This window comes from Lagenorhynchus albirostris, chromosome 6 (assembly GCF_949774975.1).
Source record: "Lagenorhynchus albirostris chromosome 6, mLagAlb1.1, whole genome shotgun sequence".
Classification (NCBI taxonomy): domain Eukaryota; kingdom Metazoa; phylum Chordata; class Mammalia; order Artiodactyla; family Delphinidae; genus Lagenorhynchus; species Lagenorhynchus albirostris.
Genome location: NC_083100.1, coordinates 35,548,837 through 35,693,015, shown reverse-complemented (window position 1 = coordinate 35,693,015; position 144,179 = coordinate 35,548,837). Strand labels below are relative to the sequence as shown.

Genomic DNA, 144,179 nt, shown 5'->3' with positions numbered 1-144,179 from the left:
AGGTTCTTTTTTTTTTTTTTTTTTTTTGTGCGGTATGCGGGCCTCTCACTGCTGTGGCCTCTCCCGTTGCGGAGCACAGGCTCCGGATGCGCAGGCTTAGCGGCCATGGCTCACGGGCCTAGCCGCTCCGCGGCATGTGGGATCTTCCCGGACCAGGGCACGAACCTGTGTCCCCTGCATTGGCAGGCGGACTCTCAACTACTGCGCCACCAGGGAAGCCCAGCAGGTTCTTATTAGTTGCCTATTTTATACATATTAGTGTATACATGTCAATCCCAATCTCCCAATTCATCCCACCACCACCACCACCCCCGCCACTTTCCCCCCTTGGTGTCCATACATTTATTCTCTACATCTGTATCTCTATTTCTGCCCTGCAAACCGGTTCATCTGTACGTAATTGTAGTTTTGACTGCAATGGTTTCCCTTCTCTTGAGGATCACAGAATTGTACTTCCTATTGTTCCAAGTCTTAAAACATCTGCATCAAATCTTTTCTCCAGTATTCGTGTTGTTTAAAGTGGAAGGTAAATTCATGTTACTCCATTATGACTGGATACAGCATTTCCTAGGCAGTTGAACATCTGAATCTGACTCTGACACTCACAGAAGTCTAGTCTGAAGCTATAAATCTGGGAGTCATGTAGTACAAGTGTTTCTCCAGACTTGATTATGCTGTGTGGAGATAGTGCTCCTTTCAGCCCCTAAGGCAGCTGGGTGGTAATTGCAGGCTGGGCTCAGCCCCTGGCTGCCACCCCAGTATGAAAAAACATTTAAATATATATTATTTCTATTTGCTCTACTTGAAATTAATATGGAGAATAGAGCAAAGGGTTAAGCTCTGGGCATTCTGAAACTTAGAGATGGGGGTAGGGGTTGGGAGAGGAATATCCATCAAGGAGATTGAGAAGTAGTGCTCATGGAGTAGGAGAAAACCACGAGAACATGCTGCATTGGAAGCGAAGTGAGAAGACCTTTCAAGAGGGCTGGAGTGATCAGATGGTGTTAGAGGTGAAGTAAGATGAAGAATGAGATTTGAACACTGGATTAGGCAAGATTATGAGTGTTGGTAATCTAGCAGGAGCATTTTCAGTGCAATGGGGAGGGAAGCAGACAGCTGTCATGACAAGGAGCAGAGAAGGTACCTTGAGCAAAATAAGGAAAGTAGGACGGAACTTTTTTTTAAAGACAAGTATCCTTTACAGAGAAATTCTATTTATTTCTATAATAAAATGTTCCAGTGTTGTCACACTATCTCTTTTGTATTCTAATTTGTCCCATTCATAGATTTGTTGGGGGTTGTTTTCTTTTTCTTCTTTTTTTTTTTTTTTCCCGACTGTGCCACGTGGCTTGCAGGCTCTACAAGAGTCCCCGGGCTCCCTGCAGTGGCAGCGCAGAGTCCTAAGCACTGGGCAGCCAGGGAACTCCCCCATCCATAGATTTGTTAATCACCTTTTCCATATACAGTTGATCCTCATTATTGTGGATTTCATATTTTCAAATTCATCTAATCACTAAAATTTATTTGAAACCCCCAAATCAGTACTCGTGACCCTTTCGAGATCATTTGCAGACATCTGCGGGGTGATTTGACTTTGATTTGCTCCACATGCACATTCCTAGCTGAGGTGAAAAAGGCAGCACTCTGCCTCTGGTTTCAGCTCCGAAATTGTAAACAAGTATCTTTTTGTCATGGTCTATGTAGTGCCAATTTTTTCACATTTTTGTGCTTTTCTTTGGTGATTTCACTGTTTAAGATGTCCCTCAAGTGTAGTGCTGAAGTGCTGTCTAGTGTTCCCAAGAGAAAGAAGGTTGTGATATACCTTATGGAGAAAGTATGTGTGGTAGATAAGCTTCATTCAGGCATGAGTTATAGTGCTGTTGGCCATGAGTTCAATGTTAATGAACCAACAATGTATATCACATAAAACTTCTTTAAACAGGAATACACATACAACAAGGTTGTGCATTGACCAGTGACAAAAATGTTGTGACCATAGGCTCACAGGACCCTAACCCTGTTTCACCCTAGGAGCAGTGGTTCAGTAGCTGCTATTCAGTCTTTGCAGTGACTTGATGGAACATAACTGTTGCAAATGAATGAGAATTGACTGTATAATGTTTTTCTTTAAAAAAAAAAAACAAAAACGTAAGGCGTGGTACAAAAAGCACTAGACCAAGAATTCTGGGAACTTGTTTCTAGTTCTCATTCTTCCAATAACCAGTTGTGCATCCTTCAGTGAGCACTCCGGCCTCATTTGGTTTCTTCATCTATAAATGGAGCTGTTTCAATTAGATTATTGCTAAGGCCCCCAGAGCTCTAGCATTCTCTGACCTTGTATCATCACTAAGGGAAATTCCCAGCGATAGTCTCTTCCCAAGAAAGTCTCTTCTGCTTTATTTCACACCACCTCATTTCATAAGGGGGGTGAGGGAGGAAAGGATGATCTTACAATAAGACAAATAAGCACCATGTTCTAGAGAGTGCCATAGAGATGAAACAAAATGCACTGATTTTTTTAAATCTGGGAAGTTTTCCCAGGAAAAGAGTTGCTTATGACTTTGGAAGTCATATCAAAATAACCCCCACATGTTAACAGTACATGTCACATTAAGAAATAGATATTAATGAGGGATTGTAAAAGAAAACAGCTACAGTAGGTTTAAATAGGGTACAGCCTTCTGATGACAACTTTGAATATAGAGTGCTAAAATGCAGGCATACTGAGTAAGGTGTGGGCACGTTATCAAAAATACAAGCAATACAGAGAGTACGGTCAGGTGGCAACCTGAATTCACACTCAGGGTTTTTAATATCAGAAGGAAGAAAGCCATTTGCAACTCTTTGCTAAAGGATGAAGCTCTGCCGAGTGTTAAGAATACAGGCCCACATGTGTAATGACAGAAGGTGAATATCTTATGGGGGGTGTGAGGGCGCAAGGAGGGGATTGAAAAATGAAATAAATTCTCCATGTAATTTGGCTTTTTTTCCTTATTAGAAAAATATTAATAGTAACTTAAAAATGAGTCGAATTTTTTTTAATCCTTTTAATGTGTTGTTGGATTCTGTCTGCTAGTATTTTGTTGAGGATTTTTGCATCTATATTCAACAGTGATATTGGTCTGTAATTTTCTTTTTTTGTAGTATCTTTGTCTGGTTTTGGTATTAGGGTGATGGTGGCCACATAGAATGAGTTTGGGAGTGTTCCTTCCTCTGCAGTTTTTTGGAAGAGTTTGAGGAGGGTGGGTGTTAGCTCTTCTCTAAATGTTTGATAGAATTCACCTGTGAAGCCATCTGGTCCTGGACTTTTGTTTGCTGGAAGATTTTTAATCACAGTTTCAATTTCATTAATTGTGATTGGTCTGTTCACATTTTCTATTTCTTCCTGGTTCAGTCATGGAAGGTTATACCTTTCTAAGAATTTGTCCATTTCTTCCAGGTTGTCCACTTTATTGGCATAGAGTTGCTTGTAGTGATGCTTTGTATTTCTGCAGTGTCTGTTTTAACTTCTCCTTTTTCATTTCTAATTTTATTGATTTGAGTCCTCTCCCTCTTTTTTCTTGATGAGTCTGGCTAATGGTTTATCAATTTTGTTTATCTTCTCAAAGAACCAGCCATTAGTTTTATTCATCTTTGCTATTGTTTTCTTTGTTTCTATTTCATTTATTTCTGCTCTGATCTTTATGATTTCTTTCCTTCTACTAACTTTGGGTTTTGTTTGTTCTTCTTTCTCTAGTTCCTTTAGGTATAAGGTTAGATTGTTTATTTGAGATTTTTCTTGTTTCTTGAAGTAGGCTTGTATTGCTATAAACTTCCCTCTTAGAACTGCTTTTGCTGCATCTCATAGGTTTTGGATTGTTGTGTTTTCATTGTCATTTGTCTCTAGGTATTTTTTGATTTCTTCAGGGATCTCTTGGTTATTTAGTAACGTATGGTTTAGCCTCCATGTGTTTGTGTTTTTTATGTTTTTTTCCCTGTAATTGTTTCTAATCTCATAGCATTGTGGTCAGAAAAGATGCTTGATATGATTTCAATTTTCTTAAATTTACTGAGGCTTGATTTGTGACCCAAGATGTGATCTATCCTGGAGAATGTTCCATGTGCGCTTGAGAAGAAAGTGTAATCTGCTGGTTTTGGATGGAATGTCCTATAAATATCAATTAAATCTATCTGGTCTATTGTGTCATTTAAAGCTTGTGTTTCCTTATTAATTTTCTGTTTGGATGATCTGTCCCTTGGTGAAAGTGGGGTGTTAAAGTCCCCCACTATTATTGTGTTACTGTTGATTTCCTCTTTTATAGCTGTTAGCAGTTGCCTTATGTATTGAGGAGCTCTTATGTTGGGTGCACATATATTTATAATTGTTATATCTTCTTCTTGGATTGATCCCTTGATCATTATGTAGTGTCCTTCCTTGTCTCTTGTAACATTCTTTATTTTAAAGTCTATTTTATCTGATATGAGTATTGTTACTCCAGATTTCTTTTGATTTCCATTTGCATGGAATATCTTTTTCCATCCCCTCACTTTCAGTCTGTATGTGTCCCTAGGTCTGAAGTGGGTCTCTTGTAGACAGTATATATATGGGTCTTGTTTTTGTATCCATTCAGCGAGCCTGTGTCTTTTGGTTAGAGCATTTAATTCATTCACATTTAAGGTAATTATCGATATGTATGTTCCTACTAAAATTTTCTTTTCTTTCTTTTTTTTTTTTGCGGAATGCAGGCCTCTCACTGTTGTGGCCTCTCCCGTTGCAGAGCACAGGCTCTGGGCGCACAGACTCAGCAGCCATGGCTCACGGGCCCAGCCACTCTGCAGCATGTGGGATCTTCCTGGACCGGGGCACGAACCCGTGTCCCCTGCATCAGCAGGTGGACTCAACCATTATGCCACCAGGGAAGCCCTACTATTTTCTTAATTGTTGTGGGTTTGTTTTTGTAGGACCTTTTCTTCTCCTGTGTTTCCCACTTAGAGAAGTTCCATTAGCGTTTGTTGTAGAGCTGGCTTGGTGGTGCTGAATTCTCTTAGCTTTTGCTTGTCTGTAAAACTTTTGATTTCTCCATTGAATCTGAATGAGATCCTTGCCGGGTAGAGTAATCTTGGTCATAGGTTCTTCCCTTTCATCACTTTAAATATATCATGTCACTCCCTTCTGCCTTGTAGAGTTTCTGCTGAGAAATCAGCTGTTAACCTTATGGGAGTTCCCTTGTATGTTATTTGTCGTTTTTCCCTTGTTGCTTTCAATAATTTTTCTTTGTCTTTAATTTTTGCCAATTTGATTACTATGTGTCTCAGTGTGTTTCTCCTTGGGTTTATCCTGCCTGGGACTCTCTGTGCTTCCTGGACCTGGGTGGCTATTTCCGTTCCTATGTTAGGGAAGTTTTCGACTATAATCTCTTCAAATCTTTTCTCAGTTCCTTTCTCTCTCTCTTCTCCTTCTGGGACCACTATAATGCGAACGTTGTTGTGTTTAATGTTGTCCCAGAGGTCTCTTAGGCTGTCTTCATTTCTTTTCATTCTTTTCTCTTTATTCTCTTCTGTGGCAGTGAATTCCACCATTCTGTCTTCCAGGTTACTTAACCGTTCTTCTGCCTCAGTTATTCTGCTATTGATTCCTTCTAGTGTATTTTTCATTTCAGTTATTGTTCATCTCTGTTTGTTTGTTCTTTAATTCTTCTAGGTGTTTGTTCTTTAATTCTTCTAGATCTTTGTTAAACATTTCTTGCATCTTCTTGATCTTTGCCTCCATTCTTTTTCCGAGGTCCTGGATCATCTTCACTATCATTCTGAATTCTTTTTCTGGAAGGTTTCCTATCTGCACTTCATTTATTATTTTTTTCTGGGGTTTTATCTTGTTCCCTCATCTGGTACATAGCCCTCTGCCTTTTCATCTTGTCTATCTTTCTGTGAATGTTGTTTTTGCTCCACAGGCTGCAGGACTGTAGTTCTTCTTGCTTCTGCTGTCTGCCCTCTGGTCAGAAGCCGAATTTTTAAAATAGTTTTTCCCTGAGTAGTCTTTGGTGCTTCACATGGACTTTGATGCTGGGTGGTTGGAGAGCTACATCCCATCACGGGTCTTTGGTTGTACAGGATTATGTCATTTTGCAGCACTGGAAGGGAGGTTTACCAACTGGTCTGTGTCAATCAGAATCCTAGCAGGAAATCGGTGGCAAAAATCAAATTGGGACAATCCCAGGAGGGTTTTTAAAGGAACCTTTTAAACAATGGCATAGGGAAACCAAAAGGAACAGGGCAGTCCCCTAGGACTAGTAACGGTGGAGCTGTTACCATCCCTGTCTGGAAGGGATGAGAGAAGGGATAGGTTTCCAGATCCTAGGTTTCCAACCTTGGAATTAGAGAGTCGTGATGAGGAGTTCACCTGGAGAGGAGCGGTGACATTTTCAATCATCAGTCAGCCCAAGTCTACAGGAAGGGAACTAAACAAATAACGACCTCAGTCTTACCCACCTCCCATCTCCTGATGGCTTGTCTCTGTTCCTCACTGCACAACCAGAAGCCAATGAGTAAGAGGCCCTGATGGTGTTGCCCAGACAGGAGGATCCAAAAAGATTCCAAACAGAATTAGTAGATTACTTTCAAGGTAGAAGTACTCTGCATACACAATTGGTCCAAAATTTTTTAAATGACCAAGAATGAAAATCTGTATCCAACCAAAGCTAAAAATCATCACCATTGAGTGAAACTTAGGGATGCAAAAATAAAACTGAAATTTTATTCAAAATTACTTAATGTTCAAATTTTGTATTGGTCAAATTTTAATAGGACAAGATAAACAATTTTTCAGAACTCTTAGCTACTAACTTGCTCCTGCTGTCACCACACCATTTGGGGTATTAAATCAATTCACTTCAACTGGCACTTTTACTAATATCACTAATCTTTTATATGCAAAAAAGATATAGTTTGGAAGAATATTTTGAGAAGCACGTTTTCTAGAAGAAACTTATGCCTAGAATGTACTGTTATCCTTCATCTTCAAAAACTTAACAAATGGTTAGCAAACTATAGCAATTATTTCAATAACTTTAAAAAAAATTCATAGTTCCTATATTAGATTTCCAGGGTTGCCATAGCAAAGTACCACAGACTAGGTGGCTTAAAACAGCACAAATTTATTCAAGACACTGAATACCAGGCAACAAAGAACAATGACCATTAAGAGATGGAAAACAAAACGGGTGAGCCCTACAATTTATCCAGCTTAGAGCCTAGAGAGAGTTTCCAAGACCTCACATTTCCTAGATCTAAATATACATGTTACCATGTAGATTGTGGAAAAGATTTTAAAAGCCCCCTGGATCTCATTTTCAGTGTCCCTTATTTTAACCTCAAAATTTCCAAATATTTGCTAAATCTCTAAAACAGATCATTTGTAAAAATGCACAAGTAAACATTACTAAGCAGTTTGACCATCATTGTAAGCAACCTTTATGTCAGGAAGATCATCTCTTTGCCAAACACACTCACTATCAATTCCCAAATCTCACTTTTAAAGCAACATTCTTGTGAACTGAGCAGTAAAAATACAAATCCAATAAGCCTATCAACCTTCCCTATCTAAGGGTAAATTGAATTCTCCTTCTTTCCAAATGGACAATTCAAAGTTGATAATGGGAAGAAAGTCCCCAGGTGAAAGAAAGTTTGGCTGAGGAGCACTGGGCCACCCAAGTGGCACAGAAATGCTGGAGGGCCAAGGAGGATGTGACCATCAGAGGACAGGAAGGGCCACAGATACAGAAAGAGCCAGGCTCTGCTTGTACAGGGACAGTAGAACAGAAACACAGATGCCATTGAAGCTATCGTGCCTGCCCTGGGTACCTTCCTTCAACATTTTTTTTTTTTTACCTAAATGAGAAATATATTTTACCTTGTTTGAGTCACCATTATTTTGCGTTGTATCACATGGGAAGCCAAACCTGATCCTATATTATACATGAAAAATTATCTCATTTAATCATCCCAGCAACCCTTCGAGGTGTGTCGTATCATTACCTTTACTTTATAGAGGAGCAAACGGAGACACAAAGAGGTTAAGTTACTTGCCCAGGGTAACATAATTGGTAAGAGGGTTTGCCAACAGGGCAAGGATAAAGGAAAAGAGTAGAAGAGGGCTGGCAACATGGCAATCAGAGTAAGGTCACAGTAAAGGGTCCTTAAACCAGTGGATTAATCCTTGCCCAAAAAGTGTTGTCTCTATATTTCATCCATGGGAATATTAGTCTTTAGAATTACCTGAAGTCTTTAGAAACTTATACCACACATAAAATGGGATTCTTAACTGTAGAGACTCTACTAAAAAAAAAAAAAGTAAGAAACACACATAAGAGAATTTAGAGCAGAGATGTAGCAGCCTTGAGACGTTCTGGATAATTGACAGCTCTCTTTTGATTCAAGATTGAGCAGAAAATGCTCTGTTTTCATTCTCCTTTCAAAAATTGATGAATTAATTCTTCTTCTTTACTAAATGTAATGAAGATAGTGGAACTTTCATTTGACAAGTGATGATCTAGAAACTGCTGTAAGCCGTTGCACCAAATCAAACAACCATTTTGGGTATTGAGGCTTGCGTTCTAGTCCATCTCGGCCCCTGATGAGCTCCTGGTTTGAGACATTGCGACTGACATCCTGGCTCCCTGTTTCCTCATTTATTCAAAAAAGATGGCCTTAGAAGAAGATCACATTTTCTAAGGCCTTTTCTAGTCATAATTCTCAATGATTCTGAATATGACTATATCACATACAAATGAAGAAAATACAGAAGGTGTGTTCTATATTTATTTCTATAAAATATAGAAAATATAGAAGGTGTGTCCTAGAAGGTTTTTTTCTCTTTGTAACTCCCTGTGATGAAGTTATTTAATTGACTCTGTTACCCGACCCCAGCTCCTCCAAAACAACAGAGTGCAGTAAGAACACTTCAGATTGACAGAGGCCCCTGATTATCTAGGAGCTGCTTTAGTAGGACTTGACTGTAATACTATTTACCATGAGGCCTGAGAAAATTGGTGGGATTCGAGTTACAGCCCTAATAATTTGCCTTTATAGATTTAACCTGAAATAACAGGCTGAAGGGACAAATAAAATTAGCAGTTTCCTAGATAATTCCTGGATAAATGTAAGTATAAAATCCTGTTTGAAGGAAAGCAACAAGTAGGTAGCTATGGTTCAAAAGAGGCAGAAAAGAGAAATGGCTAAGGTCACTCTGACCCTAATTAAGGGCTCTGCAAAGTTCTGGCTCCTGTAGTTTGCTGTGCCTTGCTGTGCTCTTTCTCTGGCGTGAGGTGTCAGAGGGACGAGTGTCTTTCCTTGTGGGCAATCTTCCTCGTGTGGAAACTTGCCAGGAATCCAGAAATAAGCGAAAAGGAAAGGAAGGAAGGAAGGGAGGGAGGGAGGGAAGGAAGGAAGGAAGGATGGAAGGGAGGGAGGAAGGAAGGGAGGGAGGGAGGGAGGGAAGGAAGGGAGGGAGGGAAGGAAGGGAGGGAGGGAAGGAAGGAAGGGAGGGAGGGAGGGAGGAAAGAAGGAAGGAAGAACAAACCTCTTAGGAGCGCAAAGAGCAACAGAGAATATAAATTTAGTTTGTGTCCTTAATATCAATACATTCTCATTCATTCATTCATCCACTCATTCGTTCAAGTGCCTCATTAGTCTAGGGGCTGTGGAACGCAAAACGATTTAGAAGCTATAGAAGATACTATCTCAGTTATCAAAGAAATGACAATCTGTATCACAAATATTTCAACTTCCCATTGACAGGAAGGTGTTTTTATAAAGTTGTTTTTGTATATCCTGTACCTTTGCTTCCCAAACTTCTATCCTTATGGGTTTGGTTTTTTTTCTCATCTTTATCCAATATTTCTTTAGAATTGTTCAAAAGCCATAGACTCTCCCAAGAGCAAATGGTCACATTACAAGGAGAGATGTTTTTGCTTCCTTGGACATGCCAAAGCCTTTGCTGTTTTCATCAAAAAATATTACAACCAACAAAGACTACTTCCAAGTCTTCATAAAAGCACATTTCTACTAAGAGAAAATTTAAATTTCAGGGGGAATGCAGGCACAACTGATTAGCAGAGCTCCTTCCTATGAGATAATGAGGGCAAGGAGGACAAGACTTGATTTAGAGCTATTCAAAGAGGAACCTGTACTTCCACGGCCTGACGAATTACACCCTCTTTATTCCTTCCAGCACTTGTCATCATCAGCGCATAAATACCTCTGTCCAATCATTTTCAAAGAACAAGATCCCAGTTACAAATGCAGCCCAGAAGATCCACGACTTGCTTCTCCTATGTTCCTCTGCCAACTCTGCCATGGGAAATAGGCAGGCGACAAAGGCTGTGGCAACACCATCATCCCTGCATTCATTGCTCAAAACATTCTCTTAGGGGCTTCCCTGGCTTTAGTGGTTAAGAATTCACCTACCAATGCAGGGGACATGGGTTTGAGCCCTGATCCGGGAAGATCCCACATGCCGCAGAGCAACTAAGCCCGTGAGCCACAACTACTGAGCCTGTGCTCTAGAGCCCACGAGCCACAACTACTGGGCCCGCATGCCACAACTACTGAAGCCCACACGCCTAGAGCCCATGCTCGCAACAAGAGAAGCCACCGCAATGAGAAGCCCGCGCACCGCAACAAAGAGTAGCCCCCGCTCGCCGCAACTAGAGAAAGCCTGCGTGCAGCAACGAAGACCCAATGCAGCCAAAAATAAATTAATTAATTAAAAAAAAATTTCTCTTAATTCTCCTGCAAAAATGGCCTAACGTTTCCAAGGAATTGTTGAGTTATGTGATGCCAGTGAAGCTGTCCTTGAGTACTTGATTCCTTTGCAGGAAAAATTAGGCAAGATTGATGAGGAGGAGAACTTTATAGGACAATACAAAATTGAATCTAGTTGGTGACTTACTATGGGTATTAGTTTCCTAGGGCTGCCATAACAAATTACCACAAACTGTGTGGCTTAATACAGCAGAAATTTATTCTCTTATTATCCTGGAGGGGAGAAATCCAAAAGAAAGGTGTTGGCAGAGCTGCAATTCCTCCAAAGACTCTAGGGAGAATCCTCCTTTGCCTCTTCTACTTCTGGTGGCTCCAGGTGCTTCACAGCTTGTGGTGGCATCCCTCCAATCTCTGCTTCTGTCTTCACATGGCTTCTCTTCTGTATCCTTTCCCCATCTCTCCTCATATGTCATTGGATTTAGGATCCAATGTAATTTAGGTTGATCTCATCTTGAGATTGCTAACTTAGTTACATCTGCAAAGACCCTTTTTCTAAACAAGGTTATATTTATGGCTTCAGGAAGATATATCTTTTGGGGGGATGGTCACGACTCAACGGCATACACTATGTTATTCCTTTAATTGGATCTTATCTATTTCAGAAAGCTTTGTACTACATAGTATAAACAATTGTAACCTGGATTGAAGTCTTCCTGTTCTTTAAGATAAAGATATAATTTGCTAGAATCCCAATTCCACATCCGGGGGAATCCAATCCCTCCCCAGGGCTTCTGCAAATTCTTAGAATGGGGTGAGAGAGCTGGGTAAGCTCCACTGAATTAATTCAGTTCATGAATTCTCACTGCTTGTTCTTTCCCTTATACCTTGTGGATCCAGGAACAAAATTTGGCCTAGTTCTTCAATCAAAAACAACCACTCTCACAAAGTTCTAACATAAGTAAGAGATTTTATTGGATTATCAGTAATGGTGGGGGTGGCATTGAACATAGGAGGGAAATTCCTTTAAATTGAATATGAGAAATTCTTTTTCTCTCTCTTTTTTTTTAAATTGGGATATAGCTGTTTTTCAGTGTTGTGTTAGTTTCTACTGCACAGCGAAGTGGAGTTCCCTGTGCTATACAGCAGGTTCTTATTAGTTATCTATTTTGTACATATTGGTGTATATATGTCAATCCCAATCTCCCAATTCATCCCACCAGCCCCCTTTTCCCTGCTTGGTGTCCATATGTTTGTTCTCTACATCTGTGTCTCCAGAGAAATTCCTTTTCTTAAGTTCTTCAGCCACATTCTCATGTGGCTTGGCCATCATATCTCTCTTTTCCCTTTAATACCTTCTCATTCCTATTTTTTCTTAGTAGGACAGTTTCATTATCTACTTTCCTCCTTCAGCAAGCCCTGCCCTTAGGGGCTTACCTTTTACCCTGGAATCTTATTTAAACTAGTTTCCTTTTAGGGATAGTCTCAACCTGAGAAGAATTCTCATGTCAACTATCAAGATTCTAATCCCCTCTTCCCTGCTTACTATAAACCATTTACAATCTATTAGAAAAGATCTTTAAGATAATTTTTTTTTAAGTTGCATAACAACCAAGAATCAAAACCTTTGTGGTAACATTGCTTCTAAGGGAAAAGTCATAAAGAACTTTACTACTTTTATCTATAAAATGTGTTCCAGGCTGCTATTTAAACAATAAAAACGGGAGAGGGAAAGCACAAAAGAAGAGTAGGTATTAGAGACACGAGGAATTACTGCCAGATTACATCATGATTGAATCTGATCTATAATTTGATCACGTTGAAGGTGTACTGAACCCCTCATTTAATAATATGGAGCCACAAGTCGCTTTCTACCTCAAAAGAAAATTTAAGCCTCAATCATAACTTATCAGTTTTAATACTCAGGGTGACAATAAATGAACAGCAGGACATGATTGATTAATGTGTTCTGATTTCCCAGTTTCTAACAGCCCTACACTAACAATTGCTAAAAGTACAAACCCTAGCATTCAGTTTGTCTCTTCAGATGATCAGGGAAGGACTAAAAAGAGAAAGGCGTTAAGAAGCAGCTATTGTTAAAAAGGAGGGTAGATTTTACAACACTGACGGCTAAGGCGACCAGTCAAGGCCACTGAGCAAACAAGCTTCACTTCTGCCTAGTCAGCTACTCTGGGTTGAAATGATGCAATACGTGGTGTTTGGAAAATGAAAATTTGAATATACAGGGAATAACTTAAATGATCCTATTAAAGGACACAGGTCTGACACATGAATATGTATTTCCAGAATTAGGTCTACATTCAAAGTCCATCCATGACTCAGTTCATGATCTACTGACGCTGATGGAATTGTAGCCTAAATGAAGATGAAAGACTTAAAAGGCAAACTTCAACCACCAACCTACTGAAAGAATTTATTTCCAGAGAAAGACAATTAAAAGGTGAAGGAAAAAAAGTTAGGAACAATGCAATTAAATAGATGACTTGGACCCTCACATTTTCCCCAGTCATTAACCCAAAAATAGTGCCCCCTAGGAATTTTGAATTTGCTAAACCAATTATAATAACATAAGCTAAGGGCTTAAAGATAATTATTAACTTAGTTCTCCATCAGGAAATATCCTGACAAGTCATCTATTCCAGCCCCTTGCTATTAGACAAGACCACTGCCATACTCTTCCTAGAGAGGAGAAACAGATTGCTCTCACAAGTCTCCAGGAGGGGGAATCTAGTTATCCTGATCTAAGAATTCTCATGCTAAATCAGCTTAACGTTTTCACAGTCCTCTCCTGCTTCTGTCTTTGTAGCGAGAGAACAATGATCTTCACGCAGGAAGACTATTCTCAAGTTCACTGTCAGCCTCATTTTAGCCTTTCTTCCTCGCCCTTATTTTCTACTTCTCTAATCTTCATTAGCTTTATTGAAACCCTCCTTTATGTTTTTCACATTTCACCCTAATTGTGAAGTCCAAATATGAGTTGTCCTCAAGGAAATTCCTTTAGCCTGCCTCAAGTGGTTATTATTCCTAATCTCTTAAATGAAATGTTAACAGGTCAAAGGAATTTAGGAACTCCTCGGTTTGGTCAATTCCACAAATATTTATCAAGTACTCACATGTGCAAGGCACTGTGCTAGGTTCTAGAAAAGAGAGTCACAGGTATTTGTAATAACAGAAAAGTAAACATCCATTCCTATTATGCTGTGGGGCAGTTACCAAGTGAGATAGATCTCTGGGTACTGACATGACTGGGCCTCCAAGACAGATTACTGAATGAAAAGGACAAACCACAGAGCAAAAGTAAAAACAGCTAACACTTAACATAGGTCTTGGCATGTACACAAAAAATAAAGCTACTGCAACTGTCATATAATATCTAAATACATAAAAAATTGAAAGGTCTTAAAAAAGGCACTCCAAATGACCAAACACATGATCATGGTTACCCAAGAAACTGAGTAGGTATTAAGGGAAAATTAACCGTCTTCACGATGGTTGACCTTTTATTTTTGTGGCAAAGGGAATTTATGTGTTACTCAGTAATTGATAACTTTTTAATTTAGAAGATTAAGAAGGCCTGGCCCTCACTTCAAATTGTCCATAATTGTGTTAGGGTTGGGGAGAGCAGAGGGAAGTTGTTCAATCTAATCCACAAAACTGTGCTGGGCAAAACAGTATCTGTGTCAGGTGAGGGGTATAGGCTGTCCACAGGGAAGGACAGAGCACACCCACCAGCAATGGCATCTCGGGGAAGATGGTGTTTGGTGTAAGCTTGGAAAGATGGGCAGGATGCAAGTGTCAGGATTTTGGAGCTGGGGGCTATTTTAAGCTAAGAGGGCAGCTTGAGAAGAGGCTAAAAGGCAGAAAAGAGTAAGACAGGCAGTGTTTAATTTGACAAACAACAGGGAGCCTTAGAAGGTTTGTGAGCAAGGGATTGATCTTATTAAGGATGTAGCTGAGGAATGAGTGTGAAGGGGACCTTAGACTGGACAGATGCTGGTAATGGTCTGAGAAGGAGACCTGCCCAGGAGGGTAGCCATAGGAAGAGAGAAGAGAAAAGAGATGTCTCAGAAGTAAAAGTCATGGGAACTAGATAAGGGAAATGGCAGAATCAAAGAGGTTGCCAAAGCATGAAGCCAAAAGATCATCACTGAAAATTTTAATGTGAAATACTGCTCAGAAATATGTCTGGTAAATGGAGCAACTTTACCTAGGAAAGCAGGAAGAGAGGTTGTAATTCAAAACCACAACATGACATGAAGTTAGGAACCATCATTGTCGGGTGCTGAAAGAAGCACGCCCCTAGAACAATAATGACAGGCAGATTCTCCCTGCTCTGTTTGCCAAAGCACAGATACTCTAAGTGTGGTCCATGGACCAATGCTAGGCTACGAGCTGTTTGTTACCCCATGTGATGAGATAGGAATTGAAATCAAGAGAAAGAATTTAGAAAGTTTTATACCAATTTAACAAGAGTAATTTTCTGTTTATGGGGCAAATATTTCTTACGATTGTGCTTATATTTTTCTATGTCTTTTTTATTTCATTTACTTTTATACCAGTTTAATAGAGTAATTATATGTTTATTGGATCTAGTAGTTCTTACAATTGCACTTATATTTTTGCATGGTTTTTTTTTTTTTTTTTTTTTTTTTTGCGGTACGCGGGCCTCTTACTCTTGTGGCCTCTCCCGTTGCGGAGCACAGGCTCTGGAAGCGCAGGCTCAGCGGCCATGGCTCACGGGCCCAGCTGCTCTGCGGCATGTGGGATCTTCTCAGACCGGGGCACGAACCCATGCCCCCTGCCTCAGCAGGCGGACTCTCAACCGCTGCGCCACCAGGGAAGCCCTTGCATGGTTTTTATTTCACTTTTCTAGCAATTCATTTTTATTGTATTTTATAAAAGTTTCAACCCACAATGGACTGAAGGAAAAAAACTGTCTTTCACCAAGAATAGTTTAAGTACCATTGTAGAGTATGCTTCATATTTAAAGATTTTAAAGTACTTCTTATTTATTATTTCATTTTATCCTGAAAAATATCTTCAAATAAGTAGTGCAAGCCTGGTTCCCAGGCTTGTGTAAATGTGCAATTTTACACAGGGAAACCCAATTCTGGAGGAGTTTTATATATTTAAAAAAAACTTTATGGAGGCATATTTGACATATAACATTATATTAGTTTCAGGAGTGCAAAGTAATGATTCAATATTTGTATATATTGTGAAATGATCAGCACAATAAGTCTAGGTAACATCCATCACCCTACACCATTTCCCTTCTAGAGGGGTTTTACAAATTATCCCCAAATCACACAAAGATGTTGGGGGTCGGGGGTGGAGAAGCATGTATGGAAAGCCAGGTTTCTTATTCAAAGCCAAAGAATCTCCAGTAGCTCTTACTGGTGCATGCTGAAATTGCTTTTTAGGACTCAGATTAGCAATTTTGCTTCCTTAAAACATGCAACATTTACTGCAGAGGTTCTCAGAAGCAAATTTAAGGTACCCTTAGATAGAGGCAAAAAGCTTCCAAATTTTTAATTCCTTTAACTCTAGGATTCAAATGAATCACAAATGATTCCAGCTAGACTGGCATCAACCAATATTTTTAATCAATTACTAATGATTATATATTAAGTGGGATATTGGAGAGTATCACACTTCCCCAAATATCCCTTTTCAGAAAATCTCCTTTTAGAGTTGATACTTATCTTAAAAGTTACCTTATCCTAAACTCAAATTAATTTCCTTATTTTTACTCTGAGCCCAACAAAGTTGGATGACACACCATCATCAAAGGCTGTGAACACATTGGTATTTCAAACAGCACCCAGAATGATTGGTTCCTGAGAATACGGAATTGTAAAGTTCAAATTTTGCTTATTCTCAGAAATTGTGACAGAAAAAGAGATAGAGTTTGCTGGAGGCTTCACCAACCTCCTAGATAATGAAAGATCTCCAGTAAAATAACATTCTGATGACCTACGTGTAAATGAACCAGAGATATGTAGATTAAATTTCTTTTGAAATACACATGGTTTTTAAAAATTATGGGGAAAGTACTTGGCAAAATGTACTAAAAGAATTTGCCAAACCCCAAATGTTTGATAGACAGCGGGAGAAATGAGGCCAATACAAAATCTCTGCCTGGTCATTCATCCTCTCCAGGTACTAAGTACAAAGGTGTCTTAGACTTCCATCAAGGCTAACAAGCAACTGGAATGTTCTTAAACTTAAATAGTCAATTACACAAAACCACTAACTTGAAAAACTGATTACTTCTCAGGGAAATCAGTCCTACATATGAGATTATCCTAGTGGTTAGCAACACAGAAACTCTAAGAAAAGCTTGACTTTTCAAGGACAGTTGGCTCAAGGGATGAAAAACATAATCCCAACTTTGACCTGTCAATCCATCGAACGTTGGGAAAGGTGTGGAGGAAACCCACGTGCCGCATCAGTTACGCTGTGCTTTGGTGCAAGCCCGCCAACATTCACGAAATAGACTAAGTGTTCAGCTTTATGAGATCCTTTGTACACAAAAGTATTTTACAGAGTAAACGGTTGGTTTGACTTATCCAACAGTGAATGTGACTCTGCTTTTCTTTTTAAACGTGTGTACAACAAATTAATGTTTACAGCTTAATTATAGGAGCCTATTCCATGCTTTCTTGGTTTTTCCCTAAAAAACACATCTTCCCTAAAAGACACATCTTTAGTGATGCGCAGGAAGCATTTGCATCTGCCCCTCAGGTAAAAGCTTCTTTCATAGAAATGGGCTAAGAACATTGAACATTTACAAGTGAAAGGGTTCTTGTTTGTTAGTGAAAATGTATGTATCCAGATACCATATTTGTGTGTTCTTCTCTTACCAAAATTGAAGCTTTGTGTAGGCACCATTCTTGTCTGCCACATTCACAGCTTCATTGTGGTTCCTAGCATAGCTCTAGACAGAAAGAAGGCACTCAATAAATATCTGTTTCATATTTATGAATGAATAAAGCAACCTCGGAATAACTGGCATCTATTTTTCTCTCAAACAGAGACTCACCTGTGACAGTGGACAAATCTATTATTTGACTATGCACACTACCTTCTAACAGCCTTTCCTTTCACAGCTTTGAATTCATTCAGAATGAATGGTCTAAGATTTCCTGCCCAGCAAAGTCATTGGAATAGCCAGTGCCAACCCGGAAGAGCTTTGAGACTATTGGGAAGCAAATGGGACAGATGGCATTTTCATCCTTCCACCAGCTCCAGTGTTAACTGCCTTTTAAAAAGTGATTTTTGATAAGTAAAGCTCCCCAAGCCTGCAGGCACTCAAACATTGATCTGTAAATATTTAACAGTGATAAAGAGATACATGCATGTAAGTGAAATCATCCTGCAGATCTTTACAGAGCAAGGAGACTATCCACCCGACACTTAAAAACATTCCTCAGGTTTTCAGTGTTCTGCCATGCTTCCATGAGCCTCCTTGGGTCATTTACCTGCCTTAGTCAACCTTAAACAAATACCAGCTTGCCCTCTGGCCTCCAACTTGTTCTTCCAGAACCGTGCGGGATACCTGATTTGCTCACTGGCTTTAGAATTTACAAATGTGGATACTAAGCTTGACTTTCTAAATAGAAGAAAATCTTTCCAGTATTATCAGCAGCATTCTTCCATAAAGGTATAAATAGCAGTATGCCTTTTGTTCTTTATTTTGTCTTTACTTCTGTTTTACTAATTCAGTCCATTATTTAATCCATCTAGCTGCCTTCACAGAGGAATAACAACATTTTTACTTGCTTAGATTTGATTAGGAAAGAAGCAAATGCCCTTTCCACAGAGTCAAGCCCGGTAATGTTGATTTTTACAGGAAGAACTTGACTAGTGTCACTCAGCATCACAGCAGTGGCATCACTTCAATCAAAGGTTGTGTCTACACTGCCCCAAAAGACTCAGCTGCCCATTCACTCAATTCAGACAACCAATCAACCAAGTCAAATAAACAGTCAGTGAAATTGGTTATTTGACTAAGTTGAATCATTGTTTGATTAAATGGATTATTTCAGTTCAGTCGTCCTAGGGGCCCTGTGTTGTCTGCCTGTACAGCCCTACAGTGGAACGAATGCTCACCACCGTGGACACAGAGAAATAGGACTGTCTGGCAGAAGGTAATTGGCTGCAGGATTGCGGAAGCACAGTGCCTGAATTGTCATGGAACAAACTTCCAAAACAGTAACTTCACTCTCCGTGTCCTCCACCCACTCCAAGAGCTGTGATATAGTGGTTAAGGGTATGGACTTTGGAAACAAGACTACCTGGGATGAAATCGCAGCTCTGTCACTTACCATCTTTGTGACCTAGAGTGAGCTAGTTAACTGCTCTCTGTCACCAATCCAAAATTTGGGCATAATACTACCCATCTTAAGGGGTGGCTTGTTTGGTGGAGCAATGGATGAATACATGTAAAGCACCTAGTAATCACTCAAAGAATATTTGCCATCATTATTTTGTTACTACGACTTAACAGAAAGACACTTCAGATAGGAGCCTTCATGGTACGACCAGAAGTTCCCAGTGCCCCAGATGCTTTTAAATTTGAAATAATATATCTCCCAGCAAAGACATTTTCATTTGTCAATGAATATTTTATTTTTCCAGGGCTCTCCAAATACTCACAGTTTATACTAGATATAACATCAAAAGGAAGGTTGTCTGGAATTATCCTATCGAAAATTCCATATTGGCTCTAAAATGACCAGACTTCTTGTGCTGACTAAAACATATTACCTCCTAGGGAGATGGACAATGTAAGAGAAATAAATTCTGTGTGGAGGACAAGGGACTGTGGTCTGCCCGGTGCAGAGGCAGCTTCATGAAGGTCAACCTGGGCAGTTTCACGGGCCTCACACTTACATGGTTTTATGCTCTGTTGTCATCTTCTTGAAATTCTTAATAACTTTTGAACAAAGGGCCCCAAGTTTTCATTTTTCCATGGGCCCTGTAAAGCAAAGCCTGGGTGTGACCTATTACCAGTAGCTAAGATCCTAGGGTAAGGCACGTTCCACAGACTGGAGCCTTTCTGTTAGAAGATTTTAATAAAATGTTGATTAGCTCAGCTGGCATGATACTTGTAACTGAAACAGAAGTTTTCCTGTGCTTATGGTCCATGAAGGAGTTGCCTCAGAAGGCAGCAGCTGCCTCAGAATACAGACTCACAGGACGGGCCACAGGCCGGTTCCACTTAGCACCTCCCTCGATCTCATAGGTCAGGGGGATATGATGAGCAAGGGAGATTCGGAGCTGTTTCCCTCATCCGTGATTCCACTGATGTCGGCTCATTAGTCAAAAACATATTTTGAATAATCTTAAGAGCCTAAAAGTATCTTGATTCCAAACACTGAAATAAGGATTTGGAGTCTTCTGTTCTCCGTCCCAGCCTTCTTTAGTTCACGTCTCATTCTTAAGCCCTTGACATGGTCTCTATCGTTTTTCTACAGCAGGAGATAAAAAACACTATTTTACTTGTTTGATTTTTACTGTGTGATTAGTCTAGGCATGATGGAGAGAAAAGCACGTGAAGCATTATTTTATTTGAAAGCCAGAAGCACATAATGTTTATTAATAAAGAGCCTGGTTTACATAGATTTTATTATTATTGAGCATAAAATGGTTTATATTATAGGCAAGGGTGAAATTACTAACTAATTAGCCTGTGAAGATCGTGTTTAATCGAATATATAAATCTAGGGTGTTGCTTTTTTTGTAAACCTTAAGGGTCTTATTCATTAAACATGTACATATGCAGCCTTTATGCTGAAACAGGGGATTGTCATATATAATTCAAGGTCAAATGATTCAATCTGTGTTTCTCAAAGTCCAAAAATCTCAGAGCTTTAAATTCCTTAACTCTTATGGAAATTGGTTTCAACACACAGCTGCCTTAGTGTACACATTGAGTTCAACTATAAATGATGGCAACTGAGAAAAGCAAAAGTGAAGAATTGAAGGGCTAAATTCTCTGTCTGTCTGTCTCTCTCTCTCTCTCTCTGGATACTGTAGCTTAAAACCCACTTAACTCTTCCAAAGGAACTTTGTTTCTATTAATTTAGAGGATTGCACAGTCTTTGTAAACACACCCTTCTCAACGGGTTTGCATGGCAGAAATAGAGACACAGATGTAGAGAACAAACGTATGGACACCAAGCGGGGAAAGCCGTGGGGGCGTGGTGGTGGTGGGATGAATTGGGAGACAGGGATTGACATGTATACACTGATGTGTATAGAATGGATAACTAATATAAAAAAATAAAATTCAAAATTTTATAAAAAATTTTGCTGTATAAAAAATAAAATTCAAGCAACAACAACAAAAACACACCATTCTCATATATTTCAGTTAAATTTTGTAATAGCACCATAAAATGTGTCAGGCATTGCAATAAACTATCAGTCACAGGAAGCACAAATTGTATGAGAAAATTACTAGAAGCCATGTCTTAGAAGGTAGAAAAAAGCAAAATTCTTCAAGACCTTGGAAAAATAATCCTTAATGTTTCCTTAAAATGTGTGTTTCTTCTTTAAATAAAAATAGAGACTATGTGTTTTAAGTAAGGTATCGGGATTTGAAGCAGTGTGGCTACTTTAACCCTTTGACTTCACCCACCTTCTTCAACGCTAGTTCCTCAAGGCCACTAGAGAGCAGATGAGCTTCCCTCTTTACCTACCCCCTACCACTTCGGAGTCGCAGAGTTATCAGGGGCTAAAGCAGGGAGAGGCAGACATATGCATGCTGCCAGTTTTTACTTTCAGAGGAGGTTTTATGGGCAAGACTTTTATTGGGTTTGTCATATATTATATAATTGGTTGAAAGTTGACTTGCCACTATCCTGATTCTAGTCCTTTCATTCAAAATCCAAGTTACCGCAGGTGATCGATTCACTTCTGCTCTGAGAAACTAGAATATACTTCTTTGCAAGAATAAAGAGGCCTCAGCTGAGGGCTTGGACTGGCTGAACGGTAGCAAGTTGTTTCGTTTGTCTCTTGCTTATTTGAACAGCCTCGGGGTGACTACAATAAACAAAATCAAGCCCAAACAGAAAACCCAGTTTAGCTACCACGGTAATACTAGAATGATTTTCAGTTACTCTGGGACCATCCCAACAACTCCAAATGATGAAAATATTATTCACAATGGATAAGGCTGCATGTTGTCATAAAGGTTCTGACGTTCCGTTTTATGGAAGTGCTTTTGTTTTAATCTCAGAACTCAGAATGAATCTAGACCTACCAAACCATAAGATTTGTATTTAGGAAATTTGTGTTTAGGAAGAACCTCGAATGTTTGCTCTGGAGGGCGTGGAATTCTTGGACACGGGGGTTTGAGGGCTCTGAGGGCTGGGCTGGCCATGAACACATCATTTAAAGATGAACACTGCCCCCTGCTGGGGAGAGACCACATTACCTCCCGAAGGTACGTCTGAGGGTGGAAAAACCACTGCTGTATAAGAGGGAAATGCATTTTGATTCTTTCACTTTTTTTTTTCACTTCTTAGCTTGACAGCTAAGTTCAGAAATATTATAACTGCCAAGGATCACTATTGCATTTCAAGACAACTTGGTTTATTTTATTATTCTCAGCCCATTATTATGACCTACCGCCCCTGGCAGAAATCCATCTAAATAAAAAGATAAGAGAAACAAAGGCAGCCACTGTGGTGACTGGGGGGCTTTTGAGATGGAACAGGGCATGGAAAAGAGAAAACTCTGTAAAAGGTTTTGATAGTTTATAATTCGACCATAGCCAGTCACAACATCAAACGTTAGAGAGAGAACTCGAGCTTACAGTGCTCGGGGAGCTTGTAAAAGCATCTGAATCATCTGATTTTCTGTCCATACCTTTTCCCCCTAAACTGATCACCATGACAGAGCTGCCCAGAGAAGGTCATGGAGACCAGGGCTGGGGACCCAGACCCCTTCTTCTAGCCTCAAGAAGGGGTTAGAGCACTACAAAGACACTCCAAGGTGTGCCCTCACCCCAACTTCCTTCCTGCCTCCTAGGGTGAACTGCAGTTAAGGTGAACTCCAAGAGCAAGGGCTCTTTTCATGAGGAGAATTTGTGGGCAGGTTGCTGAGGGAACCTCTGGAAGCACAGGTCAGATTCAGTTACTGGTGCCCACTGTGCACCATCTTCCTACAGTGTTTACTAATTATTCACATAGATTGTCCTTTTAACACTGTCCTATCAACACAACAACTTCCTGAGGAAGGAATTACCCCAGTCCTCTACAAGTTAGGAAATTTGGAATTAAAAAAGATAAAATAGCTCATTCATGGCCATGCAGTTAGTAGGTGGAACAGACCCTGTGCTCATCCTGCCTTATACATCTTTAGAGTTGACATGCAGCTCTGCTTTCCAAAGTTGCTCTATCAACCTGTATAAATATGTATAGCAATGGGCTGCATGGGGTAATCAAATAATTCTATTAAATATTCATCCACTTCATTGATGAATTTCCTACAGGAAGTAATTCTGGCCTCCAAAGCACCACCATGCTTTGTAAATAAGAATTAATTATTAAGTGACATATTTTTGTGCCCAACATCAGAATAATTATATACTTAAAGAACAAATTATATATTCCCTCAAAACACCTTCCCCCCTCATAGATACTAACCCTAAATGAAATATGATCACACGTCACTCCCCTCCTCAAACTTCTTCATTGTTCTCTGAAACTGGATATTAATAGTTGCTCAGTATGAAAAGTATTCTAAAATCAAATCAGTTTAGAGAAAGCTTCATTTTATATCCTCCTATGGGTATACCAATAGCTCTAGAAAATCCTACTGTAAGAAAAACTGCTTAATTATTTTGGACCAAACATTTCTCCAACTTATTGGGCCAAAGAATTGTATTAATGGAATATCTATTAACAGATCGAGGAATCTGGGGAATGGAGTTTAGGGAACATTGGCTTACATGGTAAAATCTAGACTCTTCAGGTTGGCAATAAGCCTTTCATAAACCAATTCTTGCCCAACACCTCCAGCTTCATTTCTAACAGTTCTCCTCCGTGCAGCCTAAAATTGAACCAAATATTTGCTGTTTCCTGATTTTATCTTGTTATTTCATGCCTGCGTGTCTTTAAACACACTGGTCCTTCTGCTGGAGCATCCTTGGACCTCCTTATCCACCTGGCCACCTCCTAACCATTCTTTCAAACCTCAAGTCAGCTCTTTCCCTGTGAAAACGCTTCCTTCCCTAACTTCCTCCAGGAAGGTTTAGCCACTGCTCCGTCTATATCTGGGTACATCTTTCCACTTAACACATCATTGTGTATTTTTTTCCCTTCTCTTTCTGCATTAGCTCTCCCAGAAACCCAAAGTATCCCTATTCCCCAGGATTTATTGATGCCTGTAGCGTTCATGGATCAATGACTGGGGAATTTGTCCTGAGATTTCTTTCCTTAACTTCCTTCTTTATTCAAAGCAGTCCTATACAAAGTAATTTCATCTCCTCCTAAAAATCTTGATAATACTAATAATGATGATAATGGCTAATATTTGAGTGCTTCCTATGTGCCAGGCTCCGCACTATTTTTCACAGACTAGCTTGTTCACTTATCATAACCAAATGATACAAATATATGATTGTTTCCATTTTACAGATAGGGAAATAAAGGCACATGGAAGTCAAGTAATTTGTTCAAGTTCACAGAACAGGTGAATGCAGACCTAGGATTTGTATCCAGAGATCCTCTATGTATTCTCTATATTGTCCCATAACATTGTAATATAGGAGCTCTATTATAACAGTCAACCATGAAAAAAGTTCATTACAATAGAAATAGAAAAACAAGGTATAAGCTTTCTCCCACTACACCAAGGAAGGGGAAGAATTAGATATTTATGGTGCAGTGTAGGAGGATCACAGAAGAACCACAAACAGGTCTCGAAAAAAATCCACCTGTCAAGTTCTTGGGGAAAATAAGAGCATTATAAAGAAGGCTGGAAATGTTCGTTACTCCTCAGTAATGAAGCGGCCTTCTGAGGTTACCTGGAGGGCCCGATGGAGGCTATCCTCTGAGTAAAGCTTCGGCTGTTCTGTCACTGGGGGCGGTGGGCTATCGGTGGCAGAAGTGGTTCCAGCTGCAGTCACGTGGTCACCACAGCCACAGCGGCTCCCGCAGCTGAAATGCATCTGTCCCTCGCCCTGCAGCTTCCCCTTTACAGATGGGAAACTGAGGCTCTGTAAGACCAGTGACTGCTCCAGCTTACCCAGTTAGTAACAAAGTTGAGCTCAACTCCAGATCTCACCCCGGAGGCCCTCCAAAGACTCCCCGGAAAGGAAGCCGTCTTTAAACTACCATACGACCCAGCAATCCCACTACTGGGTATACACCCTGAGAAAACCGTAATTCAAAAGGAGTCACGTGCCACAATGTTCACTGCAGCTCTGTTTACAGTAGCCAGGACGTGGAAGCAACCTAAGTGTCCATCATCGGATGAATGGATAAAGAAGATGTGGCACATATAGACAATGGAATATTACGCAGCCATAAAAAGAAACGAAATTGAGTTATTTGTAGTGAGGTGGATGGACCTAGAGTCTGTCATACAGAGTGAAGCAAGTCAGAAAGAGAAAGACAAATACCATATGCTAACGCATATATATGGAATCTAAGAAAAAAAAAAGTCATGAAGAACCTAGGGGTAAGACGGGAATAAAGACACAGAGCTACTAGAGAATGGACTTGAGGATATGGGGAGGGGGAAGGGTAAGCTGGGACAAAGTGAGAGAGTGGCATGGACATATATACACTACCAAAGGTAAAATAGATAGCTAGTGGGAAGCAGCCGCATAGCACAGGGAGATCAGCTCGGTGCTTTGTGACCACCTAGAGGGGTGGGATAGGGAGGGTGGGAGGGAGGGAGACGCAAAAGGGAAGAGATATGGGAACATATGTATATGTATAACTGATTTACTTTGTTATAAAGCAGAAACTAACACACCATTATAAAGCAATTATACTCCAATAAAGATGTTTAAAAAAAGCCCATTAGCATTTTAGTTGCTTCTGTGAAATTTGTATTTGCTTTTGTATTTTCTTCTTGAATTTTAGTCTGGTCATCCAAAACCAGATTGGATATCTCTTGAGACAGACTGTTATGCTTTTGTCTGTTGCAGTGGAGTGCAAAGTACATCTTCATTGAACACTTGTCCACCGATTAATTAAATGAGGCCCAAGACCAAATGTGCAGGTCAAATGGGTGGACATTTTCCATGACTCTCAGGCAGCTGCCAAAGTCAGCCCGTCAGAAGGCTGCAGACGTTTTTACATCACTACATGCGGAACCCAGCCGCTCTGCCTCTCACTAGCTGCAAACCATTCATTAAGTCTCTTGATTTCTCTGTGTCTGCAGGGCCTCATTAATAAAAATGAGGATATAGATTTCTCTGAGGGTCCTTCTAGCTCTAAATTTCTAGGGTGAGATTTTCAACATTGAAGAGAGTGGAAATTCCCCCAAGAATGCTGACATTACTGGTAAATAATTTGCATTTGCGTGGTTTGCAGAAAAATTTGAAAGCCTAAGTACTATGTTTCCAGTATATAGCTTGCCTTTAAAAATAAATGAATAGGGCTTCCCTGGTGGCGCGGTGGTTGAGAGTCTGCCTGCCGATACAGGGGACGCGGGTTCGTGCCCCGGTCCGGGAAGATCCCACATGCCGCGGAGCGGCTGGGCCCGTGAGCTATGGCCGCTGCCAGCCGTGAGCTATGGCCGCTGAGCCTGCGTGTCCGGAGCCTGTGCTCCGCAAGGGGAGAGGCCACAACAGTGAGAGGCCTGCGTACCGCAAAAATAAAAAATAAAAAAAATAAATGAATAAAGAAATAGACGGGCTCTTTTCCTAGTTCACATCCTCTTGCCTAGGCTTTCCAGCCATAAAGCAAGACGTAGGCTTTACATATATTTTGTGGTATGGCCGATGCCACAATTCAGTAGTAACGGTGCTTCAAATAGGAGCCAGAGATCATAGCACATGCCTTGCATTGCCACCGCATTAACGCATGGGAAAATCCTTACTTTTTCATGACTCTGGCTGCTTTACGAAAACGGTTGGGAGGACATCAGAGGTGCCCCTGGCTGCTGGCACCTCCACTTTAACCTGAGAATGGACTCTGTTATGGAGTGAATTTTGTCCCCCCAAATTTAGACATTGAAACCCTAATTTCCAATGTGACTGTACTTGAGGCAGAGCCTTTGGCAGGGGGCGGGGGTTAAAAGGTTAAATAAGGTCATAAGGGTGAGGCTCTTATTCAATAGAACTGATGTCCTCATGAGAAGAGGAAGAGACGCACCAGAGATCTCTCTCTCTCTCTCCACCAACACAGAGAAAAGGTCATGTGAGGACACAGTGAGAAGGTGACCATCTGAAAGCCAGGAAGAAAGGCCACAGAAGAAACCAAACTTGCCAACACCTTGATCTTGGACCTCCAGCCTCCAGAACTGTAAGAAAATAAATTTCTGTTGTTTAAGCCACATGGTCTGTGGTACTTTGTTATGACAGCCCTAGCAAAATAATACACCCCCTAAAACCAACGTTATGATAGCCCCTAAATTAACTTTTTTATTTAGTGACTAAATCGCAGCCTCTGAGACTTAGCCAAAGGCCACAGGCCAAGAGATGGGAAAATGCCACACAAGGGCCTCTCCATTTTGTCCTTAGAGAACTGGTGACTTCATGCCTGCCTCTCAGCTAGCAGCATGGAAGCATGACCACCCAGGGTAGCAAGTTCCAGAATTTTGTACTATTCTATCTGCCATGTTCGCCACCTGTCAGTCTACTGCTTTGCCTGAGGACAAAAAAAGAATGCAGGCCATCACTCCCCTGCTGTGCTAGTTTTACTAATATTCATCCACCCATTCTGTCATTCAACAAATATTTATTGAATGCCTACAATATGCCAGGCACTGTTTCAGGGACTTGGGATATTGCAGTGAGAAAAATAAGTAAAAATTCCCATCTTCATGGAACTTACATTCTAATGAAATAACTTCTAATGGAGCATGAATTCTTGTTTTTTTTTATCTTATTTTAACACTATTCTTTATTTTCCACAAGTTACCTTATCCTACACTACAACAGGTTTCCATCTTTAACCATTTTCTTGATCTGCTTTCCCATGTCCTTAAGAAAGTGAATAACATTACCTTTAGTCCATTTTACCAATAGGGACGTTGAAGGGCAAAAGGTAATCGAGACTACTTTTTCCTAAAGCACTGACACACCTCATATCAGTGCAAGGGTTGGAAACTGGGATTTCTCAAGTCTGGAGTACAGATTAACCATCAGAAAGCAAAGCACAAGTGCTTCATATTCTTAGTTTCCACTAAAGCCCTGTACTGGCAGTAAAAATACAAACAAAATTCCCCATAACTTCTCCATGGGGACCCTTCTTGGCTGATTTCTTGTAACTCCATTGCACTGGTTCAGACAAAAATCAACCAAGGTCGTGACAGTGAAATTCATATTGCACGCTGATCCGAGAATTTGGATAGGAGTTACAAGCATGAACTCAAAGCCAGAATACAGAATTTACCCTGTAATTATTTTATTTTTGACTAAAGCAAGTCTCAATCAAATGGCTATCCTGGGTTCAAAGCACTGTTTTTTGAAAACATCTAAAAGCCAACTTATACTTATGTGTAAAATGTACACATTAAATATAAATGATTCAGCAACGTGGGTCAGATTTTACACAGTATAAAAATCTCTTCTTTAAAGCCAGCCACTCCAGAAATTAGTTTTATCGTATTTACAAATCTGTTTGAAGATTAAATCTTTTTTCCCCTTTACCAAAATCAGTAAACAATTATCAGCGTCCCAAGGTTTTATGTTAAAGCACGAGAATTTCTCTAGGTTGTGGTTAACCACCCTTTGTATCTTGTGTTTTTTTTCTTAATTCCTCTGACAGTTTTGTCACACTGGAAGCTCACCCTCTCCAAAATTAAGACAGTGACAACAGTACTACTGGCGAGTAGGGTATGGGGGAGGATGTGTTTGGGTCAAAAAAATAGAATGGGGTTTCATTCCAAGAAACTTATCTTAGGGAAGCTGCCTAGACTTGACCTTCTGCCATAGGGGAACAAGTTAGAAATCAGCTCTTGGAATGGTTGTATAGAGTCAAGGCAATCCGATCATCAAGGCAAAGCTTAATAACTATGCCACAGATCACCAGGGAAATCCAAGTCCTTGCCCTCGGACTGCTATGAGGAAGTCAGCATCTAATGTACAGATGAAGCCCAGCCTGCGAGACATTAAAAAAAATAGGCGTTGCTTAAAATCACTGGTATTTGGCCACCATACATCAAGCTGGTTTTGAAAATAAATTATAATCTTTCTACTCAGGGCACGGATCTTCTTAAGACCAGCAGAAGCCCTGAACCCTCATGACAGAGAAGGAAAACAACCTCCATCGAGAATCACAAACAGATGGTTACGACCTCCCCTGGACAAGGTGTTCTCTGCATTTATTTTTCTTTGGGAAATTAAATAAAAAGACCCCACTGCCTGGGCCTGGGTTCAATCCCTGGTCAGGGAACTGAGATCTCACAAGCCGCGGGCTTCTCGTTACGGTGGCTTCTCTTGTTGCGGAGCACGGGCTCTAGGTGTGCGGGCTTCAGTAGTTGTGGCTCATGGGCTCTAGAGCGCAGGCTCAGTAGTTGTGGCACACGGTCTTAGTTGCTCCGTGGCATGTGGGATCTTCCCGGACCAGGGCTCAAACCCGTGTCCCCTGCATTGGCAGGCGGATTCTCAACCACTGCGCCACCAGGGAAGTCCCGAGAGTGTGTTCCTTGTGTTCTGCCAAACCGAGGTCTTTCTTAACTCCTCTTCCCTCCCTCACCTCCACTAACCTCCAACCTGTCGGGTCACGAGGTCAGCTTCAGACTGACGTTCTTCTGCATTTTGTCGTCAGTGTTGGCATAAGCAACATCCTGTTTCAAATAAGAAGGTTTAAAAAAAACCCTCATAAAGCTCCTTGGACATCAAATGACTCTTACACAACAACAATTTGATAAATTAAGTGTAAATGAATCAGAAACATGTGGATCAAGTTTCTCTCAGAATACGCATGGGCTTAAGTATTCAGAGGGAAAGCGCTCGGGAAAATGCATTCTGAACGCAGAATGTTTGAACAATAAGCTCAGACTTACTTGACAGTTTCCCCACCCCGGGTCAACCCAAGTGATAAATATGCGTGTGTAGGTACGGCGCAGGGTCACGGGGTGCTTGCAGCCCTGCCACCCCACTAATAACTATGGTATATGGAGTGAGCCGTGAAGAGGGGCTGCGAGGCTGAGGCCTCAGGCTCATCTGTGCTCCCACTTACCCAGGGTTTGTTTTTGTTTGGTTTTTCATATGAGAGCAGAACGTTGTAATGATTTCCACTTCCACTCACCCACCCCCTCCCCATCATTTTATTCCCATCGCAGAAACCCTCGGGGAGAATCTACTGTGTGTGACAAAGAAATATGTCTTTTCTCTGTGTTACAGACCTTGGATCGCATCCAGGGCCCCCCTTTTCCCCGGAGGCCAGCTCTGCTCGTTTATGATTTGCATTTCATTGCTGTACACTGAACCCAGCGAGAAGTTGTCTGAACCAGCAGAATGGTGAGAGCTAAAAGTAGCAAGCAAGAAGCCTCCATTCTCCCGCTCATTCTGCACAGAGTCTGCGCTGCCAGAAATCCAAAGCCAAATTTGATCTAAAATTTATACAAGCAAAGAACGTCAACATGAGTACACTCAGTCTCTCTTCTCTTCCCCTTTCCCAAGACCCTGCTTGGCCTGGGAACCTCTATTTTATGTTTAATTTAATTTTGGATTGCTAATTATTATCTTTGTCTCTTCCCCCACTTTTTCTGATCTTGTCATTCACTTTCACAAGGTCCTTATTTTATTTTCTTAAACTATTTTACCCATGAATCTTTAATTTGCAAAACTGAACAAAGTCAACTTTTGGAATACGAACAATATGAACTTGAAAGAGGAAGGAGGAGGCTCAAGAAGAGGAGTCTAATATTTGGAGGGGAAAATTCAATTGAGAAGGCATTAAAATATACAGAATATACTCTATATAGGGAAAGAAGATCCATTCATCCTGTCCTGTACATTAGCATTTTATAAATGCTAATGAAAGAGTTATAGGAAAGTTTTTTTTTTTTTAATGAAGTCATCTCTGATATTCAGATTAGTTTGCTGGGACTACAAAATAAAAGTACTGATTTTAAGACAGAGCTCTGTCCTAAACTACACACCCAATTTTTGGAAGTGATATTGAAATGTATTCATGAGGAAGTCTTACCAGCACCTCAAAATAACAAGTAAACTGCTTCCCCTTCTGTATCCCTACCTTTGTTACGGATAAAGGATGAAGCTACCTCTTCTCACACTCCATGTCCAAGAGGCCATAAAGAGTGATTATTTTCTAAATGCTTCCGATTTCATTCACACCTGAGCCCCTGTGTCAGTCCATCACCCACACTGCAATCCTAGTGATTTTCTAATATGCACCCCTGAGTGTGACCCTTCCCGCTGAAATCCTTCTATGTCTTCCACTCCTGGGGAAGGTGGTTCTCAAGGGTCAAGGGATGGAGGGAAGAGAACTGACTCAAATCTCCCCAGGGAGCTTTTATACTCTGCACCATTTCTACAATAACTGCCCTTCCTCGCTCTTGACTGGGACATGTGCGAGGGTTTGAAGGGGAACTGGAAAGGAGTCTGGTTCGTTGTGAGATAGTCTCTCTTCCCCTTCCTGCTCACCTCCCCTTCTCCTCCACCCCTCAAAACCTTCTGGCCTTGAAGATGAAGTCTAAACTCCCCAGGGCATAGGAGGCCTTGCAGAAGCAGGGACCAGGAACCCTTCCCTGCCCCCTGCCCTGCATATACGCTACTTGACCATCCAGACTCTCCCTTTCCATATTGGTAGTGCCTGTTTTTTTCTCAGTCTGAAATGCCCTTTCTTTCCTGGCTAACTCCACTTCTCCATCAAGCCTCAACTCAAACATTTCTTCCTAATCACCTGGGGCACACTAGGCCCTTCACACAAGGACCTGGTATGTGTTACCTCTCTGTCTCTTTCCCAGCGCAGGACTTCCTGAGGGATGAAGCCAGATCTTATGAGTCTTTGTTCCCCCTAGAAGATGCTTAATGGTTTTTGAATGACTAGATGCAGTCATGTGTAAATAAATAAATGGGTGAAAGAAATCACAGTGGTCAGGTCTATATGAGCTGACTCGTATATGTTTTGCAAACAGTTTGTAGTAATATCTTATTATTACACAATTAATCCAATCTGGCCACTAAGCTACGAGCAATAACCAGACTATGGTACAGGTGAACTAGTTATTTTGGTCATCTTAACATGCAAATGAGACTTAGCCATTTGCTGATCGACTCACATATGAAATAAACTTTCCCCCTAAAAAAGAGTATATAGCAACTCTTATGAATTTTAAAATGCTAACATTTATTTCTTGAGTACTTACTATGTACCAGGCAGTGACTTACATGTTTTATGTGCATCGATTCATTTAGTCCTCACAGAAACTCTAGAAAGAACATGCCTTTATGGTGCCCACTTTACAGATGAGAAAGATACCCACAGGCACCAGCAGAACACGCACAGCCCATGTTCTCACCCAGTAGGTTATCCGCTCAGGAAACAAATGGGCAATGTGTGGTTTCTACTAGAAACAGCAAACAATATTTTCCAAAGGAGAACCATAATTAAACTATATACAGCTTCCATCTTATATTCAGATCAAAAAGGCACCACAAATCCCAGTTGTTCTTGCAGTTAGATCCTGTCACTTCTGTTGGTCAATTCATTCATGATACATAACACACCAAAAGTCGGGAGGTAAAGTTTTTTCCGACTTGACTGAACTGATTTTTGCCCCCTTCCCCATAAAACTGATTCTGAGATGACTTTAACTTAACCATTCCCTGGAGAGCAAAAAATATGGGTGCCCTGCAGTTTCTAGGACACTGGATTCCAGAAAGGGCCAAAGAAGTGTAAACCGGGGAGGGGACACAGAAGCCGGAGTGACCATGAGAGGCAGGGAGGGGCTCAAGGTCTCTGAAGTGGATGCCGTTCCACATGGCTGACTGTCCACATGGCCTGCTCTCCTCTCAAGACTCTGAGCTTTTAAATAAAAGCAACCACAGTACTTGCCTGTCAATACTCTGTTTATCCAAGACAGGAAACGAGGCTTAATTAAAGAAGGTGAAAAACATACTTGTAGCCATGTCATCTTTCACTATATCCTTTTGTAATCCTGTGCTATAATTACTATAAAATAACAATAAAAATTAAATCAATAATGGTTCCTCTGTCATAAAAGGTAGACAGGAGGCTCTGACTTCCCATCCTCACCTCCACAGCCCCTTCCCACTTCCCAGAGAACCACAGTTGAGATTTCTGGTCTACCAGGAGTCCCCGTAACCTTGTGTACCTGACACTGAATTCTGTGCCCAGCTCCTCAGTGGAAAGCAGACCATTTAACCTCCCTTCGCCTCTATCTCTCCATCTGTAAAATGTCTGAAAAAATGCAGGCCACCTGCTTTCTTCACAGGAGAGTGACGAGAATTAATGATATTAGGTTAATGCTGTCAGCTTCCTGAAGGGCTCAGGGAATTTGGAATGAGAGACCCTGTATGGATATCAGATATGATTCCCTAATCAAAGGACTTTGGGCTGTCCATATATCTTTAGAACCAGGGGCACTGGAACACCAGCTTTTCTATTTGTTATTTGAAATGGTACCCAAAAGAGAAGAGGACAAGACATGACTGAAGGATATGACTGAGACAACCCTTCTGGTGACCGTCCATTCAACATCTGTCCGAGGGGAGGTGATTACGGGCCTCAGATTGCCAAGTCCATTATCATTAGCACATTATTTGGTGCTGAACGCATTGAAAGGACAGGTCGGGCCACAAATGTCTTTGTTAAATGCAGAGCAACCACCCTCCTCCTGCCCACTCCAGGCCTGTGTAAAGTGAGCCGTGGGGTGCCTTTCTCCCCTCCCCACTACCCTGCCTGCACTACCACCCCACCCCTGGCCCCCACCCCTCATTTAAGAGTTCGCAAATTGCTCCTGCCAGTTTAAGCAAAAAATGTTCCAAGAGGTAACAGGGCCACGGTAATTAATTTTGCTCCTTGACTGGAAGGTGAAAAGCTTTTTATTATGTAAATTATAAATGTCCTGAAGGGAAATTTTATCTCCCTCTCACCAATGAGTCCATCAGGCTGCCTGAATCAGGATTTTTTTTTATGTTTATTAGTCTAGGGGGGCCAGTTAGGACGTTTCATATCTTCTAAGTGCTGACATTTATCTATTGCTTCCAAATAAGCTTAGTGGCAGGGAGCCACAGGCAGACCACTAAGTAGGGAGGGGTGGGGGGAGTCTGTCTACAAACAGGCAGAGCACAAAGGGAGCAACCCCTGGGCCTGAAAGGTGGGTGGGAGCCCACTGTTCCCCATGTTGATGGCTTTTGTCTCTCCCTCGCGTTCCCCCTTCAGCCCATCTTCCTCCCCTGTGATTCCTTCTCACCTGTCTCATCTCTGCCTTGGCTAATGATACCTTGGGGCTCTGGGCACAGCAAACCCTACCTGGGGCTGAGGATGCTCTGTTCCTCCCTCCACAGCCATCAGCATTCCCAGCCATACTCTTTGGGCTCTTTGTCGGGGGAACTCCTTGCTCTCAAAAGAACACTAGTGTTTTTTCTTCCCTCCGAGGAGCAAGCTTATACGCTATGATGTTTGCATTTTATGTATCACCTTGACTGGGCGCCAGTGCCCAGATATGTGGGCAAATGTTTTTCTGAATGTTTCTGTGTTTTTGGATGAGATTAAAATTTAAATTGGTGGACTTTGAGTAAAGCAGATTGTTCTTCATAATGTCGGTGGGCCTCATCTAATCAGTAGAAGGCCAGAATAGAGCAAAAGACTGACCTCCCCTAAGCAAGAGGGGATTCTGCAGCAGACAACTTTGGACTTGAATTGCAACATCCACGCTTCCCTGGGTCTCCAGCCTGATGACTCACCCTACAGGTTCAGGGCTTGCAGCCTACATAATTGCAGAAGCCAATTCCTTAAAATCTTTCTCTATAGATATAGATATTGATATATCCTATTGGTTCTGTTTCTCTGGAGAACGTTAATACATACGCCACTGAGGATATAGACTACAAACACCACTCTACTCCAAAAGGTTAGGATATATGATAGTGACTGGGACCTAACAAACCTTGAGAAAGGGTAAGCTTTGGTGTTCTTATTTTACACAATAACATCTCTTTTTCTTTTCTTTTTCAACATCTTTATTGGAGTATAATTGCTTTATAATGGTGTGTTAGTTTCTGCTTTATAAGAAAGTGAATCAGCTATACATATACATATATCCGCATATCTCTTCCTCTTGCGTCTCCCTCCCTCCCACCCTCCCTATCCCACCCCCTAGGTGGTCACAAAGCACCGAGCTGCTCTCCCTGTGCTATGCGGCTGCTTCCCACTAGCTATCTATTTTACGTTTGGTAGTGTATATATGTCCATGCCACTCTCTCACTTTGTCCCAGCTTACCCTTCCCCCTCCCCGTGTCCTCAAATAGAGGAGGGGGAAGGGTAATCCTACTAGAGGATTCTCTAGCAGGTCTGCATCTTTATTCCCATCCTGCCCCTAGGTTCTTCATGACCATTTTTTTTTTAGATTCCATACATATGTGTTAGCATATGGTATTTGTTTTTCTCTTTCTGACTTACTTCACTCTGTATGACAGACTCTAGGTCCATCCACCTCACTACAAATAACTCAATTTCATTTCTTTTTATGGCTGAGTAATATTCCATTGTATATATGTGCCACATCTTCTTTATCCATTCATCCGATGATGGACACTTAGGTTGCTTCCATGTCCTGGCTATTGTAAATAGAGCTGCAAGGAACACTGTGGTATATGACTCTTTTTGAATTATGGTTTTCTCAGGGTATATGCCCAGTAGTGGGATTGCTGGGTCGTATGGTAGTTCTATTTTTAGTTTTTTAAGGAACCTCCATACTGTTCTCCATAGTGGCTGTATCAATTTACATTCCCACCAACAGTGCAAGAGGGTTCCCTTTTCTCCACACCCTCTCCAGCATTTATTGTTTGTAGATTTTTTGATGATGGCCATTCTGACTGGTGTGAGATGGTATCTCATTGTAGTTTTGATCTGCATTTCTCTAATGATTAATGATGTTGAGCATTCTTTCGTGTTACACAATAACATCTCTTGATCTGTAGCTGGGCTGTTGGGTAACACGTCCTAGGCTTCAGAATAGAGCAGAAAGCTGATGGAAAAGAAGCAGGGAGAGGTGAGATGAGTGTTCCTAACCAGCCCAGATTTGAGGGCAGCCTCTGCATCCTCTGTTTAAAAAGTAATAAATCATAGCCAGGACATGGAAGCAACCTAAATGTCCATCAACAGAGGAAAGGATAAAGAAGATGTGGTACATATATATACAATGGAATATTACTCAGCCATAAAAAGGAACAAAATTGTGCCATTTGCAGAGACATGGATGGGCCTAGAGACTGTCATACAGAGTGAAGTAAGCCAGAAAGAGAAAAACAGATATTGTATAATATCGCTTATATGTGGAATCTAGAAAATTGATACAAATGAACTTATTTGCAAAGCAGAAATAGAGACTCTGACGCAGAGAACAAACATATGGATACCGGGGGGGGAAGGAGGATGGGATGAATTGGGAGATTGGGATTGACTTGTATACAGTACTATGTATAAGACAGGCAACTAATGAGAACCTACTGTATAGCACAGGGACCTCTACTCAGCGCTCTGTGGTGACCTAAATGGGAAGGAAATCCAAAAAAGAGGGGATATATGTATATGTATAGCTGATTCACTTTGCTGTACAGCAGAAACTAACACAACATTGTAAAGCAACTATACTCCAATAAAAATTAGTTTAAAAAAAAGTAATAGGGCTTCCCTGGTGGCGCAGTGGTTGAGAGTCCGCCTGCCGATGCAGGGGACACGGGTTCGTGGCCCGGTCCGGGAAGATCCCACATGCCGCGGAGCGGCTGGGCCCGTGAGCCATGGCCGCTGAGCCTGCGCGTCCGGAGCCTGTGTCCCGCAACGGGAGAGGCCACAACAGTGAGAGGCCCGCGTACAGCAAAAAAAAAAAAAAAAAAAAGTAATAAATCTATCTCATTGATGGACAGATGGCACAATTTCATAAGAAGCTTATAGGGAGAATTTCATCCTCCAATACTACAAAGCCCTGGGTACATGGTGGGGGTGAAACAGTGCCTTGTTTTCCTGGAACTTATAATCTAGTGAAGGATTCAGGTATTAAACAGATAAAGTCACATATAAATGCATGTCATGATACCTGCTGAATCCCATTAGAGGAAATAAACCTGTTCTGTTATAGACTGAAAGGTTAGGAAAGGCATCTCTGAAGAGGCAACAGTTTAGAGAAACTGAAAAACAAATAGGAGTTGCCCAAGTTGGGGGAGAGCATTTCAAGTGAGGCAGTAGCAGATGTGGAGCTTTTAGGCAGCAAAGATCTCGATGAAAAGCAAAGGGGAGGGGGCCTGGAGTGAGGAAGGGTAGGCACAGCCATGCACACAGGAGCCTGTCTGCCCTGCAGAGGAAGCTGTGTCTTCTCCAAGTATAGTGAGAAGCTAGTGAAGTATTTTAAGCAGAGGAGTGACATTATCCTAATTTATATTTGTAAAAATTATTTTGGCTACCTCTGTGTGGAAAATGGATTGGAGAATACATATTGCAAGACCAACATGATGGGCATTCTCTTTTTACTCTCCTCTCCAACTGGACAAGGAAAAACCTGTATTGACTATTCCTCCCTTGGCTTGTTAACTTTCAAGTGGAGAGATTCTTGTTTACATGGGGATTGAAATGTATAATTGAAAAATGGAGCAATGAGAGAGAGAGAAAGAGAAAACCCATCTGGGGTTAAATATCCAGAGGGGTTTTTATTTTTGACGTGGGTGAGGGAGGGGTTGGAGGGAAGGAGTTGTAGTAAATAAGCTTATTTGAGGTGTCCTTCTTTTTCTCGCAGAAACTTTCAAGCATAGAAAACCAGGGGGAAGGGAAAGGGAAATTTAATCTGTTACTGTGGATTATGATGAGATCTTTCTATATCTATCAAGAAAAGTAAGTTAAGGATAGGAGTCCTTTATTAATTGCTATTGGTTGTTAGATGGTGCTTCCTTGGATCTTCCACTGCTCCACGACTGGAGTATGTAGGTTTTGTTTGTTTGTTTGTTTGTTTTTGTGGTACGCGGGCCTCTCACTGCTGTGGCCTCTCCCGTTGCAGAGCACAGGCTCCGGACGCGCAGGCTCAGCGGCCATGGCTCACGGGCCCAGCCGCTCCGCGGCATGTGGGATCTTCCCAGACCGGGGCACGAACCTGTATCCCCTGCATCAGCAGGCGGACTCTCAACCACTGTGCCACCAGGGAAGCCCAATATGTAGGTTTTTACAAAAGGGTTTCACTTTACAAAAGGGATGCTCAAGCACCCAAAAGACAAGAGCAATGGACTTGGCTGTGATAGAGCAGGGCCTCGGGACCTTCCTGAGGTGGTGGAGACATAAACAGAAGAGCAAGCAGAGCTGATACTGTCCCCCAATATCTCTCTCCTCTTCTTCCCTTCTTCCACCGTAAAAACATTTAATCTCAGCATTTAGACACCCAGAGTACAGACTCTAATTCCCAGCCTCTTTTGGAGATGAATATGAGTGACCTTGTGGTCACATTATGGCTAATGGGATGAGTGCAATTTCCAGAACATGCCCCCAGAAGAAAGTGTTGTCCCCTCTCCCGGCCCCTTTTCTCCATTTCCAGGGGCTGGACTGTGGTGTGTGGTAAGGCATCTTGGATGACAGGGTAAAGGCAGCATACCGGGGGCGGTGGAGCTCAAGATGGAAGGCTCCTGGGGCTTTGACACCTTACAGTTCCCACACCCCACCAGGTCAGGAAGGCTAACGCCTGGACTCGTATGTAAGGAAGAAATAACCTCTAGCTTATTTAAGTCATTATTTTAAACCAATACAATTTTAACTAATACAAGTTATTTCCTAGAGGGCCTCCAGTGCTCTCCAAAATTTCCCTCTCTTTCCCACTAGAGATGTGGAGGTAAAAAACAAGGGTAGAATCTTCCCACTACCCTGTTCATAGACTCGGGGACTCAGGAATCTCATGACTGTACCCTGAAGTTTAGATAAGCAGAGATTTACAAACTGAATCAATGCTGTTCTGTAACCACTTCCTTAGCTGTGGTTAATTAAAAATTTAAACACACAACTGAAAAAAATTTTTTCCCAGTATTTCTTTTAAAAAAACAGTTTCAACACTTAGAGTGGTAGAAAGTTCCAGTCAGCCTTTGGAAATCTCTGCAAAAGACATTCCCACATAGTCGAAACTGTGAAATCCATCATATAGAACATGAAATCTGAGTAAAAGACTCTAGTTTTACTATCAGCCCCACAAGTGACATCACAGGCAGGCTGCCTGAGCACTTTAATGCTCTGTACCTCTATTTTACATTTCAGAAAGAGCAGCTCTCCTGAAGAAATATTGTGAGGATTAGCATCATAGAGACTCAGGGTGAAAGAGGACATCCCTGGGCACCTGGTCGAAATACCCATCCAATGCCTGTTTCCCTGTCATTACTTCCTTGATAAGAAGACTGACATCCATTCTGCTCACGGTCTATGTTTCCAGGTGATAAAGACCTCACTAGTATTCAACTTTGTATAGTTGAATCATAAAGCAGTGAACATTTGCTAAAAACACCACTTACAGGAATTCCCTGGTGGTCCAGTGGTTAGGACTCGGTGCTTTCACTGCCAGGGCCTAGGTTCAATCCCTGGTCAGGGAACTAAGATCTCGCAAGCCGCGCAGCATGGCCAAAAATAAAAATAAAAAATAAAACACCACTTTTACTTTGTTATACTGCTTTTTTGTAGAGACGACACAAAAAGGAAAGAGCAGGGAGGACAGGCTCTGAAGTCAGACGGATCTGGCCTTAAACTCAGTTCACCATTTATGTGACCTGGAGCAAATCACTTAATGTCTTTAAGCTTCAGCTTCCTAAGTTATTGTAATACATATTTTAGGGACCACAAATGGTGAAATATAAAGTGATACATAATTCCCGTACATAGCAATTACTTAATAATTACGTGGTTGTTGTTTTGCTGTTATTATTTTTATAATTATCAGTCTTGTAGTCATTCTAGGAATGGTCCCAGCTTTGCCACTCACCAACTGTGTGACCTTGGGTAAGGTTCTTAATTTTTCTGTGCCTCCATTTCCCCATCTGTAAATGAGGAGTGATAGTAACACATCACAAGTTTGCTGTGAGGGTTAAGTGTGTAAAAGAATACAAAGCGCTTTGAACAGAGCTTTAGTAATTGTAAGCGTTATAGAATATAAATGTCAGCTTCTGTAATTATTAAGGAGTAAAACTCTTAACTGTATGGTAAAATGAAAAGATCATGAATGGGGATATTTTGGAACAGTGCCTAAAAGAAAAACCTCTTAGGGGACTTCCCTGGTGGCGCAGTGGATAAGACTTCGAGCTCCCAATGCAGGGGGCCTGGGTTCGATCCCTGATCAGGGAACTAGATCCCACGTGCATGCCGCAACTGAGGAGCCCACCTGCTGCAACTAAGGAGCCCACCTGCTGCAACTAAGGAGCCAGTGAGCCACAACTAAGATGTGGTGCAACCAAATAAATAAATAAATAAATATTTTTTTAAAAAGAAGAAAAACCTCTTATATTTGTCCTTTATAGGAAATTTGCTTCTCTAAATATGCTTTTCATTTTGATAATATTAAGTGTTCTCAACGTGAAGCAGTAAGTAGTACAGGGAATAGGAAACAATCTGGGGTTTAAAGCAGGCAGATGGAAGTCTAATACGTTTAAAGTTTTCAGAAATATTTTAAAAATGACAGAAAATTTGCATTTGAGACCCTTCTCTTATTCCCAGCACTAGCTGAGCTGAAAAACTCAGGAGAAAGCACGGTTGACAGAGCATGGGAGTAGCCTGGCTTCTTCCGGGCTGGGCCAGGTCTTTCCACCAACCAGCTGGCTGACATACAGTGTTGTCACTTAACATCTCTGAGCCTCAATTTCCTTATGCAAAATGAGAAGCCTAATTAGAAGAGCTCTAAGATGCTTGCAATTTCTCACAGTCTAAGATCCCATGTGAACCTGGTCAGATACACATTAGCAGGCAAGCAGCCCTGCCTGGTTTTAGGGATAACTTTCCTAGATGTCTTATTCTGTGTTCTACTAAGTAATCTCAACATGTTAGAGTGGGTTTTTTTGTTTTGTTTTTTTTGTTTTTTGTAGAGACCTACAAATGAAATGGTATTGTTATCAGTCACAGTAGGTTAGGTTAGGTTATGCTGCATGGCTTTCAATAACTCAGTTTTGTTTTTACTAATGCTACATGTCCATCAAGGGTCAGCTGTTGCACTGCTCTACGTCTTCATTCCAGGACCTAGGCTGAAGGAGCAGTCTCTATCTGGGTGTTGCTGTTCTTCTGGCAAAGGGGAAAGAGACATTTCAAACAACCAGTTGGCTCTTAAAACTGCCGCATGTAAGTTATACACATCACTTTTGCCTATATTTTATTGGCCAAAGCAAATCACATGGTTTCTCCTGACCTCAGCAAAGAGGGGATGAATAATCAATCCACTCATGGGAAAAAACACAATGGGGGAAGAAAATAGAATATTTGGTGAACACTAGTACAAGCTACTACAGATGTCAATAGAGAAGGAAGAAGGAAGGAAGGAAGGAAGAAGAACTCTCTCTTTGTTGAGGGGAAACATCCGTACAGGAGTGTTTGCAACCCAAGATCATAAATGTAAGAACACTTCTAGGAAAACTACTAGCAGAGGAAACAGTTTCTTTTTGCTACTTTGTGAGAAAATAAATGCCAAACAAATAAGGGGGGGAAACAAGGAAAGGGGTGCTGTTAGGGATGGGGAGAGAGAAGAGGAGCTGGGGAAACCCAGCCTTGGAGAGATGACACCATTTTCTGCAGCTCCAGGCAGCTCCAGCTAATGACTGTGTGCAAGCAGAATGTGAATGCTAAGGGTGCCAGCAAGTACATAAAAGGCAGAGGAAGAAGGATCAACATGTTTTGCTGCCATTTCCAGGAAAGGGATGGTGTCCCCAGCAGCCTCCCACAGTGGATGACCAGAAAAAAAAGCAAACACAAATAACAACTCATTGAAAATCCGAGTCGTGACTACTGTGTTTCACAGCACATCCTCCCTCAAATCCTGGCTGCAAACCAGCCCAGCCACTTAAAGCAGCGCTGGCAGCTTGCTCTCTCTTGGCACCGGGTATGCATGGCAGCTGGATGGCTTGTAGTCAGTGCAGTTTTGCAGCTGGTGGTGGTAGCAGTTGGCAAAAACTAACTGTCCAGATGGGCATTAAATTTTCTTTAATGTTTATAATATGTCAAAAGAGAATAATCCTATGTCAAAGTGGCTTAGAAGAACTTTTACTCAGGAGCTTACAGAAATTCCTTTTTGACAAGATGGAGGTTGCTTTATTTCAACTACATATGTGAGTCTTACTCCCTTAAATTAGGTCGAGGCGCTCCTCCGCAATGGAATCTCCTTTAGTTAAAAGGGCTTGGAGAGTCTCCAACCTATTCTCTTTCTCAGGTTCTCCACAATTTGTTGATCATTAGCCAGCATTTAGCAGTATGGTCACAGGATTTGAACTGAGGACCCAAAAGGAAAATAATGTTTGATTCTGGAATTGTTATGTTCCTCAGAGGGACCAGTACCATTCAGGTAATGTTATAAAATTAGGAGTAAAGTAATAACCATGTTGTATAGAAAAAAGAGCACTGCGCAAAACATCTTCAGACACATAAAACAGGCAAGGAATTAATATCTGAAATATATATTTTTAAATCACTATAAATCTATGAGAAAAACAAACCAACAACAACCTATTTTAAAAATGTGCTTACGGTACAGTATGCAACTCATAGAAGAGGAGATTATGATGGCTTGTATTGAACACATTATGAAATGGTGATCAGCCTCATTAGTTTAGTGATCAGGGACAAGCAAGATGCCATTCTCACCAAACGTACTGAGGACGAACTAAAGATTGTTTACAGGAAACGTTGTGAGTTTGTGAGGAAACAAGTGCCCTCGTACTTCATGCACTGCTGGGGGGTACAGCCAAGTAGACAAAGCAGTGTGACCACTTTGGAGGATAACTTCTCAGTATCTATAAAACGTAAATGCAAACGTCCTATGTCCCAGCAAATCCTTCCTCACATCTATCTCCTTCTCCCACCCTCATGCAACAACATTCACAAGTGTGCACAGGAAGTCTATGCATTGATATTCATTACAGCAGTGTAACTCAAAGGATGGTCCTTGGACCACCAGCATCAGAATTCCCTGAGAATGTTTACGTTAGCATTTCTAATCGTTTTTAGAAATGGGACCATTATTCCATCCCAGAACTACTGAATCAGAGTATGTGTGGGTAAGGCCAGGAGTGTATTTTAACAAGCCCCTCTGGTGATTCTGACGCTAACTAAACCTTCAGCAGCACTGTGTCGTAACATTGTTTGTAATGGAGGAAAAATGGAAACAATCTAAGTGCCCATCATACACTTATTAATATTTTAGAAAATTAGCTAGCAGTTTAAAAGAAGAGGTAGATATGTGCTGATCTAGGAAAATATCCGAGACAGACAATATTGTAGAACCGAATGTAAAGTATAATAGTAGCTATGTTTTTTAAAAGTTACAGAACAATATCATATATCTCTATACACACATTTGTACATATATGTGTACGTTGTATGTATACGTGTAAACATTCAGCAAAACGTCTGGAGGATACATATCAATTGATAACAGTGGTTATTCTGGAAAGGATTTGGGATTACAACAGCAGTCAAGAGAGACTGTAGCTTTTGGGGAACTACACTCAATATCTTGTAATAACCTATAATGGAAAATAATCTAAAAAAGAATATATATATATATACACATACATGTATGTATGTATCACTGAATCACTCTGCTGTATACCTGAAACTAACACATTACAACACTGTAAATCAACTATATTTCAATAAAAATCTTTTCAAAAAAAGAAAGACTGTAGCTTTTTGTTTGTCATTTCGTATTTTGGCAAGAGCTTATATGTGTACTATTTGTAAAACTGTATTTTTACCTGGAGATCTGGGTTCTAGACCCAACCTGGGCTCCATCCAGCTGCGTCACCTTGAGCACATGCCAGCTTCCCTAGACTTCAGCTTCCTAACCTGCCAAACCAGGAATTAGACCAGTCAAGCCCAGAGTCATTTTACCCAGCTTTATCTTGCTACAATTTTTGCCAGAATTGTTTTTGAAAATTAGGTTGTGTAATAAATCTGACCAAAGAAATAAAGAGAAACATGCATATCTATCTATGTCCCTTGAGGAACTCGTTAATAATTACTTCCACATGTCATCTTAAGACAAATGACTTACATGAGACTTCCTGTGTTTAAATATCACTGTGGCTATATGAAGCTTTTTATATTTAAAGTTTAGAGACCTGATAAAACAAATTGCTCCTCAAACTTTTTCCAAGGGCTTGAATGTAAGTGAATCTTTAGGACCCTGGTTCCAATAGCATCATGTGTGAAAATAAATAATGACTGGCCTGTCCTAGCAGAACACATTTGCTCAGACAATAATCACTCATGTGGTGAGCATATAATTACTTTAGAACACATAGATGGTGTCAGATTGAAGAGCTGCAGTGATAGTATCATGCTTTCATTCTAACAGAAAAACTAGAGATTTGTTTTCTATTTCTTCAATTTTATATATCATCTTTTAAAAATTAAGAAAGAGAAGCAGCTTGTATCATGTATGAATCTAGATCGGTTTTGACTAAGATATAAAGAAATCTGAATAAACCAGAATTCCCTTGGGGACAGATATAAGAACCTTGATTAAATAAGAATTAAAAAGAAAATAATATTTATACTAGAAAGCGAAGAGTAAGGCAAAAAAGCTAAGTACAAAGTTCAGTCAACTCTGCCCCATAAGAGGAAGTCCTGCTTTCCTGATCAAATGCAGTATTTAAACACAGCAGTGAACCAGAAGGAGCCTTACAGACCATTAACCACCACCCCATTATTTTATAACCAATTAATGATAAATTTGAGACTAGAATCCAGCCTTCCTGTCTTTTAGACCAGGGCTTCTTTCTGAGTGTTAATAGGACAAACGCAAATGCCTTTAGCACCTTGAATACGAGTGGATGAGTCAGACCAGTTTTATAAAGAAATTATTTTTGAAAATAGAGTTAAACGCTTTTCATGATATATATATATATATATATATATTTTTTTTTTTTTTTTTGCGGTACGCGGGCCTCTCACTGCTGTGGCCTCTCCTGCTGTGGAGCACAGGCTCCGGACGCGCAGGCTCAGCGGCCATGGCTCACGGGCCCAGCCGCTCCGCGGCATGTGGGATCTTCCCGGACCGGGGCACGAACCCGCGTCCCCTGCATCGGCAGGTGGACTCTCAACCACTGCGCCACCAGAGAAGCCCCATCATATATCTTTAAAGTGAATTTAAAGAATATTTATGGGGGAAGCCTTTTATAAATGTAAATACAGTATACCTTTTATTAGAGTTTAGTAATTCTGGATATGGAGTCATTTCTACTAATCTTTTTAAAAAAAGAATGAAATTTTAACAGTGAGTCGGTTATTTTCTATGTGCCACCCCAGATCCATTCTCCAACCTTCCCAGCCCTGTTCTGGCTCCTGGAAGCTGACTTCCACGTTGGGCTCCTTGCCTCCAGCCTTCTGCTGAGTTTGTCCAGTGGGAAATAAGGCAGAGATTAGTATTTGGAGGAGAAAGTGAGGCTAGGGCATTATCCCTCTGCACCCCAGTGCCCATTCCTGTGCTGTCTCCTCACTGCCTTGCTGGCAGTGGCTAGCTGGCAATCCCCCTCCCAAGCCTCTGAGCTCTCTCTGGTCACAGTGGTCCCTGAGTCCCCCATCACCTTTTACTGGTGTCCTTGACCTAGCTCCACACCTCTGTAACTAGTCGCTTCACGAAACCCTTTTTTGGTTAGTCCCATAAGTGTACCATCAATTTCCTGCCAGGACCCTAACTGCTTACTACACAGAGTAATCAAAAGCCTATAGGTATCTGTGAATACTGGTGTAAAGCCAGCAACCGGTAAATGAAGTCCCAAGCCATCCCTGAATAAATCCCGGCCAGGACCAGATCCAGTCCTGCACAACTGGAGTCTGCACGCTCCACCCTCCTGTTAGGAGAGGCCACCTGCCGTAGACCTGAGCATCGTGTGAGTTCTCACTCAGTGTGCTGAGAGTGCAAGGCCCAGGCTGCTCTCCACCCAGGTAGTTGGATGAGATGATGTCTCTTTCCAGGACAAAGAGCAGTCTTGCTTACCACTTGCTGTAAATAAAGCAGTCGGTTCCCAAGCTCAGTGCTCCTTGGCTGGACACAAACCCACTGAGCATGCAGCAGCCACCCGGCCCATCTATAAAGCCCTCGTGGGTCTCCAGGAACAAAGGGAACTGACACAAACATGATGTTCCTACTGCTGAGTCTGACCTGGGACCCACATGTCTTCTTCATCCATGACATAGGAACAGGCTAATTTATGAGCTTGTAAGTGGGATAAAATCTCAGACTCCGGCATCTTCAGCCTCTGACTCTAGCCACTCTGGCCTCTTCCTTCGCCAGGCACACAGCTGAGTCCTGTCTTTAGGATCCTGCACTTTCTCTTCCCTTCAGGTGGAATGCTCAGTCCCAAGGTCTTCACACAGCCAATTCCAACTGTTCTCAAGCCTCAGATCCCTGTGTGTCATCTCCTCAGAGAGGCCTTCTGTCACCATCCCAATCAAGAGTCGCTCTCTCCCATCACGCATTTTATTTTCTTCTTAACATTTTTTACTCTCATATTATCTCAGTTGTTTGTTTAATGCTTCTTTCCCCCACTAAAATGTAAGCTCCAGGAGAAGTGGAGTCTTTGGGGTCTTGGTCTCTGTCTCCCTAGAACTTAGAACAGTTCCTGCCCAGTGAAGTAGCACAATGGATATTTGATGAATAAATGAATAACCAAACGAATGAATGAGTTTTTACAACGCTACCCTTTACTGTGTGATATTATATACTCATTGAATTTCAGGTACCTCGTCTGTATAATAAAAGTAAGAAAATAATCTGCCTTGTGGCAGATATGTATTATATTGTATTATATTATATTATAATTGTATTTGCATATAGTTATAAATGTCATCTTATATGTTATATATAACAATAAAATAACACGATATTCTGAAAACTGTAAAGTACAATATCATTCCTGTAAAATGCAAGGCTCAGTTTTAATATAAAAGTACACACTTGAGGTCAATCTTAATATTTTCTGCTTTGTCATAATATCATTTAGAGAGGTCACATAATAGTCACTAGATGCATGTTTGATGCATGCTTAATTCGTTCCACTCAAAAAGGGGCTGTTAGAAAGTGCAGGAGTGAGAGGCATTTTTCAACACATCTAGTCCTAAGTAATAACACGTCAGCGTCTTCCAACCAAAAAGCACTGCTAAGAGCCTATCCAGTTCTATGTCAGCACAGTTATGGAGACCTCATGCAGAGATGACAACACTCCAGTGATTTCCAGGGCTTCACCCTCACTCATTAGGTGGATTCCACCAACCCTACAGGAAAACCAGGCTCATTGCTGGGTGCTCCAGCTGGGGTTTGGAATGTTCACACTCTCCTCTCCCCCAGCATGACTTACAGTTTGTACTGAATCTAGCAGTGCCTCCTGCAAGGTCGCTGATTTGCAACCTTATGCTACAAAATAAGTCTGATACAATATTACAAGGCAGTGCGGGGACAGGAGGCTCCTTGCTTTACCTATTTTTAGGTAGCATCCTCCAACTGAAGATTCACTGGAGATCTTTATAGAAGAAATAATGGTGCCTTCCTCAGCCTCATTCCAGCTCCCTCCTTGCCTTTCCCCAGCCCTCCACTTGTCCACTTCTGTTCCCTGTCTGCTGTCATTGATCTTATTCAGGGATGGGGCAACCTGTGGATTTGAACAGACAGACCACTCCATAGGAAAGAACCTCATGCAATGCTGAGAAGTAATTAGAAAAATCTCAAAATTTCTGACACCAGTGACTTCATGAATACAAGGTATTATGGTCAGACTGGAGAAATCTCTTCGAAAATTTGAAGTAAATTATGTCTAAGAGAATCTCCTCATGTGTGAAATGACAAGGTTGGAGTATTTATTTAACATACACTGCCAGAGTACACACTATATACCAGGCAATGTCCAATAGGATCGCCACTACTAAAACACTGCTAAATTACTAAAACATTACTTTGTTTAACCCTCACAAAAACCCTTTGAGGCAAGCACTCTTATTATCCCCATTCTACAGATGAAAAAGTTGAGGCACGCAGAAGTTAAGTAAACTGCCCAAAGTCACGCAGACGACAAAGCAGCAGAGCCGGGTTCTGATCCCAGGCAGCCTGGCCTTAGAGGCCATCTCTCAGCCATGGTTGCCACGATGGCACTTAGATTCTCACCGAAGTCTTGTACTGTGCTAATGCTCGTGATTCTATTCTCTCAGGGTCTAGTTTCCAACACATTCTAACATGTCTAATATTCATATGATAGATGGATTATTTGGCCAGAATTTCTATCTTATAAGCCATCTTATAAGATGGTGAGGGATTTCCACTGCCATTCGGTATTCAGAGGTATTGAAAGCTACTTCTTTCTAGGGCCCAGAGAAGCCAGCCTGCCCTTTATTTTACTGGAGTAGAACTTACTACGGATGCCGTAAAGAAAGTGTCCTCAGTGGACACAGGCATGTGAAACCTGGAATCTAGATGTGCCTTCTGTCGTAACAGCTCTGACCTGGATACACTGACCCTGTGACGCTCTCTCATGTCATCTAAGTATCTTGAGTCATCTCAGACCATCTAAGTGGGTGGTCTGAGGCCCAACAATATGCCTCTGTGTTCTTCATGGTTAAACAGCCCCCACCAAGAACCTGAATACATCTAGGTCTTCTTTCTCCTGTCTCGACACCCAGATCAGCAAGATTCAGTCCCGCAATACTCAACAGCAAAAAGCAGTGAGTAGTAACATGAGTGATGAAGAGGCAGAGCACAGAGGATTTTTAGGGCCGTGAAATGACTCTGAATAATATGTATAATACCATAAGGCTGGATACCTGACATCACATACTTGTCCAAACCCATAGGATATATAGGACCAACAGTAAACCCTAATGTAGAGTATGGACGCTGGGTGACAGGGTCGTGTCCGTGGGGGTTAACTGACTGTCACAAAGGTACCCCTCTGGTGTGCGATGTTCAGAGTCAGGGAGGCTGTGGGTCTGCTGGGGCAGGGGGTATATGGGAACTCTGTGCTTTCCACTCAAGTTGGCCGTGAACCTAAAACTTTTCTTAAAAAATAAAATCTATAATAACATGAGTTTTTACCTCAGTCTCTTGAAACGGAGACAAAAAGGAAATCCCACCCTGGAACCGCACCCATATGGCATCTCTCTTCTGTCTTCCCTGAGACTTCAGCTGCTGCGGTTATCCCGCCTCGCCCTTGGGTCTCTTCCTCATTCTCTATCCCTCCCCATTTACTTCTCTTTCTACTTACAGGTCCACACAACATAAGCACACATACACCACACACATGCACACACACACACGCACACACACACAGCAGCCGAACTTTTCTCATGTAAGTTAAGTTAGCTTCCCTCGCTGCCATTCTCCTCCTGCCCTTAGCCCCATCACTCACCTGCCAGGGCCTACATGGAACCCCCCATACATTGTCCAGTACCTGGAAATGCTGTTAACGCAATAAGGTAGTATTATAAGTACAAACTTAAAATTTAAAATTGCATGCAATACAAAATTATGTGATTTTGAAACAGCACAATTTTAACAATATTAAGAGCTTTATGCACGAATTTTGAAATGTGTATCTCCCACAAATAAACATTTGTACAGACGACGCAACTTAAAGCTGACAAGCTGAATAAACTGTAAACGGAATTTAGCCGTTACCGCGGCCTTACCACATTAGCCTGTGAACAGAAACCCTCACCATAGTTCGCTTGTCACAAACTATGGCCTTGAACTCAGGCAGATTAGAACTCCATAAGGACTTCAGGGTGTATCTTTTGATTAAATGAGGAGTGTCATTATACTTTAATAATTTTGTTTCTGCTGTATAATTTAGGTAAATATGTAGATAATGACAACGTACTAAACTGTAGGTTTAATAGGGAATTCAATATTTCATTTTCTGCATAAAGCGTTAAGCATTTTCCAAAGAAAGATAATGTATTCATATATAAGACAGTGCTTTTTCAGCATATGTGGCCCTGAACTGGAGCACTGACTTGATGGTTAATGATGCATCTGCTAAGTGTGCAGATTGTAAAGAAAGTACTTCCTATTGTTCAATAATATGCCCTATTTAATTGCTCTATTATTGAATAAAAATCCCTAAAGAATTTTCACTTCCAGCAATGGTTTCTGACTTTCTTTTGGTGTCTAGACAATAATGATTTACTGAAATGTGTGGGGAGCAACATAAGAAAAGGCCTTAAAATATTTAATATTTGTAGTTATTGGAGTAGGGGGAGGGGAGAAAAGACAAAGCAATATTACAGGTTGCTACTAAGTTTCCAGATCAAAACAGTTTTGATATAACTATTGAAAAATTTTAATGGTCCAAAACCTCAATGTAAAATAGAAGGGATGAGTGACGTAAGAGCTTGTCCCTCCAAAAAGGGAAGGTTGGAATGGCTGGGCATGGTGAGCACTCTCACGGCGGCCAGGAAATGCTCAGAAGTGTTCTCCCAGCTCTTTCACACACACCCAAACTCTTCGAGCAAGTCTACAGTGGTCCTGCACTCAAGGGACGGACACTGCTCAGTGGCCATATGTGTGCAATTCCCTTCCTGCCTTCCAAGACTTTTGATGGATGGAGAGTTCTCCACCATGCCTTTTGCTTTCTACTTGTCCATCTGGGAGTGTTCATGGTCTCCTGCTCTGCTGATATCTTCTATTTGCTTCTATAGATCGACTTTTCATCCTTTCCCACCTGTGCCCCAGGAGGCTGAACTTCACCAATCTTCCAGTTGAATTTAGCCAGGCACAGCCTCCAGAAGGAAACTGAAGGCAGGAGGAGAATGAGATTTGGGTATCTTCCCCCACCCCCAGCTCCTGCTGGCAGAGTTGCAATGGGTTGGCTTCCATCAGCCCCTCTACTGAAGGTTTTCCTTCCTCTCAGACACGCATGTCCTGTTATGACGACCACTCCAAACTCTTTCTTCTTCAGGTCTAGAGAGGTAATGGCTCCTTTCTTTTGCCAGCCCGGGACATTGCATCATCTCCAGTCGTTTACCTAAGCCTTGGCTACACCTGTGTAAATGTCCTCTTTATTAAACTCTTCTCAATTACCAAATTTGATTGAGTCATCTATTTCCTGCCAGGAGCATGATTTCACCCTCAAACCAGGAATGACCTATTAGCCCTTCTCCACCTACCCCAATCCTTCCCATCCTTTAAAGCCCAGCTCCCATTTTAGTTCAAATCTCACCTCCTTACTTGTGCATTCTACATTGATATCTTTCATCTGAGGTGCCTTAGACTTATCATCCACAGCACGCAATGTGTCCCCTGTTTCAGTCTCTTTTTTATCTCCTCAGCATCGCCAGTACAGCTGATAACGTTCTTGGCTTATATCCTTACAACTCAGTACTGTGTTGACTGTATTAAGTACTCAATAAAAGTCTTTCTTGGGCTGTAGAGGTCATTCCCTCCTTTAAAGGACTGCATGTTCACCTGAAATCTTCAGAGCATGTCACAGGATCATAGATGGAGTAAGAAGGAACTAGGGAGATAATTTGGCCCAATCTCCCCATTGTGGTGATGAGAAAACTGAGTCTCAGAGAGGTGACCTAACAGTCCAACATCTCAGAATCGGAAGGTGGCAAGCTGGCGGGGAGCCCAAAGCAAGAATTTTTCTATCATTCTTTGCCACTCAGATACTAGTTTTAGTGTCTCTGTGTCTTATTACCAAAAAAGTCACCTCTTCATACCTGGATGCTTAGTATATTCCTTCCCTTTCAAAGACAGCATACATTTGTTTCTCCTAGTGAAATACCATTTCCTGAGTCCCCCAGAGCTGTTATCTATTCATGCATTATCCCTGCACCTACCACTTTAAAAATTCACCACCCAGACAAAGGCTGGATTCTATTCTTCCCTGCATATCTGGGAAGGGGAGAATAGAGAGCCCTTTGGCACTTTACTTCAATATTCTCAGATAAATTCAGGCTAGCACAAAGAGGATTCTGGCCATTGTCTGCAGCTTCACTCACAGCTACATGCTGAATAAGAAAGGGATCAACTACCCACATTTAAAATATTCATAATTACACACTCTGTCCTCCAAGGGGCATCTGCCTGCCGGCGGACGCACACACACGGAGAACTGCACAGGGCCGGGAGCTCTCACTCTGCCGCGGAATCCAGCCCCTTTAGAGGCGGAACGCTGCAGTTCTGAATATTCAGACCAAGTGCAAGCTGGCAGCGCTTCCTCTCAATCCTCTGATTGCCATGTGCTGGGGATCCTGGACATGTGGGGGGCGACTTTACTCCCCGCTCTGATGGAGAATGGGAGGCATGTGCGTCAGCCACCTGACGTTTAACTGGACTCGAACGTCAAGACTAGCACTTTATTACACCATTCCGTTTAGTCACCCAAGTCAACTTCAGCAGAGAAGATGAGAACAATGGGCGGTGGCCCACGGCGTGACCCGGAACATCCCAGCGTGGGTCTCAGACAATGGGTGTGCCACTCTTCCCGTGTTAGACGTATCATTTACTGCAACACTTTTATCACGTTAAAGGAGGTTCCACATAAAAATGTCAGCAGCGTCCAGCTGACTCATGGAATTGAGAACTGTGCGTTAGCTGCCGATTTAAATTGATTTTGCTTCTTGAACCATGGAAAATCATTCTTTAACAAGAATTCACGATAAATACACATGTGTAAAAGGCCTTTAATCATAATTATTTTAAATACATAAAACATGATTTAAGCTTCTCAGCCTCATTAATTTCTTATGGTATAAAAGAACAAAAACAACCGGTAAATGAGAAAAGTATAAGTCATAATTTAAATGTGTTATGCATGGTCATTTAGCTCATTAAATGAAAAGATTCTTTGTAAACTCTGGGCCATAGAACGTTTCTGTGTTACCCAATGATGGAAGCAATGTTACAAATTTTTTTTGCAGAGAACAAATTTTTTTTATCATTTAGGTCTTAAAAGAATATCACCAACAATTAAAACAGCAGAATTAGGATAATGAAATCATCTTGTAACACCGTGGACACCCTCTTTTAGAGCACTTAACTCTGTTTTCCCTGCAGAGGACTAAAGAGCAGGGGTCACATTCTCAAGGTGTGGCACATAGTAAGGGCTTAGTAAATATCAACTGGACTGACTCTGTGCTGGGCAGTATGCTCTATATTTATACAAGTGTACCCAAATCTTCCCCACGACCCCATGATCCGAATCATGGTAGGGTTTAATCTTCCATTCTCTGCAGCACATGTGTCTTCCCAAGGCTTCCAATACACCTGCCACTTCTGGTCATCCAATCTGATTAGCATGTCTTCATTAACATGGTGGGCCAATAAGATGTTCTTCAGGACATCCAGATGACCCAGGTCCCTTCAGACTATATTGTGACAGAGGGTGGGATTGTGACAGAGGGTGGGACGGTTAACATAGCCCTGAGGTAAGACCTTAAATGTACACTGTTGTCTGTTCCACCTGAGTGTAAACTGCTTCTGCTCCCGCTTCCTGACAAAGATGGGGCAGAACACATGTGCCAGCCCTTGGCCGCACACCACGTGGTAATAATCGCCGTGTCGGTCTGCTAGGCAAAAGACTAACCTGGCTCAGTAACTGCAATCGGGGCTACGACCTGGCTGAGTTTGGAGAAGCCCACTGTCATCCTCTGAGATCTGTTTGGTTTTTGAAGGGGACAGAAACGGATTCATTTAATGGGGATGTGATTCACCACCCCTGAGTCCTTTAGGTCTTAAGGATGGCACTAATTCCCGCCATTTTCCTTAGATACAATGTTGTTTTTTATTTATTATTTGGTTGTGATGGGGGCAGGGGGAGTTTCAAACGCTTCCACTTGAAAGCGTTTGAAACTTCCCCACTACGATAGCTCTTAACACTCAAGCCCACTACTCAACGTTGGGGTGTCGCTAACTACCAAGTATGAATATTCCAATTATGAATTTGAGCACCAGAAAATGACCATTGGGTGGTGAGTTCACGGACCCAGTAGAACCATCATGAACTGGGCCTAAGCCAAGATACCATTTTATTACCAGTCCTCAAGGGCCCCCCAGTCTAACCAGGGGCCTGGATAACAATTTCACTCCCCAAGAATCAGTGCTCCTGTGGGCCCTGCATCCAGCAGCACTCACAAATGTCTGAGTACTACCCAGTCCCCAGTGTATAGTTACCTGAGTAAATGGTCATAGGTCCCTTTGGGAAAAATACGGATAAGCCATTGTATTGTATATACTGCCATGTATACCTGTCACAGTGATGTGGGCCGTTCCCCCTAGAGACCTGGCCTTTCCTTCTAGATCTGAGAACTGGCTAAAGTCCAGACACCGGTTTGGGATTGTGACTTTTTTTTTTTTCAGGGGAGGAGAGGCCTGCTTTTAGCCTACTTGATCTCTTTCCCATTGTACAGACTGAGAGATTCCCTTGCTGAGATTTCCTTGCTGTGTTTTATTAACCATCTCTGTGGCCCTATGTGTGTCACATCACTCTGACTACTACCATGACCTTGCTGCTATGATAAATGCATCACACCTTGCTTCTGATGTTTAAAACCACCACCTGGCCTCTACTATTTTGGGATCCCATCATCCTCGTGGCAGTGAGGGAGCCCAGTTCTCTAATAGCATGTCCCTGGCTTACAGAGGACACCATTGCACTTCTTAGTGTTGCTGGTCCCTCTCTGACCAGTGAATTCCTTATTACTTTTGTTGGTGGAATGGCCTCTGGGTTGTCCTTGGAATGTAGTCAGCTGGTGGCTTTTCTAGTCTTATACAATATACCCATTCTTGCATGTCCTCATGCCTGAGCCTTTTGGTCCTTCCACCATCTGTCCCACCAGTTCAGGCTTTTCTACATCACTTAGTGTGGGTCATAACCTTTTCCAGTCATCCAGGAGCCAGCTTATCATTGTGTTATCTTGTGTAAATATAACCAGTGCCCATTTCAGAGTGTTACATTTTATAGACTAGGACAGTGCTTCATTATCAATATACTCTCCCTTACCCAACTTCACGTCTGCCCTTATAAATCCAGCATCTTCAGGATCCAGTCCCATATATTTTCTCCCAGATTGTGTGGCCAACTCTTCCAGCTTTTTTGTTGTTTTGTCCCTTTCCTCCCTCTGCAGGCCCAGCAATTCCCTGGATAGGTTACGTTGGACTCGACTCTCTGTTTGCCTAGAGGCCAGAGGACTGGTGGGGGTAGATCCTGAAGGGTACATATTGTCTTGCAAAGCACAAGCCTCTGCAGTTTTCCATCCAGGAAGGGGCAATGCTAGCCTTTAATAGGGAGAAGTAGACCGCATTTGCCAACTGAGAGATTTCAAGGGAATGGGGGCAGGGTGTTAAGATTCTTTTAGGGCATCAATTCATATATCCCCTTTTTTAGACTCAGGGCTCAATTCTTTCCCAACCAGGGCCCTAGTCTTGATATAACACACTTTCTGGAGTTGAAAATCCAACCTTCTCTGGGGCTCTGCTGGCCTTAGAATTGTGGCTTAGAAATGACCCTCAGGTTCTTCTGTCCTTGATCATAGGAGATAAGAGTTTCTTTATATGTTCCCAAAGAGTTCCTCTGACATGCACAATACCTCTTACATTGGTGATTAATCACTCAAACCCTTCCACTGTCTTTATCCAATGCATGCGATAGCTCTCAACAACAGCCGTTCCATTCCATCATCCTTACTACCTCCCTCAGAATCTCACAAACTCTTGAGATATTTGAGTGCCTTCCCTCCTACCATTATTCTATCCCTGTTCACAATGGATAAAGCTGAAACAATTGCAATGCTCCACTTTGCACCAGCAATAGTTTCTCACTGCCAGCTGGCCAGAGAGTAAGGCAGCTCCAAAATCACATTTCATCGTCTGCTTTCTTAAACCACTCCTGACACCAACTGCCTTAGGTCCAATTCTCCAAGAAATAGATTCTAAGGTTATGTTTCCTGTTGTGGACAAAGTGTTTTGGAGCATGCTCTCAGGAATGACACCCAGAAGGGAGTAAAGAAAGTAAAATTAAGCAGAAGGAAGGGTTGAAGGCAATGGTGCTGCAACAAAGAACTGAGCTGATCCCCCAGGGAGTTCTTGAGACGAAATGCCCCTTCAGAGTTGGCCCAGAACTGGTCTTTGTTTCCTTGCATTGACCAGTCATTTCCCTGGTAATGGATGTAAACTTGAGTGAGGTAATTCCATTAAGGCCAAGAGCAATTCCAGTAGGGACTTGGTTGCAAGCTCTCAGTAACCAACACTTCTTGGCACCATGGGAACTGAGTGACTTGATTTTGAACCAACCACAGAGTCCTTTATTTCCCCATTTTGAAGATCAGAAAACGGAGACAGAGAGTAAAATTAATTTTCCCATAGACACACAGCCCTAGGGCAAGTTTAAGTCCAAATATTTGAATGCAGGTGTATATAGGTCTAAATCCTAAACCATAACTTCCACTAAACCATAAACAGTACAGCTATGTCTCTGATTGTTCTCCCACCAATTTTGGGGTAACTTCAGCTTTGCTCACATTCTTCCCAAAGAGTTATAAAGTTCCTGGTTGGGGGAAAGAGTGGAGGTGGTATCCAAACAGCAGACGCTAGTGGACACGTCTTGCTTTTCTGCTCCAGACAGCTGCACTCATGTGTCTGGTTGCTGCCAATAATGATAGCACTGAGTAAAATCTCCCCATCCTCCATTTCTCCCCCTCTTCCCACAATCTACTTTAGAAAATAAAGAAAGGAACTGAAGAAGGAAAGGTGGGCAGGAAAGAAGGAAGAGAAAGCAAATGAAACTAATATGCCTTGAGAACCTAATATGTACCAGGCTCAGTACTAATTTCTTTAGTTTGTTTCCCGATTTGCCCCTCACAACAATCCAATGAAACAAGCATAGCTTCCAGTTTATAACGAAACCAAGGCTCAGAGTAGATTATTACAGTAGCAGTGTCCCTTTTTAAGTGGCCATGACTCCTTGGAATCATGATATAATGTAGGAAATCCAGAAACTGATCTTGCCCAAAGAATCTTAGATTTTTAGGGCTATATCTGTCATGTAATGAGAGTGGTCTGTCACCCAGCTCTAATGAGTATCTACTAACCAAAGCTTATATTTGTCACAAAACATCTCACAACATCCTTCTCAGTTTTAACCTTGCTCCTCTACCTTACTCGCATTGCCAGCCCCATCATCCTAACAGCCTAAGTCCTGTGACAGATGTCAGGGACACTACCTGTTAGCCAATGACATATAATCCTGAGCACTGGAAGTTTCCCATGCAAGTATGGGATTTAATTAAACATCTTGGCCTCATGAGCGTCACTTTGGTCTCTCTCTGTGTCCCTCTCTGTGTCTCACGTTACCAAAACTGCACACAACCCAAGAGTCAACTGGGCAACATGAGGTTGGGAAATAAAAACAAAATATTCTACCATTAAAGATGTTGTGGACACTGTTGTAGATACAGGGTGAACCCCACCCACTATTTGGTTCAGATATTAAGATATTATAATGCCACACATACACCAAAAGTAAATGAAAAAGATTATTCACTGTATTAGGGTTCTCCAGAGAAATAGAACCAATAGGATGTGTGTGTGTGTGTGTGTGTGTGTGTGTGTGTGTTTAGAGAGAGAGACAGACAGAGAGAGAGAGATTTATTTTAAGGATCAGACAATTATGGAGACTGGAAAGTCCAAAATCTGCAAGGTAGGCTGGCAGCTTGGAAACCCAGGGAAGAGCTGATGCTACAGTTCAAGTCTGAAGGTGGGTCCTGGCAGAATTCCCTCTTCTTCAAGAGAAGTCAGTCTTTTTCTGTTAAGACCTTCACCTGATTGGATGAGGCCCACCCACATTACAGAGGGTAATCTGCTTTATTCAAAGTCTACTGATTTAAATATTAATCTCATTTTTAAAATACCTTCACAGAAACATCTGTAATAATGTTTGCCAAAATATCTGGATACTGTGGCCTAGCTATGTTGATGCAAAAAATAAAATAAAATGGCCATCATACTCACAGGCTGTCTGGGGAGAGCAGGGCAACTCCAAAGCAGATCTGAAAATGGCTCAAGAGAATTTGGAAAAGGGACTGGCTTGGGGTTTTTATGGTGGTGAGAGGCCAGGGTGAGGGTTCCCACACAGGCAGGGGTTTGCGTGTTTTGAACCTCCCTCCAGCAGTGAAGCATCCAGACTTTCTTATCATGGATGTGTAGATGTGGGGTGCAAGTGGGTAAAGGAGGATTGAGGCTTAAAAGTTGTCAGCAACCACAGATCAAAAATTGGAGTCAGACTCTGTTGCAAAAGGGTATGCAGACTTTAGTCAGTTTAGTAGATATAAAAAAATATAATGATAGAACCAGTGAAGCAAGAAGAAGAAATATTAACCAAAGTAGGTATAAATCCTATTGGATTAAAATTGCTGACACCTGCACTTAAACAGGAAGTCCATTTGAAGTCACCACCATTCACAGTGGACACTGACCCAGGACAGCACAGCCAGCAACTGGAATGTGGCCAGCGGGTGCATTTCTAGGTCTAGAGAGGAGCTAGGCCTTATCTCCTAACACATGAATAATTCTTTTTCTCTCCATATTAAGAGCACGTTTGAAGAAATTACCACCTGGAAGCCAGTATGTTTCTAGGTGGGGAGGAATAGAAAATTGGGAACACAGTAGAAATGCATAAAAATAGAGACACTCTCCCTCAAGTGGGATGACCCAGAAAGTTCCCATACAGTCTAACTTTGCAGAGAACCTTTCTGCCCTGCACATTACTAACAGTAAAATACCAGTGTCAAAATTCAGTGCCCTCCATTCTGAGTGTCTAAGGGCATCTGAGAGCACTTTAGGCCCCTTTAAGCCATCATGAGACTTTAATTCCTCCTTCCAGGGAGCCAGGAGGGTGGTGAACTCAACAAGCTTATAAATTAAGTCCTGAGTCTTATTTTCCCAGCAAAGCAAGTTCAGAATGTACCATATAATTCTACAGGCTTGACATATCTCCATTAAAGGGGATGCCCACTCAGTGTGGGAGTACAAAAAAGAAATTACAGATTTTCTAATAAATGCCTCAAACTGCCAAGAAAATCTGGTTCTCAGGATATTTTTTTTCCTTTGTGGCTGAAAATAAACATGTTCATTGCTTTATAGTTTCCTGAAATGATGACATTCTAGTGTAATTGCAAATTCCTGTGAGAGGCAAACAATTTCTACCAACTCCAGTGATCTATGAGTGCATTTCTAATGGCTAAGGAAGCCTCTATCACTGGACACACGTATCAAGTGATCATCACGAGGCCTTTTTTTTTTACCAAGAAGGAGCACTTGCTCAAGTACTTTTCCATCAGATTACAACTGAAACCTTCACTCATTCTTAAAAGGCACCTCTCCAAGTTCATGAGTACAAAGATTGACTGCAAAACAAAGATTTCACACAGCACTGCTTTCCTTAATTTAAGTAAAGAGAAAGCCAACTGAAATATCTCCTGCTATTTTCAAATCATAGTTACACAGAGAGTGAATTTTTTTGTAAGTTGGCTACATCATCTGAGCAAAAGACTTTATTAATGTCCGTTCAAGTAAAATTTCAAGACTAGAACTAGAAAGCTGAAGTGAAACATATTCTAGAAGGGTTATTTGGTATGCCAAGGAATCTAAACTTCTCAAATTTACTGGAAAATATTAGTGTTCTTGCCAATTATCTAGGCCTGGTGTAATCATTTCATAGAGAAAATCCATCCATTGCCCACATGCACACTCATAATTCCAATCTGTGTGTCTCTGTTGGACCAAACAGAGCTACACATTAGTGGAACAACTGCCCAAACACATGAACTGGGTCCTGCAGCACCTTCTGGATACAATTCCTCTCCTTCCTTAGCAGGTCAAGCCATTCTCTAGCCAAGTTATACTGTAAATCACCGAGTTATTCGTCTGGTAGCCTGCAGGCAGGTTGGGTATATTCTGATTGAGGTGCATATTGTGCTGAAAAAAAGAAGACTTTGCAAACAAGGAAGGGAATGCCAGCCTTTGACAGGGAGGAGTGGGCCACTTCTGCAGACCTAAAGAGTTCAGATATATCTGCAGATTCAAGATTTTCAAGGGCATCATCCCACGTGTCCCCATTGCAAGTCTCAGGGTCCCACTCCATCCCAACTGCGGCCTTAAATTCAATGTAGCCAAACTCTCAGGGTTGAGAATTAAATCGGTGTTGATGCTCCATTGCCCTTGTTTAGCCTTTTCTGCCTTCCAATGACTGGAAATGAGAATGTCATTATATGTTACCAAGTAGGCCCACTCGGTGAGTAACTACCCTCCAACTTGCCTTGCCCTGATCTATCAATGGTTGTCAGCAACAGCAGTCTGATTCCAAAATTCTTATAATTCCTACCCTCAAATGCCTGCAGTATTCCTCCATCAGGGCATTCCAGTCTACACATATCAATTCCCTGCTCACCACTAGGTAAAGTTTATGATTTGCACCCAAACTGTATGCCAGAGGCTACTGGCACTCCATCTAACACCAGGGATGGGAGTCCTCGCTGCCAGTGGCATGTAATTCAGCTCCAAAATCCCCATTGTAGCTTGTGTTGCTTGGGAAACAGACTCAGATCTGGGATTTGCATGCTAGAAGCTGATTGAGGGTACCTGTCAGGGGTAAAGGGAGCAGTATTAGGCCAAGGAAGTTTAAAGGCAATGCAGTTGCAATAGAGGCCTCAGCCAATCCACTGGGGGCCACTGGACCTGGGAAACTCCCTCAGAGTTGCTGAGATTGAGGCAAGGAGGCTGGGGCTCCGTACCACACATCAACCAGTTATGATGTAGGCTCTTTCCAGGGAGGAAGCGTGACTTGGGCAAGCCATCTCCCTTTGTCTGGGGGCAATTCCTGGGAGAAACTCATCTGTGAGCTGTCAGCAACCAACTGTCTCAGAAGCTGGTTGAGGGTTTTTGGAAAGAGGGATCTGAGCTGTTCAAAACAGCATCTACACCACCACTGAAGAGTGATTTGTAGCCAAAGAATAGTTAGAACACATGCCCAGCTAATTAGAAATGCTGGACAAGTTTGATATTCATTTGAACAAAAATAAGAAGAGGAAGAATACTTGATGCTACTCATCTGAAGCTAAAAATTAGGATTTCCCAACCATATGATGAAGTGGAAATATCTGCTCTCACCACTATTTGTTCTTTCATCTTCCCTAACTTGACTTATCTATCCTGCTTCACTCACTGTTTGGTTAGAGCATGTTCTTAAGTATTTTCACAGATCTCAAATGTGAGTGACCTGAATTATTATATAACATCAGATACTTTTCCTTCTATAAGGGTCTCTGAAACCTTACAGATTCTTAAACTGTAGTGCTTTTTACTCATAACCTGTAGATATTATTTCAAATTACATCTTTATAAAGTTTTAGCTATGACTTGGCAGTAATTCACGATTGGATTTCATGCTGCTTAGTCACCAACAGAACAATAATGTTGTCCTAAACAATTCTGTGTCACACCCTTGATTGTGAGGTTGTTGCAATGACCACAGGCGTGAACATTGTCCCAATTCTTGTCTGGGACAATAGGTTGCCTCCAGAATTGTTTACAGTGTATAATGGGGGGGGGCTCCAGAACTTTAATTTAGAGGGTCACACTCAGCCCGTATCCCAGTTACCACGTCACTTGATTAATTTACTCTTATTTTCTTGGCTCTTATAGTATCTACATATATCCCCACCTAGCCCTAAAGACCTTTAACTTGATGGAGTGCCACTTCTTTCCATATTTTTCTGATTTGGCAGTGACACAATTACCTCAGATATTAAAATGATGTCTAACTGGATTCTGAGTATCACAAGACCATCTTAAGTCCACAGTCACAATTGCTAAGATGACCCTTCCTATGACACCTGTTTAATATACATTTACCATATTTCATCAATTTCAAGGTACATATTTTTCACATTTTAATGTCTCAGGGTATGTTTTCAAATTGCCGTCAGCCAGGGGTCAGTGTTGAAATATTATCATTGCTTGCACACTGTTTTAGTCTTCTATTGCTGCTCAACAAATCCACAAAAATAGTGCCTTAGAACAATACAAATTTATTATCTTACCATTCTGGGGTCCAGAAGTTTGAAATGGGTCTCACTGGGCTACAATCAAGGTGTCGGCAGGGCTGTGTTCCTTTAGGGAGGCTCTGGGGGGGTTCCATGCCGTTCCCAGTCCTGAGACGCCGCCCTCTTTCCTTGGCTCACACACGGCCTTCTTCCTCCACCTTCAAGGCCAGTGATGGTGGGTCAAGTTCTTCTCACACTGCACCACTCTCACCTCCTATTCTGCCTCCCTCTTCCGCACTTAAGGATCTTTGTGATTAGGTCGGACGCACACATATAATCAAGGATAATCTCAATATTTTTAAGGTTGGCAGATTGGCAACCTAATTCCAACTGCAACCTTAATTCCCTTTTGCCATGTAATCTAGTCGCAGCTTCCAGGAATTAGGATACAGATATCTTTGGGGGCCATTATTCTGCCTACCACATGCATTTTTTTAAAATTGATATATAGTTGATATAACAAATTGGCTTCAGGTGTACAACATGATGATTCATTATTTACCACATGCATGTTTACCAAAACTTGTAGAACTGGTGTCAGAGGTTTGGGAGGAAATCTCAGAGATAATAGTGAAGCATTCTTTTAAAATATTTTGCATCATAATGTCATAGAGGATATTTTGTGATAAAAACATATATGACTATCAATGACTATGATTTCAAAGTGACTCAGAAAAGCCAGACTCTGAATGTGAAAGAAGTTTGGGGAATACTTCACCTAATTTATTCCATTTATACATTCAATTTTATCTATGCAAGAGTAATACATGATTAAAAATCAGTCTGTCATACTAAGAGAAAGACAAATATCATATGATATCACTTATATGTGGAATCTAAAAAATGATACAAATGAACTTATTTACAAAACAGAAACAGATTCACAGACAGAAAAGAAACTAGTGGTTACCAAAGGGGATAGTGGGGGGTGAGGGGGAGAGATAAATCAGGAGTTTTGGATTAACAGATACACACCACTATATGTAACACAGATAAACAACAAGGACCTAGTGTATATACAGAACAGGGAACTATATTCAATATCTTGTAATAACCTATAATGGAAAAGAATATATATATGTGTGTAACTGAATCACTTTGCTGTACACCTGAAACTAACACAACATTGTAGACCAACTATACTTCAATTTAAAAATTCTATGTCTAAAGAAGTCTAAAAGCAATCTTTAAGTACAAGATTTTAAGTGCTAAGAAGCATGAGTCATTGAGTTATCCAAGCAGCAGAAATTCTTCTTTCTCAATGGTAAGAAAAAAAAAAAAATGATATGACCTACAGTCAATGGATCTTAGATTTAATAAAACACAGTACATATTCACAGATAGCCAATTTTAATATTTTCATATTTAAATAAAAGTATAAATTATACAAATACGTATGAATACATATGTTTTCCAAGGACATAACTTTGTTCTGTATTCCTGTGGTGATGGTGCCATTACCACTAAATGCAAAATTGGAGTTGTAAGCATTGCATGTTTTTATTCCATGCAAGGAATTTGACTTCTGCATTAGAGAATAACAGCCAAAACGTTATGAATAGGTAATGAGAACAGGAGTGCTGAAGGGAAGGGAAAGAAAGGAATTCTATGGAAAAGGACTGTTTTTAAGTAGAAATTTTAACAGGGCATACTCTATGATCACAATCTAATAATATTAAAAATAAATAATAAAAGGATGACCAAACTCATCACAGCAACTTGGAAATCTAAAAACACTCTTTTAAATAAACCCCGAAGATGAAGTAAAAAGAGAAATTATTGGATTACAGAAATGTTTAGATTATAAAACTTAAAGATACAGCAAGATCTTTGCAGAGGAAAATTTATGGCCTTAAATTATTTGTTTTTATAGAAAAAAGGCTAAAAATTAAAGAATTAAGTGCTGTCTCTCAAAAAACTGGGGAAATAACCACAAAATAAACCTAAAGAAACTAGGAAGCAAGAATTAATAATAACAAGAGATAAAAGTAATAAAATAGAACACACAAAAAATGGAAAGGATAAATATATCATAAACAGTTAATCCTTTAAAAAGACCTATAAAGTTATTTTTAAAAAATACTCAAAAGCCTGATAGTGATAAAAGTGAAACAGGACACATTTTAAACACAGATATAAAAGAGATTAAAAATTATGAAAATACTATATGTAACTTCATAGCAAACAATTTGAAAATCTAGAGGAAATGGATGATTTCCTAAGTGAATACAAATCACCAAAATCGACCTAAAAAGTAAAAAGTTAAATATGATAATTACCACAGAGAGAGCTATCATTTTGAAAAAGTCAACAGGGCAATATGGTTTTATCCCATCTTTCAACAATTAGAGTTGCAAACACACTTAAATTATTCCAGACTATAGCAAAAGATGGAAAGCTCTTGAATTTATTTCAAGCATAACTTTAATGTCAAAATCTATTAAAGATGGTAACAAAAAAGAAAAAAAAAATAGATCAATTTCACTATAAATATAGGTAAAATTCTAAACATAATATTAGCAAAAATAGAACCAATGTGCCAAAGGAGTAGTTAATACAACTAAGGGCAGTTTATTTAAGGAATGTAAAGTGGTTTAATGTCAGAAAATCTATCACATAATTACTTACAACCACACATGTAAGAAAAAAAATCACTGAAAATATTAATAAATGCCAAAATGATATTTGATATGATTCAGCAGGCATCTCCAATTATAAAAACTCTAATAATAGCAACAGAAGAAAACAACCTACAATAGAATATTTACTAAAAATCAAGAGTATATATTATCCTAAATGGAAAAACATGGCAAGTATCTTAATTATAATTAGGAACTTAGCAGATATGCTCAGTATCTTCATTATTATTTAATCCTGTCTTGAGGATTTTTGAAGAAAATAAAACATCTAGTATAAAAATTAGAAAAGAAGATATAAAACTACGTATTTTCTGTCGGTAATATGAATGCATGACCAGGAAGCCTATGAGAAATACAAGTTTAAAAAAAAAACAAACCGGGCTTCCCTGGTGGCACAGTGGTTGAGAGTCCGCCTGCCAATACAGGGGACACAGGTCCGTGCTCCGGTCCGGGAAGATCCCACATGCCGCGGAGCGGCTGGGCCCGTGAGCCATGGCCGCTGAGCCTGTGCATCCGGAGCCTGTGCTGCGCAACGGGAGAGGCCACAACAGTGCGAGGCCTGCGTACCACAAACAAACAAACAAAAAACAAAAAAACTTTAGAATTAAAAATTGGCAAGATAGCTGGATGTAAGATAAACATCTAAATATCAACATCTTTTCTCCATTTAGGTACCTATAAATGATAAATATATTTATAGTAGCAACAATAAAATACTTAGAATAAATTTTCCAAGAAAGATACAGGAAGTTTTTGAAAAGGACCATAACACTATTGAAAAATGTCAAATAACATCTGGCTAGTGGAAGGACATACCAGGTTCTTGACTGAGAAGATGTAATTTCATAAAAATGTCAATTATTAAATGTAATGCCATTCCAATTAGAATTTCAACAGGATTTTGTTTTGGGGAGGTAGGAAAAGAATTAGATAATTTTATCTTAAAATACTTTTTGAAGGGCTATGTATAAAACAAATTTTAGGGACTTCCCTGGCAGTCCAGTGGTTAAGACTGTGCTTCTACTGCAGGGGGCATGGGTTCAATCCCTGGTTGGGGAACTAAGATCCTGCATGCAGTGTGGTATGGGCAAAAGAAAAAAAAAAATTTTTAACTTATGTATTGCATAAAACATCTGCAAGGCAAGAAAGAAACAATAGATATAGAAAAAACATATTTGTATCAGAGATGATATACAAAGGGGTATGTTTGTAATATACAAAGAGATCTCACAATTTGATTTTTTTTAAAAGGTAGAATCTAATAAATGGGTGAGGATATGAATAGGCAATTCTTATATAGATACAATTTCTCAATAAACATATTCTTTAAACTCATCCAAATTGTCTGCCAACAAATTCACTAACACTCAGGAAGAGGCAAATTAAAGCAACAATAAAATTTTACTTTACACCTATCAGAGTAGCAAAAACTAAAGAGAATTATAACACTTATTGCGGTAGGGACAAAGAGAAAACATGCTCCCAGGTATTGCTAGGTATGAATATAACGTATTACTGTCCTTTGGGAAAGTAACATGGTAACTTCTATGAAAATTTAAAATACATAATAAATTCCTTGACCCTGCAATCCCAACTTCTTGGACTCTAGCCCATAGAAATAAAAACACCAGCAGTGAGGACAAATTACAATGATGTTTATTGAAGCATTATTTATAGTAGAAAAAATAGAAATGAAGTGGTTAAATAAATTATGGCCTATTTACCACATGGAATATTAAGTAGCCATTAAAAGGAATAAATAGGAACTATTGTATATCAATTAATTTGGAAGGATTTCCATGAAATACTGCTTTATTTTTGTAAATGCATATATAGGTCTGTATACAGTTGTATGGAAACAGAGGGGAAAAATGAAAGGATACTTATCATTTGTTAACACTGCCTACTGGGGGAAGGAAGAAGAGAAGTGAGATGTGGGGACCCAGCAAAAAGAGGAAGAGAAAAAGGAGATTTTACTTTAAGTGTGTGAACATGATCAAATTATACATTTATGTAAAGTTATAAACCTATATGTGAGTATACAAAAAATATTTTTTTTGAATAGGAAAATCTAAACGTCACCTATTGGATTGTGATTGAAAAAACATGAAACTGAAGTAAGACCCAGGGGAAGGACAACACCATAAAGCACTACAATTTAGTCACTATGGTAACCTGCAAAGTATTTTTGCAGAGCTGCTCTCATAGTTCCCACGCGTACAATCAAAACAAATATGCTAAACATTAAAATTTAAAGAGAATTGGTCATTTTATGTGTTGTATTAACACATTTAATAGTGTCATTGTACATAACGTGAAATTTATGTTAAATCCGTATAATATTATACAGTAAAGGCCATCTACTTTGTTTACTCTGATGACTGTGGTTTCCAAAGGACTAAGAGTATAAAGAAAAAATTTTGATGCTACAGTACAGGTGATGAGAGAGGCTACATGCAAATATAAGGTGTCCTTTTCAAACATATATGCACGCAGGTATACCTATATACCTATTCATATATACTATATGCTACACTGTATTTGTATATGCTATCAGATTTGAAAATTCACATCACTTATGTGAGTTCATTTTCATAGTGGTACTAGAAGAATTAACTATATTACCCCCTTTAGAAGATATAAACACATAGATAAATAATGTGGAGGGTTTTCCATTATGAATTTTGTCTTTTCTCTCCTTATAATTTTATGTATAAAAAACAATTCACTGTGAATTTTGTTAAAAAGAAAAAAACCTAAAAACCTAAAAAATGATTGAAGATGCAATTTGGGGAAAATTATAATTTTTCCATTATACTTGATGAATTAACAATTTTCACAAATATGAAGTCCCAAAGCAATTGTGCAAGAAGGTCTCACAAAGTAGCAGGTCTTTCGTTAAATTTAGAAATAATTGATACTAGATTTTAAAGTGCATGGAAGATTGTTTCTCACTAGAGATCTCACTTCTATCCAACCAAATCTGGTATTCCTTTTGTTGAAAGTGCCTGTCCCGTTCTTCAAACTTTACTTCCTTCTTCAAGAAGCCTGCCCAGACTCCCTCCAGCAGCACAGGATTTTTTACTCTTACCATCTATTCTCACTTACTGTTGCTATATTAGGTGGCTTGCATACTCTTCTCCCTGCTGACTATGAGCTAGCTCCTTGAGGGCAAAAACCAAGGCCTGGGACTTTCTCGACCTTCAGTGTTGACCGCATACATGCCTACCAACAGCCCATTTAGGTACCGTTTATTTCCTATTTCTGTGCTCTTGCTTATGTTATCTCATTCTTCAATATTCTCACCCTTCTCAATAATTTGTGTTTCCTGAAAAACTGATTGAATTTCCTGTGATGATTTCTTATTTCTACAGGCCATTTATGCCCAGCATAGAGATTTATCTCCTTCTTGTGTCCATGCACTGCTTCAAACTGCTCTCTAATTACTCCATATGTGCATACTTTGTATCCAAAGCTAGATCTAGACAAAAACCATGGGGACTGTTTTTTAAATTTTCAAATATCCTAGTACCAAGCACAAGTAATTTAATCATCAATTCTGGTTCAATTAAGGAAGACATCTTTTTTTCTCTCTCTAGATTCTCATTGTGCTCTCAAATATGTTATTAAATTTAGAATTCTTTGATTTGTATTTAATGGATGGATTCAGGGGCACACACACAAACAGAGTGACCTCAAAATGCTTCTGGAATCACACAATGGCCAGAGGAGACCCTGGGAAAACGATGAAATGAGGCTTTCTTCATGTCCCTGAAAGAGGATTCAAGTTCCTTTCTCTTATTGGAGACAGGCCTTGATCCTAATCGCCACACTTGTACATGTGAAATTAACATCTCAAACTGCCTGCAAGTATCTCTCTGTCCAAAGTTCCCTCAGAAACATAATAAGACTGCTGGAAATGTAAATAACACATGAGGTTGAAAAATAATAATAAATTAGGTGAGATAGGAATAAAGGACATATAACCCAAGGCATCGTTCTTGTCTGGTTTTCCATATAAACCCTCTGGAGGTTAATGCAAGTTGCCTGGGAATAGATTGAGGAGGGGGATATTTACTTGAGAAGCAACTGACAGAAACATAAAACATATATGAACTTTCATCGTCCATTTAAAAAGTAATAAAATTACCAAAAACAAACTAGAGAACAAAGGAAGGGATAAAAGTATTTTTGAAGTTTGGTGAAGTACATTTATACAGTCATTTTGCCCTTGTGAATCTTTACCACAAAATCTTATCCATTCTTCAAAGCTAACCATGATTTGATTACAAAGACAGTTAAAACTCTAAGCCAATTTTTGATCTAGACCTTTTCATTTTAAAAAAGCAGAATCCAGTATTAAAATAAATGCATAGCACACATGAATGAAGAGAGGGTCTAAATGGCTATTGGAGTGATATTTCCCCCTAAACATATGGCATTGACATCAAGAACACACAACCACTTGGGCCAAGACCTAAAACCAGCTGTAATGTGAATCTGCTAAAGAAGAAGAGAAAATTCCTGTGTTGCATTAAACTTCAGTTTCTTTCCAGAGCTATTATTTTAACAGATACTCATTATATGTGCACTTCACTTTGCTATCATTGTTTTTTCTCTGCAAGGTTAGTTCAAAGAGTAGGACCAAAACCCTACAGAAAGGAGAGGCATGAAGAGGAAAATCTGCATCGCTAATCATCCCAGTTGAAGATCACTTTTCCATACACTGATGTTCAAATGAATCAGTACCCCACCTGACATGTCTTAGATGGACAGAAATCCCTAAACTTCATCACTGAAAATACAGATGCCCTAAAAAATGTATAATTCCAGATGAATAGTAATGGATATTAATCTCATTAATATTATCTGTTTGAGTACAGACTGGTAGAAAAGGTGGGAGCTGGCAAATTTTTATTTTCTCATAGATTTTTTATATTTTCAAGTGTGCCTAAAGAAAAATTCCGACTTGGACTGTTGCAAAATGCCCGACCCAACACCTGCCACACAGGCATTCAATAAATAGTAGAGGGCAAAATTATTTTTCTAGAATGGTATTTACTGGAGAATCAGGGACCCTTTGACCTGAATACTCTTGTAAGTTGTCTCTTTCCCACTTGTGATGCCGTGTCAAACATGATCACTCAATACAAGGTAACTAGAGAGGAGGGTTTTGTCTGGTTTATTCCAGCTGTCCTACTGCCTTGCCTTTCCTCCATACAAGTACACTGTGTTCTTTCTGTCCTATCTCAGCGCAAAAGGCACCTATCAAATAGGCCTTCTCTGACCATCTTACAAAAATGCAAACGCACCCTAGACTCTCACATCCTCCTTATTCTGCTTTTTACTTCTATGTAGTAATTAGCATCATATGACAGCTTTTCTATTTACTTGCTTATTTGTAGACTATCACTAGAAAGCAAGTTCCCTGAGGGCAGGGGCCTTGTCTCATTCACAGCTCCATGTCCTAGAACAAACACTGCCTGATGCACAGAAGATCCTCAATAAGTAGTTATTGAATAAATTCTTTTCTGAGAAGAATAAGCTGCCACCTGCCAGGTAATGGCCTGAAAGCACCAATAGACTGGCACCTCTTCCAAACCCACTGCGGGATTTCCTTCAAGGAGGGGATCTCTGTGCTCACTTTCAGGTTGAAAATGACAATGCAGAGTTTGGGGAATGCTTGCCCCTCTGATTTGTCCATAGCATACCTCTCACTGTTGTGGCCTCTCCCGTTGCGGAGCACAGGCTCCGGATGCGCAGGCTCAGCGGCCATGGCTCACAGGCCCAGCCGCTCCGCGGTGTGTGGGATCTTCCTGGACGGGGGCACGAACCCCTGTCCCCTGCATCGGCAGGCGGACTCTCAACCACTGCGCCACCAGGGAAGCCCTCTGTCTCTCTTAATTTCAAGCTTTTAGGAAAAAGCACCATGTCTATATTATTTTCTACCACCAATAACTTTTAGGTGCTTAGTAAATGCTGAGAGGTGATTTTTGCTTTGTGGAAAACATGCAGCCCTCTGAATTGTAGCTTATTAAAGACAATCTTTACATTCTAGAAATGGTACACTACATGTTGGGTGATATCGTCTATGTCTTCCAGAGATTTATGCTATAAAGAAGACACAATAGAACACATGAAGTGACTGTGATTTTTAACATTTTAAACAGGATTAAAAATAATTTTTTACCTTTTTGTTACTGTCATTTAAAATTTGGTTTAAGTTCATCATGGTGACAATAAAAACAATGAATATACCAAATAATTCAGAAAAAGCATAATTTTACCTGAATTATTTAGAATGGCTGCTCCAAATTGCTACTTTCCTAGGTATCATATTAAATAATGACTAAAAAAATATCAATAGTAAACAAAATATTCTCATTCAGTGGACTTATCCCTAACTGAAGTATCTTTCCCCAGCAAATAATATCATCATCGGAGTAAAAATATGTGAACTGTATTTATAAAAGTCACAAATTGTATGCACCTAAAACTGACTTCATTGGATTACAATTAAGAGACTACTGACCTTCTGGATGTTGAGTGCACTTGGTTTTAACTTTAAACAAATCAACTCTAGGTCAGTCACTTCTTCAAGTCGATGTCCAGATTTTAATGGGTAATTGAAGATTTCAGATCACATACTCATAAGCTGATTAATTGTGATTGACACAGTCCCTGCTGCTAAAGTCTGGATTGATGGCAAATTTACTCATATTACAAAATTTGTTCATGTAGCGATTTTCTTTTTTTAAGTGCTATTCTTTAAAAAAAACAAAAGAAAACCAAACCGTTTACCCCAAAATGCCCCTTCTGGCTCAGAAAACAAGCAGTAAATATTTAATAGCCTTTTAAATGTCTAATCTTTTAAGAAATAAACTGTATTAAATTGTAGGACTCAATGCTTTAAGCCACCTGGATCAACTCTACACTGGTGAGATCTAAATGTGAGCAGTAACACTCTCTCCTTTGCAGCTTCTCATGAAACTGACACTAAATATTCCAGAAAAAAAAGTAAAATATAAACAAATCCTACATTTTACTTTATTAAATATTAGAATCACAACTACAATTATAGCAATAGAGCATTATTGATAGGTAGTATGTTTGCTCATAAGCTAAAGTAATCATTTCTAATGAGAAATATGATATTGAATAGTTATAAAAGATATACTTTCAATTTCATTTTCAATCTATGTTCATTAGCAACAGTGGAGGCTAAATCTTATTTAAGTAGAAATGAATTTCAATATGCAGGATGAATGAATCAATTTATACTGCAGTTGAAATTCCACAAGATAAACATATATTTAGTCTAAGTAAGTAAAAAGCTACATCTTCCACTGTCTGGGTAGGAATACCTGAAATTTCATGCTTTTGAGGGCTTTACTTCTTTTTTATTTACAAAAAAGTCACAAACTCAAAATGCTATTTTAAAATCAAAGAAATCTGTTCTGTATCTCATTTTACTATTTAATAGAACAGCTGAAAAATGACTTAAAGATGTGGCCATATGGTGTGAAAATCCAGAATCAAGGAAAGAATGAGATACTGCAAACATGTAAAAAGCAATAAGAGAAGGCAGCTCTGAGCTCAGTTGAGAATGAAGCGCTGATGACGGAGACTGTCTTTTATTGATGACATTTGAGGACACTGACTCCCTGGTGTTTTCCAAAACATGAATTCTGCACTTCAAGTGTTTGAGAGATTTAGCTAAGTCTCCTTCCCTCAGCCTGCGGTTGTTTGCACAGAAAGACTCCATCGAATAAATTACTGAACCTTCCAGCACAGCTCAATTAACTGAATGAAGCAGGGAGAGAAAAGCTCCAATCTGGTAATCACAGAACAGAACCTGGCATCATTTTTGCTTAAAGAGTGTACAAGTGGATCACAGGGCATTTAAGAGACGGTCTGAATCTAAGAATAATGACAAGACGAAGAGATGGGAGGCACTCAGACTAACACTTTGCCCTCTGCTGATCTTTCCGTGGGAAGTTAGAGTCAGGTGTTTGCATTCTGGAGTCACTTTATCGCCTGTCTTCATGAAGAATTCTGGCGTCTCCACCCTGTTTCCCCAGCCTCACACATAAGCTGAGCCAAACTTTGTTCCCCGGAAGTTCCAAACGGTTCCTTCCCTTAAATGCAACGTCTCAATGTAACTCAACTTCATGCAACAAAACCTCGAGTCTGATGATGAACAACTAAGCCATCTACGCCTAAAGAGTTGACTAGTTCTGACCCACCTCCAGTGTTCTGAATTCAGTTATTTGTCCATTAATTCATTCAACAAAGTTTTTCTCACGCCAGGCACGGTATTACCAACGTGAATAAAACAGTCTCAAAGAGCTCACAGTCTAGGGAGGAAAACACCCTTGCAAACAAAATTTATAACAGATGAGTTAAATATGCCAGCCAAGGTACACACAGTTTCCAGAGGGGACTTCTGAATTGGGGAAATGCTACAGGTTCTGCTGAGTTATGGTTTACCCAAATCCACAGAGCAATTTTAGATTTAATTTCTTAGGAACATGTGGATGCTTTGAAGTCATCTGAGACATTTCCCTTGCCGCCTTGAGAGTAAAGTGTGGTCCTTCCTACCCAGCCCTTCCCCTTAATTCCAGCATGTGGGCAGGTGGCAGAGGAAGTTCCGAAGGGGACTGCTCTGGGGTTGACTTGCAGACAAAGAACTTAGACTCTGCTCCTTGGCTCTCCCAAACCACTTGGTAACAAGACAACAATAAAGGAGGAATAATGCTAACAATCGCAGGGTTTGCTTACACATTAAAAACTGACTACTGCCCTCAACCATACATGACCCCACAGTCAAATAAGTCAGTAGCTGTGGAAGTTGCGAAAACCACAGCTTAAAGGCTGAAAGACCCACATTGTACCAGTGGTGTTTCCTTAAAAACAGACAATATCCTCGTCTGTAGAAAGTGCTGAAAACACAAAGAATGACTGAAAGATAGGAGGGGTGGGCACGTGAGAAAGCAAAGAGATGTTTGCGAGAGCTGAGAGGAAATCCTGACACACCAACCTTACCCCCTCCCCACAAAATAACTAGGTCTCCTTTCAGCCCAAGGCTCCCTACTGCCTGGGGAATCTGGCCTCATTCCAACAGCAGTGCCCTCATGTGCTGAACTGAAAATAAAACAAAGGATGCCATTCATCATATTTTTCAACAACTGGTTTCTTTTCTTAGTTTGGAAGAAAAACTTGGCAATCATAAAGCTCAGTTTTTTATTTTTATATATTTTTTTCTTAGTGACAAAATAAACTGAAAAAGAAAAAAAAATGCCCAATGGTAAGAAAAGAAAAATATACAAGACCCTTCAGAGCTCAGTTGGCCACACACTGCCATTCGGCTGACACCAAAGCGTGGAATGCAACACTCTTTAAGTTCTCCTAACCCAAAGGGCCAGCTGCCTTCTGCTTCTGTAAGATGTGGCTACTTAGGGAAATTCACATAGGCTCCCAGTGTTAACTATGCTGCATATTTACTTTAATCAAAGTGACATTTCCCAGATGGTGTCATCAGAAAACCTCATCTGAAATGAGGAGTATAAGAGAACTCAGTTGTATATTCTGGGGAAAATTGGATACAGGTGTTCCCCCATTTTAAGATGCCTCAGTTTATGAAAATATAAAACGATGAAACAGATACATTTATGACATGTGACCAGCATCCCCGCCCCCTTAGAAATGGGTACCTGGTACCTAGAATGGGCATCAGGCAGTCACATGAAGGTGAGAATGAATAAATGATAACACCTCTCCATTACCAACTGCACCATCTCAACACTCTCCAGTGTTAACTCTGAGCCTAATGTTTTGTGGTTCCCAGGACCCCCTCAAACACCTCCACCCGGGGTGGGGAGAGGAGGAAAGGCGAGAAAGAAAGCATTTGAAGCAAGAAGCCACTCAAAGGTACCTCTGAAAATTAGTAGACCTAAAGAATCTAATTCACTGACTATACATGCTGAGACCCTAAGCTGTAAACGAAACAGATGGCTTCCTCCATGGAGGGTGAAGCATAATGATGACATTTACTTTAGTAATTAAATTGTTGAGATGTGGGCTTTGAAAGAAAGGACAGGCATTATGAAGTCTATAACCTAACCTAGTGGTCTTAGAAGATGTTTCTGAGGAAATGACTCATTGCTCCAGAAATTAGACAGCAATGGGTAAAAAGCACAAACTTTAGAAAGGACAGACTAAATGGAAACCTGGTCTTGCAACTTAGCAGCTGTATGACCTTAAGGAAGTTACTTAACCTCTCTGAGCCTCAGTTTTTTGTTTTTCCTCCACAACTTACGCATTTCTGGTGCTGGGTACCAGAAGACATATTCATTTGTGACAACCTTTTGGTCCTGCTTTGTGTGTCACAACACTGGGTAAGCCATCGCAGTGGGAGAGAGGAGTATTCCTGGAAGCCATTCCCCCACTGGGAGAGTTGGCAGTAACTTAACTACGCGTGGAAGTGACTATGAACCACATAAATATATCACACTAAATCCTAATTATCCCCAACTCAACCTTCCTTTATCTGGGTCCAAAAATGCCCATGGCCACTCCCAGAACCAGCTACATAATTTGTGGGGCTCAGTGCAAATGGAAAATTATTCAGAATTTCAGTGACAGCAGAGCACTGAACAAGCACAGGACCCCGGGCTACTGCACAGGCTGTAAGTCCACGAGGCCGACCCTGGCCACTCCAATACCACCTGTCATGAGGAGAAGTTTAATAAAGTATAATTGGGAATATACATCAGTTTCAACAAGTTGTGGCTAAAATATCTTATGTTTGCAAGTTTTACAAAATCGTACAACACTACGAGCTTCTTACCAGGGCCTGTCCCGGGCTTCACACAAGTGAGGGCACTCGCAGCTTAAGCTTCCTCAGCATTGTGGTAAATCTGCCCCGCTAAAATACAGTAGGTGCTCAATAAACACTAGTGAATGAAGCCTTATCCTCAGAGGCTTTACAGTCTAGCCAGCAAGCCAAACAAGAGATCAATTAAAGCCCTGCCACAACTCAACAAATCAAGTCCAAAAAATATAACTGCATGAAATGTGGGGATGTGAATTCAGAGTAGAACAAATAACCCAAGTGACTCTAGGCGGTCTGCCAGCCAGGAGTTTCTGGGGTATTGACTGCACAATCCAGATGTGCCCTGGTGCTAGCTGCAGTTTTGGCACCATCTGGTGGCAACATCCTTCCCTTACTTAAACAGTGACGGGGACCATTCTGGGTCCTACAGACATCGTGGCTCTTTCAGGACTGTGAGAGTGATTCCAGGAATCTCCCAATTAATTGTAGCAAGTTTTGTGACTCAATCTGCAGAAATTCATCTGGGAGAAATCTGGGGATGTGGGGATTCATCCTCCACTTCCTCACTTGGTGAGGCATGGCTGTGCTTAGCAGCACTGAATCAGTCCTGCAGAGGAGACACTGACAGTCCAGGGGAGGAAGCTATGAGACTGGACGCTAATGGATCTTCCAGGTACAGGAAGGAATAAATGGGCAAGAACTCAGTATATGATAATTGTGTAAAAGACAGATCTCGAAGAGATTTTAAATGAGAAAAGAGTACAGAAGTACGGTCTGGAAGAAGTTTCAGGATTCTGAGGTGGGCCATCCTATGCAACTGCCATGGAAGGGGATGTTCAACCAACTGGATGTACAATTTCTCACTAGATCACAAGAAACTAGAGGCAAATGCTGACCTCATTTGCCTGACTTCAGGCCTAGGAGGAGAGGCCTGAAGTCCTGAGGATGTGGGTTCAAGGGCACTGTTTAGGGTTAGAGCAGTATAAATCTACAGAATATGGGATATGGTGGGAGGAAACTCCTGACTGACCCAGTGGGCTAAAAAGAACTTGGGGAATTTTATTTCTTTACAGTCATCTACTCCAAAGGGTTGTTGTGAAAATCACATAATAGTACTTGACACTTAGTTGGAATTCAATGAAAGGTAGCCACGATTAATGATGCTAAAAGGGTTCACTGAAGACATCCTTCTGTATCTCGCTCTTTCATCTTGCTTTTATCCTTGTGAAATAGTGGAGTGGATATCATAAAGGAAGGTGAACTACTAAACACAATTGTAGGGTAGACAGAATAATACTTATCAATTACCAAAAATTCTTTATACTTACTAGAAACAATATAATTTTATAACACTTGGTCATTGCTAGACTACATCAATCATAATGATTACTTTTCCCAAAGCAGTTGGTCTTCATGAAGACAGAGGTACCTAAGAAGTTAGGAAACAGTAACTGGTTGCAGATGGGGTTTCCTAAGAAAAAGTTAATAGGATGGTACATAAAAGGCTTGGGAAAGATCTTTAGCTAGGAGCCTACCACCAGCTAAAAAGCATCATCTACCTGGCAGGTGAAGATGGCATGAAAGGAAAGACATACAACTATTAAAAGATTGAAAAGACTGGGCTTCCCTGATGGTGCAGTGGTTGAGAGTCCGCCTGCCGATGCAGGGGACACGGGTTCGTGCCCTGGTTCGAGAAGATCCCACATGCTGCGGAGCGACTGGGCCCGTGAGCCATGGCCACTGAGCCTGCGCGTCCAGAGCCTGTGCTCCGCAACGGGAGAGGCCACAACAGTGAGAAGCCCGCGTACCGCAAAAAAAAAAAAAAAAAAAAAAAGATTGAAAAGACTTTAATTTTCTTTTCTTTGTTTTTAAATGAATTAATTTATTTGTTTATCTTTGGCTGCGCTGGGTCTCTGTTGCTGCGTGCAGGCTTTTTCTAGCTGCAGCAAGTGGGGGCTACTCTTCATTGCTGTGTGCAGGCTTCTCATTGTGGTGGCTTCTCTGTTGCAGAGCACCAGCTCTAGGCGCGTGGGCTTCAGTAGTTGTGGCACTCAGGCTCAGTAGTTGTGGCTCATGGGCTCTAGAGTGCAGGCTCAGAAGTTGTGGTGCACAGGCTTAGTTGCTCCGTGGCATGTTGGATCTCCCCAGACCAGGGCTCGAACCCATGTCCCCTTCATTGGCAGGTGGATTCTTAACCACTGACCATGAGGGAAATCCCAACTTTAATTTTTAAAATTATATTAGTCTATATTTTTAATGGTGGACTAAGCTACTACATGAAAGACATTCACTGGAAAACTCTATCCAATGATTTACCATGATATTTCCAATCCTTACCCCAATTCAACACTCAGACTCCCTATTAGATGAAAGAATAGCAAGACTGTCAAAGGGAACACAGAACGTGATGATAAGAAAACAATGAAATTCAGAGAATACAATGCGAATGAGAAGAAAAGGCAAGTAATCATCAACAAGCTGTTTTCATTAGGTTCTATAGATCCACACTGAATATTTTCTGCCTTTTTCTCCTTTCCTTCCATTTGGTCTGTTGATAGGTTTATTTCTGACAGGATCTAGTCAGAATTTATTTCTGACAGGATCTAAGTATTTCAAAAGAAATAACGTTGAAAATTTGGTCAACAGTTGTTGGAGAACCAAAAGAGCTAGGAGAGAACGTGGTGCCCAGAGATAAAAATAACTGCAGGAAGCACTATGCCCCAAGGCTGGAGGATCAAAGGGAGGGGGCAGGGTTCTCAGAGTCTAGAAGCCTAGAGAGGCCTCACAGAGCTGGGGTTCAGCCACTGCCGGTGCTTCTGAGCGCACATTGAGGCAGGTTCTCAAAGTGACAGGAGAAAAAAGCTGGAGCCTGGAACCAAGAGCCACTGTCAGGTCAAGAGCCACTGCTGCGGTGGGGCTGCCCGAAACGGGAAGGAACTTGAAACAGCAAGCCCCTCTCCTCCTTCAGCCCTGCAGCCTCCCTGTCCAGCTCCCCAGAGAGGCAGAGCCTAACGGCAGAGTCCTGGTGGCATAAAGCAGCATAGGTGAGGGTTGGTGTGGGGCTGAGAGACAAAAGCTGGACCATGCACGCACTACACATTTAGAAAGAGCAATTCATCCCATGTTTAGGTCTCTGTCGCTCATCTTAACTCACAACAAACTAATTAGCCGCAAAATACTGCAAATTGGGCAAAAGAAGTGACAGAGTAATCCAACGTCAGGCTGAGTTCAACCAGAGCCATGCTTCACCAGCACCTTTCCTTGTACCTTAGAGGAGCACTCTAAGGGATTGCTGTTAGCGGCCTAACTGTTCTTACCTATGAAAAATGGGCTCCTTCGAAGCCATGTGCGGGCCTGCTTAAAACAATAAGCTTTTCGAACCCCCAAGTGCGACATACTCCGGGAGCGTGGTCTGGATGCTTATCAAACAAGTTCCTGGGCCATTCTCTGAAGTTTCTGGGCAAGTACAAACAAAAGAGTCAAATAAAATGCCTTTTAAAAGCAAGGCAGTGGAGCACGTACCCTGTCAGTGAGATCCTCATATCCCCACAGAGTAAACAGTAACATGAGAATATTTATACTAAACAAAACTGTATATCAAGCCTGCTTTGGCTCAGCCAGAGGGAATGATAAATTCCTTGCAGATCTCTCATAGAGTGGTCCTTTGTGGTCCATGGACGCCACTTCCAAGACGGTACAAACCAATTACAGAGCAAGGCTTTTCATTATGTTGAGGAATGAAAATATCACCCCCCATTTTGTTTTATTTTACAGTTATATTTTACTTAGCCCTCCCCCTTATGTTAAAGATGTTTTAACTTGTGGAGTCAAACCCAAGTTCAGGTTGGAAGCAAATGACAGCCCCTCCCCACCAACAACAAAAACCCTTATCACCTCACAGCCTAGCTTTTTGCTTTCCTTGTCCCCCTTCTAAGAAACTAAAACTTGAATTTAAAGTGGGGTAGAGTAAAAAACACTAAAGAGTTAATAAAATGTAAACTCTATTTGTCCACATCGATTTTGTCCCATTTACAATTGGCACAAGTCATGGGCAAAGTCATCTGGCAGGAGATGGAGGTTAAACAAGCTATGAAGCCACATTCCATACAATGTCCACTTTGAGGTCCAATGGAAAAAATACTGCAGAAACATTTGCACAAAGTGTTGGTCTGTTTCTAAGAGAGTAATATGAGAAAAGGTAAATATGAATCAGGGTATTTGTTAGTTTGATCAGATTTTTCTCAACCCAATTTGATAATCCTTCTTATTGTTATAGATCCATCCTGGCTACTTCTGCCAGCTCATACATAGAGAGAGCTGATGATGCCACATCCGTCCAAAGGATAAGCCTTCAGCAACTTACAGCTGTTTCAGATTTTCTAAAGAACCATGGTGGAGCAAGGGAGAAAGGGAAGAGAGAAAGACAATAGAAAAAAATAGCGAAATTAGAATATGAACAAGTGGTAAGAAGTGAGGTTGAGCTGGTTTTGAAAATTGTTTGTAACAAAAATAGTAAATTATTGTCTTAAATAGACAGCTGGGCTTCCCTGGTGGCGCAGTGGTTGAGAGTCCACCTGCCGATGCAGGGGACACAGGTTCGTGCCCCGGTCTGGGAGGATCCCACATGCTGCGGAGCGGCTGAGCCCATCAGCCATGGCCGCTGAGCCTGCGCGTCCGGAGCCTGTGTCCCGCAACGGGAGAGGCCACAACAGTGAGAGGCCCGCGTACCGCAAAACAAAGCAAAACAAAACAAAAGACAGCTGGATCAAATGCCAAATTTAATCAACTCCATTTTAAACCATTAACTAAGCCTCACATGTAGTGCCCAAGTCCATCATAATAGATTAAAAAGGGAAAAACAGATCTTATATGTTTGTACACTTTAATGGATATTAGAAATTTGACAAAATTTTATTTAGAAAGTGTGGGCTTAGTGAAATTATCTTATTCACATGTTTGTTTTTTGTGTTTTTTTAAATTTTTATGAAATTAATATATAATTTTTAATAATTGTGGTAAAATATACATAAAATTTACCATTTTAACCATTTTTAAGTGTGTAGTTCAGTGGCATTAAGTATTCATATTATCGTACAACCATCACCACTATCCATCTCCAGAATTATTTTTTCATCTTCAAAAGCTGAAACTCCGTACACCCATTAAATAGATGTTTGGTTATAAATAGGCCTTGCTCAAAACTGGCAGTCTAGAATGCAGTGATACGAATCTGGAGAGGTTAATCCAGGCAAGTGGCAAAGGAATCAACTCCTACTACAACCCCTAATGACTCAGTGACAACCTGTGCTTCTACCCTCTCTCATGTGTTTAATATTGATGACCAAAACTGAAGCAAAGCTCTAGAAAAAGTGTTAATATATTTGATTTTTACATTACAGCTTACAAAGTACTTCCATTTATCCCCTAGAACACAATCTGAGTGGGAACTCTTTTCCCTGTTTTATAGGCAATGAAACTATGCCTACGGGGAAGGTAAGGGCAAGGACCAGAACCCAAGCCAGAATCCACTGTCCATCGCTTATCCTACTAGGCCACATGGCCTCTGCCAAAGCAAGAGAAAAAAGAGGCATGACTACTTCTCAGCTCTCCCGGACTCACTGGGTCTAACTGGAGAGCATTTGCTCTCTTCATCACAGCAACTAAACTTCCTTACGCCTGAAAACCACACCTGGTTCATCATTTCTCGATCTTTGCTGTATTTATATTAAACAGCAAAAAGAAAACACCCCCAAAAAAGCACAATTCTGAAACACAATTAATGCAATCACAGTCAAGAGTCAAATGTAAGTCAAAAAAATATACTAGGATAGATTACTGGATCCTATAAAAAGACTGAGTTCAACCTCTTTTTTATTTTTAATTACTTAAAATAAACTCACATTATGTGCTCTTATTAGACAAGACCATAATCTTTCTTGCTAAACAAAACCTATGGAAAAATTCATTTCTTTGTGCTTTATGAACAGAAAGCATCTTGTACCAAAGAATTATAAGCACTAAGGATTTACATAAAATTGCCAGAATCAGCAAGTGGTGGCTTCTTTCAGTTCACAGAGAGGCAACCTATTTTGATTTCTTTCAAATAACATTTTTCCACCAAAACCCTTCTCTTTGCTCAAGAGCAATAAATTCCCTAAACCTTCAGACTTCCCATTTAAATTCCAAAAAGGATAAATACAATCCCTTGAAGTCATGCCCAACACCATCATTCCACTTCTCCACATAAACATAAAAAAATTAGACAAATCTGGCTCCAGAATGAACAGTGGGTCATCCCAAACAAGGCAGGAAAGAACAATCATGCTTCGAAAGAGTAATTTTATTTTATAATTCTCCCCATTTTTTAGTTACTTAGTACTTGATTTTTAAAAGTGCACATTAAAAAAATGATTACTTAAAAAATGAGAGTTGAATACAGGACTCTGGAATAAAGAGGTCAGGAAAACCAAATAAATTGAGTCCGTTTTTAGTTTTGTTCATGATAATTAAAGACGATTTGGCAACGATGGCCATTTTAACCAGCTGATTCAGGAGGGCTTCTAGTACATGCAAGTGCATGAACTTGATACAGAGGAGGATTTCACGAAGTTTTAATGATGACTAGAAATATCATGAGGCGATTATGGACAATCTTTCAACACCTGTTGTTGTCACTGGACAGAGAATGCTTCCAGTTTTCCAATTCACAGCTGGAACCAAGCTCTTGGATCTTCCACTCGTCTTCACTGGCCAAAAGAAAACTTTGTAATGGCTGATATTTTTTCCTTACAATTTCAATGAAGCCTTAGATTGGATCACATGAAAATGCCTCTACGTATCTTCCAGAACTCCCCAATACCTTCCTTAATAGCATATTCAGCACAGTTCTTGCACTCTTGGGGTGTAAATCCAATTAATGCTCTTCCTTTAATGCCAATTCCCTGATCACTTGCCAATTTTTTAACTTGAGCTTCTATGTAATGAGGAGATACATAATAAAAATGGTCCCCAAGGACACTGTAAGCCATGTATTGAGAGCCTTCTGAGGTGTCTGTAACTTCTTGATCTTCAAAACTCTCTACATTGCAAGCTATCTCAATTTTCCCTTCGTGAGGAAAAGCCATCGTTTGGACGCCCTTCAATCCATTCACATTTGAGCCCCGAATGGCACTAGCAATCTCTTTTCCCAGAGCCAAGTCTTGAGAATCTATGGTAACATTGCAGTTCATCACATATGGGCTAGCGCCGATGCCTAAATCATTAGAAAAGCATGTTAATCAAGCAAAGTGAAAGCCTCATTTTGAAGATTCTATTTTTTACCCAATTTTAATCCAAGGAGTTTCCTTTACTTGGTTTTACTTTTAAAATAATACACAAATATTCCTCATTATCAACTCCAGAATTGTCTAAAGGTCATACATATTTTTAATAACAGAGTTATTTGAGCTATAAGCAGATACTTTTATCTACTCTAAATGTACCTGGATGTTTTTTCTAGAATGGTTAAGAAAAGCCCAGACTTTCTAAAGTATCAACAGATATTTCAAAAGGCACATTTGAAAATTAAATATCAACAGCAGCAAAATGTCTTGGCCTTCCATTCATTTCGAAGGCCATCTCCACAGGGGCTGGAATTCAGTGCCAGGACTACGGGTCTGGGAGACAGGAATAAATCACACTCTGTACCCATCCCTTCCACCCCAAACACAGACCCATCATCACTGAGCTAGGTTAAGATCGGATTCAAATGAACCTCAGCAACAGTCTTGGCTAGGAAAGGAGGTCACTAAAAAGTGACAAACAGTCTTGGAATTGGGAAGGACAAAGGGACTCTTGTGTCTCATGACCATGTGGGTTTGGCAGGGCAGGGTTTGGGGCACTATGTATACCTTCTTGGTATAACCAGTTGGAGGCATCTCTTTCTTCCATCCCCAGCTTCCCAAGGGACTGGGACTGCCATTGCTACTCCAGAGCCTGGTTACTCTAGAGCCCAGGGGCAACTGTCCTGCTTTTCCCTGCCTTGGGGAAGATGCAGCTCATGTTACATAAATAGCCCTGCTCTAATTATAGTTTACATTATAAGATGGACAACTTGGTTAAATTAGCATTGGTATAAAAAGCTTAGGTTTGCAGTTTCTTCATTTTGGGGGAACTTTACATTTCTAAACGCAAAGTGACTAGGGATTGATGAGGGATAAAAGGCTGACCTCACCTTCAGCATAAGACAATTCTTTAGTTACTATTCCAACATTATTTTACTGTCAATGCTTTCTCTTGCTACTTTCAAACTTATTGCTCATGGTGTCAGTATCCAGTGAGAGATCCTGCTGAATTCACTTTCCCCTAGACAGCCGTGGTTTGGGGGCTTTGCTGCCTAGCCTGGGTACTCTCATACTAATAGACGCTTTACAGAAAATCAGCACACGGAAACCACATTTCATCTTTTTCCCACACATGTACATAATGAAACATTTCAACTCCCGAGGCTGGGCCTCTTCCTACTGGGAATTCTGCAGGAATGAATCAGATTACAGTATTTCTCCATAATGCTTATTTCATAAAAATTAAATTTCCTAACAGTCAATACATATCTCTCTCAACCTCATACACCAATCACTTACTCTAAATACCTTTGAGAATTGTATCAGTTTTAACATTTCACAGAGTACAATTGGAAATTTTTCTTGTCAATGCTAATGTCATTCATTAATGGAAAGCATCCAAGCATGGTTTCTCTCTCCTCTACCCCTCAACAGGTAATGTTACAAACAGTCCCATTTTTCTCATATCTGATATACATACCCTATTCTGACTCAAGAAGTGGCCTCATCTTTATCATTATTCAAATAGCTAGATCACACTCAGATTTTGCTGAAAAGTATGTATACATATATTGGGTTATCCTAAGTATTGATACTATTCAAAATACTTATTGGGCCTATTGTGCTTTGCTATACCAGAACTTTGATATGCCCAGTCAACATTCAGATATTCATATGTAAGTTATCAGCTTGGGGGAGCTAGTCACTTCCAAGGGAAGTTCATTCATATGGACCCAGGGCTCTTCCTCCCCACAGTATGGTGGCATGGACCATTCCATCCCTAAAGACATGGGACTTTTTCTGAATCCCCCATCCAGCAGATTCCAAGGCACCTGTTACCACCATGTGCCCAATAACTGTACCTTCTGTCACAGAATTTCTAAAATTGATCATTCTTGCTAATAAATGAACTCATTACCTAAGATAAGTTATTAGATGTAGAATAAGCTTAGATGTTAAGTCCAGAGCACAAGAGTGCCATAAAGAATTCACTTGTCCCAACACTGATTTACTTAATTAAAATAAATCTCTACTTAAAAAATACCTTCAAAAGCTAATTATTTCTTAGATAAATAAAATTGAACATTAGAAGTAACTTTTATATTCTCTTCTAAATAAAATAAGAGTAATCACAAACAACACAGAATAATCATTTCTTTTGTGTATGCTCTTGTTATGTGTGTTTTAAATTCTTTTTTTAAATTTATTTATTTATTTTTGGCTGCATTGGGTCTTTGTTGCTGTGCATGGTCTGTCTCTAGTTATGTTGAGCACGGGTTACTCTTCCTTGCGGTGCGCGGGCTTCAGTAGTTGTGGCACGCGGGCTCAATAGTTGTGGCTCACGGGCTGTAGAGCACAGGCTCAGTAGTTGTGGCGCACGGTCTTAGTCGCTCCATGTCATGTGGGATCTTCCCGGACCAGGGATCGAACCCGTGTCCCCTGCATTGGCAGGCGGATTCTTAACCACTGTGCCTCCAGGGAAGTCCCTTAAATACTTCTATTAAACTTTAATTATACAATAATTAATTTTGTTTTATCATTATATCTTATTCAAGCAGTGAATAAACAGAGACAGTCAATGAAGCTGAGAAGTTTCTGGCCTAATCAGGTAGTAGTACCCTTCCTGAGGGGTTGTGAGGTCATGACCCATTTCTTAGAAGGAAAGAAAGGAAGAAAGGAAGAAAGGGAGAAAGAAAGGGAAAAAGAAAAGAAAAGAAAAGAAGAAGAGGGCTTCCCTGGTGGCGCAGTGGTTGAGAGTCCACCTGCCGATGCAGGGGACATGGGTTCGTGCCCCAGTCCCGGAAGATCCCACATGCCGGGAGCAGCTAGGCCCGTGAGCCATAGCTGCTGAGCCTGCGTGTCCGGAGCCTGTGCTCCGCAACGGGAGAGGCCACAACAGTGAGAGGCCCGTGTACCGCAAAAAAAAAAAAAAGAAAAGAAGAAGAGAAACTGCCTTCTGCCCAAATGCACGCATTTCTAATTCCTCCATTTATCCTTCCCACGTCCAACACCAATATGGTGATCCAATTCTAATGAATCAAATTCTGCATTTAAATCCAGCAGTCCCAGTGACCTTATATGAAATGCTGAATTTGATTTTTTTATGCTAGTTTAAACTTAGTAAAGATTCTTTAAATAAGGGAGGTAATTAATCCCAGAAAATCGTAATTCTAGTTAAATGTCATATAATTAAAGAAATTCCATTTTTTGCTCTAAAATTAGAAACCTGATGTGAAAGTTTGTTTCTCAGTTTGTGGTCTCGCCCCGCTCCTGCCTCCCGCAGATTGGCACTCGGCTGCTCTGGCGGCAGCATGAATCTCCTCACTGCAAAGCTGAAATTCCAATTTTATTCCAACGCAACTGTCACAACGCCCTGAAGCAAGCTAAAAACAAGGAAAAAAATCTTTGGTATGATTTCACTTTCCATGTGTTCTTTAATGAAAAATTTATCATTCTAAATATTGGTGTTTACTCCTAGTTATATACTTTTTTTATCAAAAAGAAAAAGAAACTGAGATTCAGTTGCTATTATTTCACAGGGAAATATAACAGGCCTGATGTTTTCCTGACAATTCTGTTATTTTCTTGTGTGGAAACACTGTATTTATCATATACTGTACGGCTGGTGATTCAGATATTGTAGAGACCTTATGGTGAACTGATATAGATGTAAACTCTTTACGCCAGATTGTTTAAGCATAAAAAAAACAAATGCACTTAATTAACATCTGATGTGTAGCTTTTGCAAACACAAATGCAATATTTGTGTTTGAGCACTGGCAGTAATGACTGTGAACTATGCTATTAATGTCTGGTTTAAAGATGCTTGCGGTAGGACCATGTCTGGAATAACACAAATAAAAAACTGCATTCAGACAAAACAATAGTGAAGAGGCCATTAGAAAAATGAAAAAACAGCACTCAAAAGAAACACATGTATTTTTTTCCCCCTTTAGATCAAAATTATTCTCAAAAATAGTTCCAGGTGCCATCATCTTCAATCAATTAATGGTGAAAAGATTCTATATATTTTCCTCCACAGAAAGGATTTCATTTTAGGGAGTCAGAAGTTGCTAAGGGATGTATTTAGAAGTTCTATTTATCATATTAAGTTCCTCTTTGGCGGCTTAGTTTTAAAAGATGCATGAGGAGAGAGCCGAGGTGGTGCTTTGGGATATTTGGCATTTTTATATCTGAAGAGAGAACTGCAAATTTGTGGATTACATTACAGTTTGAATAAATAAAGAGATTCTCATGAACTAATGTGCGACTCCCTCATTAAATATGTTTTTACTGAAAACCTGCTGAGTTCCAGGAACCATGCAGGTTACTGGGTGTAAAAACATGAAAGTTAAAATAACATAAAACCTAGCCTAAATGTGGTCCTTGCTTCAGACTAACAAACAGAGCAAGAAAACAGACTTGGAACTCAAGTTCAAAAATATAAACAGCTGTTATTACACCAAAAGCAATTAGTCATCATTACGTATTGGTATTTTAAATTTTTTAGAACATGTACTAAAGAGAAACCACAGCTGAAACAGGACATTTGATGACTAAAGCCATAAAACTCAAACATAATTGCTAAGTCCAATACTCCCATGGCGGGAAGAATGCAGGACTCTTATGCATGTGGCCAAATCCACAGAAAAGAAAGCTGAGTGACACTGTGTGGCATAGGGCCGGCAGTGGCTCCCCGTGAGTCTGAATTCAAGTTCTACCTCTTCAGGGACACTGCCTCTGCTCAGCTGTCTTTCAGCAAAATGGCTATGACGTTTTCCCACTCTGCAAGGAATTGTGAGCCTCAATTTCTCAACTCTGAATCTTTCAGAGTAACAGTACTTCAGAGAGGAAATCACAGAGGTAGATACATGTTAATATCATAATGGAATGAAGCCAGTCCAGTTGAAAGGAACCTCAGGTGACCTGCCTGCTCCCAGGTTTTCTATAGAACAGTGCCTTTCACCAGCTCATGCAGAGACAAAAGCAAAGTCCTTCATGCTTCTATTACAGGTTACACACTTAATTACACATTGAGCCTTTCATCTTCCATCACTCCAACTAGATTTACAAGCAAATGTAGAAAATTATGAAAATAGGTTCCTCAAAACAGGACTCATTCTAAAACTAGAAATTATTTTTCAAAGACTAGGTAAAGTTTTGGGTGTGAAGTAAACGGCATTATTCAATGTCAAGAAAAGTGCCTGATGCTGCAACTTCTCATTTACTGAGACAGAAGTAAGCAGGGACAGCTCTCACCAACCCATTGAAATAACTAAACAGAAGTTCTTGATTCCAAGATGTGCCAATTACCTCCATCTATGATTCCTAAGGCATCATATGAAACTACAGTTCAAAGAATTGTCCCTCTATTTTTAAACAATGATGCATAAATGCAGGCCAGTCATATATCAGCCAGCGGTGTTTAAATTATCCTATAAATGTTTAGGGTTTTAAAATATATATGTATAAAGTATTTATTTATAGATCTAAAAGTATCAACTATTACTGCTTTGTCCTTATTTATGTTCCTCATGAGCTGGCCAACTACAAACTTTTAAAAGGAATTTGGTTTAAAAGATTTTGTGTGTTTGGCACTGACTATGGGTGTTAATCATTTCTGAGCTCACTTTTTTCTCTTCTGTTTATAATATTCTCAGGGAACTTCAAAACAGAAACCTGTTCCCTTATAGATTCTGCTTCCTCTTGGGTACTGTGTAGATTACTTTGTCACTGGAAAGTTAACTGTAAGTGTTCAGTTGATAGCACCAATCATTTCTATTTAATTTTTTTAGGAAAAGAAATAAATACAGCAATGTGTTGAAGCTTTTCTGTTTTGATGGGAGGAGTGGAAAACTATGTTGAGAAACATTGATGTAAATAAAAAATGTTAGAAAAATATATAAAGCCATTAAATTTAAAAATAAGGAGGGAAATCGCCATAGTTAGGAACTAAATTCACTGAAAAATTAGATGAATAACATTTCTACCCTAATGACAGAGGTGCTAGAAATTCTCCTTCAGTAGATATTACTTTTAAAAATGAAAACATTTTACTCCTTCTTACGTAAGTGTTTCTTAAGAGATAATTCGTGCAAGTAAGGTAACCTAAGATTTCGGTTGATTATGTGCCTTAAACTCGAATTATAATCTTGTTCATGAAATATTAGAAACTGTTTATCCATATCCTTTATTCACTGTTCCTCTCTGAAACATTTTACTTTTCTATTAGAATCTGCTTTGAGCCTATTAAATGAGGTGTCTCTCGATGAGTAACAGTCTACCTAGCCTTGGCAACTTATAATTTTCATGTTTTTTGCACAAACTGAGGATTCTGCCACTTAGGAGATATTAGCAAAAAAGACATACGGAGGGGAAAGTTGTGCTACTTTTCCCTTCTTATCTTAAATCTTTCATCAGCAATCTGAATAAATGCAATGACACCCAGCTTTTATAAAACTGATCATTGATAAACCTCAATAATTACCCTTTATGAAAGATGATGGAAAGTAATCACAAGATCAAATCGATTTAGAGAAATAATGAAAATAAGTTGAAAGCTTTAAGAATTTACGAACACTTTTCTTACAAATATATAACATAAATAAAATAAATAAATGCATACATATATTTTACAATATTGAGATCATACTGTTTATACTACTTTATATCCTTTGGCCTTGACACTGGCTTTCTCTCTGCCTGAGACTACTGTCCACATCTCCACGTGGCTAACTGCCTCTCTCCCAGTCTTTGCTCCAACACTGCCTTCACTATGAGGCCTACTTTGGTTTATCCCATTTAAAAACTGTAGTTCAGGACCTCCCTAGTGGCGCAGTGGTTGAGAGTCCGCCTGCCGATGCAGGGGACACGGGTTCGTGCCCCGGTCCGGGAAGACCCCACGTGCCGCGTAGCGGCTGGGCCCGTGAGCCATGGCCGCTGAGCCTGCGTGTCCGGAGCCTGTGCTCTGCAACAGGAGAGGCCACAGTGGTGAGAGGCCCGCGTACCGCAAAAAAAAAAAAAAAAAAAAAAACTGAACAGGACAATGGGAATCATATGTCTGGGATGGGAGTGAACTACAGTTTTGTTTGTTTTTTTGGCTGTAGCACTTATTTTCTAACATACTATATAATTCTTTATTTATTAAGCTTGTTATTTACTGTCGCTCTCTTCACCCCTTCCCCACTGGAATGTAAACTCTTTTTGTTTTGGCTGCGTTGAGTCTTCGTTGCTGCTCGCAGGTTTTCTCTAGTTGCGGCGAACGGGGGCTACTCTTCGTTGCGGTGCGCGGGCTTCTCACTGCGCTGGCTCCTCTTGTTGCGGAGCACGGGCTCTAGGTGCACGGGCTTCAGTAGTTGTGGTACGTGGGCTCAGTAGTTGTGGCTCACGGGCTCTAGAGCGCAGGCTCAATAGTTGTGGCACACGGGCTTAGCTGCTCCGCGGCATGTGAGATCTTCCTGGACCAGGGCTTGAACCTGTGTCCCCTGCATTGGCAGGCAGATTCTTAACCACTGCGCCACCAGGAAAATCCCTGGAATGTAAATTCTTTGAGGGCAAATAAATTCTATTTTCCCCACTGACGATAGTGCCTAGCACATACTAGGTACTTGATAAATATTTGTTGCAGGGACTTCCCTGGTGGTCCAGTGGCTAAGACTCCACGCTCCCAATGCAGGGGGCTCTGGGTTCGATCCCTGGTCAGGGAACTAGCTCCCACATGCTGCAACTAAGAGTTCGCATGCCACAGCTAAGACCCAGCGCAGCCAAATAAATAAATAAATAAAAATATTAAAAAAAAATATTTGTTGCATTAATTAAGAAACTGCAAATTCTCTCTACATTGTATTGTATTTTTCAAGTCTCTAAAAATTCTTCCAAACCTTCACACTTAATTGCTTGCATAATAGTCTTTCACCTAGGTATAGCTTATTTAATAATCACTCTCAAATACTGAACATTTACATTGTTTCCTGTATTTACTATTATAAATAGTTCTTTAATAAACATACTTGTGCATAAGTACATATACTTTTTATTATTTCCTCAGGAATAAATCTATTTCCTTAAGATAAATCTATCACTAGAACTAGAATTTCTGCAAAGCAGTTACATATATTCTTGGAGCTCTTAATACACATCACCAACTCACTTCCAAAAAGTTTATACCAATTGATGCTACCGTTAGTAGCATGAGTGCCTCTAACTAAATATTTATCAGTATCAAATTTTACCTTTAAAATACCATCTTTAAACATTTTTGTCCCAATCTTGGCATTTTAAAGTAAATTTAGGATTTTCAGATGTTGATGAAATTCTCCATGTAAATCACAGATCTCCACATGGAGTAAAAATAGAGAAGAAATTAGAAATCCCAATGGCTTGTCCATTCCAATCAAACAATGTAAAATGGGTGAGATTATCCCAACACCAGACAACCATTAGGTGAGATGGGGGAGCAGTGTTCACTTTGGTTTAGACAATTACAAACCAAGTTTGTTCTTAGAAGATTGAATATGATTAGTGATAACATGAACATTTAGTCTTTAACTCAGATATGCTTTTTAGAGTCCTCTAAAGTTCTCCCTAAATACCGACCCATTCAGTCTCATAGCAATGCAGAAAGAGAATGAAGTTTTTCCAGGGACTGCCTAATCCAATACTAAAGCCAGTTCTGTTCTCTAGTACTAGGATCCCTGCTTCTAATTCCTGTTCACTGACTGTAATCCCAGTCACTGGGCACTGCGCTGACAAGGTTTGTGAAATAATCCTTTCAGTCTTTAGTAAGGCCCAAATTAGAAGCCAGGAAATAGCTGTCTGAAAATTTAGTCACAAACTTACACTTCTACATTTGTGAGACAAATCGTGGGAAAATATGTGAGGTTCAAATTGGCAGGGAGCAATCAGCTTCTTCCTTTTTCCATAAGTAAAGACTAACACACAATTTTTTATAAATCTTTTCTCTAAATGGAAGGAAAAAATGGCCCCTTAGTACTGTGTTCGGCACTTAATAGACATTATTTCAACTTCACAGTCTCATGAGGGAGATATAATTATTATGTCCATTTTATAGATATGGGAACTGAGGCTTAATGAGTTAAGGAACACTCTGAAGTCACACGGCCAATGAACAGCAAGGCCAGGATTCGAGAAGAGCCTCAAAGCCTGCACTGTTTTCATTGTACTGCTCTGCTTGATTATAGATATCATTGGTTTGAGAGCAGAATTCTGCACCAGGGATTAGTAACCAAAAGCCTATGGGTAACTGCACCATGGGGAAATGTGTTTCTTATGGTTGCCCACCTCTTGCTCCTTGGGGACCTAGTATCTTAGTAACGGCCAAAATATTAACTGACTATGAAAATGTTACCTAGCATGGTTTAATTTGTGATCCCTACAGAAGATACTTGAGGGTGAAAGAATTAAGACTCAAATAAATGGCACTAGGATGGTGAAGTGCAGTGAATGGGGATGGCATTTTGGATGGGGTGCTACTGCCTTTTCCGAAGGTAAGCTCTAAGCAAGGAGTGGGTCTGGAGTAGCAGAGAGAGGTAAGAGTTGGTGAGATCCAGGGGAAGGAAGAATACCATTCCCCATGTTTGTTCTCTCTGGCCTAGAGCCTGCTGTGTAGAAAAGCTTGTCTCCAGGGTGCCTCTAGAACTGACTTCCAGCTGTAAGCATCAACTTGGACAAACTGGATGTTTCAGTGCTGAAAGACTTTCCTACCAGCTAAAAGTAAGCTCTACCCAAGTCCTGAGCCACCAAGTGTCCCCAGGATACACGCTCATGCCCAGCACAGCAGCGGGCCTCCAGGACCTGTCCTGGTGTCAACCATTCTCACCATCAGTGGCCACGCTGCCGGGCTCATTATTTATCTTGAACATCACTCTTGGGGGCTCTCATGGAATATATGATGAGGGCTTCCAGCCTCTCTGGTCAGCTCATGAAGGCATGGGTAAGAAAGAGGCATGAGGAGACCTTCAACCAAGCCAAGAAGGAGCCCCAGCTAAAGCCCTCCTGTATTATGTGGGAGGGATCAAATGAAGGTGACCTCAGAATACTCAAGTTTAAAAACAAAAGCAGAGGGGCTTCCCTGGTGGCACAGTGGTTAAGAATCTGCCTTCCAATGCAGGGGACATGGGTTCAAGCCCTGGTCCGGAAAGATCCCACATGCCGTGCAGCAACTAAGCCCGTGCGCCACAGCTACTGAATCTGCGCTCTAGAGCCCACAAGCCACAACTACTGAGCCCACAAGCCACAACTACTGAAGCCCGCGCGTCTAGAGCCCGTGCTCCACAACAAGAGAAGCCACCGCAATGAGAAGCCCGCACACCATGACAAAGAGTAGCCCCTGCTCGCTGCAACTAGAGAAAGCCTGTGTGTAGCAACGAAGACCCAATGCAGCCAAAAATAAATAAATTAAATAAATAAATTAAAAAACAACAACAACAACAACAAAAGCAGAACAAAACCATACTGTGAACCTGTTAAACCACATCTTCGGGCAGGTGCAACTCCCAGGTCAGGTTTAAGAGCACTGAAATCCCTCCTTGTGAACCAGCCCAGTTGTTTCCTTCTCTGGACAAGAGTGCGCTTCTCAGGCAGGTCGGCCTCACCAAAGAAAAACACACTGCAGCCAGGAACACGCTGGACCAGATTCTCAGCAAGGTCTATGGACAGTGGGAAATTTTAACAAAATTAAATTAAAATCAGGCCTAATGAAAGAAAATAAAGCACATAATTTTCTTATTGTGGTAAAATATATTTAACACAAAATTTACCATTTTAACCATTTCTAAGTGTACAGTTCAGTAGCATTAAGTGCGTTCCCATCACTGTTACAACCATCACCACTAAAGCATATAATTCACACAAATTTTAATAATCAAAGTTTGAGCATAATTAATTTTCCCTTGAAGTTAGTCTCATAATAAAAAGTTTGTCTATGTACAAGGAGGCTAGAATTTCTAAGCCATTATGAATCTAATTCCATAAGGAAAATTCATCACTAAGATTAATAAAATTGGTACCTTCAATTTTTTAACTATTTTATAACAGCCCCAAATTATGTATACTGTTAGGAGAAAGAAAAAGTTAAGAATACAGGGGCCAGATCTGCATCGTCCAATATGGTAACCCTTAGCTACACATTCCATTAAATTTTAATTTTAATTAATTAAATGAAATGCAATAAAAGTTAGTTTTTTCAGTTGCATGAGCCACATTTCAAGTGCTCAATAACCACATGTGGCCAGTGGTCTTCCTATTGGACAGTGCAGATACAGAACATTTCCATCATCACAGAAAGTTCTACTGGATAGTATTGGGTCAGATATTCTGTAAGGAAGCCTAGTTTAAATATAATTTTATGGAGGCTACTCTCTGAATGACGTTTTTTCATTCTCTTCTGCCATTTTTATATCTAGATTCTGTCTCTGACCTTATCTTTTCAAGGCAGATTACAGAATTACCTTCCTGTTTTTTCTAGAGCACTGCTTTAGGGGACTGCTGTTTGCAGCTGACAGCATGTTTTCATGGCACTAATCACAGTCCCCTGTAAGCAAGGACAGAGACAGCATAAATTTTTTTCTGATGTATAGATGCAGGTATTTGGGAATTTGGGTACTGGCCTGGGACAGCAGGACTGTGGGCCTCTCCTATTTGGAGGCCCATCATGGAACATCAGAGGCTGAGATGGGGCCTTTAGCCCCACAAGCACAGGAAACCTCTCCAACTACAATTCTGAAGGTTGGTTATTTGTTTGTTTCTAATGTAGACTGCTATGCTGATGGGAGGGGTGAAATGTGGAGGGCATTAAAAAAATTTTGTACCTCTGGGTTGTATGAAGTCTAGGGAAATGTTCTTTTTAAAAAATATTTATTTATTTATTATTAATTTAGTTTGGCTGCACCAGGTCTTAGTTGCGGCCCACGGGATCTTCGTTGAGGCATGTGGGATCTTTAGTTGCAGCATGCGCACTCTTAGTTGCGGCACGCATGCGGGATCTAGTTCCCTGACCAGGGATCGAACCAGGCCCCCTGCATTGGGAGTGCAGTCTTACGCACTGGACCACCAGGGAAGTCCCGGAGAAACATTCTTTCTCTGAGTCAGGTAGAGACTCTAGCACTAGAAGCCTGTGATATGTAGACACCACAAAGCCAAGAAAATCTCCCAAATTTACTAAGTGAACTCTACTTCTTTAACACTACTTTAAGATACTAAAGGAGCATGGGCTTCAGGGCGGGGGAGCGGGCAGATGCCAGTGACACAGTTAACAGAGGTTTAGGAATTGTAAAATAATGATTAGGCAGTTACCTAAGTACTCCCCTCAAATCTGGAATGGCAGAGAGCAGGGGTGGCAGAAGAAAGGGAAAATGGTTTAGGAGACTTAGTTAAGACATCTTAACATCTGACAACTCTCCAAATTGTTTGGATCACCGTTATCTGCTCCAGCCATAACTTAGAGTGACTCACACTTTGGTTGTCACAGGCGCCTAAGACACAAACCGTGATGCTAAAGCCCCTCCTTCTAAATAGAAATAGTGTGACCTATTTCCTGGCTCTGCTCAGTTCTTGGCCTAGCCAGGCCAGCACCTCCATTTGGAACTACAGTTCTGGAGTATTGCGTAAGTTTATAAAGCCCAGAATGCTGTAAAGGAGGATTCTTGGAGCCTGGTTCTTAAAGGGCAAAGCAGGGGGAGATATTTGCAGTAGCAACTCCCAGCTGTCAGCAGCTGGGGGGTTGAGGGCAGGGGTACATTTTGGTTTAGTAGAATTAGCATATGCTTTTGAGGCCAGAAGATATCGGTTTGAACACCATTTCTGCTCCTTAATACCTGTTTGGGATCTTGAGCAATTTTTTTTGACATCTCTGAGCCTCAAGTTCTTTGTCTGTAAAGTGAAAATGAAAAAAAAAAAAAGCTTCCTCTAAAGCACCAACTCCTTATCTAGAAATCTGGCAATTAAAAGGAATAAAAATAAGCATTTATCCTGCCTTTCCCGTATAAACTGTATTTCAGGGTAGCCAGATAGCCTGAACTGATGAGGGAAAGATTTTTTAATAGAAATAAATCTAACTAATAAATGTGGAAGAAATGAAATGATTAGAAAATCACCATTTTGGAGACCCTAAGAAAATAACTGTTTCAGGCAAAGATCATCAATGGATAAAACCCTCATGAAAAGTCAATTAGGAACAAGGGCAATTCATCTTTGCATCACCAGATATGAGATAATCAGACATTGTGGCTTCCTGATAGGACATATATGAAGCTCACAGCCCACCTTTGAAGAAGTTTTGCCAAAAAAAAAAAAAAGAACTTCAACCCGATCAAGGGGCTAACTTAAAGTCTGTATGAAATGAGAGGGATAAAGAAACAAATTAAATGACACCACAAGGGAGCAAACAGATGATCCAGAATGTAGAAATTCCATACGACAACTGACCTAGTTTCTGCAACCAGTGAATTGGAGGAAAAAAGGGGGGCGGGGAACTGGGCTAGATCAAAAGAGACAGAGATACAACAATCACCTCAATATGTGAACCATGTGTAGATCCAGATTCAGATGAGCCCATCATAGAAAGACGTTTGCTTGGGTTATACACTGGATATTAGATGGTACCAAAAAACGATCATTTTGTTGGGTGTGATAATGGCATTGTGGCGATATAAGAAAATGTCCATATTGCTTACAGATATTTTAAATATGCAGGGGTGAAATAATATGATTTTTGGAACTTGCTTTAAAAAACCTTTAATAAAACTAAAGGAAAAAAGAGGGAGATAAAAAGAGAGGAAAGGAGAAAAAATAAAGGAAGTAAAGAAAAAAGAGGAGAAGGGGGAAGATGGTGGAAGAGTAAGACATGGAGATCACCTTCCTCCCCACAGATACATCAGAAATACATCTACACGTGGAACAACTCCTACAGAACACCTACTGAATGCTGGCAGAAGACTTCAGACCTCCCAAAAGGCAAGAAACTCCCCACGTACCTGGGTAGCGCAAAAGAAAAAAGAATAAACAGAGACAAAAGAATAGGGACGGGACCTGCACCAGTGGGAGGGAGCTGTGAAGGAGGAAAGGTTTCCACACACTAGGAAGCCCCTTCGCAGGCGGAGACTGCGGGTGTTGGAGGGGGGAAGCTTCGGAGCCACGGAGGAGAGCACAGCACAGCAACAGGGGTGCGGAGGGCAAAGCGGAGAGATTCCCACACAGAGGATCGGTGCCGACCCGCACTCACCAGCCACTCACCAGCCCGAGAGGCTTGTCTGCTCAACCGCCGAGGCGGGCGGGGCTGGGAGTTGAGGCTCGGGCTTCGGTCGGAGCGCCGGGAGAGGACTGGGGTTGGCGGCGTGAACACAGCCTGCAGGGGGTTAGTGCGCCACGGCTAGCCGGGAGGGAGTCCGGGGAAAAGTCTGGAGCTGCCAGAGGCAAGAGACTTTTTCTTCCCTCTTTGTTTCCTGGTGCGCGAGAAGAGGGGATTAAGACCGCTGCTTAAAGGAGCTCCAGAGATGGGCGCGAGCCGCGGCTAAAAGCGCGGACCCCACAGACAGGCATAAGACGCTAAGGCTCTTGCTGCCACCACCAAGAAGCCTGTGTGCGAGCACAGGTCACTAGCCACACCCCACTTCCGGGGAGCCTGTGCAGCCCGCCACCGCCAGGGTCCCGGGATCCAGGGACAACTTCCCCGGGAGAACGCACGGCGTGCCTCAGGCTGGTGCAACGTCACGCCGGCCTCTGCCGCCGCAGGCCCGCCCCGCACTCCGTGCCCCTCCCTCCCCCCGGCCTGAGTGAGCCAGGCCCCCGAATCAGCTGCTCCTTTAACCCCGTCCTGTCTGAGCGAAGAACAGACTCCCTCAGACGACCTACACGCAGAGGCGGAGCCAAATCCAAAGCTGAGCCCCGGGAGCTGTGAGAACAAAGAAGAGAAAGGGAAATCTCTCCCAGCAGCCTCAGAAGCAGTGGATTAAATCTCCACAATCAACTTGATGTACCCTGCATTTGTGGAATACATGAAAAGACAACGAATCATCCCAAATTGAGGAGGTGGACTTTGAGAGCAAGATTTATTATTTTTTCCCCTTTTCCTCTTTTTGTGAGCGTGTATGTGTATGCTTCTGTGTGAGATTTTGTCTGTATAGCTTTGCTTTCACCATTTGTCCTACGGTTCTATCCGTCCGTTTTTTTTTGTTGTTGTTTTTTTGGGTTTTTTTACTTAAAAAATTTTTTTTTCTTAATAATTATTTTTTATTTTAATAAATTTATTTTATCTTACTTTATTTTATTTTCTTTTATCTTCCTTCTTACTTTCTACTTTTGCTCCCTTTTATTCTGAGCCGTGTGGATGAAAGGCTCTTGGTGCTGCAGCCAGGAGTCAGTGCTGTGCCTCCGAGGTGGGAGAGCCAACTTCAGGACACTGGTCCACAAGAGACCTCCCAGCTCCACGAAATATCAAACAGCAAAAATCTCCCAGAGATCTCCATCTCAACACCAACACCCAGCTTCACTCAAACACCAGCAAGCTACAGTGCTGGACATCCTATGCCAAACAACTAGCAAGACAGGAACACGACCCCACCCATTAGCAGAGAGGCTGCCTAAGATCATAATAAGTCCACAGACACTCCAAAACACACCACCAGACGTGGACTTGCCCACCAGAAAGACAAGATCCAGCCTCATCCACCAGAACACAGGCACTAGTCCCCTCCACCAGGAAGCATACACAAACCAGTGAACCAACCTTAGCCACTGGAGACAGACACCAAAAACAACGGGAACTACAAACCTGCAGCCTGCCAAAAGGAGACCCCAAACACAGTAAGATAAGCAAAATGACAAGACAGAAAAACACACAGCAGATGAAGGAGCAAGGTAAAAACCCACCAGACCTAACAAATGAAGAGGAAATAGGCAGTCTACCTGAAAAAGAATTCAGAATAATGATAGTAAAGATGATCCAAAATCCTGGAAATAGAATAGAGAAAATGCAAGAAACATTTAACAAGGACCTAGAAGAACTAAAGATGAAACAAGCAATGATGAACAACACAATAAATGAAATTAAAAATACTCTAGATGGGATCCATAGCAGAATAACTGAGTCAGAAGAACGGATAAGTGACCTGGAAGATAAAATAGTGGAAATAACTACTGCAGAGCAGAATAAAGAAAAAAGAATGAAAAGAACTGAGGACAGTCTCAGAGACCTCTGGGACAACATTAAACACACCAACATTCGAATTATAGGGGTTCCAGAAGAAGAAGAGAAAAAGAAAGGGACTGAGAAAATATTTGAAGCGATTATAGTTGAAAACTTCCCTAATATGGGAAAGGAAATAGTTAATCAAGTCCAGGAAGCACAGAGAGTCCCATACAGGATAAATCCAAGGAGAAACATGCCAAGACACATATTAATCAAACTGTCAAAAATTAAATACAAAGAAAACATATTAAAAGCAGCAAGGGAAAAACAACAAATAGCACACAAGGGAATCCCCATAAGGTTAACAGCTGATCTTTCAGCAGAAACCCTGCAAGCCAGAAGGCACTGGCAGGACATATTTAAAGTGATGAAGGAGAAAAACCTACAACCAAGATTACTCTACCCAGCAAGGATCTCACTCAGATTTAATGGAGAAATTAAAACCTTTACAGACAAGCAAAAGCTGAGAGAGTTCAGCACCACCAAACCAACTTTACAACAAATGCTAAAGGATCTTCTCTAAGCAAGAAACACAAGAGAAGGAAAAGACCTACAATAACAAACCCAAAACAATTGACAAAATGGGAATAGAAACATACATATCGATAATTACCTCGAATGTAAATGGATTAAATGCTCCCACCAAAAGCCACAGACTGGCTGAATGGATACAAAAACAAGACCCATATATATGCTGTCTACAAGAGACCCACTTCAGACCTAGAGACACGTACACACTGAAAGTGAGGGGATGGAAAAAGATATTCCATACAAATGGAAACCAAAAGAAAGCTGGAGTAGCAATTATCATATCAGACAAAACAGACTTTAAATAAAGACTATTAGAAGAGACAAAGGAGGACACTACATAATGATCAAGGGATCCATCCAAGAAGAAGATATAACAATTATAAATATTTATGCATCCAACATAAGAGCACCTCAATACATAAGGCAAATACTAACAGCCATAAAAGGGGAAATCAACAGTAACACATTCATAGTAGGGGACTTTAACACCCCACTTTCACCCACGGACAGATCATCCAAAATGAAAATAAATAAGGAAACACAAGCTTACAATGATACATTAAACAAGATGGACTTAATTGATATAGGACATTTCATCCAAAAACAACAGAATACACATTTTTCTCAAGTGCTCATGGAACATTCTCCAGGATAAATCGTATCTTGGGTCACAAATCAAGCCTTGGTAAATTTAGAGGAAACGGAAATCATATCAATATCTTTACTGACGACATTGCTATGAGACTAGATATCAATTACAGGAAAAGATCTATAAAAAATACAAACACATGGAGGCTAAATAATACACTACTTAATAACGAACTGATCACTGAAGAAATCAAAGAGGAAATCAAAAAATACCTAGAAACAAATGACAATGGAGACACGATGACGCAAAACCTATGGGTTGCAGCAAAAGCAGTTCTAAGAGGAAAGTTTATAGCAATGCAATCCTACCTTAAGAAACAGGAAACATCTCGAATAAACAACCTAACCTTGCACCTAAAGCTATTAGAGAAAGAAGAACAAAAAAACCCCAAAGTTAAAAGAAGGAAAGAAATCATAAAGATCAGATCAGGTATAAATGAAAAAGAAATGAAGGAAACGATAGCAAAGATCAATAAAACTAAAGCTGGTTCTTTGAGAAGATAAACAAAATTGATAAACCATTAGCCAGACTCATCGAGAAAAAAAGGGAGAAGACTCAAATCAATAGAATTAGAAATGAAAAAGGAGAAGTAACAACTGACACTTCAGAAATACAAAAGATCATGAGAGATTACTACAAGCAACTCTATGCCAATAAAATGGACAACCTGGAAGAAATGCACAACCTGCCAAGAGTGAATCAGGAAGAAACAGAAAATATGAACAGACCAATCACAAGCACTGCAATTGAAACTGTGATTAAAAATCTTCCAACAAACAAAAGCCCAGGACCAGATGGCTTCACAGGCGAATTCTATCAAACATTTAGATGAGGGCTAACACCTATCCTTCTCAAACTCTTCCAAAATATAGCAGAGGGAGGAACACTCCCAAACTCATTCTATGAGGCCACCATCACCCTGATACCAAAACCAGACAAGGATGTCACAAAGGAAGAAAACTACAGGCCAATATCACTGATGAACATAGATGCAAAAATCCTCAACAAAATACTAGCAAACAGAATCCAACAGACATTAAAAGCATCATACACCATGTCAAGTGGGGTTTATTCCAGGAATGCAAGGATTCTTCAATATACGGAAATCAATCAATGTGCTACACCATATTAACAAACTGAAGGAGAAAAGCCATATGGTCATCTCAATAGATGCAGAGAAAGCTTTCCACAAAATTCAACACCCACTTAAGATAAAAACTCTTCAGAAAGTAGGCATAGAGGGAACTTTCCTCAACATAATAAAGGCCATATATGACAAACCCACAGCCAACATGTCCTCAATGGTGACAAACTGAAAGCATTTCCACTAAGATCAGGAACAAGACAAGGTTGCCCACTCTCACCACTCTTATTCAACATCGTTTTGGAACTTTTAGCCACAGCCATCAGAGAAGAAAAGGAAATAAAAGGAATCCAAATCGGAAAAGAAGTAAAGCTGTCACTGTTTGCAGATGACATGATACTATACACAGAGAATCCTAAAGATGCTACCAGAAAACTACAAGGGCTAATCAATGAATTTGGTAAAGTAGCAGAATACAAAATTAATGCACAGAAATCTCTGGCGTTCCTATACACTAGTGATGAAAAATCTGAAAGTGAAATCAAGAAAACACTCCCATTTACCACTGCAACAAAAAGAATAAAATATCTAGGAATAAACCTACCTAAGGAGACAAAAGATCTGTATGCAGAAAATTATAAGACACTGATGAAAGAAATTAAAGATGATACAAATAGATGGAGAGATATATCATGTTCTTGGATTGGAAGAATCAACATTGTGAAAATGACTCTACTACCCAAAGCAATCTATAGATTCACTGCAATCCCTATCAGACTACCAATGGCATTTTTCACAGAACTAGAACAAAAAATTTCACAATTTGTATGGAAACACAAAAGACCCCGAATAGCCAGAGCAATCTTGAGAACGAAAAACGGAGCTGGAGGAATCAGGCTCCCTGACTTCAGACTATACTACAAAGCTACAGTAATCAAGACAGTATGGTACTGGCACAAAAACAGAAATATAGATCAATGGAACAGGATAGAAAGCCCAGAGATAAACCCATGCACATATGGTCACCTTATCTTTGATAAAAGAGGCAGGAATGTATAGTGGAGAAAGGACAGCCTCTTCAATAAGTGGTGCTGGGAAAACTAGACAGGTACATGTAAAAGTATGAGATTAGAACACTCCCTAACACCAGACACAAAAATAAACTCAAAATGGATTAAAGACCTAAATGTAAGGCCAGAAACTATCAAACTCTTAGAGGAAAACATAGGCGGAACACTCTCTGACATAAATCACGGCAAGATCCTTTTTGACCCACCTCCTAGAGAAATGGAAATAAAAACAAAAATAAACAAATGGGACCTAATGAAACTTAAAAGCTTTTGAACAGCAAAGGAAACCATAAACAAGACCAAAAGACAACCCTCAGAATGGGAGAAAATTTTTGCAAATGAAGCAACTGACAAAGGATTCATCTCCAAAATTTATAAGCAGCTCATGCAGCTCAATAACAAAAAAACAAACAACCCAATCCAAAAATGGGCAGAAGACCTAAATAGACATTTCTCCAAAGAAGATATACAGACTGCCAACAAACACATGAAAGAATGCTCAACATCATTAATCATTAGAGAAATGCAAATCAAAACTACAATGAGATATCATCTCACACCGGTCAGAATGGCCATCATCAAAAAATCTAGAAACAATAAATGCTGGAGAGGGTGTGGAGAAAAGGGAACACTCTTGCACTGCTGGTGGGAATGTGAATTGGTACAGCCACTATGGAGAACATTATGGAGGTTCCTTAAAAAACTAAAAATAGAACTACCATATGACCCAGCAATCCCACTACTGGGCATATACCCTGAGAAAACCATAATTCAAAAAGAGCCATGTACCAAAATGTTCATTGCAGCTCTATTTACAATAACCAGGAGATGGAAACAATCTAAGTGTCCATCATTGGATGAATGGATAAAGAAGATGTGGCACATATATACAATGGAATATTACTCAGCCATAAAAAGAAATGAAATTGAGTTATTTGTAGTGAGGTGGATGGACCTAGAGTCTGTCATACAGAGTGAAGTAAGTCAGAAAGAGAAAGACAAATACCATATGCTAACACATATATATGGAATCTAAGAAAAGAAAATGTCATGAAGAACCTAGGGATAGGACAGGAATAAAGACACAGACCTACTAGAGCAATGACTTGAGGATATGGGGAGGGGGAAGGGTAAGCTGGGACAAAGTGAGAGAGTGGCATGGACATATATACACTACCAAACGTAAAACAGATAGCTAGTGGGAAGCAACCGCATACATAGCACAGGGAGATCAGCCCGGTGCTTTGTGACCACCTAGATGGGTGGGATAGGGAGGGTGGGAGGGAGGGAGACGCAAGAGGGAAGAGATATGGGAACATGTGTATATGTATAACTGATTCACTTTGTTATAAAGCAGAAACTAACACACCATTATAAAGCAATTATACTCCAATGAAGAAGTAAAATAAAATAAAATAATAAATAAATAAATAAATAATAAAAGAAAGAAAAGAAACCACCTCATAGAATGGATACAGAGATTAAGATTAGATAAACTAAGAAAAGCATCTAGCACAATGCCTGGTGCACAGTAGCCAGGGTATGTTGCTTCCTTTCCCTTCTGTAAGCCTACACCACTGTTCTAAATTCTGAAAATTCTGAATACCTTCCTGGACTGGTGTGTCCCTACTTACTAGAAATCCCCATATATTTTAACAACACTTCTCTTCCATTATCTCTTCTATACCAATTCATGGTAGAAGGAATCAAATTTAATTTTTACTCTCCAATGAAGAAAAAAAGATATTTCATTATTCTCATACAATGAAAAGACCACCAAAGCCAAAATGATATTTAGCAATAGAGACAGCACATTATACTCTTCATACTCAAGGAAATATCTTTTATGTTTCTAATGATTGCAAGCCAAGGGCCCAAGGTAGGTATTTGTAATGTAGCTGAAGAGTAAAATTCAGATTGCCTGCGTTTCAAAGAAATGTCTCAAATTTAGTCAGAAGAATAGTTACTAGCAAGCTATTTTATTTGTTATATAAATTGCATTCAAAAAAACTGGTTTTAATTGTATCATTTTATTTTCACAATTAATCTATGTAAAAATTATCGCCTGTACTGTAATTTCAAATGCTCACATCATGCAAGCAAACAGGCCTGTTAAAGGAGATAAAAATTTTGAATCTTCAAGGTCAAGTCTCACAGTTTTCTGATAAGTGACATTATTATTTAAAGCAACAGTTCTGTGTGCATTTCCCATAAAGCGATTGTTCCCCCGACAGTGAAGTCAAGCATTTCCAGAGCAGGAACTTTTCACATTTTCAATGAGTCCCAAGAAACCAGAATTTCTGAGCTTATCCCTGCTTTGTCATTGTGCTCCCCCTCCACTGAAATTCATTTCTCCCTCTCATGTTCATGTAGTATTTTACAGCTTTTATGGATAGAATATCAAATCTAATCTACATGTATTATATAGTTAATCATGGACTTTTTTTCTCCACCTAGGTTTCAAACTCCTAAAACCATCCACATTTGTTAAGGTGAATGAATTGAATTTGGTTCCTAAGCACTTTGCAGATGCTGGACGCTGCAAACCTGAAATAGAAGCATCCATTCCAAACCTACACAGGAGAGTAAGGGGTCACTATGCTAACAAAATGAGAACAGGGTTTAAGATCAGCAGGTGTACGATGTACCCCTAGTGAGAAACCATGCAATCAATTTCCCATCACCGGCATCATGTTTTATGAGCTCTTCTCCAGCCCCCAGCTGTCAGAGTCACCTGCAGCTGTGGTCTACCTGAGACAGTAAGTAATGTCAGACAGGAAAAATATGCGAATCACCTTGTGCTGACAGAGTATGATGTCATCATGCCGGCTTGAAACAGGTAAAGCAGCTTCCTAAATTGCTATTAAAAGACAAATATTTTCTAGTTTTTCTTCCATTCTTGACAAGTTTTCCCCACCACTATTATTAGCACTTCTGATCTTTCCATTTTCACAAGTCATATTCTAAAAAGGCTAATTTAATGACAATTTTTTTAATATAATTTAACCTTTATGGTTGGCTGATTACATGTACTCGAAAATGATTTTTAGTCATTTCTATACATGTATATCTATCACTTTCAGCCTTAACTTTAGAGACTTCTATGAGTTTGCTTATTCCTCTTTGCAAAAGGAGGATCAGCACAATGAGACAGGAAAGTTCAAGCTTCATATCCTCAACACAAATGTTTGTTTCTGAGCCTGTAACAGACCTAACTATGGCCGAAATGTAGTATTATATTGAGAATGTACAATATTTACGACAGTATTTAAGAATCTCCTTCATTAAAGGTATTTGTCTGCCTTACGCTAACACGCACCTCATGTCTACAGAGGTATTTGATATCATTCTTTCCCCTTCTGCTTTTGTTTCTTTCAGAAGCATTTTAGGACTACTGGTATAAATGGAGTTGAGATTTAACTGTTAAACAGAATTGCATTTCAGCAGCTCAAGGAACATAACTGATATGCTTGGTTTTGTTACACTTTTGATAGCCGTCAAAATGCACAGCTAGGAAAAGCCTCAAGCCTGTCATTCCCTTTCCTCTAGGAATAAATTCTATTTCCCCTGGCCCGTGGTATGAAAGTGTAGCTTATTATTATTTTTTTAAACCAGAACTCTAATGATACTCAAAAAAGTCTACTGAGACATTCTCATGAGTACATACATACCAATCAAATAGGGTATTTTTCAACCCCATCACCTCATACTCAACAAAAAGCAAAGGGAAAAAAGCACAGAATCTAAAAATTAAACTGGGTGCTAGACTTGAAATCTTAGAAGCATCCTCTAGTTTTAGTATAGCTCTCTTAATATAGCCAAGTTTTTTGTTTAGTTGATTTTTTTATTTATGTATTTTTTAATGAAAAGGAAAAATAAGATCCTCTACCAGAAGCCATAAAAATCTCTCAGATGGTAACACAGATAGCCCTAAAAGTTTTTGCCTAAATTCATACACATACCTAAAATAAAACTGGCTGATTAATCTTGCTACAGTACTCTGAAAAGGAAGACATTTGAAAATACAGTGTAGTTGTGATGCTGCACTGCCTCTAATTAAGTGCAGACTAGGAAAAATTATTCTTAGTTTAGTCTATGGAAGGGAGGTGGTGGAAATTTCTCTTTGCAATTCAAAATTATTTTAAAGATGGAGTGTTTCTTTTCCAATGTCTTCATTAAACAGAGCTGTTAAGAATTGTCTCCCAACCATCCCCAAAGAGCACAAAGCTACCCAGTATTCACCCCATATGCTCGGCTTTGAAGTGTGAAGCTGTGACCATCCTACCAGACTCTTACGCCACCATCAAAGCCATCTCATTACGCCCAGCGCTGAGAGTTAAAGCACGGGGCCTTAACCACTCCAACACACACACTGCATTAACAAAGTAACCGCAATATTCCTCCCCCACATGGCTAGAACTTGAAGAAATTTTTACCATATGTACACATGCACGAGATACGAAAATTTATTGTGCTAGAACATCATTGAGAAGTACATTAAACATGCTGACTAGAACTGGATGTTATTCTAAGGGACTGGAAAAAAATAAAATGCAGCTGATCTTTATGATGAAAGAACAGAAACATTAGACTGAAAAACAAGATCAAGTGCAATTCCTAAATTGCATTTCTACTGACACATTCTGTTGCCTGTTCTTTCTTGAGGGAGCAGAAAACAATTTAGGGGGTAAAACAAAACTCTACTGCGTATCACTGGATGCTACTGTTTACTCTATCACGTTTCATTTCTAAAGGACAAATAAACTTACAAATAATGCAATGCTGATAACAGCGTCTATAATTCGAAACGAACAGTACTTGCTAAGAGAAAGTAATTTTATTGTGTTTCTGAGCTGTCAATTTACCATTGGCATGGCAGTAAAAAATAAAATGCAAAGAAGAAACTTGTTATGTATTAATGGAAATGAGGTCAGGATAGTCATTTGATTAATTTTCATATAAAAATTAATCTGTAAAAATATTTTGAAATGTTTGTACCTAATGATCCATTCCTTTTTATTTGCTCTAGAGAAATCCTTACATTTGTATACAAGAAAGTATATTCAAGAGTGTTCACTGTTACACTATTTGTATTGGAAAAAATGAGAAACAATCTAAGTGTCTACAAATAGGGGAATAGAAAAAATGTAATATATGCATACTATGATAACTATACAGCAGTTAAAAGGAATGAGCTATATGTAACACCATGGATAGATTTCCAAGATATCTTGCCGAATAAAAGTTATAGTATAAGAATCTGAAAAGAGAATGTGTGTATATATATATATATATAATATATATATATATATAAAACTGAAGCACTTTGCTGTACACCTGAAACTAACACAACACTGTAAATCAGCTATACTTCAATAAAAAAATTAAATTAAATTAAAAAATTTAAAAAGTATAGTACAATAGCATTTATACTACAAACACGTACAAGAAATACTATATTGGATTTATGAGTACATACATAGGTATAAATAAAAGCATGGGGAAAATTCTGGATTGAGTGTGAGCATGTGATAACCATAACTCAGAAGGGGTGGTTCAGGGAACCAGGAATATAGTTGGTGGCCAGAGGTGAACTTTAACCTTACCTGTAATGTTTGAAATTCTGAAAAAGAGAATTAATAAAAAGTTCCAGGCAAGGTCTGGCAAATAAACAGTTGTGAGGATCCTTTGTTCTGCTGCTGTCTAGATGGAAAACTATGAGTAAGATTCTTAATATTTCTACGTCTATTTTCTAGCTATAGAATGAAAAAATTGGACCTATCCTCTATCCTTATCAAAAACATAAGAATTATGTGCCCCCAAACCCTTAGTAAACCACACAATTTCATGGAGATATAGGTATCCATAAAAATATGGTATATTAGTAGTCTGGGACATATTTTACACATATGTCTTCCTTCCTTCCTTCCTCTCTCCCTCCCTCCCTCCCTTCCTTTCTATTTTTTTTTTTGGCTGCGCTGCATGGCTTGTGGGACCTCAGTTCCCCGACCAGGGACTGAACCTGGGCCACGGCAGTGAAAGCCCAGAATCCCAACCATCAGGCCACCAGGGAACTGCCCCACACTTATGTCTTTATATCCAAGAATCCAAGAATCTTACTATTTCTTTGTATATAACATATACTTTCATGGAGATGTGTATACAAAGAGCTTGTTATTCCTTTGCAGGGAATATGCTGATATAATTACCACTCTGTGAGGACACGATATTGTTTGTTTAAAGAATTACGCTTTCTTGAGTGACCTCACATATGTAACTTACACCGTATCCAGTCACTTATTTTATTCTGTCCTATGGTGCTCTCTCCTGTTTCAGGTACAGATTTCATGGTCCAGCTTTCTTGGGGGAAGGAACTCTATTATACTTCTCCTATAGTCACCATAGCATTTACTATGGTAAACGGAAACATAACAGGCACTCCAACACTGTTTGGATGTTCACAAATACCTCTCCATTTATCTTCATAACGGTTCTCTGAAATATGTGCTGAATACCATTTTGCAAATGAAGAACTGATATGCAAGAAGCTGTCTGCTCTAGGACTTAGAATTTTAGAGCTGAAAGCACTTCAGAGATCTCCTGCCCAAGTGGTTTTCAAACATCTTGTCGCGCAATCCCTTTCCTCAAAAGGTGACTTTATTTGGGATCTTGATAACATAAAACAGAGAAGAGACATCCACTCTCTTTATGGGGAGGGGGATAGCCTGGGTCCCCACTGCTCAGCAACCCTCTCCATAAGGCCACAGAGAATCACTAAAAATAGTGACAGCTCTTTACTGGTGGGAGGTAGGGGACCAGGGGCTTTACATGTGGGCATTATTTTCTATAACCATCCTGACAGAATGATATTATTCCCCATTGTATAGATACAAAACCAAAAAGACTAAAAGAGACTAAACAACTGTCCTAAAGTCAGCTAGCAAATAAGTAGGAGACCTGGGGTTTGAACTCAGGTTTATTCAGCTGCAAAATTCTTGTTCTGTCCACTTACCATCTGGCTTCCCTGTCTAGCCATTCAATGTGATGTAACTGTTTAGATCACACTGATCAAAAACTTATGGGCAGGGCTTCCCTGGTGGCGCAGTGGTTGAGAGTCCGCCTGCCGATGCAGGGGACGCGGGTTCGTGCCCTGGTCCGGGAAGATCCCACATGCCGCGGAGCTGGGCCCGTGAGCCATGTCCACTGAGCCTGCGCGTCCGGAGCCTTGCTCCGCGACGGGAGAGGCCACAACAGTGAGAGGCCCTCATACCGCAAACAAACAAACAAACAAACAAAAAACTATGGGCATGTGCATATATATATATATGTATATATATATATACACACACACACACACATACATACACATGTGTAAAGGGTGGGGGGCATTGGAATTGGCCTGTCGCTTCCATATAGTACACCCTCTTTGTAAGGACTTCTCATTCCCTTTCAGGCGGGATATTAAGAAGCTGGGACTACCCCAAAGAGTAGTTCAGATGGGACATGACTAAGCTTTGGGGATGGTCAGGAATCCTTCTGCTGGCCAATGTATCAGCAATGTGTAAACAGCCTTCAGTATAAAGCCCACTCCCCACAGCAAGGAAGAGTTAAGGTGGCTCTTCCATCCAACTACAGCTCTCCAAATGCCAAACAAATAGTTCACATGAGGTAGCCTGGTCTCCTTTTATGTGTTTGGCTCCCCTACATCCTCCATCTTCCTGGCCACTGGCCACTGATACCACTCAACCACCTCTTAGTAGTCTCAAGCCTAGCCCTAATTCTTGCCGCTTGCCCCCAAAACAGGTCAAGTGCTCTGATCCCCATGCCCCCAAAACAGATCAAATCCTCCCACCCCCCTGCCCACAATCCCTCTCCTTTTTACCACCTCTCAGGGGATGCTCATTTCCACGTACCCATGCCCACCACATTAAATCTCCTTTTGAAGGAAAATGCTTCCTGCCCACTACTGATGTTTACTTCCACATGGAGAGAGTCCTGCTGGTCTTGCTGGCTGTTATGAGTTAAACTGTGCCCCCTGAAAAAATTCATCTGCTGAATTTATAGCCGCCAGGACGTGAGAATGTGACCTTATTTGGGAATAGGGTCATTGCAGATATAATTAGTTAACATGAGGTCATATACTGGAATGGAGTGGGGCCCTAATCCAATATGACTGGTGTCCTCATAAAAAGGGGAAATTTGGACACAGACAATATACATGGAGAATGCTATGTGAACATAAAGAGGGCCGTCCACAAGCCAAAATGGAACAGATCCTTCCCTCACAGGACTCAGAAAAAACCAACCCTGCCGACACCCTGATCTCGGACTTCTAGCCTCCAGAACTGTGAGACAATAAATTTCTGTTGTTTAAACCACCCAGTCTGTGGCACTTCTGTTACTGCAGCCTTAGAAAATTAAAACATTGGCCTTGCTTCCTTCCAACATCCATTCCCTGATGGGGAGTTTGGGAGAGAAGCTGGGTTTGCATAGGCCTACTCCCCTCTCCCCTCTTCCTTCTTAGGCGCTAGCTGTCAGCAGGAAACATACATTCCGCTCCACCCCCTCCTTGCCATTAGCTTGCCAGGGTCGGGCCTGTGCTGTCTAGTGCTGCCTGTTACTGGCTGCATGAGTCTGTCTAATTCTCCAGGTGGGGAAGCATAGCTGTCATTTTAGTTTTAACAGTAGTAAAGTTAGTATTTCCACTTCTCATCTGCCTTTCTCTACTGTCGAATTGGTTCAAGATTTGGGAAAGGAAGAAGTGTACTATTTGTAATGCTCTCCTCCCAAATCCCACCCTGAGTCCTCATCTTCCTGGGAGCAGGGAGTGAGGTGGCCTTCCTTCTTTCTTTATTCTATTGTGATGGAATAAACTTTGTAACCTGCTTTTCCAAGCCCTCTCCTTTTGGTTGTCAAAAATTCAAACATGAACACTGTTACTTCTTCATTCTCACTATAACAATTCTATACCCCTCAAGGTAGCAAATAACTCAAGACTGTCCAGGAAACAGTCACGCATAAGCTATGGGGGAAAGAGAGGCACAACAATTATCATCTTGAGATATTATCCTACTATGTATTTCTTGGTTAATTAAAATTGGAGAGTGAGTTATTTAATATATGCAATTTTGAGTCACACAATAAATGATAACCTAATTAAAAATAATGCTATAATCATTATAATAGCACATCATGATAACCATGTGTTGTCGTTATTACTATTATCACATGCTCTGGGTCTCCTGAGAAGCACACCCTTACTTGCCCACTGGAGACCAGGTGGTGGGCGCATGAGGGTGTGCAGAGACTTGGGTTGATGCACTTGATCTTATAGGTCCATCAAAGCCACTAGCATGACTATATTATTTCCTTAGAATTTTCTGATCCTAGTGGTCTTGACACCGGAAGTCACTGTATATGCTAGGAAGCAGAGACGGAAAGGAAAAGGAATTCAGGAAAAGCGTAGCCAAGGTTAGGAGTCTGGGCTGAAAAAGTTAGCATCATATCCATCATATGCTATAAATCCCCTATTAGGTCCCAATTCTCTAAAACACCGTCAGCAATAACATAAATTTAATCTCTGGGCGCTATATATATATATATATATATATATATATATATACTGAAAATCAGAAAACTTAGAACCCCTAAACTTTTAACATCTCCCACAGTGACCCACAGCTTGATCCTGAGTATTCTAGGAGACCCCTTCCCTAGGTGAAGTGGTGGTGGGGGCAGTCTCCCAGTTTTAAACTATAGACCTATAGACTGGGGAAGAATTACAAGAAGTGTACAGTCAGACAGCAAAGGTTTCATGCACTCCACCTACTCATCCCAGTTAGAAGATTCTTATGGTACATTTATTCCTGTCAAAATGTTCAATAAAGTCTATTCAGTATATACCAAGAGTAAAACAGGGAAGAAGGGAAAGCCAACACGAGGGTGTGTTATCAAGCTAGTCATCGCTACGAGCAACTGGGGCTTGGTCTTGCTGGAATGGGCCTTAGAATTGTCTGTCTACCAGCTCAGGTCTCCCACTGGCCAAGGGGTGCCTGTGGGGTATTAATTTACTTGGACTTCAGGTTGCTGCAGAGCCAAAGTGAGAGAAAGAGAGCAGCTTTTTCAAGTATGGATGTGTGCATCAGTAATTGCTGGTCATGGAAGAATAGGTTAGTTTATCCTAGTTCTCTCATTTGGTCTTTTCCTTTCTCATTAGTAGCTCTGTTTTACAGTGGTTGATATAATCCTGTTGCATTTATTAAGCTTGTAGCAATATGCATTTATGAACACCTGGTAACTCTCCTTCATAGTTAGAATGTACTCAAGTTGCTGGAAATCAATTTTGATATTTTATGTACTTTCCCAATGCGCAATCCCTTTTTTTTTTTCAGCTTTTTATATGGTGGCAGTATCCTATAATTGTCAAAGTAAATGCTATGTCCTAAACTATGTTAACATATGCTTGTAAAATCAACCATTGCTTTTATGCTATGGCAATGAAGGTAGTACTAATGGTGGAGAGAACTATATCAGAACCCAACATCTAAACTGACTAATCTCAACAAAATTCAAGGCTGTTTTATGAGACAATCTCCATAGCAACTGGAGAATCAGAGTAGAAAATTCTTGAAGTGAAAAGTTGTTCCTGATTTGCCAGATCAGCCCATGTTTTGACAATCTGTAATAAGGTAATCGAAGGGTCTTAAGACTATCACACAAGTGTTGATGTTGTGTGAATCTGTCATGGCACATGTCCTCCAAGCCATGAAAATACTCAAAAAATCATCTAACAAGGCTGATAATTCTAATCAAATTCATTAATGTTGTATCTATTTTAAGATAAATCCAAAAAAACTCAATCATGTAAGAGCTAAATCTTTACTTATGTAACTTACTTAACTAGCATTTTATCTTTCCAATATTCTAAATAATGTCAATTTATAAAGCATTATATAAACCTTATTTCATTTGATTAATGACATAAAACAAAAAGCAAGTTTCCTTATGATTTACAAATTTTATAGCTATGGTCCAGACTTTTAAAGCTGAATATTATGGGGCTTCCCTGGTGGCGCAGTGGTTGAGAGTCCGTCTGCCAACGCAGGGGACACGGGTTCGTGCCCCGGTCCGGGAAGATCCCACATGCTGCGGAGTGGCTGGGTCTGTGAGCCATGGCCGCTGAGCCTGCGTGTCTGGAGCCTATGCTCCGCAACGGGAGAGGCCACAACAGTGAGAGGCCCGCGTACCGCAAAAAAAAAAAAAAAAAAAAAAAAAAAAGCTGAATATTATGAACCTACATGTTAGTTAAGCCCGTTTTCACCGGCAAATCATTGGGGGGATTTGCCTGAGCACCTTCTGCCCTGACCCCTCCCCTCCACCTTCACTCAGTCCTTCTCAGGAAGGTTTGTGTGTACATGAGAAACAAGCTCATGTTTCAGAGACGCTGGCTCCTGCAGGTGAACCATCGAGTAAGGAAGATGTGGAAAACATACAGGCAGCATGATAGCCCACAGTAATCCTTTGGAGAAATTGTCTATACAAAATTTATTGAAGCCCAGAAATTGAGACTAAATACCTTCAATATTGAGTTAGAAGTCAGAAAAAAGAATAATGTTACTGTAAATTTACCTTTGGTTCCAAATTAGGTGAATTCCCTGCTCTTGAAGGATCTAAGATAATCAAAATCACCAAGAGGAATTAGAGAAGTAGGGACTTCCAAGTAGAGATGGGAGCGTAGATTCCTATGTTTACTTTCACTTCTTCCAAATATCCCAGGAAACAGATGGTAAAGAGGTCTATTTTTTAAAGCATTGATTCACTCAAACAAATAGAAATGGAAGAAGAAGCAACGGCGTTGGAACTTGGAGAGCAGATATGAGAAGAGCAGGAGATTCAGCAGACCCCAGACAGCAGAGAAGCAGCCTGACTTAGAGCACTGGTACCTGGAAATGGTCAGAACTGGTGACCTCACTCTGGGAGAGAAGGTAAAGGCATAGCTCAAAACAGGGAAAATGGTGGAAAGTCTGTTAAGCAGTGGTTAGATCCCAACCCCTCCACACAGACAGGCAACTGGCAGAAGACACAAGAGGTAAAAACACAAGGTGTCTGGGCTGCGGGATACAGCTGAGGGTAGGGGATTCATGAAAAGAGGGGAATTAAGGGAACATTTACACACTAAATGCGGTGACTCTTCTAGCCCTCTTCTGCAACTCAACTCCTAAATCATGGACAGCTGTGTGTATACTCCAGGCTGAAGACTGGAGAATCCTTCTCTAAGAAACTTGAACAGCCCAAGAGGAAAGACCCCAAAGATACTGAAATGGACGCTCCCTATAGAAACTGCGCAGCCAGATCAGCCTACAGTTGACAAACCCCACCTAAATACTCAAATTATCCATTCAGTCCTTTAGTGTCCACTCTTAGAGTAAGCAGCCAACCAATGATGACCTGACATCTGAGGAAAGCCTTTAAAACAAACAGGAGAAAGCAACCTTGGTGGTGTGGATGCGGGGGGTGGGGCATGTTGGGGAACAGACATCATGCAGAAAGAAGAAACTGTCAAAAATTATTCACTGACACTGTATTCATGAGACATGACCAGGACATTATTTAGAATAAAAAAATAAAATGAACATTCAGAGAGTAAAAGCACTTGGAAACTAATATAGAGGAAATGAAAAACTTATTGAAGGCTTGGGATATAAAGTAGAGGAAATTTGTAAGAAATTATTATAAAAATATAAAGTGATTTTAAAAAACAGAAAGTAAGTGTAGAGAACCAATACAAGACTTCCAATATCCAAATATGGAGCTTCCAGAAAGAATTGAGAAAATGGAAGAAATATCAATGGCAACCTAACTTTGCACCTAAAGCAATTAGAGAAAGAAGAACAAAAAAACCCCAAAGTTAGCAGAAGGAAAGAAATCATAAAGATCAGATCAGAAATAAATGAAAAAGAAATGAAGGAAACAACAGCAAAGATCAATAAAATTAAAAGCTGGTTCTTTGAGAAGATATACAAGACTGATACACCATTAGCCAGACTCATCAAGAAAAAAAGGGAGAAGACTCAAATCAATAAAATTAGAAATGAAAAAAGAGAAGTAACAACTGACACTGCAGAAATACAAAGGATCATGAGAGATTACTACAAGCAACTATATGTCAATAAAATGGATAACCTGGAAGAAATGGACAAATTCTTAGAAAAGCACAACCTTCCGAGACTGAACCAGGAAGAAATAGAAAATATAAACAGACCAATCACAAGCACTGAAATTGAGACTGTAATTAAAAATCTTCCAACAAACAAAAGTCCAGGACCAGATGGCTTCACAGGCGAATTCTATCAAACATTTAGAGAAGAGCTAGCACCTATCCTTCTCAAACTCTTCCAAAATATAGCAGAGGGAGGAGCACTCCCAAACTCATCCTACGAGGCCACCATCACCCTGATACCAAAACCAGAACAGATATTGCAAAGAAAGAAAACTACAGGCCAATATGACTGATGAACATAGATGCAAAAATCCTCAACAAAATACTAGCAAACAGAATCCAACGGCACATTAAAAGGATCATACACCACGATCAAGTGGGGTTTATCCCAGGAATGCAAGGATTCTTCAATATATGCAAATCAATCAATGTGATACACCATATTAACAAATTGAAGGAGAAAAATGATATGTTCATATCAACAGATGCAGAAAAAACTTTTGACAAAATTCAACACCAACTTATGATAAAAACCCTCCAGAAAGTAGGCATAGAGGGAACTTACCTCAACATAATAAAGGCCATATATGACAAATCCCACAGCCAACATCGTTCTCAATGGTGAAAAACTGAAACCATTTCCTCTAAGATGAGGAGCAAGACAACACTGTCCACTCTCACCACTATTATTCAACATAGTTTTGGAAGTTTTAGCCATGGCAATCAGAGAAGTAAAAGAAAGAAAAGGAATCCAAATTGGAAAAGAAGTAAAACTGTCACTGTTTGCAGATGACATGATACTACACATAGAGAATCCTAAAGATGCTACCAGAAAACTACTAGAGCTAAACAATGAATTTCGTAAAGTAGCAGGATACAAAATTAATGTGCAGAAATCTCTTGCATTCCTATACACTAATGATGAAAAATCTGAAAGAGAAATTAAGGAAACACTCCCATTTACCACTGCAACAAAAAGAATAAAATACCTAGGATAAACCTACCTAAGGAGACAAAAGACCTGTATGCAGAAAACTATAAGACACTGATGAAAGAAATTAAAGATGATGTAAACAGATGGAGAGTTATACCATGTTTTTGGATTGGAAGAATCAACATTGTGAAAATGACTCTACTACCCAAAGCAATCTACAGATTCAATGCAATCCCTACCAAACTACCAATGGCATTTTTCACAGAACTAGAACAAAAATTTCACAGTTTGTATGGAAACACAAAAGACCTCGAATAGCCAAAGCAATCTTGAGAAAGAAAAACAGAGCTGGAGGAATCAGGTTCCCAGACTTCATACTATACTGCAAAGCTACAGTAATCAAAACAGGATGGTACTGGCACAAAAACAGAAATATACATCAATGGAACAGGATAGAAAGCCCAGAGATAAACCCACGCACATATGATCACCTTATTTTTGATAAAGGAGGCAAGAATATACAGTGGAGAAAAGACAGCCTCTTCAATAAGTTGTGCCAGGAAAACTGGACACCTACATGTAAAAGAATGAAATTAGAACACTCCCTAACACCATACACAAATAGAAACTCAAAATGGATTAAAGACCTAAATGTAAGGCCAGACACTATCAAATTCTTAGAGGAAAATGTAGGCAGAACACTCTCTGACATAAATCACAGCAAGATCCTTTTGGACCCACCTCCTAGAGAAATGGAAACAAAAATAAACAAATGGGACCTAATGAAACTTCAAAGCTTTTGCACAGCAAAAGAAACCATAAACAAGATGAAAAGACAACCCTCAGAATGGGAGAAAATTTTTGCAAATGAAGCAACTGACAAAGGATTCATCTCCAAAATTTATGAGCAGCTCATGCAGCTCAATATCCTAAAAACAAACAACCCAATCCAAAAATGGGCAGAAGACCTAAATAGACATTTCTCCAAGGAAGATATACAGATTGACAACAAACACATGAAAGGATGCTCAACATCACTAATCATTAGAGAAATGCAAACCAAAATGACAATGAGGTATCACCTCACACCAGTTAGAATGGGCATCATCAGAAAATCTACAAACAACAAATGCTGGAGAGGGTGTGGAGAAAAGGGAACCCTCTTGCACTCTTGGTGAGAATGTAAACTGATAGAGCCACTATGGAGAACAGTATGGAGGTTCCTCAAAAAACTAAAAATAGGACTACCATACGACCCAGCAATCCCACTACTGGGCATATACCCTGAGAAAACCATAATTCAAAAAGAGCCATGTACCACAATGTTCATTGCAGCTCTATTTACAACAGCCAGGACATGGAAGCAACCTAAGTGTCCATCATCAGATGAATGGATAAAGAAGATGTGGCACATATATACAATGGAATATTACTCAGCCATAAAAAGAAACAAAATTGAGTTATTTGTAGTGAAGTGGATGGACCTAGAGACTGTCATGCAGAGTGAAGTAAGTCAGAAAGAGAAAAATAAATACCGTATGCTAACACATATATATGGAATCTAAAAAAAAAAAAATGGTTCTGAAGAACCTAGGGGCAGGACAGGAATAAAGTGGCAGATGTAGAGAATGGACTTGAGGACACAAGGAGGGGGAAGGGTAAGCTGGGACAAAGTGAGAAAGTGGCATGGACTTATATATACACTACCAAATGTAAAATAGATAGCTAGTGGGAAGCAGCTGCATAGCACAGGGAGGTCAGCTCAGTGCTTTGTGACCACCTGGAGGGGTGGGATAGGGAGGGTGGGAGGGAGATGCAAGAGGGAGGAGAAATGGGGATATATGTATATGTATAGCTGCTTCACTTTGTTATAAAGCAGAAACTAACACACCATTTTAAAGCAATTATACTCCAATAAAGATGTTAAAAAAATATATCAATGGAATAACTCAAGAGAACTTCCAGCACTGGGGAACAAGTTTCAAGAATTCAAAGGGTCTACCAGTTATCCAGCATAATGAATGAAAACAGATGTATACAAAGGCACATCACAGAAATTCCAGAACACTAGGAACAAAGTGAAGATCTTACAAGCTTCCAGTGAGAAGTGACAGGTCACATACAAAGATCAGGAATCATAATGCTTCAAAAGTCTCAATAGCAACATGGAAATGAGAATTGATACAACATCATCAAAATAAAGGAAAATTATTTGTAACCTATTATTCTATACCTAGCTAAACTAAAAATTAAGTGTGAAGGTAGAATAATGGCATTTTCAGACATGTAAGTTCTCAAAAATGTACTCTCCCTGCCCCCACCCCACTGTTTTTTGGAAAGCTAGTAGAGGATATGTTCCACCAAAACAAGGACATAAAAGAAGGGGGAAAAAAAGAGAAGATATGGGATTCAGGAACCAGGGGATCCAAAATAGAGAAAGATGAAGGGAACACCCAGGATAAAAGTAATGGGAGATGCCATGATGACAGTCATCCTCAACAAATTGAGAGTAAATCATCCTAACTGAACCAGATCAGAGAGTTCTAGAAGAAAGTTGGGGGTTTTTTTGGCCACACTGTGCGGCTTGTGGGATCTTAGTTCCCCAATTAGGGATCGAACCCAGGCCCTCAGCAGTGAGATCGCAGAGTCCTAACCACTGGACCACCAGGGAATTCCCCTAAAAGATAGTTTTTGTTTTTTTTTAAGAAGATGAAATTTATAGAACAGTCAATACATGGCGTGTTCTATCTGAATGCATGGAGAGATGTCATTAGTGACAGAGTGTGGGGTTAAACCAGTGGTAAGTATATAAAAAAGTAAGCAAACAATCAAAAAGATAATGATCAATTGCAGCAAAAAGAAAAGGTTGTACAGAAAGGGTAAAATAATAACGTTGTAAATACTTCATTGTAAATAATGTTTACACAGTTATAATAATGTGACCACTAAATACTGTTCCAAGATATAACTATATGGTGAGGAAGGAGAATTCGGAAGTAAGTGGGAAACGTGTGTGTGTGTGTGTGTGTGTGTGTGTGTGTGTGTGTGTGTGTGTGTGTGCGCGCGCGCGCGCGTGCTGGGGGTGAGAGGTGGGTGAAAGGAAGCTAAATTCTCATCTTCTGAAGTGAGAAGTCAACAGATAATGCCTAAAACTTAAAAAAACAAGAAGTACCAATACAGATATGATATTCAGATATCTGGATTTGAATCCTAAATAATAAAAGAGTTGAAAGTACTTGGCTCAGGGGAGAAGGAAACTGAAGTGTGTACAGAGTGAGGAGGAAAGGGAAGTTATGTAGGTCTAGAGTTTGGGGAACAAACCCTGTAGATTTGACTTTTAACCATGTTCATGTATCATTTTGATAACAACAAAAAGAAGCAAAGAGAGGAACGGAAGGAGGAAAGAAGGGAGAGAGAGAAGGATGGAATGGAGAAGGGAAAAAGGGAGGAGGAGAAAAATTTTAGAGACATAATACAGATAAAAATGAAATGGAGCCTAATAGATCAAATGTGGTTTTATAGAAAATGAAAACCAAAGTCCAAAACATTTTTTTAAATTATAAGCTTTAAATAAATATAGACTAGATCTATGTGTCACCTTTTTTTACATGGCAGCATCTGTAAGTGAAGACACTTTCATACCACTGCTCATATCCCAACCTCCTATGGAGTCTCCCCATTCTCTCCATTCTCTATTATCTTAGGCCACCATCACCTTTCCAGACTGATCTACCTGCTCATTGTCCATTCTCTATCATACACACAAAGTTATCTTTCTAATGTTCAAAGCCAATCATAGACTTTCTTTCTTAAAACTCTTCCAACAGTTTCTACTGCGTTTAGGATAAAGTGTGAACTCCTTAACCTGGCATATAAGACTTCATGACCTTGCCTCTGATTACCTCTGGAGCTTCATTTCTTAACCTTCCCACCCCACCCCATCTCTAAGTTTCAGCCAGCAACACTGCAGTCCTTTCAGGTCCTTAAGCCCAGGCTGCTTCCACCTCTAGGACTCTGCATTGCTGTGCCCTTTATTCTAGAAGTTCTTAAACTAAAATTATATGCAAAATTATGAGTGTGTGTATCTATGTATGTATATACAAATGCACATCATAAAAACTTACAAGTGATTTTGACATTATTTATAAGTCCCCTGAACATGAACTTTGGACCTCACTTTAAGAATCCCTTCCTTAAGGAATAAGCAAGCTTCCAGCTGCTATCAAAAAGCTCTAAAATAGAGTTTCCCTGGTGGTGCAGTGGTTAAGAATCTGCCTGCCAATGCAGGGGACACAGGTTCGAGCCCTGGTCTGGGAAGATCCCACATGATGCAGATCAACTGGGCCCGTGAGCCACAACTACTGAGCCTGCGCGTCTGGAGCTTGCGCTCCGCAACAAGAGAGGCTGCGACAGTGAGAAGCCCGCGCACCGCGATGAGGAGTGGCCCCCGCTCGCCACAACTAGAGAAGGCCCTCACACAGAAACGAAGACCCAACACAGCCAAAAATAAATAAATAATTTTTTTTAAAAAAGCTCTAAAATATATATTATCCAGAATTTTTGCATATAAAACATACATGAATTACACGTCAATATCAACTATCTTCTATGTCACTGGAATGTTCTCCATTGCCCTTCCTCCCAAAGAAAGTTAGTTAAATTATTATTTTAACATGGTTTCCCTGACAAGGGGTTACTCTAGTGAAAAACATCCTGTCACTGTTCTGAAAACAGTGAGATCCTAGAACACGAATACTTCTGCCTCATACGAATGCCTGAGCATGCTGTTACCAAAAAAACAAAAAAAACACAAACCAAAAAAAATTGGATGATATTAGACAAACAGCTGTGTAGAAAGGAGAATGTAAAAATAAAAACTGCATGTTGGAGCATCAAAATAGTAACCATGTACAGTATATGACTGGTTTTAATCAGATGAAGATTGAAGCTATTACATTTCAAATCGAATGTTATAAATTAGTTCAAGAATGCAGCTGAGCTCTCATTTAATTAGAAATGTCCATCTTTAAATCATGAGGTACAGTAGCTGCCAATGAAGCAAAAGGGCAAAGGAAGGGAGAAATACTGTGTCCAGACCCTCCTGTTGTCAACTGTCTCCTACTCTGGCCAAACATCTGGGGTGGACTAGTCCTGATGTAATGAAGAACTTCATGTACTAGCTAATTTGAGATTTAATGTAATTGAACATAATTTTTTTGAAGACATTAAAATCATTATTCTGGTCTGGACAATTCGGAACTCTTCATTTTTGTGTGAAATGCATTTTCCCCCATGCTGAATTTTAACTCTTTCTTAGATGAAAAGTAAAGCAAATTTTGGGCCATGATTTCTCTGGGAAATAATCCATCCATTGTCAGGTTCATGTTAAAATGCAACACATGGAATGAGATACACCTTTGGAAACAAGTCTCATTTCATATTTCTAGCGCTTGATGGAGCTCAGCTAGAGTCCAAATCTACAACCCAAATGTTAGACATTTCCCTATTACCTAAAAGTGAGGCACCACCACAGAGGATTTCTGAGGTCATACAGAGAAGTTTGCAATCATCCTAAGGTGGACTTTTCCCCAAAGGTTAAAGTCTCTGCATCTCATAATTAACCAGCTAGACAGTCCAGGCAAAAGGTCTTTCTTTTCTCCCAATTTGCTTAATTCAAAAACACCTCAAGTGACATAGCTCAAATTTTCCAAATTAAACTTGCCCATGGGGCTGAAATCAAGCATGTGACAGTTCAGTTCTAAAGAAAACCTTAAAGAGCGTTGTGCACAAGGAAAAAAGAAAAAAAAAAAGTCAGAGGAAAAAGGGGTAGGAGTTAACACTTAAGTGGGTTTTCAACCTCATCATTACTCCTGCTCAAGAAAATAGGACACAGATGGGTGAAACACACCATCGTCCTGCCCCAAAGAGTCTAAAGAACTCATTAGAGACTACTGCTGTCTCCTCATGGTCTATCGTGAATTTGTAAGGGTCACAATGGTTGATTTGCTGCATCCTACAGCATTTAGTGTTCCACAGCGTCATGGGGTAGAAAGTGGAAGGATGAGTCACAGCGACACAATGTGCCACTGCAACCCATGGAAGCTTACTGTTGATACAATTCTTCAAGGTTGACTTTTCCCAGGGAACTGAGGAGTGATTATATTGTCACAACCTGTTCTGACTTGTAAAAATGGTTTCCATTAAGGAATAACACACTACCCCAAACTTTCTCTTACTTCTGGCCACAGCTCCACACTCTTCCACTCCAACACCAGAGAGAGGGTAAATGGGAATCAGGTCCACTGCTCCCAGGCAAGGATGGATCCCCTCTTGAACCTCCATATCAATTGACTGGAAGGCCTCCAGGCAGGCAGCCAGAACGGAATTGCCTTAAAAAAAAAAAAAAATCATTAAACTTTCAATCGCATCTAAAGAAGTAGCTATATTTATTATTGTCCCACCAGTTGTTTTTCTGTAATATGTAGAGAAGATTGTTTATCCATCCAAAATAAAGAAAAATGAAAGACCCAACATTTCCCCTCTCCCCACCTCCCAAGTGTCACAAAGTTTCACATTTCTTCTAACTCCTTACTCCCCAAAGTGGAAGAAGTATACAAAGTTTATCAGTCTTAAGAAACTTTGTATTGTATTTTTTTTACAATTGGTTACTTTAAATTTTTTCAATTTTATCAGATTAATCTGATAAAATTCCTTGTTATTTTCAGAATATTTTATGAATTTATAATAAAATATACACACAAACATAAATTTTTAAAAGCATAAGTATTTTAGTTCTGCTCTTATAATTAGATTTTTCATTAAATTATTCTATCTAAATACATATTATAGACACATCAGAGTGTTATGTTATTACTATGAGTTTTTATTTGCAGTGCAGTATGACCATTTGGCAAGAGAGCTAAACAATAAGGAAGGTAATCGGTCCTACATCTGCTGGGAACTATCCATCAGCTCTTTGTTTTCCAAACAAATATACCTTTTGAAAAATCTGCTAAGTTGAAGTCAAGTTTATTTGAAAATATTTCAGGACTTCCCTGGTGGCGCAGTGGTAAAGAATCCGCCTGCCAATGCAGCGGACACGGGTTTGAGGCCTGGTCCGGAAAGATCCTACATGCCATGGAGCAACTAAGCCCGTGAGCCATAGCTACTGAGCCTGTGCTCTAGAGCCCACGAGCCACAACTACTGAAGCCCGCACACCTAGAGCCGGTGCTCCCCAACAAGAGAAGCCACCACAATGAGAAGCCCACACACCACAACAAAGAGTAGCCCCCGCTTGCAGCAACTAGAGAAAACGCACGCACAGCAACCAGGACCCAACGCAACCAAAAATAAATAAATTAATTAATTTTTTTTAAAAAAGAAAATATTTTAAACCCTTTACCAAGCAATACTAAAATAATACAGGTTTTTGTTTAAACAATTATAAACCTTCAAATTCAAGTTGTCCCACTAAACCTTACAACAGAAGACTTGAAACCCATTTCATTTCACCCAGTGGACCAACTCAAGATGTCAGGCTCCCAACCTAAAACACAACTGCTTAGCATGTTTCATTCCATGTCAACTTATCAGTGAAATCAAGGCTGACTTCAACACTATTACTTCACAGGTTAAAACATGAAGATATTTTTCTTAACCACAAAGGATATGTGATCATCTTCAAGGAAAGAATGTTATTAAATATTGGACCCCCAAGGTTCATTTTAATGAAGAGGAAATGGGAAATGTTTGAGCGGTACATGTTCACAAAAATGATGAAATGCAGTTTTGAGGTAGACTCCCTATGTAATGGAGGGGAGTATCCAGATTAACACAGGCAATCAGTGATTAAAGGGCATTCAGGTGTACCTGACGCTGACCCTTCATCAAAAGACATATGTAAAAAAATAGAAACTGAAATCTTACCTAACTCAGCAACAGAAGCTGCTATTGTAATGACTGATCTGTTGTACCCTTGATCAGAAAATACGTTGAGCACTGATACATCAGGATGTTTCTGTCCTATAAAGAAAGCAACACATAAATGCAAGAATTTTCTTCTGTGATGAAATCTTAATACTTTATTTCTTCTGATATAATTAAATAGAAAGTGTTTAAGAGAAAAATTCTAGGGGGTGACCTCTGAAGTGACACTGACTAATCATGAAATTTGTAGACAGTAACATCCACTTCTTACAGTGCTTCCTATACAAGCAGATGGCTCAGCTCAGATACGAGGCTTTGGTGTCTATGAGAGAACTTTTCTGGCACTTGCTTCTGAACTTGCCAAAGTTCTCTTAACTCAGTCTAAGACAGTAGCTCTTCTTTCAATCGCCAAATCATATCACTCTAAATTCTGTTCCTTATCAATCTCATCTTCTAGGCCTTGTCAATTTTTCCTTCCAAACCCAGAAATCAAAATCTAACATCTGGAAAAACTAGGATAGGCCAATTAGTGCCTGGAGCAGAGGTTTCTGGGATACAGGCACCTGCCTATTAGAAACTGTTCTGACTCCACCATCTCCTTTTCAAAGGACACCAACAGCCTTCAGATGTTAATGACTTCCAGCCTTCAGCAGCTTGTGACTCACTTGAATGTGTAACCTGAAGGAGAAAGCTGCCATACCCTTGTATGGCAACCACACATAACCCTCTAGTTATTTTTGAAGTTTACAAGCCTGGTTCAGGCTCCTTAAAAGTTCCTCGTATGCCTACAAAAGCAAATTCAGAGTGAAGGACAAAAGTTTTCAGACGGTAATTAAACCTTTCACTATGCCATTATATCTTTGTCGCCCTGTCCCCTGGCAGCTTAACAATTAATCTTTTCAGAGGAGAGGAAAAATAAGTTACACGCAGCAACTACAGAGCTTACAGCAGCCCCGCACTATTAATTTTAATAACATGAAAAGATAAACTTATGTCACTCACTCATAGCCAAATGAGCATCTACAGAGACCTGCCCTGGTATAGGTCTAAAATTTATAATTCAGCTTTCTTTCCATAAGACCTTTTAGGTCATTTAAATGTTTTCACATTGCTTAATTGGAAAAAATATAGGTGATATAGTTTTATTCCACTCACTTAAAAATAAATGCCTTTAAAGTATCTGTAAAACAGCAGGTCATTTTCTTAACTAGTGCTACCTTCCCTGCATTTTTAAAACTATTAAAGATGGGTAGCAACACGATCATACAACCTCTTTTTATGTATTTTTTTCAACATACTTAAGCTTTTAGAAGAAATGATTTGATTTGATTTTTTCATTCTAAATATTCTTCTGAAAAGCTTTTATTCTCAGTTTCATATGATTCAATTGAATGAAATGCTGAAAGAATGAAACACTCTCTCCTGAAATTTCTTAAGCATGCATATAGAAAAAAAATTACTGTTGGCAGGAGGAGCTGTCAGTATGAACCTCAGCAGAAGTAAATTGTTTGGTATTTGTAATGCAGTGTAATAGCTATAATTCCGTTTGAGCTGCTGTCACTAATAAGCTGATAAAAACTGTGAGTTGAGACCCAGGCGTCCATCAGTGTGTGGCTTCCACAAATGTCTCTGCCCAGTCACTGAATCATGGAATATGTCTCTGCACATTCACCCAATCCCACTAGATGTACTATCTGACAATGAGGGGCCCAAGCTGGCTCTTACTGCAAAGAGAATGCAAAAGCACAGCTGCACACTGACTCCAGAGGAGCTTTCTTATTAGAAATTATCAGGAATTTTCACAGACATTTCCAGCTCCCTCAAAGTTGCAAGACAGTAACTTAAATGTGCTCAGCGTTAGCAACGGGCTGGGGGAAAACACTTCTCTCTCATGAAAAGCAATAACCAAATAAAAAATGACAATCAGAAATTAAAATCAACTGTCTCAAATGCTTTAGGGCTGTGACCCTAGCGTTCACCTGTTGCCGAAAAGCTGTTGATTTCAAATAACAAAGTTAAGTGATTGTAAGTCTGTAAATACACTATGTCCTGTGTATGTGTGAAAGTAAAAACAAATGTCTAGAACTGTATGTCATCACATGAACATTTTAACAAGGGTTAAAAAAAAAGAAAGAGTAGTATGTCTTATAGTAAATACTGGCCCAGGGAGTAAGGAGGCTTGAGTTTCAGTCTTCTGAATTGAATCGCAGAGTAATCATACACACATCACTTAAATGCAACTGCCTAAGAGTCTTTATGCGTAGAAAATGGAAATATTAATGCTGCAATGACAGCATGGGCTTTGATGGCAGGAGTGCTTTTGAAGAGGACTTGGTATTTGGTAAGTTTATTTTTTATTTAACCTGCTGAATAAAAAGCATAATATACAATTATGCTCATTCTATTAATGATCACATAAATGGCCCATAAGGGAAACATTAAACCTTTATGTAAATATATCCTCCTCAGGAGCCTGCCAATATCCTGAATAATGTGCATTTCAGACACTCTCACCAATGTGAAGAAATATGCTGGGGATTGTATGCAGGCGTTTGGAGAAGAGCATATGTGCACATCTGAGTAAGTCGTCTATCTCAGTATCCTGGAGTCCTGCAGAAGCTGTAACAGCCCAAGAACAAGGGGGGAAATTCAGGAAGAAAGAAGAAGAGCATTCTATAGACATTGTTAGCAGAGTGCAAAAATTACTGTATTATCAAAACACTACATATTCACTTCAATTGCCTGTTGTTCCTACCATTTTTTTCAAGAAGAGCTGCTTTCGCTACATTCTCAACAATGTATTTTCTTCTGGCTTCTGAAATGTTTAATAAACAGACAGCCAAACGGAGCCCCAGTCTGGAAGAAGACATGGTAATTTTCTTCTAGAATAGGAGAAAAATAAGCCTTCATTTTGGTTTCTACAGTTCATTCATATTTTCATGTTCATTAAACTTTTTAAAAAAATCATAGCTTTTTGGAAACCAGGCAGTCATAATATGAATACTTCACTATTTCATTCCTCATTAACACCTAAAGGATAAAATCCTCAGATTGACTCAACCAGGAAACCATGTATATGTGGTCATGCACATATGAACATATGAAGATAGCAACAACACTAGAAAATATCCATCAAGTTACTCAGTCTGAATTCTGTCCTGTGAAACTTCTTCATTAAAGTATGTTACTCCTTTTAAGAACTGTCTTCCACAGTTTAATCCTATTTTCAAAGAGGCATGATACTTTCGTTAAATGAGATTACTGGGGAAATGCAGAAAAGAGAAATGAGGCAGATTACTTAATATGCTGATTCTTACAAAAACTATTCTGACAGAGAGAAAGGGTATCTCTACAGGCCATGCCACGGGCAGTATATGCACTAACAAAAGGGGCTCATTTGGGGGCTTTAAATGACAACTATATGACTAAATTTCTCTTGTACTTTGATCTCCATAGTCCCTATAACAGCTTAAAATCTTGTTTCACAGGACTCTGTACCTTGAACTGAAAGCTGACATGGACTACTCTGATATGTTACTCAATAATCAGCCAAAAATGTGATTGATTTTGTTGAAAATGGAATGATTCCACAAAAGCTTTGGTGGTTGCTTTGATTCTCCTTAGTACTCTAGAATGGCATTTTCAACTAGTTATCTTTTTATACCCCGAATGATACTATGAACTAAAGAAATTTCAATATCTCAAAACAAAAAGAAAATAATTCCCCTTTTTAAGCTCAGGCCATCATATTTCCGCCTCTTTTAAATATAGCTAAAAGTGAATGTGGCCCTCATGAACTCGATCAGCAAATGTTTGATGAGGGTCATTTTGTGCCACATAATGTTCTCCGTGTGGGGATACTGCAGGGAATGATGTCCAACTCTGAGACACACGTTAAGCTCGTAAGTTTAACCTAACATGCTGTGGTGCCATTAACAGTGCTCTCCATGCATAAATCCACTGGCTTCTGTTCACTAGGATTGTTCGTTGGCCTGATCACTTTAACCTAAGAGGGGATACAGGGCTTCATGGTTAGTTCAGGTTTTCATATCGTGACCATCATCTCATGATTGAAAATTCATAAAAAATACGGTCATTAGGATTTTGTAGACATTAATAACACTGTTGTAATAAAGCAGCTCAGACATCTCTCGTTTTTATGTAAACAAAAAATTGCTTTACACAAGGGGTGTGGGCGTCTTCTGGCTTTCATTTGTTTTCAGTGTGTTTATGTAGCTTAATTGTCTCATCAGGCACTTTCCCAACATAATTATGCTTTTTAACAAATGGTGTTTATGGCAACCCCTAACAGTGCAAAAGAAAGGATTAGTTTCATCCTCTCATTCCACATTTTTATTCCCTGTGGACAGCTAAATCACACAAAGATGGTGTTAGAAAAATCCACCTTCACTGCAAAAGCTGAAACTAGGGGCAATATCAAGCTTTTGGCAAGCAGTCAGTCTTGTTAGTAAAAAGGGGAAGTCTTTCTCTACCTCCGCCTCTAAGAATGTGACCCCGAGCAAGACCCCAAACACTTTGTGGTTTGAGGGAGTGTGATCCTAGGCCTCCCACCACTTCGATCACCTTTGGGATTACTTCCGGCGAGAGACCTAAAACCTGCCTCCCCCGGAGGAACCGGCTGGGCCCCTGAGGAGCTGAGCAGTTCGCAACGGCTCTGCCACATCACCTGTGTCCTGCGCACGCACCACCGCCGGCACTTTTAGGGCGGCAGAGGCTCGCCGAGGAGGCCGTAGTGCGAGGTCTGGGGCAGACACTGTCGCTGGGACCCCCTGCGCGGTCCCGCCCAGGTTCTGGTGTGGGGTGGCCCAGAGCCACGTGGGCCGAAGGGTAACCCGAGGGACTCGCTGAGGGCCCCGGGAGACTCTAGCAGAGGTATCAGCGTCCGCGGGCGGCGGGCCCCGGAGCGAAGGGCGGCCGGCGGCGGCGCTGCCCCAGGCCCGCCTCGAACCTGCGACCACACGCTGGCTGCTCCGCGGTTTGGGGGACCCACCTGCTGGCGCGGAGGGCGGCGGGGAAAGACGGCGCCAAACCGGAGTCGCCGCGCGTGACCGGCGCACAGCTTCCGTCGCTGGCCCCGCCTCCCGGGCGCCCGGGCGCGCTCCAGCCCCGCCGCCCGCCGGCTCGGCTCTGCAGCTCCTTCCCTGACCCCACCCGACCCCACAGGCCCCGACCGCGTGCCGGCGGCCCGGAGGGCTTAACGTTCTCTCTAGAAGTGCTTTCCCGCCCCACCTGCTTTAACCTGCAACTCTCCACAATTCTCTCGTAAATGAGTGACTTTTTAAAAGGGCATTAGAATCTAATGATGAGGTCATTACCCACTGATCCTACACCAGCAGGAGGCTCTTTTCTCCGGTTTACGCACAAACGCATCTTTAATAAATTCCCTTCTGAGAAATACTGCCCGCGAGCGATTTCGAATATGATCTGGACCCACCCCAAGACAAAAGCGTATACCCATTTACTCTAAGTTACAGCGAGTAGGAACCAGGCATTAAGCATTTCCCTTTTTTTTAGGCCAGTGAACCTTGAGAATACATTTCTCTTCCCAAAAAATCAGGACCTGCTTTTTTTTTTTAATGTAACAAGGATTAAATGTCACCATTTTGATCCAATTTCGTTCCTGAAGTGAAATAATCACTAAATAACTACTTTGGCAGAATAAATTAATTTTTAAATCTATTTTTTATTTTCTAATTATACTTTTTAAACACAGATTTGAGGAAATTAACATTTATGTGGACATTTGGTTTCTAGCCTAATGTGGCATAAAAATAAGTAACATAATGAGTGTTAAAAAAAATCAGGTTCATGATGCTTCTCACATCATCATCATTGTACTTAGATGTCACAACAGTATTATGTGCGATTGTGTCAGATCCAGCCTTCTCCATCTCGGAGTGTTGGCAGGTAGGAGGGTTGTTGGCAAGAGGAGGGGTGTTAACCTCAGGATCCTGGATCCATTCCAAGGCTGGTAATTACATTCTGCCAGCCAGAATTCATCCCATAATTTTAATTGGATAAATCCTTTCTGGCCTAAGCTACTGCTATGCCTGTCAAACTGTTGCCACATTTCACCCCAGAGGTGTCTGTGTTTTAGTTGCAAGAATCAGTCCCTTTGAGGTTGGTTTATCAGTTTAAATCCTCAAAATGCTTTGGGACCCTAAGGAATTAAATATATATTTAGGGTTTTTTTCTATTGACTTTGCATAGAAATGCATAAAATAGATTTATACTCATGTTAATGCCTAAAAACCAATACCCATCTAATGTCAGCAGATAATTTTGAGAGCTGTTTAACCAGATCAACATCCCCAACCTTCTCCTTTTAAGAAATTTTATTGCCTATAGCTTTAACTTTCAATTTCCAAAAAGTTCTGCAGTATTCAAAGTTTCTTTCCATGGAAGACAATAGAACTGAAGCCCCTGTATTTCACCCTTCCAACAATCCTATGATGAGATGACTTGCTAAAACGAAAGACAGAGTAGTAACATTACACCTAGTCTTATCATATCCCTCCTGAGAAAACAGTATGACACCTAGGGGCTTCATGGTTCTAGCTGTAGCACCTGCCAGGACTAAATCTTCCTCCCTGCATCTCCTAATCCTCTTTGTGTGAACCACTCTCTCTTCCAGGGCTGCCAGGACATCAAGTAAGATAATGCTTCCAAAAGCATCAACACAGAGGAGTTTACTCAGTAAACTTTAGTCCCTTTCTCCACTCTACTCATGTCAAACACAAATGGAGAGGAAACAGGGCCCCAGTGTTCTTTTGGAAGGGGGGCAGCATCTGCCTCTGCCTGAAGACTGTAAGCATATCTTTTTTTAAAAGACAAGGAGACAGATACCAGCAAGGCTGATGAGAAGTTTAGCAATGAGATTGGAAGTATTATTTTGATCTCTTCAAGAATGGAAAAGTACCCTTGGTGTTAGTTTAGCTCTATCACATGTAATCTTGCCCATTTCATGCTTTAAAAGAGATTATGTCACATTTACAATGTATGTATATCAAGCCTCTCATTTTTATTGAACTTAGCATGCTTTGGAGGGATTTTTTCATACTTTTTGGGTGAATGTGTTATTCTGACTCCTCATTTCTCCTGCTAATAAATCCACATTCAGGGCATTAGTTCTTTTACTCATCATGGATCCTGTCCAGAAACAAATAAGAAGAGAGAACAGCTAAAAGTCCCAGTGTCAGTTCCATCAATGATGACTGCTTCCTAACACTCCCATAGCTTCCCTATGAGACAAAGAAGACACTTTCCTGTACTCTTCATTTTCAGTTTTGCAAGCAGGGAGAACATAGCTCTTGTAAAAGCCTTCCCTGGGCCGTCAGAGTCGAGGCGGGTAAAAGGGAGAGACTGTGCTCTAGTGTGGCTCCATAGTGTGGCTCTACTTGAATGCAGAGCCCAGTACTGCTTGAAGAAGCCAGGACTAGGGTGAGCAAGGGAGGCATTCAGCTTGAGCACAAAATATAAGTGGGTGCCAAAAAATTCGGTAATGCAATATTGTAAGAAGTCAAAATTAAGACAAAATAAGAAATCAGTGCTAAACAAAATATCAGAATGTTAAGTGAAGCAGGATCCTACCCTGCACTTGCTGACTCACTCACACTCACCTCACCCTGATCCCTGCCCTGGGGTTGTGTTCCCCTTCATGCCAGCCCGTTTCTGATTTGTAGGGTTGAGCGGAAATGCACCACTCTGCCTCGCCTGCATCCTCTCTTCTGGCCCCTCAAATGGGCAACAAAAACAAAAATATCAAGGGTAGAAATTTCCAGGCCAGCGGATACATATAATTTACAGTTTGTTCAAGAGTTTCATATATAGGAGACTCGGCCAACTTATCACAAAAGAAGGCAAGCCCTTATTAGAACAGGCAAAAGAATCAACTTTACTAACTTAATCCATTTCACTACCTACTTACCTGATACATTTCAGAATACGGTAATTAGAAAGCTTCCTACTGTGCTGTGGAATTTTGAAATACTGTTTTAAAGAACATTTTAATTAATACAATGAATCTTTTTTCTCTTTTCATATTCTAGCATTTATCTGTGTTCAGGGAAATATGAGTAGAGAATTTCCCTTAGAAAGACAGAAGTGTAGGGAATTCCATGGTGGTCCAGTGGTTAGGACACCAAGCTTCCACTGCAGGGGGCACAGGTTCTATTCCTGTTGGGGGCGGGGGGGTGGGGTTAAGACCCCAAGCTGGGCAGCACAGCCAAAAAAAAAAAAAAAAAGAAAAAAAAAGACAGAAGTCTAATTCCTTGTGCAATTTTTCTAAGATTACACTTTCACCATATTTTTACACTATGTCAGATTTCATTCTGCCTTCTTCCCTCCTCATGGAACCTGAGAAGATTTTGTTTCTTCTTCCATATAAATGTGGTCTGATAAATGAAGAATTAAAAAAGAGTGACTTTAGTTGTCATTCTAGGACAAGTTAAGTGCAGAAGTGGTTTTAATTGCTTCTGAGTAATAAATTATTTGAATCATGTGACATTATGAAATATGTGTTCTATTAGTCATTTTCTAAAATAGAAAATTGCTGCCTTATTTAGTTTGGAGTGGAGGAAGCTATGCTAGTCATTTATTTTAAATGAAGAAAAGGAGTTTGATATCCAAAGAAGTTACAGCAACTAACAGAAATAACACCATTGCCCTTACATCTTTAATTATGGGAAATGGATCTCTAGCCACTTTTGTCTTAATGAAGGGGCAAAAAACAGCAAAATTCCCAGAATTAAGAAGTTTTCTTCTTAATATTTGGGAAATGTCTTTCCCTTTACACAATATGGGCTGGATTCTTCCTCTCTAGTTAGCTGATCTCTTTATTTTTCTTTATCATGAAAAACCAGTAGAGTACAATGTAAGCATAGTTATTAGCTTAAAATTGGAATCACTGGTTATGCATTCTATTCCTTCACAGCCGGAATATCTCATGTAACTGGGCAAAAAAGTAAGTCTATGATCCATTCACCCCTTAATTCATTCCTTTCCTTTACCGCCTTCCCTGTGGTCATTCCATTGTGCATTCCTTTATTATGGAGGCTAGGTGTTGAATGGAATGAAGTGTCTCCCAGAGCCTCTCTGCAAAGCTGTTTTTTGTTTTTTTTATACCTATTAGTTATATTGCAGATGAAGAGCAATCCCTAAAATAGACTGAGTTTTTGCTGAAAATGTGTCTTAATTTATGGGACTACATTAAGATTATTTCTAAAACTATTATAATTCACAAAATGTATTTATTATTTCCAGAAAAATGCTGAGAATGTTTAGAAACGCTGTCCCCTAAGTAACATGAATTTTTGTTACATTATGAGGTTTAATCAATAAATATTTACTTAAGAATTCCAACCAGGGCTTCCCTGGTGGCGCAGTGGTTAAGAATCTGCCTACTATGCAGGGGACACGGGTTTGAGCCCTGGGCCAGGAAGATCCCACATGCCACGGAGCAACTAAGCCCGTGAGCCACAACTACTGAGCCTGCGCTCTAGAGCCTGCGAGCCACAACTACTCAGCCCACGTGCCACAACTACTGAAGCCTGCGTGCCTAGAGCCCGTGGTCCGCAACAAAAGAAGCCACCACGAGAAGCCCGCGCACCGCAACGAAGAGTAGCCCCCGCTCGCCGCAGCTAGAGAAAAGCCCGTGCACAACAACGAAGACCCAATGCAGCAAAAAAAAAAAAAAAAAAAAAAAAAAAAATCCAACCGGGGGTGATGACTGCCAACTTTTATTAAGAAAAATGACACATTTTGTGACAGTCCAGTAGTGTCCAGTCACACTCTGTGCATTTGTAGGCACTTCTGTGCTACTGTTGTTTAATGTCCTATGTATGTATATCTAAGTGAATATCAACTCTTACTGACACCAAGAGGGTAATCTCCCGTATGCACAGGAATCAGAGACCCTGAACAGAAGCATCTTGTGATGTCTGCATGCCCTAATTCCCACGTGTCATCCCTTGCTTTGAAAAGGACCCCTTCTGGAGAGAACCAGTTCTCCTGCTCTTGGGCAGATCTACAAGGTCTGTCTCTGTAGGACATTCAAACTGAAGGTTTGAATTAAGGTTTTCCTGCTGATCTGTTTGTCATTTACTGTATATCTCAGTGTTTGAAGGGATTTAACTTTTAAAAATTGTGTCTTTTCACTACATTTAAGTAGAAAATGTCTAATTTCATAGGAAGAAGTAGAAAAGTTAAATTTTTTGGTTCTGTTGTTTTTAATGTTTTCTTTATCCTACCTTGTGCCTCTCAGTTATTACTGACAGTTTTTACTTGAAGTTCTATGTTTTTGTAAAAGATTTGAAAATAAAAATTCATAGAACCTCAGGTCAGAAGGGACCTTAGAAATCATCTGGCACCTCCTTGTAATGTTTGTTCAAACAATATTGGATCTGGAACAAATAGGCAGTAGAGGTGGAAGCAGAGTTTATGATGAAGTGGGGTTAGGGGTGGGCACTGGGGGTGTCCCTGCAGTCCTACACTTTGCCCCCATTACTGCTTCTTCCAAGGCTCCTCTCTGAATGCTAAGGTGCCTTTGAAAACCACTGACTATTTCAACTACTTTTGTGGGGCTTGAAACCCTTTTTGTAACATTATACAAAGTTCTCATCTTTTGAAGATTAACCTTCTATCTTGAATCGAGTCCATGACACTCTCAAAACACAAGCACTGTGGAAAATCCACACTGCCTTTTTTAAATTTATGTATTTTATTTATTTATTTTAGGCTGTGTTGGGTCTTCATTGCTGTGCGCAGGCTTTCTCTAGTTGAGGCGAGCGGCCGCTACTCTTCGTTGCGGTGCGCAGGCTTCTCACTGCGGTGGCTTCTCTTGTTGCGGAGCACGGGCTCTAGGCACGTGGGCTCAGTAGTTGTAGCTCCCGGGCTCTAGAGCGCAGGCTCAGTAGTTGTGGTGCACGGGCTTAATTGCTCCGCGGCATGTGGGATCTTCCCGGACCAGGGCTCGAACCTGTGTCCCCTGCATTGGCAGGCGGATTCTTAACCACTGCACCACCAGGGAAGTCCCACACTGCTTTTTAAATTATTGGATTGGTTTTAATAGTAATTTCTGTGGAGGAAAATAAATACGAATGGATATTCAAATCTGAAATGATCCATCAAGGGTTTTAATTAATACTTGTGGAAATGTGGTACAGAAACCAGAAGGATAAAGATTTGGGGGAAGGAAAAAAAAGGATTCAAGAAGATGCAATCAAATAGAGTCGACAATTATAGTCAGACAACAGGCAAGGATAAAAGCGGCTTGGTTACTGTATCATTAACCAGTTCAGAAGACTGTAATACAGCCCTGCCCTTCTCAGTGCCTCTGTCACTTTTGACATCAGTGTTTTCATTTCTGTATTTGGGGCAAAAGGATGGCAGTGTTCCTCATAGATTTTTGTATTTTATTTAGATATGGGGCCCATTTTTCTTTGTTGCACCCCCCATCCAATTTTTTTTCTTTTATTTCATGTTATGCCATTTGATCAATAGGCTTAAATTCTGAATGACAACAGAACTGGTCTGTAGCAGCAGTCTCAGCTACCCATATTTTAAAGCTGAATTTATATTACAAGTGTTAAAATATTAAATGAAAAATATGTAATGAAAATACATTTTGTAAATCAAATATCCACTTGATTGCTACTAATTTACTCAAGTAAAATTCAAACAGTTCTTAATCTTTGAGTTTTCTTCATTTATCAATGTAAGACATAAAAGACCCCAATGTTTTTTACGGCAACATGGATGGACCTAGAGATTATCATACTAATTAAAGTAAGTCAGACAGAGAAAGACAAATATCATATGATATCATTATATGTGGAATCTAAAAAAAATGGTACAAATGAACTTATTTACAGAACAGAAACAGACTCACAGACATAGAAAACAAACTTATGGCTACCAAAGGGAAAAGGTGGGGGGAGGGATAAATTAGGAATTTGGGAGGAACATATACACACTACTATATATAAAATAGATAAACAACAAGGACCTACTGTATAGCACAGGGAACTATACTCAATAGTTTGTAATAACCTATATGGGAAAAGAATCTGAAAAAGAAGATACATATATATTCTTTTGTATATATTTTAAACATGTATAAAAAAACTGAATCACTTTGCTGTACACCTGAAACTAACAAAACATTGTAAATCAACTATACTTCAATGAAAAAAATAAATTTAGGGGGCTTCCCTGGTGGTGCAGTGGTTGAGAGTCCGCCTGCCGATGCAGGGGACGCGGGTTCGTGCCCCGGTCCGGGAAGATCCCACATGCCGCGGAGTGGCTGGGCCCGTGAGCCATGGCCGCTGAGCCTGCGCGTCCGGAGCCTGTGCTCCGCAACGGGAGAGGCCACAACAGTGAGAGGCCCGCGTACCACAAAATAAATAAATAAATAAATTTTAAAAAAGACCGCAATACATTTTTGAAGTAATTATTAAAATTATAAAACATATGTTAAACTACTCCAATCTAATTAGATTATCTAAAACTTATTGATAAAAGCACAAATAATAGAGAAGGTTGTGTGTGGAAAAGATATTTTAAAAATTTATCCTGGGTCAACCTAAAGTAGTTACTGATATAGGAATAAACCAATCAGAAGACTGTATATTCTGTAAGACAGCTTGATCTTCTCAAGTATGTCCAGCCTTAAAATAAACACCAAATATATTAATAGGAATATATTATATTTTGTTCATTATAATGAAAGTAAATATCTGTGATAATACAAATTTTGTGTATGAAAAAAGATATTTTCTTCATAGATATTGTGATTTTTATTGATGGTTATAATATAAATTAAAGAATATACAGTATTTAATATTTCTAATGGATTGGTTTTATAATTATAAAACATAGTTTTAAAGCTAAAAGGAAACCTGAAATATATCTCATCAAACACTCTAAGGGTGTGAAACTAAAAAGTTTAAGTGATTGCCACATGTCTAATATCACTCTTCTGTTTTAAAAAAATCAATGCCTGGAAGGTGGAATCCAAGGCCCTTCTCAGCGGGGCCCCATCTGCTTTTTCTCCTTTCCTTTTCCTAACCCTCCTCCTCAGTCTAATCTCATACTGCAACAGTATACTGCTCACCCAACACAATTCAAACTACTATATGTCTCTGGCTTTGCTTGTGTTTTGCTCAAAATTTTATTCTATGACCACCCTCCACCCACCTAGTAAACAATCTCCACCTCTATGACGCCTTCCTGAATTCTGTCCTCTTCTCCAAAATTCATCATACTCTTCTGTGTTCTCAGAACATCTTACCACTGAAACACTGATCACATATTATTGTTATTTCATAAGTGTCTCTTTTCCCTGTTAGACTGAACAGGAATGAAGTAGTTCTTGTCTTTTTAATCCCTAGAGTTTAGTCCAGTCTTGAATCATAGACACTTTATAAAAATTTGTAGAAGAGATGAACTAATGGACTGATGGGTAGATAAGTATACACATAAGTGAATAAATGCATGAACTAATTAATGAATGAACAGACAAACCAACAAAGGAGTGAACAGATAGGTCAAGTTTTTTTTTTTTTTTTTTTTTTTTTTGTGGTGCACGGGCCTCTCACTGTTGTGGCCTCTCCCGATGCGGAGCACAGGCTCCGGACGCACAGGCTCAGCGGCCATGGCTCACGGGCCCAGCCGCTCCGCAGCATGTGGGATCTTCCCGGACCGGGGCACGAACCCGTATCCCCTGCATCGGCAGGCAGACTGTCAACCACTGCACCACCAGGGAAGCCCCAAGGTCAAGTTTTTTGATCTTAGCACTATTGATATTTAGCGGAGGATAATTCTTTGTTGTGGAGGCTGTCATGTGCACTGTAGGATATTTAGCAGCATATCTGGCCTCTCACCACTAGATGCCAGTAGCAGCAACCTCCCCCCCCACCCCGCCCAAATTGTGACCATCAAAAATGCCTCCAGCCATTGCCAAATGTCCCCAGGGGTAAAACTGCCCTTGGTTAGGAACAGCAGGAATAGACGGAATGATGGCTGGAGGCAGCAATTCAGGTGGAGGGCAGAGATTAGAACTCTGGTCTCTGTTTCAGTCCGGTACTTTTCATATTAACACTTAGTGAGATCCAAGTTCAATTCTCAGTCTTCTCACAATATATTCTTAAAACTTGAGATCAATAACAGAGTTAACAGAAGTATAATTTATGGGATAAATTATTAGAAAGCAACATTAGGAGTAAAGGTATGCCTTCCTTATATCAACGAATCTGGTTTACATTGCTTTTTTAAAAATAGCATTTATCTATACTGTATGCTATTAAATGCTACTTATTTGGTCCTGCCTAAAAATTGCACCTAGAAGGCATATGGTTTTTAAAATTTTTCTAAATGCCACTTTATAGCACCATCTTGTGGATTTTAGAGGAATTCACTGATTTCAGTTTAAAATGTCTACCTATTTCTCCAAAAAGGACGAAAAGAGAATAGAGAAACTATTAAAAAAATTAGGACATTCTTTGCTTATTGAAATGTTCTACCAAACTCTGAATTAGAGACTTAGTGTAAGTTTGACTTTGACTTTGGTATTTGGCCAAAATTTCTATTTGGCTTCAACTACAGCCTGCCCTTTGGCTTTTGGAAAGTCAAATAGCTACATACCTACATCGTCATCATCATATCTGCATCTGTACAGTCAGCAAAGGAGGGCATAATGCCAACAATGAAGGATATTCTAATGCACTGGTTAATATTTGAATATTCACTTTGAATGCACAGCTATAACTTGGAATTAAAAGCTCCTTGTGTGCTGGAAGTATTGGAAGAGCAAAGTGTTGCAAAATTAAGGAAGATTGTGAAAGCTGATGATCTTATATAGAAGAAAAAGAACTTCTAAGTTTTTAAATTGAGAAATAGGGAAATAGATTGATAATAATACAGATATTTGTTTCTGTACCATGATATCAAACTTTTAAATTTGTTTACCGAGATTTTTTTATTGTAAAAGGGTAATTGCAATTACATTTCACATTTCTTCTTATATCAAAGAAGTTTATTCTATGATGATATCTAGCTTCAGCCTCTGAAAATTGTTGAGATAATACTAAGCTATTTGGCCTAAATATGTATTTATATGCCTCTATTCTAAATCTAAAAGGAGAGTAAAATTGAAAGATGATGATGCAAAACACAATAGGCTTGAAGTTTCTTCCTCTTTTTCAAACATCTGAATTTTTCCTTTCTGACTTGAAAGAAAATATTCAAGCATAAACTGTCAGGATCATCAAATTCTCAGGGCAGTGCTGGGAACCTACTTGGGATTACTGATATGGAAAAGGCACTTCTACTAGCAGATGTAATTAAAATCTAATTTTATAGACAAAATGTTTAATTGGTTATAATTCTTATTTGTTTTTCCCATCCCAATATACAATCTCCTTCTCTTCTCCATGAGATAAACTTAGCATAGCCATACACTAAAAGATTTTGTTCCTTGATCATATCCTTTGTTCATCTCTTCAAATGGAAGAATTGACAGTGGGGTTCAGTCCAGGGCAATTGGATATCCAAGCTCCTTTCTTCCTAAGATAAGTTACTATTACTTTGGGAAATGGGAGAAGGCAAGGGTGTTAAAAAGAGAAGAAATCTTCCTGCAGGAAACTTCACATAATTGTTTTGACCCCAAAGTAATTATTTATGGTACAGGACAGTGGACTACTTTGCCTGCCTGTGTGGCTTAAAATAGAGCCCCAGCAGGTGGATCAGGAAGTGAAATCTAACAACCACAATGACAATAATTGCAATGGCATTTAGCTCTCTTTAACCCACATTATCTCTGTAAGAAGTCAGTTAATGCTATGAATAACACATTTCTGGCTTTGAGTAGATACCGAGATTAGTCAATATTGCGTAGTGGAACAAACTGCAGTCCATAGATCAAGAAGCCGTATTTTTTTTTTTTTTTTTTTTTTTGTGGTACGTGGGCTTCTCACTGTTGTGGCCTCTCCCGTTGCGGAGCACAGGCTCCGGACGCGCAGGCTCAGCGGCCATGGCTCACGGGCCCAGCCGCTCCGCGGCATGTGGGATCTTCCCGGACCGGGGCACGAACCCGTGTCCCCTGCATCGGCAGGCAGACTCTCAACCACTGCGCCACCAGGGAAGCCCCAAGAAGCCGTATTTTTATTCCAGCCTGTCACCAAGTGTGTAACATTGGAAAAATGACTCAGGCTCTCTGAACCTCAGTTTCCATATCTGTAAAATGAGGGAGCTGGACGAGGTATTCTGTAATGTCATTTCCAGCTTAACAGGTTAAGATTCTATGAATTGTCCTATTGGGTAGGAGCATAGCCCCACCTCCATATTCTCTTTTTGGGAGTGGTACCAAGGGATGATTTGAATAGTGTTGCCCTGCATAGTTTAGGGATCTAATAAGACCATCTCTAACTTCTCTTCCTAGTTATCAAAGGTAGAAGATGTTGTTTTTAAACTTAATACCATTTATTTTCCATATATAACACATCTCTGCAGAAAGAGTTCATTTTACTTGTAAATATTTTCTTCAAATTTCAGAGGATAGCGCCTACTTCTAACTGTTCAAAAATCTAAGTTTCAATTTTCTGAACCTTTCTATAAATCATATATCTTTAAACAATCTTTTCCTGAAGAGGGCCTGCAGAATATATATTCCTTGAGATGCTAAGTTTTCCACAAACAAAATAAGTTTGGATCTCACCACATGGTATATTGTTTTCTTGGATATTAACAATGGCCATTATAATTTTAATGATTATGAAATCCACTTTTATCTTTATTTTTTGACTGTTTTTGTTTTCGTTTAGTTTATTTTGGTTTGGTTAATCTGGCAGAACTTTTCGGGGGTGGTGGGGGGAGCTATCGTTTTGGGAAATGGCTTTATCTTTCTAAACCTATTTCAGCCTGATCTGACACAGAAGCCATTCCTGGAGATGTGATGCTTCTGGATAGGTTTTCCAGCTCCTTTGTTTTTATGGTATTTAATTATTTCTTCCTAGAAACAAATAAGAACCTCTGAACTTTCTCTTTAACATGAGGATGACCATTTAGCGGATACATGTACTACCTTATTCCAATATTTAGGTACTCTCAAAGATTCAGGTATCTCCTGTTTTCATACTGAAACTATCATTGTAGGTAATTCAAAGGTAAACTAAGAACACGAGACAAATTGGGTGGGTTCCTTTGTGATACCTTGTTCAAACATGGCTTTGGTAATGAAAGTCCATGTTCAATATTCACCGGAATAAAAAGTACTTGAGTGTGAGAATTTTTAAAAAATATACACACACACACACAGAGAAAAGAGTTATATATTTACAAGAAATGAGAAGATCAGTTAAGGATTTGGAACCTGCTGCAATAAGATAAGAAAGGGATAACATTTCTACTTAATGCTAATCTCTTACTTTACACTAAAGCCTCACCTACTGAAATATATACTAACTTCATAAAACCAGAATTCTGACCTGTCTTATGTTGAATGTTAGGCAACAGTTGTAGCAAAGGTGATGAGTCAGTTAATCTCAAACTTAGGCATGGTTTTAAATTTAACCTATAGATACATGATAATAAGTAGTGTTGAGGCAACCAACATTATTTATTGGCATTGTACATGATATATTATCAAATATTCTAATTAAAATAATCAGTCAAAATATTTTTGGTAAATGAATTTCATACCATTTCTATATCTTTATTAATGCCATAATACGGACCCATATATTTTAGTATTTTATGGCATTTGCTGATGACAACGTTGTTTCTATTTAATATTTAAAGAAAAGATTTTCATGTTTTTCTCTTACAGTTATCTTATACACATTCATGTTATTTTTATCTTATTTAAAAATTAAGCACATTTAAATTACTAATCTACTTATAATTTTAAATGAGAAATGTTTTTTAAAAAAGCAACAGGAATTAGAGTGCCCAAAATATTGAAAACATAATCCCTTTAAAAATATCCACCATCCCTCTCCTCTTTCTCTAATTCAAACTAGTTAGTTTCCTTTGAAGATGTCTTTTGCCAACGTTTCTGCAAACTATTTTTGTTTGAAAATTTCAGGGTGGAATAGTTTTTCAGATGAAGAAAACTGTATTTGCAATTACAGCTTATAAAGTAAAGAAAACCATAAACTCCCTTTGGCATCAATTTGACTCAAGGTCAAAATTAGATTTCCTCTTCCTATAATATTTGAATTATAAACCTATCTTCTTGTAAGTAGATTTGAGGGATCAGCTGGAAAATGAATACTAGAGTTAAGGTACTGTTTGAAGGGAATAGCTCACTTAATTTCGACCCTGTTCTGTTACAGTAATGATTTTTCAGTTTTAGTACTAATGCCATTGTATATTTTCTTAATTCAATAACAAGACTGGCTTTTAAAATTTCAGATTAATACTATTAAAGATTGGAGTCATTTCTTTTCATGTCACACTGGATGGTGATAGCGTTGGTAACAGTTGCAAAGAAAGGTGTTGGGGCCTACTGTGTAACAGAATTATTTATTAAGTGCTATGAGAAAATGAAAAGGTACTTGTGGAGAGATAATTCCTGCCCCAAGGACTCTGTAACATATAGCTGGGTTTTTTTTTTTAACTTTTATGTCAAACATTTTCAAATCAATCTTAGTGAAAATATCCTTTGAATAGGAAAAAAATCACCTCATTTTCCTCTCATCATCTCTTATCTGAATGCATCACATCACTTATGATGGTGCCTAAAGATAAATTGAGAATTCAAACTCATTCAACTTAATTACTTAATATATATTAGACTGTTTATTTATGAAGTCACAAATCACTGACCTGAAAAGACCTGAAAAACCCCCCTGAAGAGGCAGGGATATACATGTGTCACTTGTTAAGGAATTAGATTTTAAGATAAATGGAAAACCACTAAAGGGTTTGCTATTGTCTGAATGTTTGTGTCCCCTCAAAATTCATATGTTGAAAACATAATGCCCAAGCTAATGGTATTAGGAGGTGGGGCCTTTCAGATGTGATCAGGTCATGAGGGTGGAGGCCTCACACATAGGATTCGTGCCTTTATAAAAGGATACAGAGAGAAAACTTCAGTCTGCAACCTGGAAGAGGAACCTTCACTAGAACCCAAACACAAAGGCACTCTGATGTCAGACTTCCAGCTTCCAGAACTGTGAGAAATAAATTTCTGTTCTTTATAAGCTACCCACTCTGTGGTATTTTGTTATAGCAGCCTCAGTGGCCTAAGTCTGAGTCCAGCACCTGATGATAGGCCCCACCTAAGTCTTTTCTGCAGATGGCCAACAGCAGGTGGGTTATAAAGGTTACCTTGGTTATTT

At 40.1% G+C, this 144,179-nt stretch overlaps 1 protein-coding gene across 4 annotated transcripts; it reads right to left on the bottom strand.

Moving 5' to 3' along the window:
• Window positions 1-80,751: 80,751 nt before the first annotated feature.
• On the bottom strand, window positions 80,752-129,889 carry FTCDNL1 (formiminotransferase cyclodeaminase N-terminal like). 4 transcript variants are annotated; one of them, XM_060151369.1, is made up of 7 exons: window positions 129,833-129,889; window positions 127,577-127,703; window positions 127,336-127,440; window positions 124,822-124,917; window positions 123,131-123,283; window positions 93,685-93,870; window positions 80,752-83,133 (listed from the first exon to the last, which is right to left on the bottom strand). In XM_060151369.1, exons 2-7 carry the CDS (start codon window positions 127,689-127,691, stop codon window positions 82,697-82,699), a joined length of 1,092 nt encoding a protein of 363 aa, XP_060007352.1. In that variant the 5' UTR covers window positions 127,692-127,703; window positions 129,833-129,889; the 3' UTR covers window positions 80,752-82,696. The 4 variants fall into 4 exon arrangements, with proteins under 4 accessions (XP_060007352.1, XP_060007353.1, XP_060007350.1 ...); XM_060151370.1 differs by lacking the exon at window positions 129,833-129,889 and adding an exon at window positions 129,509-129,794; XM_060151367.1 differs by lacking the exon at window positions 129,833-129,889 and adding an exon at window positions 128,740-128,755.
• Between the last annotated feature and the right edge of the window lie 14,290 nt (window positions 129,890-144,179).

What these genes read in the sequence shown, in the direction of transcription:
- FTCDNL1 (XM_060151367.1), bottom strand. An exon ending in AGCTCTTCTTGAAAAAAATG is followed by an intron (nt 127,441 to 127,576) that starts GTAGGAACAACA and finishes GGGCTGTTACAG; the next exon opens with CTTCTGCAGGACTCCAGGAT. An exon ending in AGCTTCTGTTGCTGAGTTAG is followed by an intron (nt 123,284 to 124,821) that starts GTAAGATTTCAG and finishes TTTTTTTTTAAG; the next exon opens with GCAATTCCGTTCTGGCTGCC.